This window comes from Nicotiana tabacum, chromosome 5 (genome assembly GCF_000715075.1).
Source record: "Nicotiana tabacum cultivar K326 chromosome 5, ASM71507v2, whole genome shotgun sequence".
NCBI lineage: Eukaryota > Viridiplantae > Streptophyta > Magnoliopsida > Solanales > Solanaceae > Nicotiana > Nicotiana tabacum.
Genome location: NC_134084.1, coordinates 161,844,630 through 161,988,808, shown reverse-complemented (window position 1 = coordinate 161,988,808; position 144,179 = coordinate 161,844,630). Strand labels below are relative to the sequence as shown.

Genomic DNA, 144,179 nt, shown 5'->3' with positions numbered 1-144,179 from the left:
GATCCTCCTGAATAATGGGACTTAGCTTTAAGATTTCGATTAGATAACAACGTTTAGCGTAAACTCTATTGGAGGGTAGTATAATTCAGCCATAAAAGCGTCACTCTTAAGATAAAATTTGACCTTTGATTTTCAGGACCCTCCTGGATAATGAGAAGTAGTTTAAAGACCCTCTTAGATAACAAGGTTTAGCAGAAGTCGCACCTTTAGAAGATATAACTTAGATTTAAAATTGTCATTTAGGTAAGAATTGTCAGGACCCCCTGGATAACGGGACCAAGCTTTCAAATTCTAAGTAATACTTGGTAATATGATTAGTTTTACACTTACATCTATGCCCACCCACCAAACTGGGCAGAAAAATTTCCTTTGTTTTGTCATTTTGTTGAAGTCAGGAGCCCGCCTGGAGAGCAGAGAATACATTTCAAGTTAGAAGTTAGGAGCCCGCTTGGAGAGTAGGGAATACATTTCAAGTTAGAAGTCAGGAGCCCGCCTGGAGAGCGAGGAATACATTTCAAGGTTAGAAGTCAGGAGCCCACCTGGAGAGCAGGGAATACATTTCAAGTTTAGCAGTCAGGAGCCCGCCTGGAGAGTAGGGAATACATTCAAGTTCAGTAGTCAGGAGCCCGCCTGGAGAGCAGGGAATGCATTCAAGTTCAGCAGTCAGGAGCCCGCCTGGGAATAAGGGAGTACAATTAAAGTTTTAGTTTTACACTTACATATGCGTCCAGATGCCCAAACTAGGGAAAAAAAATTTTCTTTGTCTTGTCTATTTTGTTGAAGTCAGGAGCCAGCCTGAAAAGCAGGGAATACATTCAAGTTTAGCAATCAGGAGCCCGCCTAGAGAGTAGGGAATACGTTTCAAGTTAGAAGTCAGGAACCCGCCTGGAGAGCAGGGAATACATTTCAAGTTAGAAGTCAGGAGCCCACCTGGAGAGCAGGGAAAATAGTTCAAGTTAGAAGTCAGGAGCCCGCTTGGAGAGCAGGGAATATATTTCAAGTTAGAAGTCAGGAGCCCGCCTGGAGAGTAGGGAATACGGTCAAGTTTAACAGTCAAGTGTCCACTCGGAGAAAGGAAAAACATCTGAAAAGTGTAGGTGGCAGCCAGGCATCCACCTGGAGAAGCGGAAAACATCTCAGATTATAACTCAAGGTGGCAACTAAGGGATTTCATCAAGTCAGCAAGGCAACAAGAACCACAAGAGCAAGTGTGAATATATAGATAGAATTTTGTAATGCATAGATCATAGTATAGTCTAGATTCTTTTTATTTTATCATGGTGTAATAAGGGGATGCAGTAAGCAGTAGCAGCAACAACAACAACAGTGAAATCACGGCTTCATGGTAGTCCCAGCTACCAGACATTCCTAAACTACACTGACCAAGGATATGTAGGCAACTTCGGAAGCAGGGTGTGGTCAAATCTTTCAAAAATGCTTCCCACGGAGTATTCACAATGGCAAAAATCACTCGTGTCCGCTCACTTTATCTTTGCACGAAAACTCTTCGTGTTTCCGGGCAAAGAGGGGCAACAGTGAGCACGCGATTTTTGCCCTATATGAATTACTCCCATAAATTCAAAATGAAATAATTTCTTTCAGTGTTTGCAATTTTGTGAATTTTTGTGGCATTTTATGTTAATTGTTTGCATTTGTCTGTGCATATTTATTTTATTTAATTAATGAAAAATACAAAATATGTTGCATTCGCATTTAGGATTTAATTCTACATTTTAGGATTAATTAACAAATTAATTGTTTTATAAAAATGGAAAAATCACAAAAATGTTTATTGTGCACTTTTTAATTTTAATTTCGAATTTTGGGTAGTTTTCTTTAAATTTAGTTTTTAATTGGTCGTGTTAGTCATTATTTAGAATTAGTTAGTATTCTTGATAGATTAATTTAAATTAATTTAAAATTAGGTTTTAATTTTAATTTTGGAAAAAGAAAAAGAATTTTAAAGAAAAATGAATTGAAAAAAAAGAGAGAAGGGAATTGAATTTGATGTTGGGCCATTTTCATTTTAATTCACTTAGCCCAAGTTGTCCCCCAAAACCCAGTCAGAACCCGGCCCAATACCCGTTCCCTAACCCGGTCCACCCACCCTAAAGCCAAACGACGTCGTACCGCTAGGCTTGATCTGAGCCGTTGATAGTTCTTAATCCAACGGACCGGAACTGAGTCCCCCACCTGTATATAATTGTCCTAAATGAGCCTACCCCCCTCATCGTCTCTCTCACCCCTCCGCTTCAGAGATTAGAGGTAACCCTAATCTGCCGCCCCATTTCCCCAACATCTCAGCCCGGCGACGCCACCAAAATAACACCCCAAAGCCCCCTCGCTCCCCTCTTGCCAAATCCTCACTTCGTTCCCCTCGAACAGGGCCAGAACCTCTCGAATCTTAAAATCTAGGGTGCGAGCCCTAGAGGCCAAAATCAACTTTACCCATGCAAGATCATCCATCCATGTTTCTCTGAGTATTCAAAGTCTGGTTCAACTCAGAATGGTGTTATTTGTGTGTTCTTGACAGAGAACAGGCTATTTACACCATTTTGTGGTTAAAACAGATCTATCCGGTGATTTCGAGTTTAAATCGGTAAGTTGAACCTAGGTTCCCTCTAGATTGATTTTGTGTTCGTATCTGTTCCATTGGCTTTTCAGTTTTTTTTGTCAAATCTGAAAGTTTTTGGTCTGTTTAGTTTTTATTAATACCATGCTTAAACTGCTCATTTCGTCTTTTGTTTTAGTCGCATAGTTTAATTTGATTAGGTCATTTTGAATCTTTTTCTATTTTGTTAATTAGTCAGTCACTTAGTTTTGGTTTTGGGTTTTGGAAATTGTTTGAGTGTTTTCTTTTGCCCGCTATGAAATATTGACTTGGTTTGGGTTGTCTTTGTTGCTTGGGCTTTGAGGCCAGTTTAGACCTCACCTCAAGGGGTTTGTTTGGGTTCTTGGGTCGGATTTGAGCCCATGTCTGTTTGAGCTAGTGGGTCAATATGACCCATTTGGTTCCCAAAGTAAAAACAGAGGGTCTAGGGGTTAGTATAGGAAATTTAAGTGGGGGAATCTCTTTTAACTTAATAGGGAAGCTTCCTAGAAGTTGGGATTGGGACTTATATGAAATACTGATTTTTAAACTAAGGTTTCCTAAGCAAAAATGAAAATGTAAAAAGGACTGAAGTGTAAAAATTGACTCCATAAGTCTTCCCTAGTAGCTTGCCTATAAAGGCATCCAAAACTTGTCTTTCAAGGCAGACCCAAAAAAAAGAAGGATGAAAGAACTGAAACTTTTTTTTAAAAAAAGGTTGATTTCTTTGCATTCCTTTATGGGAAATCGATTAAAATTCTGAATGATTTGAAATTCTGACCTTCTTCATTAGTTGGAATTTTTGTTTAAAAGCTTTAATTCTGCATTTGGGTTGAAGATGTTTTGATTGTGGGGTTTCAAAAGTGGGGCTTGAGCTAGTTTTGTGTGGAGTAATATCTGGTTTGCTGTTTCAGTTCGAATTCTTGGGTTTTGGCTGGCTCCAAATACTGTTTCGTTATTGTCTTGTTGTTTCTTGCCTACTAGTTTCTGCATCTCTCTTGACTCCCTTTTTCATTTCCAGGTATTTTTCAGCACTATGGATGTCATTTGAGTGTAATTTGAAGTGTGGATCTGGAAAAGTTGATGAAATTTGAGGCTATTTGCTCTTGAGCTTCCTTTCTCCCTCTTTCTATCATACGTACAACATGTGACATTTAGTTTTGTTTAGAAAGATTTTGATTATTATATCTATCAATGGATAGGATGTAGGTGAAATCTGGAATATGTTAGTTTCTTGAGTGTTGTTCTCTTACATTTCTCGTCGAACTATGTAGTTAACATTTGACTTCTTTGCCTTGTTTGCTCATCTCTATCTTTGCCTTTTGAATCTGGTTTGTATTGGTGGATGAATTATGGGCTTAGCTTCTTTGGTTTACATGAGCATCTTAGAGTTTTAAAAAAATCTTAAGTGGAGCCTTAACTTGACTCATGGAATTTTCAGATTTGGATTACTTCTTTGTATATGGTTTTTCCTATAGCGAGCCTGAATCACATAGTTTTTTAGTATGTTAGCATGAGATCGAACTCAGCAGGTGAATGGAGCCCATTCAAAACTTTGAAATTGCTTTCTTCTGCTGGAAACTCGAATGGATGGTTTAAAATAATGAAATAGTCTGCATGAATTGTTAAAAGTTGATTGCCCAAATTCTGAATTTTATTGCAATGCGGTTTTCTGTAGCGACTAGCACTTAAAGCATTGAATTGGGCTATAGCATCGACCCAATTGTGCCAAGTTTCCTTCGCAGGGTACCTTTCAGTTTCTGGGCTTTACGTTTGATCTTGTTGGGTTTCCTTGCATGTCGATATAATTGGTTGGACAATGGATCCGTAACCCACCCGGGCTCTTTTAATAAGCTTAATTTGATGCCACGAATTGTTAGTGTATGAATCATTGGTATTGAGTTTAAAACTATCACATTAGTGGTTATAAATGCTTCATGAAGTTTAATTTAGCTAGTTCCCTTTAAAATTGGAAAGTGAGAATGCAAGGCCCTCGCTTGTGTAATATCTTAATCCATTAGAAATCGAGGTGCGCCATTTAGCGAATTTTCATGGCCCTTGCAAAGTTGCAAACACATAGTTGCTTTAGGCCCGTACTTTGATAATTTACCTTCCTAAAACTCGTGTGCACATTTATGTGACCCAAATCCAAATCTCAATGATGTTAAGATATGTCAAAAACCACGAGGGCATTTATGTGACGTGGTTCGAGGTGTGTTTTAATAACGTTGCAATTTTCTTAAAAATTAATTGAACAAAAGCAGTTATAAAAGTTAAAAATGCACTTAGGTTTAAAAGTGTTTCTAAAATCAGATAATTAAGGCCAATAGTAACAGTTGAGCGACCGTGCTAGAACCACGGAACTCGGGAATGCCTAACACCTTCTCCCGGGTTAACAGAATTCCTTACCCAAATTTCTAGTTCGCAGACTGTAATACAGAGTCAATCTTTTCCTCGATTCGGGATTTAATCGGTAAATTGGGACACCATAAATCTCCCAAGTGGCAATTCTGAATCTCTTAACAATAAATCTCGTTTCGATTGTCCTTTAATTGGAAAAACTCTCTTATACACCCTTCTCGGGGGGTGTAAGTAAAAAGGAGGTGTGACATAGATCCCGATTAGTTAAGCTTAATCTGAGCCGTCGAGGTTATACAATCCAATGGCTCAGAAGTGAGGACCACTTGATATATATCTGTCCGAATTTCTCACCCCCCCTCATCGTCTCCTTCTCAAACTCAGAGACCCAAACCCTAGTAGCCGCCCCAAAATCCCACCACCATTCGGTGGCGGCGCAACCTCCAACCGTCCCTAAAATAACACCCTACACCCCCCCTTCATCCCCTCATTCCAAACCTTCACTCCATTTCCCTCAAAACTTGCTAGAAATTCTCGAATCTTAAATCTAAGGTTCGAGCCCTAGAAGCCAAAGCCAAATCTACACATGCAAGGTTATTTCTCCAGTTTTTATGGGTATTTAGGGCCAGTTTTATCACGAAATAATGTTATGCGATTGACATTATTTTGAGGTTTAAATCGGAAGTTCAGTCACAAGTTCAAGCTTGAGTCGGTGAGTTCTGCCTTTCCTTTTGCTTATTCTTGTGTTCTTTTAGTCTTCTTTCTTCTTCTCTTCTTCTCTTTTCCTTGGTACAATTCAATTAAAAATTGACTAAAATTTCTGGCCAAGCTAGAGTTCTGTCCGTTTGTTCCTTTTCAGTTTTCTTTTCCAAGTCTTGCTCTCTGATGTCGCTTGGTCTGTTTAATTTTCCTATTAATAGCATGACTAAATTCCTAAGTTCACCCTGTATTTTCAGCCTTCTAGATTAACCTAATTAGGTTTATTTGGTAGCTTCATTCAATTCCGCATTTTGTTTAGGTCTTAGTCTTGTGAAGTCGTTTAGTTGTTTTCTTACGTTTGTCATAATTTGCTCAGTATGGTTCAATTCATTTTGCTGTTTGGCTCTGAATCCATTTCAGAATTCACTCCATGGGACTTGAATTAAGTTTTGAGTCCAGGCCTGGCTTAGCCATTGGGTCATTGACCCTTGACCCATGACCCATACCCATAGGTTTCAATAGTAAAACAAGGTCATTTAGGGGTATTTGGTAGTCAAGGTAAAGAATCTCTGAATAACTACCTAGGGAAGATTCTAGGAAGTTGGGGTTGGGGTTAGTTGTGAATTTCTGGTTTTTAACTAGGGATATCTAAGCTATAATGAAAATTCCAAAAGGGGCAAAATGCAAAAACTGATTCTTAAGGGCAGCCCTAATAGCTTGCCTATAAAGGCACCATTACTTGACATTCAAGGGAGGGGGAGAAAAAAGGAAAAGTCCAGAAAAAAAGAAAAACGACTAAAGCTTTCACCGTTCCATTGAACTTGTTCTTTTCTTCTTCGATTTTTGAAGTTTTTCAATTTGCTGAAGCAATTTTTGATTCAGCTAGTGCTGAAATGGATTGAATTTTGGGTTTTTAAAAGTTTGGTTTGAAGTTTGTTAGGTTACTGTTTTGATTGAAAACTGGTTTTGGACTGCTATGCATCACCTTGGTTTGAAACTTGTTTCCCTGTTACATTGCTGCTGCGGACTGAAGTTCTGACCATTAATCATTTCTCTTCCTTCTATTTTGACTGCCATATCCAGGTAATCCTCCAAACTATGGACAACAAAGTTGGCTGTGAGCATGTATTTCGAGTGGAAGAATGATCAAATACAAGCTGTATTCGAACTCAGTTCCTCTGTTTCTTCTACTTCTTCAACATTCTGTATTAGATTTTGAATTATAAATATTATCCAGGCTATCTCTTTTGTTACTTACATATTATGAATATGTGTCTGAGAGTGAGGGTAAATGTTTAGTTTCAATGTTGAGTAGCACGTTTAGAAGTCGTATGTGTAAGCCTTGTGCATGAATGATCGAACATGTATATAGGATTAAATGAGGAACTCTTCGTTGGGATCAGCTTCATTTCAGAGTGTATGTGGTGTTTTATAGTTGTTCTTTTGAAGAGAAAAGATATGTCCATGCACTATGGTTAAAAAGCCTATTCTGTATTTTGCATATGCTTTTGATTGAGTGTTGAATGCCCAAGAACTATGTTGAGAATTTTAGTGTGATCTCTGGAATTCAAGTAAAGTCGGGTGCTAATTTGCTGGGTTGGTTACTGTTAGTATTAAGAAGAATTCAATTGAGCTTAAGCTTCTTGAGTAATAGTTAATGTAAAATCATGTGAAGAGAAAAGGAAAATAGACAAGGTTGCTTTAAGAATAAAGACATGCATTGATTTGCCCCTATTTGTTTATAAGCACGTTTAAGTTGGAACTGATGTTAAATTTCAGAATTTTCAGCTAGTTGATTTGTGTTTGAAGGGTTATAATTCAGAAATAAGTTTTATCTCGATCGCGTGTCTTTGGTTGATTTGCTTTTAATGGGTTTTATACAATCATTTGATTCTGAAAGTAGGGCTTGATGTTGGCCCAAGCCTGAAGGCATTTTAAATGAGTTTATGTAGTTGCGGCCTGCTGAAGCAATCTTTCTTTGCATTAATCGGACTTTGAATGCGGTGCCTACTAATTAATAAGTAGATTCGAACTTTTAGGGTTAGAAATAATCATAATTCCTTTAAGCCTTCCTTAGTTAATTAATTGGGCTCTTGAAAGTAGATTGGAGGCGTGCCATATTAGGTAAGACATAGTTTATGGCCCTCCAAAGTTTAGTTTAAATTCCCTTTAAAAAAACTGGAATCGAGGTGTGCCGGGCCAAACAAAATAACAGTTGTGCGACTCTCATTTAATTATTTCTTTTAAAATCCTTAGCATTCGAGGCGTGCCATTTAACAAATTTTCCATGGCCCTCGCAAAGTTAAAAACGCGCAGTTGCTTTAGGTGCGTTATTTTAATAAATTACCTTCCTAAACTCAGGTGTGCATTTCATGTGACCCAACTCCAATTCTCAACAACGTTAAATAAAATATATTGTGGACCGCGGGTGCATTTCATGTGGCGTGGTTCAAGGCGTGTTTTAAATATCGTTGAATTTTCTTAAAAATGATGAAAAGCGGTTAATAAGTTAAAATATAACATAGGCTAAAACATATCTTAAAATCAGATAATAGGCCAAATATATCAGTTAAGCGACCGTGCTAGAACCACGAAATTCAGGAATGCCTAACACCATCTCCTGGGTTAACAGAATTCCTTACCCGAATTTCTGGTTCGCAGACTGTAATACAGAGTCAATCTTTTCCTCGATTCGGGATTTGAATCGGTGACTTGGGACACCATAAATTATCCCAAGTGGCGACTCTGAATCTTTTAATAAATATAGTCTCATTTCGATTGTCCTTTAATTGGAAAAACTCCTTTATCCTTCCCGAGTATGTAGGTAAAAAGGAGGTGTGACAGCTCTGGCGACTCTGCTGGGGATCGAACCCAAAATCTCTGGTTCAGGTTTCAGAATTCGAGCTTAGAGGAATTTTTATATTTGGCTTTATTTACTATCTGGTTTTATTCATATGTTTGGGCCTAATGTGCTACGTGTTGCTTTTACCGCTTTGATATTCTGTGAACTGTATATAAACTGCTACGAAACTCTTCCTCTCTCTGAGTATTCTAAATCATGGAGAAGTGTGCACTTTGTGTGACTTCTCTTCTATTACAGTCATATCCCAAATTTTAGAACGAGGTTAGAACAAGTTGCAAAGCCGGTGAAGCTTCTGTATTCCCGGTCGTTGCCCCTCCTAGGCTCTAGTTGTCCGCTCGGGTAAGCCAGGTCTAGAATAATAAACCCAGGTTTTAAATCTAGTATAACAAGACCTCATGCCGTATCCCTAGTAGGAATGTTTGCTTGCATCACGTGCATTTGACTTTGGAGACTCAACACAGGGGTTGGGTCTGTCTAGGACAGATGTACCAAAAATGAAAAGACCATCATAATGCATCATACTTGCTACTTGTGCATTCATTTGCTTCGGATTTGCATGTTGACCGGCTTATAGGGGAAAGGTTGAGAGAAGGAAAGTCAATGTGAGGGCTGAGAGAGATAATTGTCAATTTTTGAAAAATCAGTGTCCAAAAAAAAAATTCTGAAACGCTGCCGAAATTTTGAAAAATAAAGAGAGAAATTTTTGTTTTGTTTTGAAAAAAAAAAGAAGAAGATTTGGTTTGTCAAAATTGCCCGAACTATGCCAGTTTGATTCTCACCGGATGTGAGATACATAGGCAACCCCCATCGAGTCCAACTTCCTTTTGCAAAAATAGCCCAAAAGAACAAAAATGTTATGTTTATTGCAAATAAGTAAGGTGATGCTATTCTTGTCAAAAATAGCCGGAAGGCTTTTTTTTGCAAGAATAACCACCTTTGGTCATTTTTCAAGGTTTTTGCCGGTTAGCGAATACATCCTTAAAATCTTCGTTTTTGGAGTGCTGAAAGGCCGTATTGGCAAAGCCGGATATTTTTGTGAAAATTTTGAAAAATGGTCATTTTTCTTGAGTCAAAATGAGTCATAGTTTTCATTTAATTAAAATTACCTTAATAAATGTGCATGATGAGCACAATTTAAAATGAACCTTTCTTAGTCCGTGAAGAGATCCCGTTAGAGCTACATATGTGGTGGCTTGATTTGGGGGACAATAGCAGAAAAGTTGTGACAAAAGCGTTGGGTGGTCTTGTCGGGCTCTTGAAGGTTAAACCGAGAAAGGACATAATCGAGGCCTTGATACCATTTTGGGACGCAACACATAATGTATTCCACTTTGCTGATTTCGAGTTAACTGATACACTGGAAGAGATAGCAGGCTATGCCGGTTTCAAGGGGAATCTTAGAAATCAATACCCAGTAGCACCGAGAATAGTAACCCCTCACAAAATTTTTGGAATTGTTAAGCATCAGTCGGGACATCCGAGACGGAAATTTGGCCAAAGGATTTTGTACCTTCTACTTTTTGTACCGACATTACATGAATCCCTGTGGCTTCGAGACACCAGATACCGATCTTACTCCCGCGGGAAACCAAGTCAAGTGGGAAGCTCAGAGAGGATTAGCTTTTATAATGGTGTTCCTGAGTACTTTGATTTGCCCCAGAAAAGACGGGAACATAGAGTTGGGACTCGTGGAGATAGCCGACTGTATGATGAAAAAGGCAAATTGGACCAAAGTGTCGATGATTTTGGCAGAAATTTACCGAGCTCTGACCCTTTGTCAAGAAGGGGAAAGTTCTTCGAAGGGTGTAATATGTTGTTACAATTATGGATGGAGGAACATCTTTGCCACCGTCCTAGATACTTGAATTGTGGTTTGACTGGCCTCGAGTGCATTGAAAAACATGAAAAGCGGGTAGAGGGTTATGAGTTCCCGGAAGGTACGGAAGCATGGCATGCTCATTTGAGATATTTGACTACACATAAGATCGAATGGACATTTGGGTGGCTCTCGGTCAGTGAAGTAATTTATATGTCTGCTGAGGTATGTTTTCTGCTATTGATGGGTGTCACACCTCCTTTTTACACTACCCGAAGGTAGTACAAGGGAGTTTTTCCAATTTAAGTAACATTATTCGAAATGAGATTATTTATTATTCAGAGTCGCCACTTGGAATAGTTTATTTGGTTTTCCAGGTCACCGGTTTATTTTAAAATCCCAAATCGTGGAAACTCGACTTTCTTTTTGAAGTCTGCGAACCAGAAATTCTAAGTAAGAAATTCTGTTAACCCGAGGGAAGGTGTTAGGCACCCCCGTATTCCGTGGTTCTAGCACGGTCGCTTAAACTATAACAATTGGCTTATTATCTTATTTTAATACATGTTTTAGCTTATGATACATTTTAACTTATTAAACCTCTCTTAATTATTTTAAAAAAAGATTTTAAATTATTTTATCTGATTACAATAGGCTTTGGATCACGCCACATAAAATGCACCCGCAATCTGGAACACATCTTATTCAACGTTGTGAGATTTAGAGTTGGGTCACATGAAATGCACACCCGAGTTTAGGAAGGTAATATTATTAAACTACGCGCCTAAAGCAACTACGTGTTCTAACCTTGCGAGGTCCATGGGAAATTCACTAAATGGCACACTTCGATTTCTAAAAGATCAAAATTAATTAAGTGAGGACCATGAGTTATGGAGATTAATTATTTGTGGAAGAAAGCATGCATTAACTATTATTAATAAATCACTAATTACAAATTAGCATCCTATCATTTGTGATTAACGATAATATTTATGAAATGGAGGAAATTAACTATTGGAATAAGTAAACCAACACATACCAATACTTCCAACTCCAATAGAGAGATTATATCAATAACAAAGACATTTTAACAACAAACTAGGCAATTAACAAGGATAAAAGTAGATGGAAATCCATCTACTACACAAGGAGGATGAACACCTTTATGAATAAAGATTATGCGGCATTGAAATAAAGTATATATATAAATTACTGTACTTTACAAACAAAGCCTGATAACTGAAACTCAAAATTTATCACAGAGTCCAAATCTTCCAAATTTTAGATCAAGTCCAAATACTATAATTCAAAACCAACCAATGGCCCAATCTTGACCCAGATTCATGATACTAATATAACATGAAAAATAAAGCAAGACTAAAACATCGAACAAGAAGGAGAATTAAGACAGAATCAAAATAAGATAATCACTAAAATATGCTAAAGGAAGATACATGATATAAGCTCAGAACTAGAAAATATAATCATGAGAATTAGGAATATCGTTTATTCAAAACATGTAGACTTCCAAAAGTGCATTAATCAGAAACAAGGTAGGAATTGCAGACCTCAAAACTCGAATTTCAAAGGCTCTTTGATTGAATGGACGGAACAACAAACTGAAAACCAGGACCCCGACCGCAAGACCAGAAACCGAACAAAAACCTCAACTAAGGCTTACGAACCCCACTCATAAAGAATCACGAACAATCGAGCTAGCGAAGAGCAGAGAAGTAGAATACGACCTTTTGTGGTTTAAAAACGGCAACTTCGGCCATCAGAAAACGAGAAACAGAACTAATAGAGAGAAAGGAAGAAAGCCTTTTTCCACTCTTGATCTGTTGCTATTTTTGATAAGGAGGCGTTCTCCTTTTCCCTTTTTTTGATTGCTTATTGCAGCTTTATTTTGGAATTGGGGATCGTTCCTTATTGGGATTTTTTGGGTGAATCCCTGCTTCTTTTTTGAATTTTTTTTTTTGGGGGGGGGGGGGGGGCTGCTGACTTCTAGCTTAGAGATTCTTCTTGGTTGTAAAGCTTTTATTGGGTTTTTTTGCTGAGTCTCCAAAATGGAGAAGAACGGCCGATCCAAGTTTTTGTATAGGCTTTTAGGTGTAGGTTTCTTTTAGGTGCTAGATACTATTATATAGGGGTAGGAGTTAGGTTAGAGGTATGGGCCTAGGGATTATGGGCTTGGGAATTATGGGTTAGGTCCAAAATTTAGGCCTAAAAATGGGTTGCTCGAGCCCAAATTTTATTCTTTCTTCGCGAACGGGACTAAAATACGACCTCACTTATTAATTAGTCCTACTTAAATAAAATAACTGTTAAAATAAGACTGAACATTAAAATAAACTATTTTTAGAAATTTTCAAGATAAAAATAAAAATTAAACGTGCACAAAATGCAAACAATTAATAAAATCTTACAAAAATGGAAAATAATTGAAAAAGAATCTATTTTCTTTGATTTTAGAGGAGCAATTCATATAGGGCAAAAAATAAATTCTAATTAATTAAACTAAACTATATTAAAACATGAAACTATTACATATTTTTTGTATTTTTCAAGATTATATAAAGATAAAAATAAGGTACTATTTTTGTATATATATTTTTTACTTTATGAAAGGTACATAAAATAAAATATTTTTTGTAATTTTCATTTTCTTGTAATAAAGTAAAGTAAAAGAGTAAAAATGAGTTGAAATAGCTATATCGGACCTAAATTAAATATTTACGTGCTAAAATATGAAAATCTTGGTGAGGGTCAAAATTCACATGTCTACAGCTGCCCCTCTTTGACTGGAAAGACAAAGTATTTTTAGACAAAGAACGACTAGACAGATTTTTTAACCCAACCCTTATTTGGAGAGACTAAAACTAAGAGAAAAAGGGAATGTGACCGAGCCCTGGTATCTGAAATGCCTACATATCCTTGTCTATAAAGGAATCAGGCCACATGTAATTCAGAAGTGAGTGAGATGATGGAGTATGCCGAGGTGTAGAGCCGATTGAGGTACCGTCGAGGTTCCAGTCTGCGGTCCTGCTATTACATCAAAATCAAAAATAAAAAAGACTAGCTAAGCCTACCGGCTAAGAGTTACAAGATTCCTATCTATAAGTCTTCTGAAGCTTGATCTTGAGTTTTGAATGGTTCTTCATACAGACTTTGGATTTGAACCTTGACGCTTGCTAGTTGCGGGTGCTAATTCGTTCTTCTTCAGCTTTTCAGACCAAAACGGGACATACAGAGCTTGTGACCTCATCCCTGTCTTGAGTAGCTCACATCTTTCATTAACTTATGCATTTGGATTCACTTCTTGTGTTTATTTTTGTTTTTTTTCCTTTTTATTCTGGATTGTGACTAACTTCTGTTGATCACCTCGGACTATTGACTCGCATTCTTACCGCGAGCTTCTTTTGTTGCTGACTTGAATTGTATTCTGAATTGAATTCTCTTATTTTCCAGGTGGGCGCCTGATTACTGAACTTGAATCGTCTTCTATTGTTACTTGGCACTATTTCCCTTGCACCTTGAACCATTTTTCCTTGAAACTTGAACTGTCTTCCTTCGAAATTGCTTTCCCTTGAAACTAGGGTTGTCTTCCCTTGTTATCTAGGTGGGCGCCTGATTACAACAAAACAGACAAAACAAAAGAAATTTTTTCTGCCCCAGTTTGCATTAGGAAGATTTGTGAGTTATTAGCAAAATTGTAAACCACTTGTACTATTGATGCAAAGATGAGAGTAAACTAAAGAATAGACTATGAAAACTATAAACTAAGCTTGACTAAAGTAAAGAGTGACCCTATTCTCCAGGCGGGACCCCTGATTTCAAGAAAACTAAAAATTGACCCTTTTTTATTAAAAAAAATCCAGACTTCCTTCTTTTTCCCTTTTTTTTATTTTTTCATTTTTTTTCAAATTCAGACTTCCTTTTTTTTTAAATTATTATCCTAGGAGAAAATTCATCAGACTAGGTTTTCTATCTTAGGAGAAGGATTCATCAGACTAAGATTTTGATCCTAGGAGAAAGTTCATCAGACTAGGTCCCTTTTCTTCTTCTTCTTCTTTTTTTGGTATCTTAGGAGAAAGATTCATCCGACTAAGACGTTTATCCTAGGAGAAAGTTCATCAGACTAGGTTTTCATATCTTAGGAGAAAGATTCATCAGACTAAGATTTTGTATCCTAGGAGAAAATTCATCAGACTAGGTTTTCTATCTTAGGAGAAAAAATCATCAGACTAATATCCTAGGAGAAAGTTCATCAGACTAGGTCTTCTATCTTAGGAGAAAGATTCATCAGACTAAGATTTATATTGGGAGGAAAATCCATCAGACCAGGACTTTTTATCCTAGGAGGAAAAATGTGAAGATCAATGGAAAGATTTTATGCACAACAGTGAGATAAATAAAGGCAAAGATTTGAGAAACTTCCCTTTGTCGACTCTTCTCGTATTTTCTTTTTCTTCTCTTTTTTTGTTTTTTTTCTTTTTTTCATTTTTTTCTCTTTGTGAATCACTTTCCTTGCACCGCTTTGTTTCTGTTTCGTACAAAGAAATATTTGTCAGTTTTGACAATGGTGGTCGGTTTGTGGCCTTGAGTCTTGGGCAACTTGGCTTCTGCTCAATCAACTTGAGTCGGTCTCAAAAGACTTTTGTTCTACACCAACTCTGATTGTTTCACACTCATTACCATTTGTATTTGCAGCTCAAACAGCCTTTCCCAACCGGAGATCTTTGCTTAGGTGACCTTTTCCGATATCTTGAATGACTTCTTACTTTTTGAGCAATTTTTCTGTAAGAGAGAATCACTAGTTATCTTTGCTCGCGCCAAGTAAGCTGACAAGAGTCTTGGAGGGGGGAGCTTTTGCACTAATCCTCAAGGCATGTTAACTGTAACAACTGAGTATGCTGGCTAAATTTACTTTGTGCAACTGAAAAATTGGTAGCAGATTTTGAAATCTTTTCTTGCTTATTTTGACAAGGACCGACTCAGAGGGTAGGACAAAATGCTATAAAGAAACATTATTAACAAGAAATGCCCCCTGTCAGAAGGACAGAAGAAAGAGTTTTCTTTCTTTTTTTTCCACTAACTAGCCTTAATGGTCATGACATGCATTTTGGACTTAGTGGACGATCTATCAAACTAATTCACTCTTCCCTTTTCTATTCTTATGACCTTTGAAGTCGAGCTTGTTCATGCCAATTCTTCACACCAGCTTTATGACTCACTTTCGACTAGTGGTGCCCCGAGGAGTTTTCACCAACAAGTCTCTCTCATTTATTCATCTCTGCTTACCGTCGCCTTACAGTGCCCGTGAGGGTTTTCACCAGTAAGACTCTCTCATTTCTTCTCTATTTTTCTTTTTCTTTTGCTTTCTTGCGCGAGGATCCTGACAGTGTTATATGTCGCGTGACCGCCGTTGCTCATTACATGCTTCTCTTGGCATTCTTGAAGGCGTATCGGGAGGTCTTTATTTGGAAGGTTTTTGGATAGGGTTGGACAAAAAGGTCGGCATGAAGGCTCAAAATAAACTCAGAATGAGGGGTTGTAGACTTACAACTCTTGGAATCGACTATCTCAAAAACATCTCTGCCCCAGTTTCAGATGCTGGGGATTTTTAGATTTTTCTATTTTTTTCTTTTCTCTTTTTTTTTTGGCTGGACCAAACCGTGAGGCTGCCTACGTATCCTTATTTTCAAGGAATCAGGTCTAACGTAGTTCAAACATCTTACCTAACTAATTTTTTATTTTTCTTTCTGTTGTTTTTTCTTTTCTTTCTTTTCTTTTTTTTTCTTTCTTTTTTTCTTTTTATTTTCAAAACAAGTTGCCCAGCTTCTATTTTTTATAAGGGCATGGACCTTTGACAAATCTTTTCTTCTTATTTTTTTTTCACTTGAACTTTCTAAGAATTGCCCTAGTTTGTACTCTTGGGACATGGATTTTTTTTCCTTTTCTGTTTTTTTTTTTTGAATCTAAACTTGATTCCAAAAGAGGGTTGTCAAAGAAAATAACACAGACTCAAAAGGGGTAGCAAAGGATATAAAGTGTTTGGGTAGCAGAAAAAGGGGCTCCCAACCTCGAGAATGCCAAACATGGTATCTTTTTGCGATCCCAGCATTGACAAACATGCCTGTCTTCTTGGTGTGTCGTGGTCACAAGACACTTCCATCCCTTACTTTCCTACAAACTTCAATTGACTAAACATCCTCAAGCCCGACCTCCACAATGATTTGAAGGTGAATTCTACTCGACCTCAATTCCAAAGTATCTCAACTCTTTATTCATCCTCAAAAGTATTTTTTTTTTCAATTATCCGATTCCATATTAAATCATTTTCTAAGATCTGGCCAAAATTTCCGCATGCATGGCATGTCATTAGAACTAGCGAGAAAAGAACTAGGAACAATATGACACAAAAGGACAAACTGTATTTTATTGAGTAAAGGATGAAAGGATTTGACAACAAGACAAACAACCCAAGATCTGAGTTACAACCTTAAAATAACCCAAATAATGAAAATAGAAACAGAACAAATGGACAAGACTCACACGGACAGAATGGAGGAATAGAAGGGTTTGACTCAATAAAACAAATAAAATCTAGATCACAACCCTGAAATAACCCAGATGATAGAAAAAACATCAAAACAAACTACCAAGATTCCTTCTTAGTGAAGAGGGAATGACTTTTCAATTACTGAGCTTGACATTTAGCCACATATTTGCTCATCAGAATTAGCAGAGCCTTCTCCAATTTCAACATCATTAACTTCAGTTAGCAAGCTAGCGATAGGATTCTCAAACTCCATGTCACCAGGCATCATCCCCACAAAGTGTGCATCATGATGTGCAGGTAAAGGATTCTGCGCAATATTCTGGGTGTCACTGTCTTAGATCATAATCAGATTTTCCTGGATCATCCTTTCTATTTCTCTTTTCAAATCTCGACATCTTTCAACACTGTTCCCCTGGGCATTGGAATGGTATTCATACCTTTTAGAAGGGTCAAAACTTCTTGCACGTGGGTCCACATGATTTGGAGGAATAGGTGCAATCATGTCATAATGCTTTAACTTCTCAAATAAGCTTGCATATGACTCTTCTATTGGTGCAAAATTATCTTTCAACCTTTGTTCCCCTTTATACCTCTGGCTTGGATGTGGGTTATAGCGCACCTGAAAATTTTGTGGAGGCTGTTGGAGATTTTGTGATGCTCGTACTCGCTTTCTAGGGTGTTTTGGTGGCTGGACAACATACTAAGGTGGAACAACAGAGTGTTGTGGGTTCTGAGGTGGATAGTAATGCTCAGGGGAGTCATGGGAAACCTGATAAGGCTGCACATACCTTCGAGGTATTTTACTGGGACCTCTTCTCGAACCTGTTGTCATCATGATTTCTTCATCCTTCTCATTCGTGCCACTGAAATTATCAGATTCAACCTGGACAGCCTGGATTGCCGCTTTAAGAACTGCTTGACTTATAATTTTTCCTGTCTTAAGACCATTATCTACCATTTCTCCCATTTTGATTGCTTCCGAGAAGGATTTGCCCACTGCGGACATCATGTTTTGAAAATAATCTGGCTCTTGAGCGTGAAGGAAGACAGTGATTAGCTCGTGGCCGTCTATGGGTGGCTTAACTCTAGTTGCTTTCTCTCTCCATTTAATGGCATATTCTCTGAAACTTTCAGTTGGTTTCTTCTTCAAGTTTGAAAGGGAATTGTGGTCTGGGGAAATGTCGATGTTGTATTGGAACTGTTTGACAAAGGCCTGTGTCATGTCATCCCAGACATACCAGCGAGATGTGTCTTGATCCATAAACCATTCGGAGGCTACTCCCATAAGGCTTTCTACAAAATAAGCCATCAACAATTCCTCATTTCTTCTCGCACCTCTTAGTTGATTGCAATACCTTTTCAGGTGGGCTATGGGATCTCCATGTCCATCATACTTTTCAAATTTGGGAATCTTGAAACCAGGCAGCAAGTGGACATCGGGGAACATACATAGATCTTTGAAGGCAACACTCTTTTGACCTGCCAACCCTTGCATATTTTTCAATCGTTGTTCTAAGCTTTTCACTCTTTGGGTCATTTTTTCCTGTACCATCTTTCGGGTAAGCTTCTCAATGTTTGCAGGAAGATCAAATGAGTACAAGTGGTACTCAGAGGAGTGGTACTGCTCTTGCTGTGTAGCAAATTGTGACTCATGACGAGGTTGTCCTTGACCACTGGCCCATGCTTGACACATTTCGGTCATTTGCTGTTTCGGTATTCTATTTTTCTCAAACACAGTAGACTTGTGTTGAACCCTCTGACCCTGAGTCTCTTGAGCACTTGTAACAGTTTCGATGTCAGTTATCATTTTTCCTTGGATCTTGTGTTTCCAGCTTACCACAAACCGACCACCTCAACTTTCTTCACAATTCAAAACAAGACATGTTAGAATGGACTGAGTCAATCCTTATTATTATCAACAATTTTTTATTTTTTTTATTTTTTCATTTCTTTTTAATGGTGATTGAACCTGATGTGGGTTGCCTACGTATCATGTGGAAACATGAATCAGATCTTGCGTAGTTCGGGAAGATCAGGAATAAAGTAGATAAACCAACTTTTTTTTTTGGATTTTGAACTTTTCGAAAAGAAAGACATATAAAGAAGAAAGAACATATTTTTTGGATTTTGATTTTTGTTCAGCATTTTTGCAAAGAAAGACTTCTAAAGAAGAAAGATTTTTTTTCCTTTTTTTTTGAATTCAACTTTTACTTTTTTTTGGAATTTCAATAGAAAAACTTCCAAAGAAGAAAGAAAATATTTTTGGAATTTTATTTTGAATTTATGAAATAAATGCTTCTAAAAAAATGTTTTTGAATTTTCTTTTCAATTTTGAAAGAAGAATGAAAATATTTTTGGATTTTTGGAAGAAATTAAAAGAAAATATTTTTGTATATTTTTTTAAAAACAATTAGGGTCTAAAAGAAAGGCTTTCTAAAGAAGCAAGTAACAGAAAATATTTTTGAATTTTTTGAAAATTGGGGTCTAAAAAAAAGACTTTTCTAGAGAGGAAGTAAAGGAAAATATATTTGGATTTTTTGAAAATTATGGGCCGGAACCGATGAGGTTTGCCTACGTATCTCACATCCGGTGAGAGTCAGACCCGCATAGTTCGTCCAGTTTTGATGGAACAAAAGAAAATATGACTTATTTTGAAATGACTTTTTTTTCTTCAAAATTTCAACAGAATTTAGGGTAATTCAAACACCTACCTCTCGCTCTCTTTTCTTTTTTCTTCTTTCTCCTCTTTTTTTGATTTTCTTTTTTTCTTTTTTTTTTCCATTTTCTTTCCCTATTCTGGAAGCCAATCAACATGCAAGCCAAAACAGACAGATACGCAAGTAGCACGTAAGATGCATCAAGATGGTCTTTTGATTTTTGGGTACACCTGTCCTAGACGGACCCAACCCCTGTGTTGAATCCCCAAAGTCAAAATGCACATGATGCAAACAAGCGTTCCTACTAGGGATCCGGCATGAGGCTCTATTATACTAGGTTTAAAAACCTGGGTTTATTTGTTCTAGACCTGGCTTACCCAAGCGGACAGCTCGAGCCGAGGGGGGCAGCGTACCGGGAATACAGAAGCTTCACCGACTTTGTAACTTGTCCGAACCTCGTTCTAAAATTGGAATAAGACTCTAACAGAAAAGAAGTCACATGAAGTGCACACTTCCCAGATGATTTAGAAGGCTCAGAGAGAGGAGGGCTTCGTAGCAATTTATATATAGTCCAAACAATATTAAAGCGGTAAAAGCAACATTTAGCACATTAGTCTCAACATGTAAAAAAATCAGATAAAACAAACCAACTATAACAGTTATTCTAAGCTCGAATTCTTAAAACCTAAACCGAAGTTCTGGGTTTGGATTCCCAGCAAAGTCGCCAGAGCTATCACACCTCCTTTTTACACTACCCGAAGGTAGTACAAGGGAGTTTTTCCAATTTAAGTGACATTATTCAAAATGAGATTATTTATTTAATTCAGAGTCGCCAATTGGAATAGTTTATTTGGTGTCCCAAGTCACCGGTTTATTTTAAAATCCCAAATCGAGGAAATTCGACTTTCCTTTTGAAGTCTGCAAACCAGGAATTCTGAGAAAGGAATTCTGTTAACCCGAGGGAAGGTGTTAGGCACCCCCGGATTCCGTGGTTCTAGAATGGTCGCTTAAACTATTACAATTGGCTTATTATCTGATTTTAATATTTGTTTTAGCCTATGATACATTTTAACTTATTAAACCGCTCTTAATTATTTTAAAAAAAATATTTTAAATTATTTTATCTGATTACAATAGGCTTTGGATCACGCTACATGAAATGCACCCGCAATCCGAAACACATCTTATTCAACGTTGTGAGATTTAGAGTTGGGTCATATGAAATGCACACCCGAGTTTAGGAAGGTATTATTATTAAACTACGTGCCTAAAGCAACTACGCGTTCTAACCTTGCGAGGGCCATGGGAAATTCACTAAATGGCACACTTTGATTTCTAAAGGATCAAAGTTAATTAAGTGAGGGCCTTGAGTTATGGAGATTAATTATTTGTGGAAGAAAGCATGGCTTAGCTGTTATTAATAAATCACTAATTACAAATTAGCATCCTATCATTTGTGATTAACGATAATATTTATTAAATGGAGGAAATTAACTATTGGAATAAGTAAACCAACACATACCAATACTTTCAACTCCAGTAGAGAGATTATATCAATAACAAAGACATTTTACCAAAAAATTAGGCAATTAACAAGGGTCAAAGTAGATGGAAATTCATATACTAGACAAGAAGGATGAACACCTTTCTGAATAAAGATTATGCGGCATTGAAATAAAGTATATATATAAATTATTGTACTTTACAAACAAAGCCTGATAACTGAAACTCAAAATTTATCACAGAGTCCAAATCTTTCCAATTTTAGATCAAGTCCAACTACTATAATTCAAAACCAACCAATGGCCCAATCTTAACCTAGATTCATGATACTAATACAACATGAAAAATAAAGCAACACTAAAACATCAAACAAGAAGGAGAATTAAGACAGAATCAAAATAAGACAATCACTAAAATATGCTAAAGGAAGATACATGATATAAGCTCAAAACTAGAAAATATTATCATGAGAATTAGGAATATCGTTTATTCAAAACATGTAGACTTCTAAAAGTGCATTAATCAGAAATAAGGTAGGAATTGCAGACCTCAAAACTAGAATTTCAAAGGCTCTTTGATTGAATGGACGGAACAACAAGCTAAAAACCAGGACCCCGACCGCAAGACCAGAAACCGAACGGAAACCTCAATTAAGGCTTACGAACCCCACTCACAAAGAATCGTGAACAATCGAGCTAGCGAAGAGCAGAGAAGTAGAATACGACCTTTTGTGGTTTAAAAACGACAACTACGGCCATCAGAAAATGAGAAACAGAACTAATGGAGAGAAAGGAAGAAAGCATTTTTCCACTCTCGATCTGTTGCTATTTTTGATAAGGAGGCGTTCTCCTTTTCTTTTTTGGTTTTTTTTTTTGCCGAGTCTCCAAAATGGAGAAGAACGGCCAATCCAAGTTTTTGTATAGGTTTTTAGGTGTAGGTTTCTTTTAGGTGTTAGATACTATTATATAGGGGTAGGAGTTAGGTTAGGGGTATGGGCTTAGGGATTATGGGCTTGGGAATCATGGGTTAGGTCCAAAATTTAGGCCTAAAAATGGGGTGCTCGAGCCCAAGTTTTATTCTTTCTTCGCGAACGGGACTAAAATACGACCTCACTTATTAATTAGTCCTACATAAATAAAACAACTGTTAAAATAAGACTGACCATTAAAATAAACTATTTTTGGTATTTTTCAAGATAAAAATAAAAATTAAACGTGCACAAAATGCAAACAGTTAATAAAATCCTACAAAAATGGCAAATAATTGAAAAAATCTATTTTCTTTGATTTTAGAGGAGCAATTCATATAGGGCAAAAAATAAATTTTAATTAATTAAACTAAACTATATTAAAACATGAAACTATTACATATTTTTTGTATTTTTCAAGATTATATAAAGATAAAAATAAGGTACTATTTTTGTATATATTTTTTTTACTTTATGAAAGGTACATAAAATAAAATATTTTTTGTAATTTTTATTTTTTTGTAATAAAATAAAGTAAAAGAGTAAAAATGAGTTGAAATTGTTATATCGGGCCTAAATTAAATATTTACGTGCTAAAATATGAAAAATCTTGGGGAGGGTCAAAATTCACATGTCTACAATGGGCATTCGGAGTATCCAGCCTTATGCTCCGCGCCGAGTTCTACGTCAGTTGGGCCGATACCAGACCATCCCACACGATGAGGATTTGAGTCGGCAGGTTATTGAGTTGGAACTAAAAGCCGCTTTTCCAGAAGAAAAAGTGTGTCAGATTTGGCATCAGTGCAGACTCTTAGAGCCTAGAACTCAAGTACGATATCTATCCAGAGGCAAGGTGGACCCTAGTTACACTGCTTGGTATGGTAAAAGATCTCGAGTTCATCATGAGCCCGAAAGGCCCGCAAAGAAATCCCATGTCCAACAATTAACTGATGGAGCACAGGTGCAATGGGACTGGTTGACCGAAGAAAATGAGTACCGAGCCACCATAAGTAGGCTGGAAAAGCAAGTCATGGACCTTCAGTTTGAGAATGGGTTGCAAGCCACCGCAGATGAAGATGAAGCCCTCAAAGCTCAAATTCGGAAGATGAAATAGCTGCTAGAAACCCGGAAAGAAGCCGAGCGGATGAAAGGCTTATAAGCAGTCTGAAAAAGAAATCTCTTGAGTATCAAGATGACCTAGAAAAGTCTGAGGCCAGTCTAGCAAAAGTCTGGGCTCAATTGGCAGAAAATGCAAAAGGTCGGACACAGTTTGTATAAAAAATGAAGAGAAAGTATGAAAGGACAATCACTAGCCTGAAAAGAAAAGTAACTACTCTTGAGAATGAGGCAGCCAAGTAGGCTAAAGATTTCAAAGCTGATAGGGAACACTGTTATGATTTGATGGCTCAGATGGAGGAAGAAATGCAACAGTTGCAAAATCAACATCTCCATGATATTCAGGTATTAGAATCCCGGAATCAACAAGTCGGGCGTCTGCTTAGGAAAAGGGTAGAATCCGAGAGCGGGTCAGAGCCATTGTCGACTACATTGTTGTGGAATGCCAAGCATGTGAGGATATGACTCGCACCACTTTCTTCGCGGAAGTGATGACGTTTGTCCGACAGATAATGAGTTATTTGGAGAGGCTTCAAAGGGATCTTGTATATAGGCCCGTGGCGAGACTGAATGATGTCCCGCGTGCCTCAGGAGCGTTTGAGGAATTAATGTATTCATGATTTTCATTAGAGTCTGTTAATCTGTTTGCGAGTCTGTATTTTCTTTTATTGGAGTCTGTTAGTTGGTTTTCGAGTCAGTTGATTTCACCTTGCTGTCAGAGTTTGTTGGACTTGTTTTAGTCAGAGTTAATTTCCCTTTTGAGTCTGTTAATTTTATAATTTGGTAAAAAGAGTGGTTGTAATCAAAACTATTTTATTTTATGTAAAAATTTGAAAATCCCAAAATATTTTGTTATTTATTTTATGCACTTATCTCCCAGAACTACGCTTGGTCTGATTCATGCGGGGTCATGATATGTAGGCAGTCTCCATAGGATTTGACCATAACCAAAAGAAAGAAAAAGAGTGATAAAAAAAAGGGAAGAATAAGAGAGTAAATGAAAAGAAAAGAGAGAGAAAATAAGAAACAATGAGAAGGAAACAATGGCAAAGCAAGAAAGAGTCATGGGAGAATAAAAACAAAGAGAGACCAAGCAAGGAAAGGCAAGAATGAAAAAGAAAAAAAAGAGATAGAAAAGAGAAGTTGCAAATGGAAATAAGAAAAAGCCGGGATGACGCAAGCAACCAATCAAATGCATAATAGAAACGGTCAATTGCTTAGGTGAATTCACTCCTCAAATGTGTGGTTGCTAATCACTAAAAAGTTTGTTATTGATGAAATCCAGTTCAGGCAGGTGGTTAGTTTGATTAGCATTCTGGCAACTCACTCCTACAACACTCGGTCCAAAAACAAGCTGAACATGGCCAACCAGGAACTTGAGGCAAGTATTGTCGATCCGTTAAAAGTGGTGGAAGAATCGAAGGTTAATATGAAAGACGAGTTGTATAAGCTGAAGCAGCAGATGGCTGAAATGTACCAAGCATGGGCAAAAGGGCACCCACCGCTAGTTTACACCCTGCTTCTATCCCGCCATTGGCTCAGACCCAGGAATCTCCCACTGTGAATTCATCTCCGGCCTTTTCCCTCTACCAACAATGCTACGACACCACTTCCCATGCATCACAAGCTCCACCACCCAAACAAGTCCCATACCCTCTTTCACCAGTCACGCATGTTTTTGTTTTACCCCCACCTGCTGCATTACACCGATCCTCCAGTGAGCCTCTGTTCCAGACTCACGACAACCAGTATTACCTCTCGGAGCCCACTTTCAAGGTTCCCGAACCCTATTCCTACACTCCTTATTTTGACCTCCCTGCAGAAATCGAAAAACCATCTAAAAATCCCGAACAGGAGGAGATGTTCAGGAAAGTTAAAAGCCTAGAACAGTCATTCAGAGACATTCGGGGGCTGGGAGGTCAAGTAAGTGTGGATTACAAAGATCTATGTTTATTTCCAGATATGCAATTGTCGGTAGGGTTTAAGATGCCCAAGTTTGATTTGTATGATGGGCACGGTGATCCAATGGCGCATTTGAGAGGTTTTTGTAGCAAAATGAGGGGAGCTAGCGGAAAAGATGAGTTGTTAATGGCATATTTCAGTCAGAGTCTGAGTGGATGAGCGCTGGAATGGTATACTCAGTAGGATCACGGAAGATGGTACACATGGGATGATCTAGCCCAGGTGTTTGCTTGTCACTTCCAGTACAATCTCGAAATTATTCTCGATCGTCTGTCTTTGACGAAATTGGAGAAAAAGCAAAATGAAAGTTTCAGGGAGTATGGTTTTAGGTGGAGAGAGCAGGCGGCAAGGGTTGACCTTCCAATGAAAGAAAGTGAAATGGTGGATTATTTTCTGCAGGCCTTAGAACCTACTTATTACGGTCATTTGGTATCAGTTATAGGCAAGTCCTTCAATGAAGTGGTAAAGATGGGCAGTATGGTAGAATAAGGGCTCAAGACAAACAAAATCATGAGTTATTCGGCTATTAAGGCAACCACCCAGGCCATTCAAAGCGGAACTGGGGGAGTAATTGGAAAGAAGAAGAAAGAGGATGTAGCAACGATTGATTCAGGAGCTTGGTTCGAACCCAGGGGTTCACCTCACCACTATCATCAGCCTCGTTCCTACCACCAAACCTATCCCTACACCCCGTATAATCCACCCCAACACTACTACCCATCACCAGACCCCTATTTTTCTGTCCACTGTGCCCAAACATACAACCAACCTCCGGCCCACGCACAATGGCATGCACCAGCCCCATAAAATGCCTATTCACCCCCAAGAGCCTACCGAAACCCTCCTGGATTAGGTTTCCGGCCCAACCAAGCATTTAAGAATGAGAGGTTGAAAAAGAAGAAAACCTTTACTCCATTGGGAGAATCCTATACCAGTTTGTTCCACAGGTTGCGACAATTGGGTATGCTAAGTCCGATCGAGCCAAAACTGCCAAATCCTCCCCCGAGGAACCTTGATCACTCTGTGAGTTGCGAATATTGTTCTGGTGCTCTGGGGCACGACACATAGAAGAGCTAGCAATTGAAAACAGTTATTCAAGAGCTCATTGGTACTAATCGGATTGAGGACCAAGCTCCGGAGGCACCCAATATCAACCAGAATCCGTTGTCGGCCCATCCTGAGACAAATATGATCGAGATAGTTCATAGGGGAGGGGAGCCGAAGAAGCCTTCACAGACCGTCATGATGATTCGGTCCAGTGAAGTCAGACCGATTGAAAAGCCAACAAGTGAGAAATTAGTGATCCGGTTGAGCGGGGCAAATAGTGAACCACTGCAGTAGCCAAGAAGGGGACCCCAAGTGATATGTCAATAAAACAAGAAAGAGCAAAAGTGGTTGTGCCAAGAGTGACGAACAAGCCTTTTGTAATTGTGGAGGATGCCCGTACATCCTCCACAATTTATATCTTTACAATAAAGAAATTCTTTTTGTACTATAAATTCTCAAAACGGAAAAAGGATAACTTTTCTTATGATAAAATACTATCTACTCTTATAATAAATAAAACCTCATTTATAAACTCCCACATGCCATGTATTTAATTTAAAACTTATCACAACCATATAAAATCGTATCTATTAACTTTTACCGAAAATGGTTTACTTCAAATAAAATGCATCTCAAGCCAATATATAGTAGTTCCGAAATTTTTCAAACTTACAAGGTCTTACATCCTTATCTTCATGTATAACCTTAACCCCTTCCAACTCATAGGTTATTACTTCGACGAATCCTAACGTTAAAGTAGGGGATGTAATACCCCCCCCCCCCTCTCCAATGGAAAAAGCACAACCAAGGTGCTAATATTACCATTGAGAAGAGAAGAAAACTAATCAAGATGTGCAAGTTACATATTAATTTTACATGGTATCTCTTACAAATTTCATAAATCCGTCAAGGTTCGGAGAAATTTTCGTTGGTGGTGGCGAAAAAGAAGCTTGTTCCTCACCGCTTCCGGGCGAAGCTGCATCCTCCGCAAGTTTAGCTAGCATTTCTTCGTAAGCTTCGTCTACCTCTAGTTGTGATTCAGCAAGTCCAAAATTTCTTCGTTCCGAACGGATCCAATCTCTAAAAAGTACTGATTTTTCCAAGCTCTCCCTCATAGACGCTCTATACTCACCAAGTTGTAGTCTTGCTTGACTGAAAGCACTCTCCGATGCCACTGTTGAAGCTTGAATGGTTAAAATGTCTCGGGTCATCCTTGAAAGGACCGAAAAGTGTTTTTCTTTATCCTTCCACCATTCCAAAAGATTATATGAGCCATCGGGATTCACTTCCTCAAGTCCATGTAACAAATAAACTTCAATCTCATTTAGTTGTGAACAATCACTAGTGGTACAACCTTGAGAACCCCTGAACTAGGTCTAGGCAGTGCAGTTTTTTTAGATGATTGAGAACTAGTAGAAGAAAAAGGAGTTGGAATATATGGTCTAGCATTATCTAGTGCAATTTTGTAAGCACTATAAATAGTTAGAGTATTTATTTTAATTGAGGCTTGTGTGTCCGAAAGTATAGACAACTCCTTAGGTGCAAGTGCTAAACCATTATAAATAGATCGATACCAATATTGAGGACCACCTAATTTCATAGTATGATTTAACAAGGCAGCAATACCATAAATAGGGGTAATATGGAAAAATATTTTTTAAATTTCTTTCTCATAGAATCAATAGCTACTTCATAAATTTCCCCACCCTCTGAAAAATAATCAAACAAATTTGCAAGATCTGTAAGATAAGCTAAACAGTTTGAAATAATAGGATAATATTGCCCAGAAAAATTATTTGTAGCAACATGAAATCTTTCTAAAAAATCTACAAGCATTTTAACGTTAGTCCAATCCGCATTTGTAAGGTGCTCATCATCATCACTTACATGAGCATTAAATGTTGAGTTTATGGGGTCTCTATATTCATATGCAACAACTGAACTTTCATACATGTAATTCCATCTAGTTGGACAAGGTTTGGGAACCTTTCTTTCTCTTATGCCAAATTCATCGCATCTTTTAAAATATTTTCTAAATCTACTTCTACGGTTTGAATAAAAAAACCAATTAAGAGCCATTTTAACCTTTTTAATTTCAACATTTAAAATTTTCATACCATCACCCACAATTAAATGGTAAATATGATAAATACATCTAACATGAAAAATATTACTAAATGCAGGATTTAGTGTAGTTGTAAGCAAGTCTATAGCATTAGTGTTACTAGTAGCATTATCTATTGAAATTGACATTATTTTATCACTAATGTAAAAATATCTACAAATATCCATAACCGTTCTAGAAATAAACTTCCCTGTGTGACGTGAATTAATTATTCTATAAGCAATAATGCGCTTTTGCTTTATCCACTCCTCATCAATCCAATGACTTGTAACAGTAAGATAATCGCAGTCATTACAACTTCTACCGATATTAGTAGTAATAGCAACACAAAAAGTAATATGAGTAAATAAATAGCTCAAATATTATTCATATTCATGTTTATATTTATAAATATCGCTCTTTACGATTGTGCGAGGCCATCCTTATAAGTAGGATTAAAAACACTTCTAATATAATGCACAAAGTGGGGTTAGATGGAAAACTATAGAGTAAGCACATAACAGTAACCATTTTCGCCAATTTTTCCCTATCTTTTCTTGGGTCATAATATAAAATACCACCGGTAACAGTGTTAATTCCCGGTTGAAATTGATTTGACCCGGTACTAGGGTCAGGCTGACTAGTTGGACTTGCCCCCCGGCCCCCCCGGCCGTAGCTTTCATTTGAAAAATATCAGCTTTATCTTGAGGGTGTATCATTATGTGTCTCCTCAAACTTCCCATCCCCCCCGATCAACATAGTTAAAGGCTAACTCTTTGCCACAAGTTTTATACTTAGATTTATTTTTTCTCTTATTTGAATAAAAAATGATCAAACAAGAGATGTTTCGGACTGTTTAGAAGGTTATCTTCAAAAAGTAGGGATAATAACAGGGGGTCAACCGGGGCATCATTTGGATTAGTTGGGTTAACTTGAGCAACAAGACTAGTGGGTATATCATTATCCGGTTGCATTTTATCTAAATCAATTCCCTGCTCATCTTCGTCATCTATAGTTAATTATGCACATATTGACTCTCCATAAATTGTAATAAAGTATTATCACTGTTAGTTTTTATGAGTCCACCAAATAATGGGGTTAAGCTGAGAATGCTAATAAAACTGTAAGTAAATAAGACAAAGGATTTTTACGTGGAAAAATCTCATACAAGGGGATCAAAAAACCACGACCTACACTTGTAGGTTTTTAACTTCAGTAACTTGCAGTCTCACTATTACAAGCCACTTTGTAATAACCCTATTACAAATACTTCAACTAACTTATGATGCTCTCACTACAAGCCACTTTGTGACTCTTCGAGTTACAAAGACTTTAAACTTATGACTAATCCTAGTCGCGACATAAACTCGGAAGTTTATGGATTTTTGGTTTTACTAAGACAAAGCTTCTAAGAGAGCAAGATATGAGATACAATGAAGAACAAATAACAAGATTACAACTCAACGACGGATATGCATAAACTCATTATGAAACTAATCCTTAGTGGAGTTGTCTTCTTGTTCTTGACACACGAGTGGCTTCAATGCCGGATGAACACTATTATCCTTGAGAGAATATCACTGAATGCACAAGTTAAGAGTTGTGCCTTGCACCAGGTTATTATACTACAAAAGACATCACAATTAACAGCGATGTCAATTCTTGGTACACGCTTCTTCCCAATGAGAAGTAATTGTTGCATTGTCTATTGCACTGTCACTTTTGTGTAGTTGCGTTCCAGCTATATAGTTGACTTGTACTTCTATCAGAGAACCCTAAGGGACCAGGTCCCTGTTGTGTTCCTTTTTTGTAACAGTTGCGAGACAATCACTTTCTGCAGTTGCATTCCAGTTGTACAATTGACTTGTACTTCTATCAGAGAACCCTAAGGGACTATGTCCCTGTTGTTTTCTTCTTTGTAATAGTTGTGGATAGTCACTGACTTGTACTTCTGTCGGAGAATCCTAAGGGACCAGGTCACCAGGTCCCTGTTGTATTCCTCCTTGAGGTTGTTCATTCATTTGCTAGAGATCAGACTGGACTTTATTTATTTTAAATGTATACCATGTGGATCAGGTTCTCTATCTGGTCCTTCACAATAAGTTTGTTAGATCATCAAAACATAAGAAGCATAAGGCAAAGATATTGAAAACCCATCAATTTCCTTCTTTTTGATGATGACAAACTTAGGCATTGATAGTATTTGTTTAGAGAAGAAATAACCAGATAAGATACTAGAAACTACACAAGTTCCCCCTGACCTTTTTCTTTTGATTCCACCTTAATCAGTTAATCAAATCCCTTTATATTTGTAGCAAAGTTCCCCCTGATTCCTTGACCCCTTGACCTTACCTTAAGTTCCCCTTGATTCCCTGACCCCCTGACCTTACCTTTTCCCCTTTTTGGCATCATTAAAAAGATACACAAGCAGGCAATCAACATAAAGAAGTCCAACACAACCCACTCATGCCGCATATGGGCACACAATATAACAGAAAAGAGAAGCCAGAGGAAAACAGCATTGTACATGCAAAAAAAAGAGTTGTTTCTTTAATATTAATTATGGACTGAGCAAAACAGGTGTAGTAGTGGTGAAATCCAGCATGCCAAAGAACAACAAAAAGAAAAAAACAACCATAAAATATTTAGAGCAAGGAAAAAAAGTTGTCCACTGAGAGGATCCTAGGGGGCACTAGAAGAGGGAGGCTTGGAAGATGAGGCAGCAACGGTTTTGAGAACCAGGTCCAGTCGGGTATTTGCAAATAGTTGTTCTTCAAAAAAATTTGCGCGAATCTTATCACTTTCCTTTGTCAGGCAGGCAACCTCTTCATTTATGGAATCGGGTCCTTTAACTGTTTGACTGAGCTGAGTTTCCAGTATGGCATTTTGAGCCCTCAACCTTCTGATCTCTTTAGAAGCTGCGTTTTGAGCATTGATCATCTGAGAAATGGTCGAGATGCTTCCACCAACTCTTTCTATGCACTCACATTCTTCTAGAGTGGTTTTAGAGAAGGTTTGCTTGTGTGTGCCTACTCTGGGATTACCCAAAGGGACCTTGTAAAATCTAAACACTTGAGTGAGAATAAAACCATATGGTAGCCCATGATTCCCACCTTTAAAGTTTTCCACCTTTTGCATATGATCTATCATGATTGCTGGCAGATTGATTGGGACAAACTCATCAAGTGCCTCCATTAAGACCATATCCGATTTTTTAGCAATGGACCGTCTTTCAGAACGAGGTAAGAGCACCTTATTGACCAGTTCAAAAAGAAGCTGATACTCAAGAAGTAATACCTTCTTATGCACCTATTCCCCCTGCTGAATAGCTTACTCTTTCATGATAGCTCTCCTAAAGTTGACACTACAGACACCTTTGACTGAGGACATTCCTTCACATGGAATTCTAAGAACCTTTTCCAATGTTGAAGCGTCGAGTACAATCTCTACTCCATTTACTAGCGCACAAATGTGATCCCCCTCAATGATGAAGAGACATGCATAGAAAGTTTGTACTGCATCTTCATACACCAGAGGCATGCTCCTTTGAAACAAGTGCTCCTTTGCTGAAATTCCACTATCTCCAGAATTTGTCTCATACCAGCCTTTTTTGAAATTGCTGGGTCAAATGTACGACCCCACAAGGCTTTCTGAGTTCTTAATCTCTGCTGCCAAAGACCACTATCACTGGGCATGGTCCTCGGAGCACCAGGTTCTCTAACAATTTCCCGTTTTCATTTGCTAGATCCTTCAAAGACCTTCCTTTCCAGCTTACTAGCCCCACAGTATCATCTTCAGACATGGCTTGCTCAACTGGACTCTTCTTAGACTTGCTGCAGCCCTTCATGGATGCACCATTTTGTTTCTCAATAGTTTTATCGGAAGCTTTATCCACAGACTTTTGAGCTTTTATAGATTGTTTCACTAAGGAACCAGGTTCCTTTGGAGCATTTTTGTCAATCCCACTTACTGGAACACTCTTATCAGTAACAAATTCCCCTTGATTCATCAACGTCTTTTTCCTTGTCTTGACACTCCTCCTACTTTTCTGCAATGTAGACTCAAAACCCTCTTTCTGCCGTGACCTAATAGTGGGTGACTTGGAGGAGGATTCTAAGAGCTTAGGATGATCAGGAGGTGCAGAAATGGGTTTGCCTAGAAGAGAATCAGGTTTTTCAGTAGGTTTTTTTGGGAACGTCTCATGAGCCAAAGACTTGAGGAGTACTATGGTTCTTACATCGCCTAGGAATAGAGTTTCTTCCCCCTGATACTTAGATGAGAGATATGCTCCTTCATTCATCAGACTCTCAACAGCTATATCCATGATGTTTTGCGCTACTTCCTTTTCTGGTGACTCTATGAGAGTCACTAAGTCCAAAATGGAGGAGTTCAGGTACTGATCAGGATCATCCTCAGAGACCTCTGACACTTGAGATGTTAAACCCCATAAGTGTTCTTTGATGAGATCAAAGGAGTGACAAGACATAGAGTACTCAATACATAGGAGAAAAATAGGGTTTGTCAGAAAAGGAAAGATTATAGGAAAAAAGGAGGAAACAAGTGTGGATACAGTGGTATTGGAAGGAGTGAAATAGTGTATCTCGGGGGATGATTTTAAGAATGATAGGGAAGTGGGAGTGGTTGCTAATGGTGGGAGAAGAAAGCGATCGTTCGATTGCCATTATAAGAGAATTTGGAAGACAAGTAGAGTGAGAGAGAGAGAGAGAGAGAGATGAAGAGAGGATCATAGCTATACAGAAGAGATGAAGGTTCATGACTTACTATGAGGGAGAAAGAAGGTTTTATTGGAAAAAGGACTAATTATGAGAAGAGAAAGACGTGTTCTGAATAGTTTTGAAAAAGGTGGTAGGTTTATGGGAAAACATTATCGTGTAGAGGGGATGAAGGGATTTGAAAGACAAGACATGACATGCAAACTTTGAAAAGTCGGATGATGTGGCAGTTGAGTTGATTTTGTTAAACAATTTTGAGAAGGCATGCAGAATAAGCACATTACTACTAACATGTGGTATAGGAACCTGATGCCCGAACAATTTTTTGAGAAAGATTTTAGCACCTCTTCTTTCTCAGTTCATAACTGTACCTTTAGCTTCTATGATCGTCATGCGTGTTTACCTCCAACAGTATTGATATGAGTTAGGCTTAGCTAGAAAACGCTTTAGCTAATTTGACCTTAAGGTATTTTTCATAGCCAACTGATGGGGAATCACGTTCTCCATTAGATCTTAATACCCCAGCTTCACCTTGTTTCTTCCAAAATGTTCCCTACTCAAAGCTTTGGTGAAGGTATTTGGAATTTGGTCTTCTATGCTGCAAGATTTTCCATAGATCAACCCTTTCTCCATATTGACTCTCAGAAGATAATGCTACCCCTCAATGTGCTTGGTCCTCTTTTTTTGACCTGGATAGAGAAGATATACCATCAGAAGATACCGCAAGATCTTCCAGTTGCTGCTCAATTCATAGGGTTTGAGCATAGCAGGATGCTCCCGCTACACATTCTTCCTCAGGTGTTTACGAGGCCATTGAGTGTTGCTTCCTTGTGCCCCAAGGGATGAGAGATGAACATGGCAAGTGAACTATTCCAGAAGTGTTTTTCCTGTCCACAAGAAAACCTGCACAGTAAACATCATCATACCCAACAGGATTAAAACTGTCACCTAAGGGGTAATACAGGACCAGGTCTTGAGTTCCCTTAAGGTATCTCAAACTTTTTTTGGCAGCCTTCAAGTAGGATTCCTAAGGACTTGACTTTGGATTCTATTCTGGAGTGGAGATACCGAAGGGACTAAGAATTTTTTTTGTTGATTTTTTAATACTTATCTAACTCTAGAATAAAAGGGAGTGATTAAGTTGTCACATAGATGGGAGCTTGGGACTGAGGTTTGAATGGTAGGGGAACTTGGGAGATTAATTTGATTTCCCCACACTCTTTGTTATGTTGCTTATGGAGTGTCATGAGCTACATCTCCATTTTTTTTTCAGCTTCAGTGGTAGTAAGTGAAGTATCAGGTTCCTTGTAAGAAGTGGAAGATGATGTTGCATTGTCTTTCACCTGTCTCCTTCATCTTACTCATCATATATGCCTCCCTATTTGAAACTTAAGATATTTCCCAGGGACCAGAGATGGTTCATTATATTGATCATCACTGTTTCTTCCTTGGTTAGAGGAAGGTGTCTTGTTGAATACCGCATGAGCACTTCCTTCCACTTAGTATGCCCTTTGTTGTAGACTTTGTGGCCTTTGCTTTATGTAAAGTATCCCAGAAGGATTCCTTCATCGCCTTTTGCATTGAACTTCCCAAACTGGTCTCTCCCGTTGTCGAGAACATGGCATTTTCAGTCAAGAAGGTTCTCAGATGAGTTGTCTTTGGTTTTCTTCCATTTGGAAGCTCATAGTGGGTTTTGATTTAAGAGGGACCTGATCATACACCTGTTCACCAAGTAGAAAGCAGTATTTACTACTTTTGCCCAGAAATTCTTGGCGATTCCATTGTCGATGAGCATTGTCCATGCCATGTCTTCTAGAGTTTTGTTCTTTCTTTCAGCAATACCATTTTGCTCTGGAGTCCTTGGTGCTGAGAAGTTGTGTGTGATTCCATTTTTGTTACAAGCTCATCAAATTTGGTGTTGTCACATTCTGTCCCGTGGTCAGATGTGATGCATACTACCTTTAATTTTATCTTCACTTGGATCTTCTTGAAAAAGGCCCTAAACACCTCGAAAGTCTCATCCTTTTTTCTAAGAACCAGTGTCCAGGTGAATCTTGAATTTGACAGACCACAAACCAGGTCCTTCTCAAGCATCTCATATCACCAGCTTGTAAAGATTCAAAGTTAGCAGTGTAGATGTTCTTGTTTCTTTTGGCCACGAAGACCACTTTGCCAGTCATTAGATTGGTAACTGTGCACTCTTTTGACAAGAACTCTACCTTGTTCCCTTTATCGTAGATTTGAGAGACACTCAAGATACTGTACTTCAAGTCCTCCACATAGTACACGTTCTCAATTGAGTGACAGAGAGATTTTTCAAATTTTCCAACACTGAGAATGTACCCTTTCCTTTTTCAATGGACACAATCCTTTCATGCAGGGCTTTCAGTGAGAAGAAATCTATGGTGCTTTTAGTCACGTACTTTGAGCATCCACTGTCCTTGGTTCATTGCAATCCGCTTCCTCTCACTGTTCCCTGAACATGCAAATTATGGGTTAGATTTAGGAACCCAAACTAGTTTGGGTCCCTTGTTATGATAAAAGGGGTGGATAAGGGCTTTTCTAGTCCATTCAGTAAACATTTTGTTTTTCTGAACAGATTGAACCCTGGCCTGGAAATTTTCTTTGAAGTGCTCATTGTTCCCACAGTGGGTACATAACCAGTTATCAGGAACAGTGACATACTTGTTGTGAGGGTTGTAAGGAGTTTTTTTCCTTTGAAACCCGATTCCCTGCTTGTTTCCACTGTTATTCAAATACATGGAAGTCAAAGCATCTGAGGACCAGGTCCACTTCAGAGATTTCTTAAGATCAATTTTGAATTTCTACAATTCAGCTTGAAGTTGCCGATTTTTCTCAAGTTCACCACATAGACTAGTTTTTACATTATTTAATTCATGATCAAGCTTGATGTGTGTCTCACTATCTACTTGTTTCCCTTTCCCACGACTCACAGTCCTATGTTCTCTATTGAGTCCCTCAATGGTTTCCTCTAGGTCAGTGATTATCACTAAAAAATCATCCCTTCTTGCTTAGTAGCAGCAATTTTTTCTTCAAGAGTGTGTTTCTCATTGCTAAGACCTACTATTGTTTCCTTCAAGTCAACAACTACTACCATTAGGTCATCTCTCTCATTTTCTATACTAGTTATTTTTTCATTTAGAGCTTTCTTTTCTTCTTCAAGGTTAGCTATGGTCTCATTTAGGTCCACTACATAGACCACCAGATCATCTCTAGATTGCTCACTTCTCCTAATTCTATGGTCAGGGTCTCCTTATCATTGTCAAGGCTATAATAAGCATCAATTAGAACATTTGCTAATGACCTTAACTTCTTATAAGAGTAGGATTTTAGATTTCTCTGAACATCCCTGAAATTTACCTCATCGTCTTCATCTTCTTCATCATCATTAGACTGAGCTATTAGCGTGAATAGTGAATCATACTTCGTTGCTTTAGTTTCCACTGCCATCATGGAACTATTTTCTGAATCTGGTTCCCTTTCTGATTCATTGGAGGAGCCTCCCCAAGCAGCAAAAGCCTATTTTACAATATTGTCAGCTGCACTTTTTTGACTGAATCGTTTATCCGGAACCAGGTTCCTTTTTTCTGCTTTGTCAGGGTTTTGTTTGTATTGCTCCTATTTTGCAAGTGGACAGTCTTTGATGAAATGCCCTGGCTTTCCACACCTGTGACAGAGATCATTGCTCCTTGCTTTACTTGAACTGCCCCTTTTTGGTATACCACCATTCCTTCAAACCATCTTTTGAAATCTTTTAGTAAAATAGGCCATATCACTATCTTCTTCACTTGAGTCACTGCTTTCAGCCTTGAGTACCAGGTTCTTTTCCTTCTTTGGTTCTCTTCTTTCACTGTCTTTCTTTCTTTTCATCTTGTATGTCTTCAGATTTCCAATCAGCTCATCCATGGTTAGAGTTTGTAGATCTTTAGCTTCAATGATGGCATTTACCTTACTTTCCCAAGAACCAGGTAGAACACTGAGGATTTTTCTTACAAGCTTGTTTCTGGGAATAACATCTCCAAGTGAATGAAGCTCATTTATGATGGATGTGAATCTGGTATGCATATCCTGTATAAACTAATCATCCTTCATCTTGAAGAGATCATACTCTATGGTGAGCATGTCAATCTTGGATTGTTTAACCTGAGTAGTTCTTTCGTGTGCGGTTGCTACGCTTCCCATATTTCTTTGGCAGTATCACAAGATGAGACTCTGTTGTACTCATCGGGTCATATACCATATACGAAGAATTTCTTAGCGCGTTAGTTCTTTTCTAGAGCTTTTCTGTCAATATCACTGTACTCCTTTCTATCTTTTGTAGACATGTGATTTTTGACCCTCCCTAAGATTTTTCATATTTTAGCGCGTAAATATTTAATTTAGGCATAATATAGATATTTTAACTAATTTTGACCCTTTTACTTTAATTTATTACAAGAAAACAAAAATTACAAAAATAGGTTCATTAATGTTTTGTAGTCATTTTTAATCTTAAAAAAATACAAAAATAGTATCGTATTTTTATTTTAATATGATATTTGAAAATACCAAAAATAGATTTGTTTTAATGGTTAGTTTTATTTTAATAATTATTTGAATAGTAGGAATAATTAACAAATGGGCCCGTACTTTTAATCTCGTTCGCAGCGAAAGAATAGAGCTTGGGCTCGAGCAACCCATCTTTAGGCCTAATTTTGGACCTAGCCCACAATTGCCAAGCCCATAATTCTTAGGCCCATACCCCTTAACCTAAAACCCTACCAAAAACCTAGACTATATAAATAAAAGAAAAGCAAAAAAGCAAAAAGGGGCTGGAACGAAAAAGCTGTGCATAATAACGAAGAAGGAGGACGGACAAAAAAAATACACAAGAAAGATGCGCAAAAATAGACCCCCCCTTGCGCGTCATCTTCTCCGACGACCCCGGCGCAGCAAAGAGACCCCCCTTCCTATCGTCTTCAACCCGACGTCCACACCCCTCATCGTCGAACCTCTCACACCGCTAGCCTTACCTGTCGGCTGCAACTCCATCCCAAACGATAACTTCGTCAGCCATAGCTTCTTCCTCTTCTAACCTTGAACGCCACTAAGCGGATCCCCACTATTACACTCGCCCAGAAGTCAGTCGATCTGCACGGTCACACACTGCCTGACCGTCGTCCACCATGAGGCTGCCATTTTCGGCGAGCCTCATCTTCACACACACACATGCACCACGACGCACACAGCTATACACACATAAAAAAAAAAGATGCGCAACAACGTTACAACAAAAATGCAGCTCATCATCTCCATTTTTCTGCCATCCAAAACAGCCCTGAGATCTACATAAGCCGATAGTTTCCAGTTAGTAGTCGGTTGTTTCTTTGGGTCGTGCTTCCGCTCGAGGTCGCCGGGGTCAGGTCCGTCGAGGTGTTCGTTGATACGCTGTCCGAGATCTCGTTTGTTTTGATTTTCCGACGAGCTGTTCCCGGACCGATGTCTCTTATTAGCGGATCTGTTCGCTGTTAGTTTCGTCAGCATGCTTTTCTTGGTACACTTTGAAAGTTAATAAAATGGGTACGTTTATATTATCCTCTTCTTTTTAACCCTGTTTGTTTACTGGATTGGAGTTTTGCTAAGTGGAAAGGTGCAGATATTTTGATTTTCAATAGTGGTCACTAGTGGATGAAATTGGTCTAAGTTTATTAAAGATGATAAATTTCTAATTTTGTTCCAGGGTCAAATGCATGTGAATTTTATCACTAATGGATGAAATTTGAAGGTTTTGATTGTGAAAGTATTTTTGTTGAAATGTATAGTTTGATATCTGGACTTGAATAATTTGTTTGGTTTCATTTTTGTTGAAACGTCGAGTCCCTGCTCATTGTTAATTGAAAAGCATGACATCCTTTTAGTTTCATTGTCATTCACTATTGCCTTCATTTTTTTTTCTTTTTGTTTCATTGTTGTTTTGTTTTCCCCTTTATAATTAGCCTTTCATATAGTTAAATATGATTTAAATCATTAAAATATGTCGTTGAATCTTATGAATGAGTTGTTACGAGCAGTGATTTTTTACTTAATTGCTATACTAGCCTACTAATGAAGAACTCAATAATTTGGCCTATACTTTAGGCACGTTATTTTAATAATTTACCTTCTTAAACTCGGGTGCGCATTTATGTGACCCAAATTCAAATCTCAACAATGTTAAAATATGTCAAAGACCGCGGGTGCATTTATGTGACGTGGTTCAAGACGTGTTTTAATAGCGTTGCAATCTTCCTGAAAATAATTAAATAAAAGCGGTTATAAAGTTAAAATCGAACCATAGGCTAAAACATGTATTAAAATCAGACAATAAGCCAATTATAGTAGTTGAGCGACCGTGCTAGAACCACGGAATCCGGGAATGCCTAACACCTTCTCCCGGGTTAACAAAATTCCTTACCCGGATTTTTGTGTTCGCAGACTGTTAAACAGAGTCATATTCTCCTCGATTCGGGATTCAACCGGTGACTTGGGACACCACAAATCTCCCAAGTGGCGACTCTGAATTTCCTAGTATAAATCCCGTTTCAATTGTCCTTTAATTGGAAAAACTCTTTATACTATACCTTTTTCCGGGGTGTAAGTGAAAAAGGAGGTGTGACAGCTCTGGCGACTCTGCTGGGGAGATCGAACCCAGAATCTCTGGTTCAAAGTTCAAGAATTCGAGCTTTAGATGAATTGTTGTATTTGGCTTTATTTATTATCTGATTTTATTCACATGTTTGGGCCTAATGTGCTAAATGTTGCTTTTATCGCTTTGATATTATCTGAACTGTATATATAAACTGCTACGAAATCCCTCTCTTCTCTCTCCTGAGGAGTGCACGCTGGTCATGACTTCTTTCTGTTAGTGTCATATCCCAAATAGAATGAGGCTTGGACAAGTTGCAAAGCCGGATGATCCTTTGGTTACCGGTACGCAGCCCCCTCCTCGGCTTGAGTTGTCCGCTCGGGTAAGCCAGGTCTAGAACAAATAAACCCATGTTTTAAACCTAGTATAACAAAGCATCATGTCGGATCCCTAGTAGGAACGCTTATCTGCATCATGTACATTTGACTTTGGAGACTCAACATAGGGGTTGGGTCTGTCTAGGACAGGTGTACCCGAAATGAAAAGCTCATCCTGATGCATCCTATGTGCTATACGTTGCATTTCTTCAAGGGTAAAAGGGCATTTGGCGGACCAATGATAGCTGAGGGCAAATGAAAAAGGGGAAAAAGAAAAAAAAAAGAAAAAGAAGAGATGGTGAAGTGTGAAAATAAAGCAAGCAGGGCCTAGTTATGTTTTTGTTATATTTTATTAAGAAAAAGAGAAAAAAATGAAAAGTCAAAAAGATTTTGCACTTTTTCGTCGTTTTTCGAAAATCAAAAATCAAAAAAAAAAGAAGGGAAAAAGAAAAAAAAATGTGTTGCATGTTTCATCATTTTCAAGGAAAAGACAAAAAAAAATATATTTTCTCTAAATTAGTTGTTTTTTTATTCTTGCTCGTATCCAATTTGTCCGAACTACGCATACCTGATTCTCGTCTTTCGGGGCGTGATACGTAGGCAACCCACATAGGTTCCGGTCTTCTTAGTAAATCTTAGGTTCTTGGCTTTGCGGGGTCTTAACCAAATTTTGCATTTCTAGCCATCTTTTGGCCAAATAATCCATTTTGCAAAAATAGCCTAAATCATGTCATGCATGTTTCCAACAGGAAAGGGTTTTGTCTCACATAGCGTTCTAGGACTTTAACCTATTTGGTTTTAATTTTCTCATACAGGTGTAGATTTATTTACCGGAGTTTGAACATGACAGATACCCTAGGATCACTACATTCGGGAGTTGCCTGAGGAGTTTTTTATGTTTTAGAATCTTTTGTTCATGTTTTACTTTCTAGTCCTGTACAGTAGTATTCAGTCATTTAGTTAATTTTTGAGTTTGTAATAGTCTAGTTAAATTTGCCAAGTGTTTTGTTATTGTATTTGGAAATGTGTTACAAGTCAAAATTCAAAAAAAAAAAGAAAAACAAAAAAAAAGATGTTGTATTTTATATTTCCGTTATAAATTTTATTTAGATTACTAATTCTAGAAATGAAAAAAAATTGAGGTTATTTTTCCTTGAGGCAATTAATATCTAGGACTTAAAATGAATTGTTTTTATGTTTCCTTTAGTATATTAGGACCAATTTTTTTTTTTTAAAAAAAAGAGAGTTTTCTTTTAGTACTTCTTTAAAAGTTTTCTTTAAGGTGTTAATTCCAAAATCCAAAAAAATGATTTTCATTTGAGGTGTTTCTTTGGGAAATTAGTGAAAAATGAAAAAAAAAATATTTTCATTAGAACTTTAGAATATTGTGCATAGAAAAAAATACTTTATCTTTTGCTTATCATTAGAATTTCTTTTTTTAGGTAATCAAAAATGAAATCCAAAAGCATTTTGTTTTATTTTTTCCATTGCTCGTTTCGAAATATCGCGTCAGGATATCAAATGAAAAATTCAAAATATGTTTCTGTGGTTTATTGTTTAGATTTCCTTCTTAAAAAAACGAATCAAAAATATTTTTTTTTCTTCTAGGGTTTTCTTTAATAATTTCCCACGAAGTATTTGTCTTGAAAAAATATATATGAACGTTAAGCTTGAGTTTAGAATAAGTTATAGAACATGAAGTCTAGAAAATTCAAAAAAAAAAAGTTTTGCTTCTTTTATTTCCCTTTTCTCGTCAGAGTAGTCATTAAAGTAAAAAGAAAAAGAATGTTAGTTTGTTTTCTTTATTCCCGATATTCTAGAACTACGCAAATATCTGATTCATACGGGGTCATGATACGTAGGCAACCTACATAGGGTTCGATCGAATCATTTTTTTATTTATTAAAAGAAAAAAAAAAGAAAAGAAGAAAAAAGGGTGAAGTCATGGGATGAGGAAATGAGGAAAAAAAGAGCGATAATCAGAAAGAAAAAGGGAAAGAAAATAAGCAAGCTAAGAAGTGCGAGGAAAGAAAAGAAAAGAGAAGGTTCAAATGGATAGATTGGGATGATGCCAAGTGACCTTATGACCCTCGAAGTCATTCTAGAACCATTAATTGTTGTTAGGTGCATTGCACACAATGTGATATTTTTGTTGTTAAATGACCTAACGCTAACGGGATGACCCCATTTTGTTCCTTTTGATATCTTCATAGCAGAAAGGTGGTTGGTTTGTGGTTCTCGAAGTAGTAACTCCTCTCCGCGATATAAAGTCAAAAGGCAATGGCAGACAACAACAAAACTAATTTGGTTGATACAGGTGCTCAAAAGCAATTAGTTGAACAGGACAACGGGTTGGTTGAAGAGGTGAGAAAGTTAAGACAACACATGGCGGACATGTATCAGGCCTGGATGACCGGGAAGGCACCACCCCCTCCACCACCTAGTTTCCTAAATACTACCCTTACCCAAACACTGGTCACAGTGCCAGATGATCCCCTATACTCTCCAGATTCACCCGCTTACCATGGCTTTCCCAACCACCCTAGTAGCTTCGTCACTCATCTTCCAATTACCTTTCCCAAAAATTGCCCTCCTGTCTTTTCCACCATCCCCAACAATGAACACCCACTCAAAGCTCACGATGCCCAATATTACCCCTCAGAGGTTGCCCACAAAGTTCCTAACTCATACAAACAGAGCCCTCGGGATAAGTTGCATGTTGAAAATGAAAGGTTCACAGGAAGAGAAAGGAAAGATGGGATACCCAGGAGGCTGAAAGGCATAGAACAATCCTTGAAAGACTAACAAGGAAGGAAAGACCAAGGTAGCATGACTTACAAAGAACTATCTGTGTCCCCTGACGCTCGCATGCCCGCAGGGTTCAAAGTGCCAAATTTAACTTGTATGATGGGTGTGGGGATCCGGTAGCCCATTTGAGGGATTATTGCAATGAAATGAGAAGTGTTGGCGAGAAAGATGATTTGTTGATGGCATACTTCAGTGAGAGCCTGACTGGGGCAGCTTTGGAATGGCACAATCGTCAAAATGTTGATAAGTGGCCTACATTGGGTGACATGGCTCAAGATTTTGTTCGATACTTTCAATACAGATCAGGTGTTACCCCAGACCGCTCCTCCCTATCTAAAATAGAAAAGAAGCCGGAGGAAAGCTTTAGGGAGTTTGGGCTCAGATGGAGGGAGCAAGCTACTCGAGTCAATACCCCGATTGGTGAGGAAGAAATTGTTGAGCTTTTCCTAAAGCACAGGGGCCCACCTACTTTAGTCATTTGATCTCGGCCTTGGGAAGGCCTTTCAAAGATGTGTTAAAAATGGGGGAGCTAGTAGAAGAGGGAATCAAGTCAGGCAAAATCATGAGTTGTTCGAAAGACATTCAAAACATCCCAGTAAGCTTGGGTGGAAGAAAGAGAAATAGAAAATATGATCTGATGGGCTTTCCCGATCAACTCTTCCAGCCTCGACATCATCCCCATGGATATCCTGATGCACCAGTTGATCCTTCCTAATGCCACTTCTCTCCACGAAACTCCCAAAATCGTACATCACTCTCTCAGTACCCAGCTCCACAAAATGCCTATCCACTCCCACGAGCCTATCGAAAACCCCCTGGAGCAAGTTTCCGGCCCAATCAAGCATTTAAGAATGAAAGGTTGCTGAAAAAAGAAAAGGCTTTCACCCCATTGGGAGTGTCATACGCCAGTTTGTTCCAAAAGTTGAAGCAATTGGACATGTTGAAGCCGATCCAGATAAAAATGTCAAACCCTCTTCCAAAGAAGTTTGATTTTTCTCAAAGGTGCGCATATTGCTCAGATGCCCCGGGGCATGACATAGAGAAGTGTTGGAATCTGAAGAAAGCAATTCAGAAGCTTATTGATGCAGGTGACATTGTCGTGCAAAATCCCGATGCAGCAGACACTAGCCAAAGTCCATCGCCTAAGACGCATATGGTGAGTATGATTTGTTTTGAAAAGGAATATGAAAATTCTTCTGAGATCCTCGAAGGCCCACGCGTTGCAAAGATTTCAGTGCTATCAGAGGTTGATCTTAAGAATGAGCCAGCAAAGGGAACCCAAAAGCAATTTGTTAAGAACCATGTGATGGAAGTTTGTGAAGGTCCTAGTAATATTGATGCAGAATTCAGTGGCTAAGATGCCGAGCTTGGCAATTGGAAAGACGCTCCTGTCTTGGTTAGCCAGGGAGGAGTTTTGGTGGTTCATTTTGTTGTCATTTCTGTTGTCCGGGTTATTTCAGGGTTGTAATCCAGATATTGTCTTGTGACTCAAACCCTTCTATCCTCTTATTTTGCCTTGTTTGTTTAGTCTAGTAGCCTGTTTAGTGTTGTCTAGGTTTGTTCTAGGTTTGTAGTCCCAGTTTAGTTTGTTTGTTTTGCTGTCCAAACCCTATCACCATCTGTCTAATGCAATTTTCTGTTTTCTGTGAATTCTAGTCATTTTCATTTAGTTCTCTTTTCATTTATAGTTCTTTTCCTGTTGACTCTAGTAATATGACATGTATGCGTAATTCTCGGCTTGGTCTTAAAAATTCAGTTTAGTCATGAAGAAATGAATGAAACAATTTTGAAGATGATAGGGACATTTGAGGGAAACAAGTAAAGGCATGTTGAGATCACTTCAAGCCCAAATTGTGTGAAACTGGGGCAGATAGAACATAAAGAACCCCTATTGAAATGCATCATGCCGCATCAATTTGAAGATAAAAGCAAGTTTACCCCAAATTTGTAGGGGGTCATTCGTGGTAATAAGAGTGAGAGTGTTGTCTAATGGTGCTTTATATGTAACAAATGTAGAATGCGAATGTGTGGATATGGTCATCAAGACTGGCGCAATCAAAAGATGTTACGAATATTTTCCTTGGTTTGTTTAATTGTGTTGTTTGTACTTGGTATGTTTTGAATATTGGAATGACGAAGGCATTTTGTTCTGCTATCTAAACACCTTATCCTTCGTTACCCCTTTGAGCCTTGTTTATTTTCTTTCATAACCCTCTTTCGGAATCAGTACTAAAGATCAGAAACACAAGCGTGAACGATAAGTAAAGGAAAATGAGAAAAGAAAAGAACGAAAAGGGAGAGAAGAAAAATGAAAAAAGAGAGAGAGAAAAAAAAAAGGAAAAGGGAGAAGAGAAAGAAAAGAATGAAAAGGAAAAAAAAAGAAAAAAACAACAAAAAGAGAAAAAGAAAGCAAAAAATAGAAAGAAAAGAAAGAGAAAAGAGAAAATCACAACAACAAAGTAATTCCTATGTCATGAACTACGTTCGACCTGATTCCTTTTAAGGATACGTAGGCAGCCTCACAGTTCGGTCTCATCAAAATAAAAATCCAAAAGTCCCCAAGCAAGAAACTGGGGCAGAAGTGGTGATTGTTGTAAGAAATCTGATTCCGAAAGTTGTAATTTTGAACCCATGAGAATTGTTTTTGAACCTTTGACATCCTTTTTTTTAACCCTATCCAAAAGCCCACGTTACGGTCCAAAGAAAGATCTTCCGATCAGTCTTCGAGAGATGCCAAGTTAAGCAAGAAGAGGTAATTCATATCAGGGGCAATACTCTGGCCCAAGCAAGAAAATAATGAAAATGAGAGAGTCTTAATGGTGAAAACACTCACGGGCACCGTAGGATGACAGGAGCTGAGAAAAATCCAAAAATGAGAGAGTCTTATTGGTGAAAACCCTCGCGGGCACCGTAAAGCGACGATAAGTTGAGAGAAAGATAGAATGAGAGAGGCTTGATGGTGAAAACCCTTCGGGCACTACAAGTCGAATAAGGATTGTGAATCAGATTGCATAATCGGAGCATTGAAGTCCAGTTCACGGTTCAAGGGGTATAATAAGAGTTGAACATCAGACCTGCTTGACAGAATAGGCCACATGTGCATGTCATAGTCATTAGAGTTGGTATCTACATCTGATAGGTTTCTACTTTGTAGTTCTCTTGTTAGGAATCATCTCTTTCCTTTGTCCTTCACTCTGTTCCTTTTTTCTTGCTTACTTCTTCTTCCTGAGTCGGTTTGGTCAGAACAAGTGAGAAATGACTTCAAAATTTGCCACCAGTTTTTCAATTGCACAAAACGGGATCTGGCCAGTTCATCAAAGTGTCATAAGTCAGGAAAGAACAACAAGCGCATTGAGCTGGTAATAATCAACATGCTTTGGGATCCTTATGAAATACAAAGGTTTGGTACACATCAATTCAGGAACAATGTAACGGATGGAGGGTGTTGGGTGAATGGATCAAAGGTATTTTCGGTGAAACACGACGGTTTAGTACATATCAATTCATAAACAATGCAACAAGATGGAGGGGTTTAGTGAACGGATCAAAGGTATTTTCTGTGGTAAGATCGACAAAAGGTGTTTAATCAGTGACAAGCGAGGTCCTCCGACCAAAAATCAAAGTTATCATGGCAAGTGAAGGAGAAACAGACCTCAATTCCAGGGCTAGTGGTTTAAGTCAAGAAAAAACAACATGCGCGATGAGTGGGTGGCAATTGTCATGCTTTGAGATTCATGAGAAACACAAAGGTTTAGTACATGTCAATGCAAGAGCACAATACAATAGATGAAGGGTATTTTGTTGGAACGGATCAGGAGTATTTTCCGTGATAAGGGTGATAGAGAAAGGGGTTAATCAATAGACAAGCAAGGTCTTCGAGTGAAAATCAAAGTTACCATACAAAGTGAAGGAGCAACTGTCCACAAAGTCAAGGCCACAAACCAACCACCATATTTTTAAACTGACAAGATTTTTCTTTGATTTGAAACAGGGGCAGAATATTTCGTTTGTTTCGGAGAAACCCTCTGTAAAGAAAGGCAATCACCAAACAGGTTTGATTTTTGATTCTCAGGACCCTCCTGGAAAATGGGACCTAGTTTAAAGTTCAGAAATAGCATAATCTAGCATAAATGTATCCCAAAGGAATATAAGTTAGTTTAGAAGTTTGCATGCTTGAGATAAGAATCAATTAAGAGTTTTCAGGACCCTCCTAAGTAATGGGACCTAGCTTTAAGATTTCGATTAGATAACAACATTTAGCGTAAAGTCTGTTTTAGGGTAGTATAATTTAGCCATAAAAGTTGTCACTCTTAAGATAAAATTGAACTTTTGATTTGCAGGACCCTCTTAGATAATGGGGAGTAGTTTAAAGATCCTCTTAGATAGCAAGATTTAGCAGAAGTCACACCTGTAAAAGATATAACTTAGATTTTAAATCGCAATTTAGTTAAGAGTTGTCAGGACCCCCCTGAATAATGAGACCTAGCTTTCAAATCCTTAGTAATACTTGGTAATATGATTTAGTTTTACAATCACATCTGTCCCCAGCCACCAAACTGGGGCAGAAAATTTTCTTTATTTTTGTCTGTTTTATTAAAGTCAAGAGCTTGCCTGGAGAGCAGGGAATACATTTCAAGTTGAAGTCAGGAGCCCGCCTAGAGAGCAGGGAATACTTTCAAGCGCAGCAGTCAGGAGTCCGCCTGGAGAACAAGGGAGTACAATTTACGTTTTATCTTTCAAACTCTTTGTTTTGTCTATGTTGAAGTCAGGAGCCCGCTTGGAGAGAAGGGAATACATTTCAAGTTGAACTCAGGAGCCCGCCTGGAGAGCAGGGAATACTTTTAAGTGTAGCAGTCAGGAGCCCGCCTGGAGAACAAGGGAGTACAATTTAAGTTTTAGCTTTCAAATTCTTTGTTTTGTCTATCTTGAATTCAGGAGCCCGCCTGGAGAGCGAGGAATACATTTCAAGTTAGAAGTCATGAGCCCGCCTGGAGAGCAGGGAATACATTTCAAGTCCAGCAATCAGGTGCCCACCTGGAGAGCAGGGAATACATTTCACGTCAGCAGTCAGGAGCCCGCCTGAAGAGTAGGGAAAACATTTCACGTCAGCAGTCAGGGAGCCCCGCCTGGAGAATAGGGTCAGTTTTTACTTTAGTCAAGCTTAGTTTATAGTTTTCCTAGTCTATTCTTTAGTTTAATTTCATCACTGCATCAATAGTACAAGTGGTTTACAATTTTGCTAACAACCCACAAATCTTCCTAGTGCAAACTGGGGCAGAAAATTTCTTTGTTTTGTTTATTTTGTTGTAATCAGGCGCCCACCTGGAGAACAAGGGGAAACAACTCAAGTTTCTAGGGAAAGCAGTGTCAAAGGAAGACAACTCCAGTTTCAAGGGAAAGCAGTTTCGAAGGAAGACAGTTCAAGTTTTAGGGGAAAATAGTTCAAGGTGCAAGGGAAAATAGTGTCAAGTAACAAGAGAAGACGGTTCGAGTTCAACAGTCAGGCGTCCACCTGAAGAAAAGGAAAAGCATCTCAGATTGCAATTCAAGTCAGCAACCAAAGAATATCGCGGCGAGAATGCGAGTCAACAGTCCGGGGTTATCAACAAAAGTTAGTCACAATAAAGAAAAAGAGGGAAAGCCAAGAAGTGAATCCAAATGCAGAAGTTGATGAAAGATGTGAACTGCTTAAAACATGGTGGAAATCACAAGCACTACATGTCCGGTCTTGGTCCGAAAATCTGAAGAAGAATGAGCTAGCACCTGCAACTGGCAAGCGCCAAGGTTCAAATCTAAGTCTGCATGAAGAACCATTCAAGACTCAAGATCAAGCTTCAGAAGACTTATAGAAAGGAATCTTGTAACTCGTAGTTGATAGGCTTAGCTAGTCTTTTTCATGTATTGATTTTGATGTAATAGCAGGACTGCGGACCGGAACCTCGACGGAACGGCACCTCAACCGGCTCTCCACCTCGGTATACTCTATCACCTCACTCATCTCTGAACTACACGTGGCCTGATTCCTTTATAGCCAAGGATATGTAGGCAGCCCAGATACCAGGGCTCGGTCACATTCCCTTTCTCTCTTAGCTTTAGTCTCTCCAAATAAGGGTCGGCTCAAAAACCTGTCTAGTCAGTCTTTGTCTGAAAACTCTGTACGTTTCCAGTCAAAGAGGGGCAGCTGTAGACATGTGATTTTTTACCCTCCCCAAGATTTTTCATATTTGAGCGCGTAAATATTTAATTTAGGCATAATATAGATATTTTAACTAATTTTGACTCTTTTATTTTATTTTATTACAAGAAAACAAAAATTACAAAAAATAGGTTCATTAATGTTTTGCAGTCATTTTTAATCTTAAAAAAAATACAAAAATAGTATCGTATTTTTATTTTAATATGATATTTGAAAATATCAAAAATAGATTTGTTTTAATGGTTAGTTTTATTTTAATAATTATTTGAATAGTAGGAATAATTAACAAATGGGCTCATATTTTTAATCTCGTTCGCAGCGAAAGAATAGAGCTTGGGATCGAACAACCCATCTTTAGGCCTAATTTTGGACCTAGCCCACAATTGTCAAGCCCATAATTCTTAGGTTCATACCTCTTAACATAAAACCCTACCAAAAACCTAGACTATATAAATAAAAGAAAAGCAAAAAAGCAAAAAGGGGCTGGAACGAAAAAGCAGCAAAAGCTGCGCATAATAACGAAGAAGGAGGACAGACAAAAAAAATACACAAGAAAGCTGCGCAAAAATAGACCCCCCCCCCCTTGCGCGTCATCTTCTCCGACGACCCCAGCGCAGCAAAGAGACCCCCCTGCCCATCATCTTCAACCTGACGTCTACACCCCTCATCGTCGAACCTCTCACACCGCTAGCCTTACCCGACGGCTGCAACTCCATCCCAAACGATAACTCCGTCAGCCATAGCTTCTTCCTCTTCTAACCTTGAACGCCACTGAGCGGATCCCCACTATTACACTCGCCCAGAAGTCAGTCGATCTGCAGGGTCACCCACTGCCTGACCGTCGTCCACCACGAGGCTGCCATTTTCGGCGAGCCTCATCTTCACACACACACATGCACCACGACGCACACAGCTATACACACACAAAAAAAAGATGCGCAGCAACGTTACAACAAAAATGCAGCTCATCATCTCCATTTTTCTGCCATCCAAAACAGCCCTGAGATCTACATAAGCCGATAGTTTCCAGTTAGTAGTCTGTTGTTTCTTTGGGTCGTGCTTCCGCTCGAGGTCGCCGGGGTCAGGTCCGTCGAGGTGTTCGTTGATACGCTGTCTGAGATGCCGTTTGTTTTGATTTTCCGGCGAGTTGTTCCCTGCTGAGTTTTGAAGTTCCGATGTCTCTTATTAGTAGATCTGTTCGTTGTTAGTTTCGTCAGCATGCTTTTCTTGGTACACTTTGAAAGTTAATAAAATTTGTACGTTTATATTATCCTCTTCTTTTTAACCCTGTTTGTTTACTGGATTGGAGTTTTGCTAAGTGGAAAGGTGCAGATATTTTTATTTTCAATAGTGGTCACTAGTGGATGAAATTGGTCTAAGTTTATTAAAGATGATAAATGTCTACTTTCGTTCCAGGGTCAAATGCATATGAATTTTATCACTAATGGATGAAATTTGAAGGTTTTGATTGTAAAAGTATTTTTGTTGAAATGTATAGTTTGATCTATGGACTTGAATAATTTGTTTGGTTTCATTTTTGTTGAAACGTCGAGTCCCTGCTCATTGTTAATTGAAAAGCATGACATCCTTTTAGTTTCATTGTCATTCACTGTTGCCTTCATTTTTTTTGTTTCATTGTTGTTTTGTTTTCCCCTTTATAATTAGCCTTTCATATAGTTAAATATGATTTAAATCATTAAAATATGTCGTTGAATCTTACGAATGAGTTGTTACGAGCAGTGATTTTTTACTTAATTGATATACTAGCCTACTAATGAGAACTCAATAATTTGGCCTATACTTTAGGCGCGTTGTTTTAATAATATTACCTTCCTAAACTCGGGTGCGTATTTATGTGACCCAAATCCAAATCTCAACAATGTTAAAATTTGTCAAAGACCGCGGGTGCACTTATGTGACGTGTTTTAATAGCGTTGCAATCTTCCTGAAAATAATTAAATAAAAGTAGTTATAAAGTTAATCAAACCATAGGCTAAAACATGTATTAAAATCAGACAATAAGCCAATTATAATAGTTGAGCGACCGTGCTAGAACCACGGAACCCGGGAATGCCTAACACCTTATCCCGGGTTAACAGAATTCCTTACCCGAATTTCGATGTTCGCAAACTGTTAAACAGAGTCATATTCTCCTCGATTCGGGATTCAACCGGTGACTTGGGACACCACAAATCTCCCTAGTGGCGACTCTGAATTTCCTAGTATAAATCCCGTTTCGATTGTCCTTTAATTGGAAAAATTCTTTATACTATACCCTTCTCCAGGGTGTAGGTGAAAAAGGAGGTGTGACATCTTTTAGCACCATTGGTGTCACGACCCAAATTTCACTAAGGGTCGTAATGGCGTTGGACACTGCTGTCAGGCAAGCCAACCAAAATACTTAATTAAATTCTCATTTTATTAATTTTGAAAACTATGATTTTCCTTCAATTTTACCAGTAAAAGATAATCGTTTCAAATCAAATATGAATGTTAAGAAGTTAATACAAGATACCCCATAATCATCCCAGAACCCGGTATCACAAGTGCATGAGCATTTACTAGGGAATGAAATAAAATACAGTAACTATCCGGAATACAAAGTAGACAGAAATGAAAAGCACAGTAAAATACTCTGAAGGGGACTCTATTGGCTATGGGTCGTGTCGATAAATGCAGCTCACCTAAGTCTCTGTATCAACCATGCCGCTATGCCACTAGCCATATATGAACTTGTACAACAAAAATGCATAACAAGTGTAGTATGAGTACGAAAACAACGTGTACCCAATGAGTATCCTGTCTAATCTCGAAGAAGTAGAGACGAGAGGTCGACTTCGACACTTACTAATGGTCCAATGATAATATAGTAAAAGTGTGAGAAATTCATGGATTTCATAAAGCCAAAATTTAACTCATAAAGCCGAAAAGCAGGTAAACAACTTCTCAAATAATAAAGGATTCCAAAGATTTACTTTTCATTATCTTTATCAATTTATCTCTGGCCAGGAAGGGAAATTATCAACATTTAAAATTCTCAAGCAAGCAATACAAGCATGCGCATATCATGCTGAGGTCATACGGCGCGAACCATAAATGCATCTATTACCCCGCTCGCGAATCATACATGCGACGCGGTCAACATAAATAAATAAAAACCTTGTTGGCGAATCATACATGCGACACAGGTACACATAGAAATACATGCTTAAACAACAAATTAAGAATTTATCGGGAACGTCTATCCAAATAAAAGCCAATTCTCTTTTAGCGATTTAAGAAAATGAAGTTTAATCCCTTTTAGAAATTCATTTACCAATTCTATAAGATTTAAGCAATTCAACTACCAACAAGATTACAGATATTCCAGATATAGCATGCTTTTGGGTCCTAGTTTACCCGGACTTACACATAATAGTAGCTACGCATGGACTCTCATCATCTCGTGCGTATGTAGCCCCCAAAAATAGGAGCACATAACCAATTATTTCACCTATGGGGACAATTCACTCTTACAAGATTAGAAAGGAGACTCACCTCGCTCCGAAGATCCATAATCGGCATTCCACGCTCTTCCAAAGACTCGAATCGATGCACAATGCTCCCAAACTAGCCAATAATTATGCAAATCCATTAATACATATTCACTTACTCATTACAATCCAATTTATAATAATTTCTAACCCCGATCGAAAAGTTGACAAAATTGCCCTCGGGCCCACGTGCCCGGATTCTAAAGTTCCTCGAAGATAAAGTTTACCCATGAACTCACAAACTCAAATATATGATTTTCTCTTAATTTCATACCCAAAATCGTGGTCAAAATACAACAATATCAAATTTCTAGGTATTCCTCAAAACCCCAAATTTCTACAAATTTCCTTGTCTAAATCCATATATAAACCTTGTATTTACTCAAAACTAGTAGAAATCACTTACCTCATGCTTGGTGATGAAAATGGCACTCCAAAGTTGCTCCAAAATCGGCTCCCATGGAAAATGAAGTGAAAATGAGCCAAAACTCCGATTTTAAAAGAACACTGCCCAGGCGACCCTTCATCGCGAATGCGGAACATCCCTCGCATTCGCGAAGCTCAGAAATTTCACGCCTAGAAAATCCTTCTCCACGTTCGCGGCCCGCTGATCACGTTCGCGAAAGCCAGCTGCCCCGACCCATCACGTTCGTGTTACCCTCAACGCGTTCGAGTAGGCCAAATGGCCTTGGGCCCAGCTCTCCCTTACCTTCTTCGCGTTCGCGTAACCTTGGTCGCGTTCGCGAAGGCTAAACTCAGCAGCCCCATCTACTCCTCTTCGCGAACGCGGCACTCCCTTCGCATTCGCGAAGAAGGAAACTAGACACCAGCAACCAGCAGTTCAAAAACAGCCCGAAATGCTCCGAAACCACCCCGAAACACACCCGAGGCCCTTGGGACCCCGTCTAATCACACCAACCAATCCTATAACACAATGCGGACCTGCTCGAGGCCTCAAATCACATCAAACAACATCGAAATCCTGAATCACCCTCCAATTCAAGCATAATGATCTTTAGAATTTCAAACTTCTACATTCGATGTCGAAACCTATCAAATCACGTCTGATTGACCTCAAATCTTGCACACAAGTTATATTCGACATTACGGACCTCCTCCAACTTCTGAAATCGAAATCCGACCCCGATATCAAAAAGTCCCCTTCCGTTCAAACTCCTCAAAACCTTCAAATTTCTATCTTTAGCCAATTGACTCCAAAATGACCCACGGACCTCCGAATTCACTTCCGATTGAGCTCCCAATACCGGAATCACCATACGGAGTTATTCCCAGACTCGGAATCCCAAACGGACATCGATAACACTGAAATGCATTTCAACCCAAACTTATGAAATTCCTTCAAAAATGCTAACTTCCACAATAGGTGCCAAAACGTTCCCTCATCTTCCAAAATCCGATCTGGACATACACCCAAGTCCGAAATCATCATACGAACCTACTGGAACCTTCGAATCCCGAATCCGAGGTCGTTTATTCAAAAATTCAATCTTAGTCAATTCTTCCAACTTAAAGCTTACGAAATTAGAATTTTCTTTCCAAATCAACTCCGAACTTCCCAAAATTCAGTTCCGACCATGCGTACAAGTCATAATACCTGAAGTGAAGCTGCACATGGCATCAAACTGCTGAACGACGCGCTAGAGCTCAAAACGACCAGTTGGGTCATTACATTCTCTCCTACTTAAACATATGCTCGTCCTCGAACGTGCTGAGAACTGCGCTGGAGTTGTCCGAAATCACTGTTTACCACCTCGAGCACCTACCCGTGCTACCACAACTCCGTCGAGCACATTAGCTCAAGCAAATCTGAAGATATCCTCTTTCATTCAAGCAAATAAGCTTAGAGCCCAATTCCAATATCCGGAATTCTCTGCCAGACCTGTTTCCAAAATATGAACACCGCATCAATCACGACACGAGGTACCAGAACATGACTGCATGCCTTTGTTGAATTCTCAACATGCACCACATCATTCACGGGACCATAATAACATTCTTTGATCATAATAACCGACTTTCCCTAAATCTAATGCTCACAATGCACCTCATGATAGATATAAGTCTTGTTCCAACTCTCGCAATACTTCCACGCCGGAAGAGATGTGTAGAAATTCATAACCAACTGTCGAGGTAACAAATCATCGAGTCTATACTTCTGACAAGAACCATTACCTCATTCTGAATCAATAACGATCTTTACTCTTTAATTTACTTCATATAATCCAACTGCACTGATCCTAGATCCAATAATTTTGTCTCACCCAGTACGAACTGCTCAGGCAATAAGCCACCCAAACATGACAAAAAGTCTCATATGGTGCCACAATGTGCCAATGGGCTACCAACTCGAACGCGACACAAAAGAAAAACGAACTTTGAAAAGGAAATCCAATTACCATGCTCGTGAATCATACATGCGACGCGATCAACATAATTGAACAGACACCCCGCTCGCGAATCATACATGAGAAACGGGCAGCTAATATGAGCTTTCCTCAGAAAAATAGGAAACAAAACACATAAAAACAGATACGGGAACTATACTCAACGTCACACTGTTGCAGCGCGCAACCCGATCCAAACAACATACCCATGGCGGCGTGCCACCCGATTCACACATAAAATTCACATAAGGAGATACACACCGAGCAAGATTGCTCATTACACCAAAATACCGAATGTCAGTCACCAGCATGTCAAGTGCATAATACCATCCCTAGGGAGACATATAGCGTTATAAGCTATAAACTCAAGCACAACTGAGGTGCGATATACGATCTGAATCTCAAGAGCCATTCTGCTTATATAACATCATCTCTACGCAGAAACTCAACACATAAGAAATTCGCCAAGCCATATCACGACTCATACAGCATAATACATCATTACATAAAATAATTGATGACGAAATAACACCCCGACTACTCTTCCATAAGGAGCACATTGCTGAAATGAACACATCTGGCCTAATATAGAGCCCACATTCACATTTAGATCCATCCACAGACCTCAAGTTGATTCTGATCGCACTGAACTAAGCTAATAACCTTTCAAAGGTCCATAATAACTCCCTTTTTTCATAACACACAAGAACAACCATCATAACTGGAGTAATCCTCCACAGTCCACAACCCAATAGACCGAGAGCCCTCCAGGCATCAATTCTCAATTTAACGTCATCACCACAATCTTCATACTTAGTTTAACTCTTCAATCAATCAAGTGACTACATGCCACACTTATACAACCTTCCAGGGGGGCACGCTCCCACAACCTTCCGTAATAGATAACAGTTCTGTACATCCAAACCACCAGCCGCACTAACGCTGAAAAGCGATCAAGAATCCTTAACCAGGATGCAAAGCCTTTTTCACAAAACACCGATCTCAGGTGACGCTGAAAACAATACCAACTTACCTTAAACATCGAAACTCTTTTCCTACTCATCCGAGCTCGTGAAATCCTTGTCAACACTGAACTGCAACCTTGATCCTCACTTCAAATTCCATACCACTCACTGCATCCAACATGCCAATATATGATAGATCACGTTTTTCATCATAACTGCGGAACCACTAATAGATTAACACTTCATCATATAAAAACTTTTCACTTAACTCACTTCAGGAGAACCATAGCAACACACAGGTAAATTCTCATAACCGTGAAATATACAAATCTCTAAGTAGCAGTCTAAGCCACCATAGCCCTTCCGGGATCCCCCTACACATAACAGGCCATAACAGTAGAATACTTCTGAATAACATCAATTATTGTGGCTGACCGGCTTCACACGTACCGTCACAAATCACTTGCATAACTTGGTCCTACTGCATGAACTGATCACTACCACTAATATGCCAATTCAACTATGGCTAATCAATCTATCTTCTTCCAATTTATCTTTGATTGCCTTATAAATAATACTAACTCCATTCAACACATAACACACCCCATCCACACTCATCCCAAGTGACCTTGAATCACGAGACCGCGCTATCTCCAATCCCACGAACCGTTTCATACCTCCCTTATGCGCACATTCGCATCCTCAACCAGTATGCCCATTCTAATAATCCCTCTACGAATCCGAAGTCTTTTCTCATTTTCCTCCCAAATGCTACACTGCGAGTCAAAACATCATAGAACATTCTGGGCCTCTTCTCATAAGTTGCTACAAAAGCTTGATTCTTAACCGTACTTGTAGGCTCAAAATCATTAGGCACCACACTTTAACTTTTGAATTCACTAGGACCGTTGTTGAGAGACACCCGCTCTGACTTGGCCCTGAATATAATCAACTCTACGAACCTTCTAGCACATGAATACCCTCATGGTGAAGCACCAGGTAGAATCACTTCCCTTGAAACCCGCATCCATACAAGGCATAAATCTTGAATCCTTCCCCGAGTCTGAACATGAGCCAATAAGGTAAACCATAGCACACCTCTAACAATTCCTTTGCTCAAATTACCACTTATGTTCTTTTCCCGCAACTGAAATAACCCATCAATATGCTAATAACCAGAAACCTCGCAAGTAGTTAGCCATGAAACCCAATCCTAAGCGGTGGGACTCCCCCACTTAGATTGAATCTACTATTAAACAACTTTGGAATTCACCAGGATTCTTTATCTCTTATTGGCATAACCTTGGACAATCAACCGCAAAAATTCTCGAAATCTTTCTGTAAAACCCCCTTTTCATACTCTGAATCATTAACACATTCGCACGACCGACCTCTTTGCTGTATAACCAATAGAATTCTTCGCAGAAGCTTCGCCAATCCATGCGACCGCCGAGTTGCTCACTGGAGATAACCCATATATGGAATTTACGTACCGACGTCTTCCAACGCTGCTGCATGGGGTGTAATCACTACGACATCAATAACCTATCCTGAGTTTGAGCTCACTCTCTAGCTGCACAAGTCCATTCACGTGGACATCAATTAAATGAGCGGCAAGATCCTTCCAATTCAAAGTTACATTGTATCCTTCTTCATTTCAAGTAGCTCTTTTCCGTTATATCAAATCTCTTGCCGCATAATAGCTCACACTTCAAATTAGATCTGTAGACCCCAATCATCAATCACTAAAATTCCCAATCGTTCCAAACTCTCCTTAAGGTGCGTAGTCATCCTAACACAAAGCCCATATGCAACTCCGCCGCTCTCCCACTTTGGCGTAACTCACCCCTCTAATCGACCACTCGACCTTTGCTTCTTATACCTGGACTTCTAGAAATTTTAATCACCGCCTGACACTTCCCACATGTCCTTCCTTATCCTTTGTTGCTCAGTTGTTGCCTTAATAAAATCTATCTTCGTAGTACTTGAACCCACAAATCGCTACTAACTTTAAACATTTCCGGAGATCATCTTTCTCGAGTCGTCGACATTAGAAACACCGATTCAATCCTGAACCACCGCACCCCGTAATATCCAACCGTCGTTTCTCCAATATTATTTCACAATATCCTACCCCAAGGGCGAATTGCAGAAGACCATAACACCGGCAAACTTAACACATACAATTGAGGATGACAACACTACATCACATATGAAAATTCCACCACGCTCAAAAATACCATGTCTCGTTACTCCATCACCCTAAATCTAGACATTTATATGCCAATTGTTTTTCCTCCGCCGGAAATGAGATATCTGATCTATGAATCGTGTACTGAGTAGGCTTCCTTTCAAGTCATTCACTGCCCCAGCACATAGGCAAGTATCCTGCTATCAAGTCATTACTGTGCGATAACCAATCGTGAGCATCATAGCAACTTGTGCATAGCCTCTAAGCTCTTAGAAGCACAACTACCAAGCCAAAACGATAGAAAATCCTTCCGCAAGGCGATGACAATAGCCCAATCAACTATACCAGGAGAAACATCCCGCACCACATCCGTAGTACCATTACAATTTCTCAATTCTTGATTTATAACAAGTGATTCGCGTCGCGAATGTTAAGTAGAAAGGAAACAATGGCATAAGCCTCAAGAAATAAAATCACACGATGAGGAATCAAGAAGGGAGGTGCTCCTAACAGTCCTGTAGCCTCTCGAAGATAAGTATAGACGTCTCTGTACCGATCCACGAGACTCTACTAGACTTGCTCATGACTCGTGAGACCTAAGGGAACCTAGTGCTCTGATACCATGTTGTCACAACCCAAAATCCACTAAGGGTCATGATGGCACCAGACACTACTATCAGGCAATTCAATCAAAATACTTAATTAAATTCTCGTTTTATTAATTTTGAAAACTATGATTTTCCTTCAATTTTACCAGTAAAAGATAATTGTTTCAAATCAAATATAAATGTTAAGAAGTTAATACAAGATACCCCATAATCATCCTAGAACCTGGTGTCACAAGAGCATTTACTAGGGAATGAAATAAAATGCAGTAACTGTCCGAAATACAAAGTGGACAGAAATGAAAAGCACAGTAAAATACTCTGAAGGGGACTCTGCTGGCTACGGGTCATCTCGATAAATGCAGCTCACCTAAGTCTCTGTATCAACCGTGCCGCTACGCTACTAAGCCACTAGCCATATATGAACGTGTGAAACAAAAATGCACAACAAGTGTAGTATGAGTACGAAAACAATGCGTACCCAATGAGTATCCCATAAAATCTCGAAGAAGTAGAGACGAGAGGTCGACTTCGACACTTACTAATGGTCCAATGATAATATAGTAAAAGTGTGAGAAATTCATGGATTACATAAAGCCAAAGTTTAACTCATAAAGCCGAAAAGCAGGTAAACAACTTCTCAAATAATAAAGTATTTCCAAAGATTTACTTTTTATTATCTTTATCAATTTATCTCTGGCCAGGAAGGGAACATTTAAAATTCTCAGGCAAGCAATACAAGCATGCACATATCATGTCGAGGTTGTACGGCCCGATCCAACATAAATATAAAATGTGCACTGTCGAGGGTCGAACGGCGCGAACCATAGATGCATCTATTATCCCGCTCGTGAATCATACATTCGATGTGGTCAACATAAATAAACAAATACCCTGCTCGCGAATCATACATGCGACGCAGGTACACATAGAAATACATGCTCAAACATCAAATTAAGAATTTATCGGGGAACGTCTATCTAAATAAAAGCCAATTCTCTTTTAGCGATTTCAGAAAATGAAGTTTAATCCCTTTTAGAAATTCATTTACCAATTCAATAAGATTTAAGCAATTCAACTACTAACAAGATTACAGATATTCCAGGTATAGCATGCTTTTGGGTCCTAGACTACCTGGACTTACACATAATAGTAGCTACGCACGGACTCTCGTCAACTCGTGCGTACTTAGCCCCCACAAATAGGAGCACGTAACCAATTATTTCACTTATGGGGACAATTCCTTCGTACAAGGTTAGAAAGGAGACTCACCTCGCTCCGAAGATCCATAACCGGCATTCCACGCTCTTTCGAAGACTCGAATTGATGCACAATGCTCCAAAACTAGCCAATAATTATGCAAATCCATTAATACATATTCAATTACTCATTACAATCCAATTTATAATAATTCCTAACCCCGATCGAAAAGTTGACAAAATTGCCCTCGGACCCACGTGCCCGGATTCCGAAGTTTCTCGAAGATAAAGTTTACCCATGAACTCATGAACTCAAATATATGATTTTCTCTTAATTTTATACCCAAAATCGTGGTCAAAATTAAAGAATATCAAATTTCTAGGTCTTCCTCAAAACCCCAAATTCCTAAAAATTTCCTTGTCTAAATCCATATATAAACCTTGTATTTACTCAAAACTAGTAGAAATCACTTACCACATGCTTGGTGATGAAAATGACACTCCAAAGTTGCTCCAAAATCGGCTCCCATGGAAAATGAAGTGAAAATGAGCCAAAACTCCGATTTTAAAAGAACACTGCCCAGGCGACCCTTCGTCGCGAATGCGGAACATCCCTCGCATTCGCGAAGCTCAGAAAATTCATGCCCAGAAAATCCTTCTCCACGTTCGCGGCCCGCTGAACGCGTTCGCGAAAGCCAGCTGCCCCGACCCATCACGTTCGTGTTACTGTCTACGAGTTCGCGTAGGCTAAATGGCCTTGGGCCCAGCTCTCCCTTACCTTCTTTGCGTTCGCGTAACCTTGGACGCGTTCATGAAGGTTAAACTCAGCAGCCTCATATACTCTTCTTTGCGAACGCGTCACTCCCTTTATATTCGCGAAGAAGGAAACTAGACACCAGCAACCAGCAGTTCCAAAACAGCCCGAAATGCTCCGAAACCACCCCGAAACACACCCGAGGCCCTTGGGACCACCCCGTCTAATCACACCAACCAATCCTATAACATAACATGTACCTGCTCAAGGCCTCAAATCACATCAAACAACATCAAAATCCTAAATCACTCTCCAATTCAAGCATAATGATCTTTAGAATGTCAAACTTCTACATTCGATGTCGAAGCCTATCAAATCACGTCCGATTGACCTCAAATTTTGCACACAAGTCATATTCGACATTATGGACCTACTCCAACTTCAAGAATCGGAATCCGACCCCGATATCAAAAAGCCCACTTCCGGTCAAACTCCTCAAAAACCTTCAAATTTCTATCTTTAGCCAAATGACTCCAAAATGACCCACGGACCTCCGAATTCACTTTCGATCGCATTCCCAGTACCAAAATCACCATACGGAGCTAATCCCAGAGTCGGAATCTCAAACGGACAACGATAACACTGAAATTCACTTTAACCCAAACTTATGAAATTCCTTCAAAAATGCTAACTTCCACAATAAGTGCAGAAACATTCTCGGGTCTTCCAAAACCCGGTCCGGGCATACGCCTAAATCCAAAATCATCATACGAACCTGTTGAAACCTTCGAATCTCGAATCCGAGGTCGTTTACTCAAAAATTGAGTCTTAGTCAATTCTTCCAACTTAAAGCACCCGAAATTAGAATTCTCTTTCCAAATCAACTCCAAACTTCCCAAAATCCAGTTCTGACCATGCGTACAAGTCATAATACCTAAAGTGAAGTTGCCCATGGCCTCAAACTATTGAACGACGTGCTAGAGCTCAAAACGACAGGTCGGGTCGTTACAATTGGTCCAGTTTCTTCAAGCTTCTTCATAGGAACATGTGGACCATCATAAATGATGTCCCACAGTTCTGAATCTTCGGCCGTTATGAAATCATGCATGTGAGTCTTCCACCAGTCGTCGTATTGACCATTGAATCTAGGAGGTCTGTAGGTTGATTGTCCTTTCTCAAAGTTGGGTGGAGAAACCATTGAGAACCTTTCTAGGTGTTAGCCTTTTAGAAAAACCCCGCTCTGATATCAATTGTTAGTTTGTATGAGTCCACCAAACAGTAATGTAATGACCCAGCCTATTGTTCTGAGAGTTATAGGCCTATTTCCCCCATTTATGCTTATTTATATGTTGTTCAGCTATGTTGAGTAGTATCGAGTTGGTAGATTTGGGTTCGGAGTAGTTTTGGAGTGAAATGAACACTTAGTCTCTTAGTTAGAAAGCTAAGTTAGAAAAGTCAATCGAAAGTTGACTTATGAGTAAACGAATTCGGATTTGGATATTTATGATTCGATTTGCTTTGTTGGGTAATTTTAGACTTAGGAGTGTGTCCGAAATATAATTTGGAGGTCCGTGACAGAATTAAGTTTGAATTGGCGAAAGTTGGAAGTTTAAAAGTTCTTAGGCCTGAATTCAAGGTTGATTTGGTGTTTTGGTATTGTTTTGGGTGTTTCGGAGGTTCGACTAAGTTCGGGTAGTGATATATGACTTGTTGGAATTATTGGTTGAGGTCCCGAGAGCCTCAGGTGAGTTTCGGAGAGGTTTGGGTTGCATTGTGCTCGTTTTTCTTATGTTTCGACGTCGTTTCTTCAAACATAAAGAATATCATATTGAACGAATGAACTCCGATTTCTTTTTTGATTGAAGAATTAGGTATGTATCGTAATTAAGGACCCGTAGCAAAAAGAATCGTCGAATTTGGACATCGTATGAGGATTTTATGGTCATTTTACTATGAATTAGGTTGCCAGATTTTTTTTCAGATTAATTACGAAATTGTCACTGACGATGTATTTAAAAATCTGCACTATTTGCAAATATTAAAACCTACATATCTCATTCATTATAAGGTCAAATTGAGTGATTCAAAAGCCTAACTTAACTACTCACAAAGAAGCCATTGGAAGCATAAAATACGAGTTTCGGGATCGTTTGGTATGAGAAATGAGGTAGAATAGCTGACAGAAAAATATATAAAATAAAGGTTTGTTCATTCTGTCATATTTTGAGTTGGGGAGCTCGGATTTGGGCGATTTTGGAGGCGATTTTCACCATATGGATTGGGGTAAGTATTCCCTACTCGTTTTTGGTTAAATTTCATGAATCCATCATCATTTTTGGGATTTGATTGATGATTTCAAAGTAAAATTGAGGGAGTTAGGGCTTGAGTTTTGGAGAGTTTTAAGTGAGGATTTGAGGGACCAAACGGAGTCCGATTTTGATAAATTTTATATTGTTAGACTCGGCAGAGGACAAGGTTTATTATTCTTCCATTTTTGACTGGTTTCGAGACGTGGTCCCGAGAGCCGGGTTTTGCCGATTTCGAATTTTTGGCATATTTTGAAGTTTTTATTGTGGAATTCGATTCTTTAGCACATGTTGATGGTATTAATCTGATTATGATTATATTCGAAGCTTTTGGAGACCGAGTCCAGAGACGAGGGCATTCCGGGGTAGGATTTTACGCTGATAAGGTAAGTAAGAGTTTTAACTCTGGCTTTGAGGGTATAAATTTATAGAATTTAATGTCATGTGATTGTTTGGAGGTGATACCCATGCTAGGTGACGAGCATGTGGGTGTATACCCTGAGGGATTGAGACTTGGTCCGTCCTATGAGGCCTCATGGCCATCATCTGTGTTTACGTAATTACTTGTTGTTGAACTTGTTTGCCTTTATGTTAGAGATCATGCTTTATTCATGCTCACTTTATTTGTATTCAGTCATAGAAATTATTGTACATGTTTACCTCAGTCTTTATTATTTGCTAATATAATGTGATGCTTGTTATGGGTTGTGTCCCCTTATCTGTTGATGATGGTGAGGCTAGTGAGGTACATGATTGAGTGAGGCCGAGGGCCTGGTTGTGAGAATATTAATATCATAGCGCGTAAGTTGTCCGCATAGCACGTGAGTTGACCATGCGGGTCCAGGTATTGATATCATAGTGCGTGAGTTGTCCGCGTAGCACGTGAGTTGATCGTGCGGATCCAGGTATTGATATGATGGCACGTGAGTTGTCCGTGCTTAGCGCTTGGGCTTTGAGAGCCCCTCCGGAGTCTGTACATACCCCCAGTGAGCGCAGAGTGTTGAGTGTTAAGTGCTGAGTTATGGAGTGACACTGTTGTGAGGTTCCATTTACTTTTGTTGTTGCTGCATTTATCTGTAAAATTTCTTTGTGGTATTTACTGAGTTATGGAATTTACCTGTTTATTTTTAAATTGTGAAAATAAATAATTAGATGTTTTACTTAGCTCGTCACTACTGCTCAGTTCCTTAGTTATTTCTATTACTACTGAGTCGGTTGTACTCATACTACACCCTGCAGTGTGCATAGAGTGCGGCGATTGTTTGAGTTCAGGCCGGCTATCTTTGGAGACTGCAAGGTAGCTGCTAGCGTCCGTAGGACCTTGTTACTCCTTTTGTTATTTCTTCTTTGGATTGTATTGATAGTTAGACAGTTATATACATTAGTTCATAGTTTTAGACGCTCATGACTTAGTGACACCCCAATGTTTGGGACTCGTTTTCGTATTTTATATTATTTATATTTAGAGTTGGTTTAGATTATCAGGAATTAAATTATTGCAAATATTTTATTAAATTCTTATAATCAAATTAGTAGTAATATTTTGGGAATAGGCTTGCCTTGTAACACGATAGGCATCATCACGATCATAGTTAGATTTTATGTCGTGACAAGTAGAGTACCTGGTCCTCTATGAGGTTAAGCTGAGAATGCTAATAAAACTGTAAGTAAAGAAGATAAGGGATTTTTACGTGGAAAAATCCTACACAAGCGGATCAAAAAACCACGACCTACACTTGTAGGCTTTTAACTTTACTAACTTGCAATCTCACTATTACAAGCCACTTTGTAATAACCCTATTACAAAGACTTCAACTAACTTGTAATGCTCTCATCACAAGCCACTTTGTGACTCTTCTAGTTACAAAGACTTTAAACTTATGCCTAATCCTAGTCACAACATAAACTCGGAAGTTTACGGATTTTTGGTTTTCCTAAGACAAAGCTTCTAAGAAAGCAAGATAGGAGATACAATAAAGAACAAATAATAAGATTACAACTCAACTACGGATATACATAAACTCATTATGAAATTGATCCTTAGTGGAGTTATCTTCTTGTTATTGACACACTAGTGACTTCAATGCCGGATGAACACTATTATGCTTGAGAGAATATCACTGAATGTACAAGTGAAGAGTTGTGCCTTGCACCAGGTTTTTATCCTACAAAAGACATCATAATTGATAGTGATGTCAATTCTTGGTACACGCTTCTTCCCAATGAGAAGTGACTGTTGCACTGTTTGCTGCACTGTCACTTTTGTGCAGTTGTGTTCCAACTGTATAGTTGACTTGTACTTCTGTCAGAGAACCTTAAGGGACCAGGTCCCTGTTGTGTTCCTTTTTTGTAACATTTGCGAGACAATCACTTTCTGCAATTGCGTTCCAGCTGTACAGTTGACTTGTACTTCTGCCAGAGAACCCTAAGGGACCAGGTCCCTGTTGTATTCTTCTTTGTAATAGTTGCGGACAGTCACTGACTTGTACTTCTGCCGGAGAACCCTAAGGGACCAGGTCACCAGGTCCTTGTTGTGTTCCTCTTTGTGGTTGTTCATTCATTTGCTGGAGATCAAACTGGACTTTATTCATTTGAAATGTATACCATGTGGGTCAGGTTCTTTATCTGGTTCTTCACAATAAGTTTGTTAGATCATCAAAACATAAGAGGCATAAGGCAAAGATATTGAAAACCCATCAATCACTATAAAAAATAGGAGCAGATGGAGGGCAGTATGGGGTTTGGGTAGGGGAGCCAGGGAATTAGAGGAGGAATAGATTGGCCACTAGATTCACCACTCTTGGATTTTCCCTTATTTTTACTAAACATTTTTTTAACAAAAAATCCACCTTATTTATAATTATACAAAGTAATTAAATAAAAGAAACAAAACTATAGTATTAAAACTAAAGAGTGGAACGAGTTTACCGAATTGACGAACAACTTGTTGAAATTAATTATCGTTGAAGACTTGAATACTTCAATTCACTAACTTCACAATTTTTCACACAAGTTGCAACAACAAAGTAACCAATTTTAGAAGAAAATTAGAGAGATATTGATGATTTGGTGAAGAAAGAATGAGGGGGTATTTATAGTTGAAAATAGGGAAAAGGTGTAATTATAAAAAGTTTGGGGTTAAAACAAAGTTGGGAGGGTTAAATGGCTATTTTATAAATAGCCAACGACTATTTTGGCAGCCATAACAGCTGCATTTTAAAGGTGCAATGGTCAGATTTTGACTTGAGATTTTTTTTAAAATTAGTCGTTGGGCCCGTTTAGGACCGGTTGAACCTAGGGATAGGCATCGATCAGTTCGGTTCGGTTGTGAATATTATCGGTTTTGCATATCAGTTATCGGTTTACAAATATGATAAACTGATAACCAAACCGATAAGATATTGGTTATCGGTTATCGGTTAATCGGTTATTGACTATTATCGGTTCGGTTATCGGTTTACCCGATAAGATAACTCAATCTAGAGTTAAACAAAAAAAGAAGACAATTCACTGGAATTAAGCAAAAAAAGAGAAGAATTCACATATAGTATGCTACCCATTTTTGCGTTCTGACCACAACTAATAGTTGAAACATGCTTCATTTTGACAAATTCAAGACTTGTGCAATCTCAAAACTTGATATTTCAACTCCACAAGCATTTCATCTCTAATTAGCTGGAAATAGAAGTTAATAGGAACATAAATAACAATTTTTTGGTTTCCTGCCAAACCATAATCAAAGATCAATGTCTTTTCTCAAAGTCTAATTGTAGCAAGAGCAACAAGAGTACTAGTAATTCAACAGTTGTCCAAATACAACGGAAATAGTACTAATTCTTATTGGGTTATCGGTTTACCCGTTAAGAAATTTGGCAAACCGAGGCCCGAACCGATAACCTAATAGTAAAAACATATTATACTGTTACCGAATCATTAACCCAATAACCCGATATCGATACACAATAAGCTTTTTTCTGTTTGGGCTATCGGTTATACCCGATATATGCCCAGCCTTAGTTGAACCGACCCACTTAGGAGCCGATCCCGGGCCCAAATAGTCCCGGTCCTAACGGGCATATTATTTGAACTGACCCACTTGGGCCTCAAACCCCTTGGTCCCGAGCTTAAACGGGTAGGCCCATTTAGGTCCAATATCCATATGGACTCGCGGGCCCGGGCCTAACCGGCCAATTTGCCACCCTTAGGCACGACAAATGGCCCTAGTATATCACAATCACGACATTTTACTATAAGGGCCTAAAAATTTCGATTGATAAAAAGCACTATTGAATATATATATATATATGGATTTTGCTAACCTACTACGTAATTATGCATCTTTTGATTCTCTAAATTACCCTTACTATTTTCTATCATCTGGACTCTTTTGTCCTTTCACCAAAAGTTCTCCCAATTCCCTCTTCTTCTGTACTATTCCCCTTTGATACAAACTCTTCAGATCCCTTGCAGCTTCCATTGTCGACGCCGAACAACGAAGATTAGGACTCCACTTTGAAATTTGCTAAACATAAATTTTAAATCCATATATTAATTATTATATTTAAGTGCACATTCTTTCGGTTATTTTCTTACAGTCACTGATAATTTGGATTCAAGATTTTTGAGATTTGAATTTGGATCTATAAAACTTTGGGTATTCAAGAAGAAGATCAATGTTCTTTATAAAAAAAATCTAAGATAGTGTTTAGATTCGTTTATTTCCATTTGAAATCTATTTTTTCTTTCTCGGTTTACCTCGTAATTTAAGTGAAAGTTGCAATCCTTAGCGTTTGGGTATTTGTTAGAAATGAAAATAGAGATGGGTTTGGGAAATATGTAGTGGAATGATGAGGATAAACAAAAGCTTGAGATTGCTTAATGTCTGTTTCTGTTTCATAAAGTGTTCTTTAATGGCAATGGAATGAGAGTGCAGGTTGAGAGGGACTTTGACTTTTGGAATAGTTATGCATCGAGTGAGAGTTTTAGAATTTTGGTGAAAAGACAAAAGAGTCCTTACATTTAATGAGATGATAGAAAATAGTAAGGGTAATTTAGAGAATCAAAAGATGCATACAATGCTAACCTACTACAATTATGTAGTAGGTTAGCAAAACCCATCTTAAAATACATTATAAAGTGTGAATAAATTTTATATATTTATTAAAGAAATTGATAAATCATTTATTATATAAAGGGTTACACCATTAGAGGAGAAACTTTTTTTAATAAGTCATTCTCAGCTATAGAATTATCAATGAAGAGTTAAAATTTTGAAAAGAAAATGTATAGGTAACTAATAAAAAAGTCCAAAACGGAAATGGAGAATGGGGAAAAAATTTTAAAAAAGGGAAAAATCATCATAAATATAAGTCGCATATTTTCAGGCGTTGTATATTCAAAGTAATATGAGTACTAAATTGAAACATTTAAAGACTTCAGAGACCAAAGTGAATGTCTTCCAGATCTTGAACAAAAGTAGTATCAGATGTGATATGGAAATGTGCCATGGCTGCTTCAGGGAACGAGAGAAGGCCATCACAGTTGGCTGCTTCAGGGAATGGGAGAAGATCGTTCCAGTTGGTGCATAACGTAAATATATGAAAGAGGTTAGTCCCTTCATTGCCAAACCATTGTGTAGGAAATGTTGGCAATTCATGTAAAGGTGAGAATGATGACTCTGATTTGCTCACTTTTCTAAAGTTCTTCTTTCGTCTTGTTTAATTGTTCCTTTTATTTTATTTGGCATGCTGAAGTGTGTTTGTTGATGATGTCCATCTCATTGAAGAAGTATTAGGCATGTGCCTAATAAGAGTTTTCTTTGGTTTGGTAGCCAACCTTGTTGACTTGGTTTGGTTGGTAGCCAACCTTGAAATGGTAGTAAACTCGTCAAGACCGTGGTCAAGTAACTATAACATTGGGAAAATCCTGCTTACCAACATGTCGTGAAATAGTAACATGATTTCAGTTCCTTCGTAAATTTTGGCATTTATTACTCCAGATTTTTCTCTCCTTGGCGTGCTTCCGATGAAATTCTGTGTACATGCATAGGTGAGAGACTAAAGCAATAAATGAACAAGCGACTTGTGCCAACATTACTTTCCCTTTGAAATAAATCAATCAGTTTTTTATTGTTGCGGAAGCCAAATGTATATAGTGTGAATAAGTCACAACTACTATACCAAAATTATGACAGCCACCAAATAATAAATAAGACAATAAAGCAACAATAAAGGGAACACCAGAATTTACGAGGTTCGGCTAATTTTGCCTACTCCTCGGACACAACCAATATTTTATTTCACTCCAAAAATACAAGTGAAATAATACTAAAGAGAGAAGATACAAATGCCTTAAACAGATGAGAAGGCAAATGAGAGGTGTGTTTCAATCCTAAACATTAGGCCTTCTTTTATAGGGGAAAAATCCCCCCAAACTTAACTCCCAACCAATGTGGGACTTTGGCATTTTGCCAAACTTCAACAAATCTCCACCTTGGCAAAATTCCACATTTTCAATTCTCTCTCAATAACAAATTTTGGTTGTGTCTTCATCTTCAATCTTCAGTGTTCAACAATGTTGATCAAATCCAAACAATGTTGAAACTTGACCGCAGTCACCACCTTTGTCAGCATATCAGCAGGATTCTCTGTAGTATGAATTTTCTTCACCGTGACTCCACCTTCTTCTATGATTTCTCGTACGAAAATATACCGAACATCAATGTGCTTCGTCCTTGCATGATAAACTTGGTTCTTCGCTAATTGAATAGCACTTTGACTATCACAAAAAATTGTGATACCTTTTTGTTCAACACCAAGCTCCTTTAGCAATCCTTGAAGCCAAATTGCCTCTTTCACAGCATCTGTAATAGCCATGTATTCTGCCTCTGTTGTAGACAAAGCAACTGTTGACTGCAAAGTAGACTTCCAACTAACTGGTGCCTTTGCAAAAGTAAACACATAACCAGTAGTTGATCTTCGTTTGTCCATATCACCCGCAAAATCTGAGTCACAATATCCAACTACAGACTGATTGTCTTCCTGCTCAAAAACTAACCCGACATCTACAGTATTATGAATATACCGTAGAATCCACTTCACAGCTTGCCAATGCTCCTTCCCTAGATTGTGCATATATCTGCTAATAACTCCAACAGCTTGTGAAATGTCAGGCCTTGTGCAAACCATTGCATACATCAAGCTACCAACAACATTTGCGTATGGTACCTTTGACATATACTCTTCGTTCAGCTTCATCCATTGGCGACATAGTAGTACTTAGCTTAAAATGGGAAGCAAGTGGAGTACTAACTGGCTTAGTCTTGTCATCTATGCCAAAACGTTGAAGTACTCTCTTCAAATATTCCTTTTGAGATAAACAGAGTTTCTTTGAACGTCTATCTCTAATTATCTCCATGCCAAGAATTTTCTTTGCCTCACCCAAATCCTTCATCTCGAACTCCTTCTTCAGTTGAATCTTCAACTTATCAATTTCTTCCAAATTCTTGGAAGCTATCAACATATCATCAACATATAGGAGAAGATATACAAAGGAACCATCTTTAAGCTTGTGCAAATACACACAATGATCGTATTTGCTTCTCTTGTACCCTTGCCGCAACATAAACTCGTCAAATCGCTTGTACCATTGTCTAGAAGATTGTTTCAATCCGTACAACGATTTTTCAAGTTTGCACACCATATTTTCTTTTCCAGCAACTTTGAATCCTTCTGGCTGAGTCATGTAGATTTCCTCCTCCAAGTTTCCATGTAAAAACGCAGTTTTTACATCCATCTGAACTAGTTCCAAATCCAATTGTGCTACCAAAGCCAACATAATTCTAATGGAGGAATGTTTTACAACTGGAGAAAACACTTCATTGTAATCAATTCCCTCCTTTTGAGCATATCCTTTGGCCACCAATCTTGCTTTGTAGCGAACATCTAATTGGTTAGGAAATCCTTCTTTTTTTGCAAATACCCATTTGCACCCAATTGCTTTCTTTCCCTTCGGGAGATTGGCCAATCTCCATGTATGATTCTGATGAAGGGACTGTATTTCATCATTCATGGCAATCCTTCACTTATCTTCTTCTGAACTTTGGACAGCGTCTTTATAAGTAGTAGGAACATCATCAGCTACAATTGAGGTTGCACAAGCAACCGTCTCTATGAGACGAACAGGTTTCGTTATTGTTCTTTTTGGCCTGCTGGTTGCTATTGATTCAAGTTGTTGTTGAGATTCCTGAGTTGGAATCTCCTCTACTGGCTCTCCTTCCAGAGGGTAATCTTCATTTGTTTCCTCCTCTGCTTCTTGTGTAGGAAAAATAAATTTTCCCTCAAACTCCACCTGCTTAGAAGCACCTTCATTTTGTTTGGTATCTTCTGTTACCTTATTTACCATAGAAAATTCATCAAACGTAACATCTCTGCTGAATATTACTTTCTTTGTCATAGGACACCATAAGCGATATCCTTTGACTCCAGAAGTAATTCCCATAAAAATAGCCTTCTTTGCCCTTGGATCCAATTTTGACTCTGTCACATGATAATATGCAGTTGAGCCAAACACGTGCAAAGAGTTATAATCTACTGCAGGTTTTCCGTACCATTTTTCAAATGGTGTTTTGCCATCAATAGCAGCAGATGGTAGACGATTAATGAGGTGGCATGCATATGTAATTGCCTCAGCCCAAAATTCTTTGCCCAAGCCAGCATTGGACAACATACATCGTACCTTCTCCAGCAAGGTCCGGTTCATACGTTCTGCCACTCCATTCTGTTGTGGTGTATGTCTAACAGTGAAGTGTCGGACGATGCCATCATTTTCACAGACCTTATTGAAATGATCATTTTTGTATTCACCTCCATTGTCTGTGCGAATACACTTGATTCTCCTGCCTGTCTGATTCTCCACCATCGTCTTCCATTTGAGAAAAATTCTCAACACTTCATCTTTGCTCTTCATTGTATACACCCATACTCTTCGGGAAAAATCATCAACAAAGGTTACAAAATAGTGCTTCCCACCCAATGAAGGTGTTTTGGAAGGACCCCAAACATCAGAGTGTACATAATCCAAAATGCCTTTAGTATTATGGATCGCTGTACCAAATTTAACCCTTGTCTGTTTCCCTTTAACACAATGCTCACAAAACTCCAAGTTGCAAGCCTTTACTCCTTTTAACAATCCTTGATCTGATAGAGTTTTCAAGGATTTTCCTCCAGCATGTCCCAAGCGCATGTGCCATAGCTTGGTTGCTTCTGCCTCTTTGTCGTCACTGGATGTTACTGTCGTTGTCCCAATAATTGTACTGCCACGATAGCGGTACATATTATTATTCTTCCGATTAGCCTTCATTACCACTAGTGCACCGGAGCATACTCTCATCACTCCATTTTCTGCAATGATTTTGAACCCTTTTGATTCTAGGGCTCCCACAGAGATGAGATTCTTCTTCAAATCCGGTACATATCGAACATCTATCAATGTTCTGATCATTCCATCATGGTTGCTTAATCGTATTGAACCAATGCCATATGAGGTAAGAGGGCTGTTATCCGCTGTGTGGATGACTCCATATTCTCCTTCTTGAAATTCCACGAACCAGTCCCTGTTGGGACACATATGATAGCTACAAGCCGAGTCCATCAACCATATGTCTGATGATGTTGATGACTCTGTTGTAACTAATGAGAAGTCTGAATCATCACAATCAGCTACATTTGAATCCATAATAGCCTTTCCATTGTTATGTTTGGCCTTATTCTTCAACTTCGGACAGTCTTTCTTCCAGTGCCCTTTTTCTCGACAAAAGGCACATTCATCTTTGCTGGGTCTGGATCTTGACTTGGATCTTCCCTTCTTTGTCCTCGTTTGATTTTGAGGACGACCCCTCACAAACAGTGCTTCTCCTTCTCCGCCCTTCTGTTTTTCTCGCTTTCTTTGTTCATAGCTGTACAAAGCTGAACAAACTTCTCTGAGAGAAATTTCGTCATTTCCATGGAGTAGAGTAGTTTCAAGGTGCTCGTACTCATCAGGAAGTGACGCCAACAACATTAAGGCCAAGTCACCATCATCATAAGTTGTATCCATATTTTGCAAATCTGTGACCAACTTATTGAAACTGGTGATATGTTCATTCATCGTGGTACCAGGAACATAGGTGAAGTGAAACAGTCTCTTCTTCATGTACAATTTATTTTGACTGTTTTTCTTCAAAAATTTATCCTCCAGTGCTTTCCATAATTTACTTGCAGAAGTTTCCTTTGTGTATGGATATTTCTGCTCTCTAGCAAGGTAGGATCGAATGGTACCGCAAGCAACACGGTTGATAATTCTCCAATCTTCTTCTCCAATAACATCTGGTTTCTTTTCTTCAATGGCCAGATCTAGCCCTTGTTGAAAAAGGACATCTAGAACCTCGCCTTGCCACATCCCAAAATGTCCGGACCCGTCAAAAATTTCTACTGCAAATTTCGCATTTGACACAATTCTTGTCATAAGCGAAGATGCCAATGATGACGTATTGTTGACACTTGATGTAGATTCTTCTTGTTTATTGTCCCCCATATTTGACACAAATATTATTTAATAGCTGACGACACAAATCAAGATTATTTCCTTTCTGATGTAGAAGATCAGACTAAGCTGCAACTACAGAGCATACTCAGACAGAACCTTGACTCAGTTACCAAGATAAATCTTTTCTGATGTGGAAGATCAGACTATGCTGCAACCACAGAGCATACTTAGACAGTACCTTGGCTCTGATACCAATTGTTGCGGAAGCCAAATGTATATAGTGTGAATAAGTCACAACTACTATACCAAAATTATGACAGCCACCAAATAATAAATAAGACAATAAAGCAACAATAAAGGGAACACCAGAATTTACGAGGTTCGGCTAATTTTGTCTACTCCTCGGACACAACCAATATTTTATTTCACTCCAAAAATACAAGTGAAATAATACTAAAGAGAGAAGATACAAATGCCTTAAACAGATGAGAAGGCAAATGAGAGGTGTGTTTCAATCCTAAACATTAGGCATTCTTTTATAGGGGAAAAATCCCTCCCAAACTTAACTCCCAACCAATGTGGGACTTTGGCATTTTGCCAAACTTCAACATTTATATCATGTGGGGTGCGAATACCAGTAAGAGTAAAATAAGGATTAATGTTAAATAGTTTCTAAATATAAAAATATGTCAATCATTACGGGATGGACTATAAGGGAGAGAGTGTCACAATATAACAATTGAGTACTTGATTTGTCTCACTTGTCTACCGAATCTATTGTGTCTATTTGGTATCTATACGTGTTATTCTTTCCTCGCTATCCTGTTAATGGGGCAGATTTACTTCTCTTTGCTTGGTAGCTAATAAAATAAACGGCAAGAACTGAGAGGCCAAGATTACAAGTGTTTATTTTGGATCCTCAGACTTGCTCCAGACTTAGCCGTTGTTCCTATCCATTCTCAAGACAGAGCTGCAAAAGATAGGAAGAGACAAATATATCCATGTTAAGACTTCAGAGTAGATACTCTACAATATGTCCATGATAACAAATCCAGGAGTAGTCTTGCCAAGCCCCAAGCCAGAGCATGCACAGAGTAAAAACAAGTTAGGACTTGTGGTTGGATTGGTTTCTGGTGGTTATGTTTTGGTTTTTGTATGTGTTTTGATGTTGTTTGCATTTTGGAGAAAGAGGAAGTTGAGAGAAGATGAAGACAATGACATCTTTGATGGATCTATGACTCATGAATTTGAAAGAAGCACAGGACCAAAGAAGTTCCGTTACAGTGAGTTGGCTAGATGTACGAATAACTTTGCGCAGGAAAAAAAGCTCGGGGAGGGTGGATTTGGGGGTGTTTTTAAAGGACATCTCAGGGAATTGAATTCCCATATTGCTGTTAAGAGGATTTCAAGGGAATCAAAGCAAGGAATAAAAGAGTATGTCTCAGAAATGAGGATCATCAGCCGGCCAAGACATAGACATCTGGTGCAACTCATTGGCTGGTGCCATGAGAAAAGAGAACTTCTACTTGTCTATGAGTTTATGCCTAATGGAAGCTTAGATTCCCATCTTTTCAAGGGAAAAAGCCATTTTACATGGCCAATAAGATACAAGATTGCTCAAGGCTTGGCCTCTGCGCTGCTGTATCTACACGAAGAATGGGAACAATGTTGTGGTGCATAGGGACATAAAGTCAAGCAATATTATGTTGGATTCCAATTTCACTGCCAAACTTGAGGATTTTGGTTTAGCTAGACTAGTTGACCATGAAAAGGGATCCCAAACAACAGTTTTGGCAGGTACAAGGGGCTACATGGCCCCCGAATGTTACATCTCTGGCAAAGCTAGCAAGGAAACAGATGTATATAGCTTTGGTGTTGTCGCGTTAGAAATAGTTTGTGGAAGGAAAGCTATTGATCCTAAAGCTGGAGAAGATCAAGAATACCTTGTTGAATGGGTTTGGAGCCTTTACCGGATGGGAAATCTTTATGAAGCAGCTGATCCTAAACTCTCATCAGAGTTCAATGGAATGGAGATGAAGCACTTGTTAATTGTTGGCTTATGGTGTGTTCATCCAGATAGCAAATGCAGGCCTTCTATTAGGCAAGCAATTCATGTCCTTAATTTTGAAGCTCCATTGCCCACCCTCCCTCCAAACATGCCCGTGCCAACATGTTGCAGTCCATCGCAATTTCTGCCAACTGCTTCATTGTCATCATCATATGATACCAATCGTCCTGAGATCATTGACGCCCAAATCCAGTATTCAAACAGAGACAACACTGATTCTTCGAATAACACAACAGCTTCTGCAGCATCTTCATTTTCAGCATCAATCTTGTACCCACGTTGATATTGCCTTGCTAAGATATTTTAATCACTGGCATACGGCTTACTTTTGATTGATTATGGGAAAACAAGTACTGCTAGAATAAAAGTGCACCAGTTTAAGTTTCAGGTTGCTCGGTGATTCTTTTAGCGCGTAAAAAGTTTCTTCCTGTCTAACTGATAATGCATGTTGATCTTAGCTTGCATTAAGAATTTCTATCTGACATACTTGTTTTGATGAGCCTAAGATATGCTTGCCTTCATATACAGTTAATTTTCATCTTGCACTCTTTCTTACTTGGCCACAATAGCTATTAGCTTCACTAGCAGGTAAGAAGTTTTTCTCATAGGAAAATCAAGCTCTCCTCTTGTAACCGATCATCATTAATCAGCTTGCTTAATGTTTTCATCCATTCTTTTGAATATTTGCATCCAAAGCAATACTTGTGAACACATAATATTTCAAAAAATTTAGCCAAGGAGATTCTAGGGTTAAAAATTCTAATGCACTAAATTTGATTTAATAATGAGTAGCTTTAAATATTTACAATTATAGATACAGATCATAATGGATGGTTTTCACAAACCAAAATTTGAGAATCATAGAAAAAAAAAATCACATGGGTCAAAAGGTAATGTTGATAACATCCAATTTCCTTAAATAAACAAATAAAAAAAAAAACATACTAGTTGGCTGACCGAAGCTCCCACATTTTAGATTGCTGAATAAAGTCATTCTTCTGCAGCTTTAACACAATTTGATATTCGTGAATTTGTTATTTACACTGCTTGTCCAAGTTGTCGAAGATGCCGAGCATGCTTCTTTCCCATCTTATGGTCCTCCATCACCTTTTCGGACAAGGTCCCTACCTTGCATGTCTCACACCAAAACTTGAACTCTCTATTCTCATGCTCCTTACTGTTTTGCTTTTCATGACTTGTATTATATGAATTCTTTCTCAAGTCACCTGCATTGTCATCCATCAACAAGGATGGTGCATCATCGTCGTTTGGCCTTAACGAGCATTCTTCTGATTTCTGCCCTAGTCTCAGATCATTGCAAGATACCACAAACTGGATGAATTCAGATTTCTTTTGGGAAAGATCAATGTTGTAGGTTTTCTCATTCTTCTCTGCTCTTAACGCAGCCTCCTTCTTTTTGTGTTTCTTTCCTTGGAGATGCTCATTCAGGCCACCTTCGCTTGTAGTACTTACCTGACAATGTGCACAACTCCACTGCTTAACATTTTCCTTTAGAGAACTGCTTACTGAAGGCTTGTTAGCAACCTCTGTTGTTGGTGTTACAACTTCCCATTTTGGTCCAGGGAAAATTGTGTCAGGCTTAGCCTGCACCAATGCCAAAAGAAACAATTCTCATAAACTTAAGCACCTCATAAATGGTTACAGATCTGAAAGCCTATTGACAATTTCATAAACATTAAATGAATGTCGTAAAGCAACACCAGCTCGTACTGAAGTGGTCATATTTGTAGTCATGTAGTGCATGATAATTTAAAGAAATGGACCTTGAGCCTAACTCAAAAAAGCTACCTCATGAAGGGAGGATTATCAAGACCATATAAGATGACCACAACCCATCCCCTCAACCAATGTGGGACTTGACACTCCCCCACATGCCTAGGACGGGAAACAAGAGCGTGGATAACATAATATGGGCGCCCAACATTGAGAAACATAACAACAATGATCGGACGGGTCTAGCTCTGATACCATGTTACCAAACAAGGTATTAGAGGAATGTTGTATGTATCATTTCAAGAGGTTCAAGATACAAATACAATTACAGTGTATCTAAATAAGGAATGAATCAAAGAAGAACATCCTACAAATCTGCTAGCTATATATGGCTATGTACGTTCATAACAAGTCTAATTTATTCTTGTAAGAAATATCTTCGCAAACAGGACCACCCTCTTCACACTCTGCCTGTTTAGGGGCACTAAGAATGTTATATAAGATTTTTGAGGAATGAAAGCATGTGAACAGGTGAAATAATTTTCAGTACAGAAGAATTAAGGGAAAATAAGGGTTTAGTAGTTAACTAAGGAAAATACATAATTTTTGATACTTTATTTAATACAAGACAACTAATAGCTGCAGAACGTAACCAATATTCACATACATACAATAGTTTATGGGTTGGAAGGCACACTACGTCTGCGCAGAGAAGCAATCATAAATTTGCTGGAAATAAGCAAATCTCATCAACTAGTGCATGGTATCACTATATTATGCAAAACATTCAATCAGTACTCAACTGCTAATATAATTTTCAGATTTACTATGAAATGTAAACGCAAAAAAAGCAGCAGCATAAGAAGTTAATGAATGTTTATATGGATTATTATGGAGTAAGGAACAACAGCTGAGACACCTGGCTGGGGGTGAGCATTCCTGCTTTATCACAAATGTCTGTAGCCTTGATCCCTTCCCCGTGATGATTCAAACTATGATCCTTGGACTGCAAATTGGAGATCATCATATTTACACGGAGAATGAGTATTGGAAAGAATCAATTTGATAATGAACTGGCTACTCTTTGATAAAGTAACATCTGACATACCTTGTTTGCAATAAGTTCCTCTAGTGCACTACATTCAATCTCCTCTGCCACAGCCGTAGAACTCATTGTTTTTTGGAGTTTGACCAAGTGCTCCCTCCCTTTAAGATCTGCAGCCGTACAAATTTCGCCAGGGCACCACATGTTACAAGTACCACACCACAGCTTAGAATTATGAACAGAAACATCAGCATATTCTTCAGTTTCTTCGGCTTTTTTTGCTGATAAGTACCTGATAGGTGGACTTTTTCTTTCAATTCTTCATTAGTACTGTGCTCTGATCGTACTGCAGCGGCATGCTTAACTTCCTCCTGCTTAAGCTGATTTGCCTGCTTTGTTGGAACTGCTGTTTCCTTGACCTGTGTTCCTGTCATTTTCTTCTCAATCCAAATTAGATTTCCCCTCACACTTTTAACCTGCAGTCACACAAGGGACATTCTAATCACTGGCAATACCATTTACTTTTGATTGATTATAGAAAAACAACTACTGTCAGAATAAATGTGGTACTGATGTTTACAAAAAAATTATGAGCTTCAACTCTCCCCCCTTTCTAGTGGCTTCAAATGTTAACAGAAAACACAGAGACTCGAGAGCATACTAAGATAAATGAATGTAATGCAAACTTTAAAACAGATTGATTTTACTAAGTACACTAGTTTTAGTTTCAGGATGCTCAGTGATTGTTTTAGCATATACAAAGTTTCTTCTAGATTTAAGTGATAATGCGCTTGATCTCAACGTGCATTATCAATTTCCATCTTGCACATTTAGCTTGTTTGATGAGCCTAATGTTTCCTCCATATACAGTTAGTTTTCACCTTGCCCTCTTCCATACTTGGCCACCAAGAGTATTGAGCAGCTAATTAGAGAAATCTCATGGGAAATCAAGCTCTCCTATTGTAATTGATCATCACTAAACAGCTTGCTTAATGTTTTAATCTATCGTTTTCCAGATAATTGAGCGCAGAATAATATGTGTGAACTGATAATATCCAAAAAAGTAACCAACGAAATTCTAGGATTAAAAACTACAACCTGTTTGGGCTCAGCTGCTTCATGTTTTGCCATGTGTTCCATCGTTTTGATATCTTTCCAAAAGGAACCAGCCCCTTCACACACTATCTGTTTTTTTGGATAACGTAAAGAAAATTTCATCAGAAATCATGCCAAGAAGGTAGTAACTAGTAAGAATTATAAAACAAGGAAAATTTCAATTCTCCACTACGTTCCATGCTATCCAAAAATACCAAATTTGTGTCATGCCCTCTACCATATAAACCTTACACCAACAGTATAATTTTAATAAACATCTATTCCTCACAACCGTCTAGTTTGTGCCACTATGATTGTTATTTACGAGATTTTAAGGAATGACAGCATGTGAATTGTGAACAGACAAAATGATTTTCACTACTAAATCTGTTGTCAACAAAGGAAAATTCACTCTTTGATGCAATTTTTGAGAACACGGATAGCTGCATAATGTAACACGCAACCTATTCCTCATGTTCATTCAATAGTTTATGACTTCGAAGGGACACTGCATCTATGCAATCGAAGCAGAATTCATGAGCTTGATGGAAATAAGCTTAAAAAATTAGTGCATGATATCATAAACATGCACACCATTAAATCCGTACTCAACTGCTAATGCAGCTTTATAACTCAATATGGAGTGAAAACGCCAATAAAGCAGCATGACAAGAAGTTAAAAATTGTTTCATACAGTACTGGGAGCTTGGAACAATATGTAAGCACCTGGCTGGGTATAGGCATTCCTGCTTCATCACTAGCATCAGTAGCCTTTATCTCTTCAACATAATGATTCAAACTATAATCCTTGGACTGCAAATAGGATATCATGATAAGTACACTAACAATGCTTGTTAAAACAATTCAGTAGTCAAGTCAAAGTTGCTATATAATTCAGTGGACTATGTTTACTTTTGCTTCTGTAACGGTGGTAATCTAACTTTTGGTGACTGAAATGGATTAACAGTCCTAATTCTCATATAACTAGCTGATGTACATCAAAACAAGTGTGCGTCCAATTTTTGTATTGAACTGGCTACTCCGTGCTGAAGTACCATTTGACATACCTTGTTTGCAATAAGTTTCACCAGAGCATCAGATCCATTTTCCTCAAGATACCTCTCTGCCATAGCCAGAAACAATTTATAATCGAGAGATGGATCCTCCATTGGCTTGTTAAGCCAGTCAGTGACAATTTGAAGGTTGACAGACAAGCACGAATATAGAAGGCGTTGGTAAACATAACAAGAACCATAAAACTGAGTGATAACAGCGTCCAGTTTCACCAGCAAACATGGATGAATAAGATTTTGATAAAAACAACACGCGCCATTAAACTGAGGTATTACCAACCAACATAAGGTAATTAATTTTATATATGGCCACAGAGGAACCCTGCCAAAGTAAGTGGAAAGACATTAGTATATGCAACATGAGTTGTTACTCGTGTTCAACCCATGTATATAGCACGAATTTTTCGAAATGCTTCAAGAAACTCTCCAGCTCTTGAAACCCTCAACTCACCAAGGGAATTTAAGAAACAGAAACAAGAAGACATATCACTACCAAAATAAAAAAGAGAAACCGAAATAAGTGTATTATAAAATTTGAGGTTCACCTGAAAGTAATAGATTCCGTTCACAATTTGGTTCAATGAGTCAATATGAGGGTATGGTTACCTAAACAAAACGTAATTACCAGAGTGGGGTACAAGCACGAGAATTTGCATGTGAAACATATACTTATCTTTTTGTTTTTAGCATCAAGTAGATAAATGCCTATGAAGTGAGACCACTAATTGAGAATATCATAAATTAATTAACCATTAATGGCATAGACTTTGCTCTTATTTTTCTTCAAAGACACAGGAAATATTTGCCAATAATCTAACAATGAAGTGTCAATATTGGCAAGAGTACCTATTTCCATACAATTTAAAGAGGGTGAGAAAAGGAACACTTGTACAATAAACGCTACAAAGTACACCACATTACCATTCAATAAGTTTCTCAAATATGTGCTCGAACAGAGAAATAAAGGAAAAGATGGTCCAATATGTAACTAGCTTCCTCATGTGATACTCAGAGCCAGTCTCAATCGCTCGGATTGAAGCACATCTGCAATTCCGCAAAAAAATTGGTGAATATTACCAGCAACAGAAGAGATAAATAATACACCAAGTAACTAAATTTGGACAATCGAAGCATTCAATACTTGAAATTTTGAAATGGCTTCGGGTGCATTTGGCATGGAGAAAAACATGGCAAATGTTTCCATAAAAATGTATTGTAAGGAAAATGCTTCCTGTAAAAAATTCTTTCTCCGAAAAATCATTTACTAGATTATTTAATTGGTTGGGTGTAGAAGTGGGTGACATGCTGAGGGGATTTAGCATGCAAGTTACGGGTCTGAACCCAATAGCTTTGGCTCAGACCCTTATATGTAACAAATTCTAATAAATAAGTACAAATAATTAATTTTGAAACCAGTATACCAAATGGGCTGTTGGTAGAATTTCAAACTCGAACCCACAAAGTTCGAATCCTATATTCGTCTCTGGTGACACATGGTAATGGTGTAAGTCGGCAGTTGGGATATTTTTAAAGAAAAAAGGCTTCCATCCATATATGGAATTGTAAGATCACATACTATATGTCAACACCCTAGGGTGTGCATAGCCCGGTGGTCAATGGGGTGGGAGGGGAACTATGAAATTTTAGGTTCAAATCTCAAAAAGGAAACAAAGAACACTAAAGTGATTTCATTCTATCTGCCTAAGCCTTGGTGGGCATAGACCATAATTACTCGATACTCGTGCTGGATACCTAGTTGATTAGTCGAGATGCACCAAGCTAGCTCGAAAACCACAGTGTCGAGTGTTGGGTTAATCTGAACCCAGTATTGTAGCCGCGGAGCATAAATTTATGTGTAAAAAATCATTAAAATTGCAACAAAGGGTAGGTCTGAACCCATAACTTTAAAAATACAATGGGTTCAATGCTAAAAACCTTAAAAGTTGAACCCACGTAATCCAAATCCTCGATCCGCCTCTGAAAAACCACCATCGTCATAAGGGGAAAAAAGGATAGCATACTGTGCCATTAAATGGCATTACAAAGAATAAAGTAAAGTGAGTAAGGAATAATGGAAAGTTCCCCATACTTACAGAGGATATCCCAGAGCAAGTAGAGGCCTGCAAATTTGGTACAGCATGAAAACAAGAGTATAAATATACAATCACATACATGCAAAATAAGTACTTGAATAGTTAGAATCATCTAACTATGTATAATAGGGAAAAACAATAATCAGCACTAATCTGCAAGCTGCAAAGCTAAAATCTTCGTTTTTGCCGCCTTCTTTACTACTTTCACAAGATTTTTTATACCCAAGTTTCCATTTTTACCAAATAGCACTATAATGGAGAAAGTAAACGAACTTACCAAGCTAAGAAATCGATTATTAGAAGTGCAAATCCGAGAAAACCCATTCTGGAAAATTTTCTTCTCAGCTGGAGTTGTCTGAAGTCGTTGAGTTTCTATGATCAGTGTGAAGAGGAAAAGCAGTAAACAGTTTTCGAAATAGGTCTTTTCTTATGCAGTAATAACAGAAATACCCTAATAATGGTAACTTTGGAAAATTAATAAAATTGACCTTTCTTTTATCCCGTTAAATCAGATATGTGCCCTAACACTAATTTTTTTTACACCAAAAATAGAATAATCATATATTGTATTCAGTTAAATTATAGTACTAAGTAAAACTTAGTGTATATAACTTAAAATATTTTAACAAAAAATATTCTATATTCTACTTTTTTATGATAAGCGGTAGGTGCTTGGGGTCAACATTAATGCTTCACCTGTAAGCTTAAAAGGATTTTTACGAAATTTCAGTGTTTACTTGCTTTTATGGTATTGTACTTCATAGCTTTAGCCTTTATCACCTTTACCGAAAGAGTAGCCTTTCTCACCTTTACCATTTCTTTATAGTTTTGAAATGGTAACTCATTAATCAAATATTAATAAAAGAAGAAAAAGAGGGACTAAAATTCAAAAAAAAAAAAAAGGAACTTGCTTAGAACAAGAACTTCGATCAATTGTTAACGTGATACCTAAACATTTTAAGTACTAAGTATTCTTTTTATCAACCAACTTTATATAGCAATAAAACTAATTACATGAGTCTACTAATTAATTGTTATGATAAATATCACATTATGGTGGATGTCTACTTTTCTTCCATGATTTTCATTTCAAATGCTTAATGACATATTCAATGACATATTTTGTATGTTCAATGACATATTCCATAACATATTTTCTTCACTTTCTATGCATATATAAAGGCCTTGTAATAGATAGGAAAATACACACAATTAAAGAAGAAAATCGCTTCCTTTTCTCTATCTTTATTTTTGTTCATGTTTTACTAAATTGCTTTTATTTCTTGTTCATGTTTTACTAAATTGTTTTTATTTTATAACACGTTATCAGCACGAAGTCTCTAACCTCAAGGTTGAACTCCACTTCTTACGAGGTATATCTCTATGATTTACTGTCAAAATTATCAAGCCTAATAATTCTTTTGTTAGTTTTTTTCCAGATATACATATGAGTATATTCCACCAAATGAATACTGGTTCCTTTATTTATTTATTTTTTCTTGTGATGTTTCATCATAATATAAACTTGAACATCATTTTTTTTATTCATGAATATAGTACTGACAAAGATCGATGAACAAAAGTGTAAATCTTTTGGAAAATAGAAATAATCCTTCTAACACAATGGAAAACAGAAATAATCATGAATCTCATGACGTTATAGTAAATATTCCTAGTAATAATCTCATAGCTAAGAGGAGCTAATAAAATTTCATTATCCAGTACATTGGGAACAATAGACGTATAGACGAATATACCATTATCATTCATTTTGGATTGGTATACCTAAATATCATACAGAATCAGAAGAGTTTAGTGTAATCGTTTCTTTACGCTATTATCCTAATAATTTCTAATTATTTATCTTCTTTGATAGTCTTCACTATATCGAACTTGTCAAAGCTTGAGTTTGTGGCACTTGATATTTCTGGAAAGAACTATCTATCATGGGTTCTCGATGCTGAGATTCACTTAGCTGCTAAAGGCCTTGGTAACACCATTACTCATGGTAATGAGGCATCAAACCAGGGCAAAGCGAAGGCCATGATTTTCCTTCGCCATTATTTGGATGAAGGTTTGAAGGTTGAATATTTAACAGTGAAAGATCCACTTGAATTGTAGACTGGCCTAAAGGAAAGGTATGATCACCTTAAGGCTACGGTATTGCCAAGGGCTCGATATGAGTGGATGCACTTACGGTTGCAAAAATTTAAGACCGTAAGTGAGTATAACTCTGTTGTATCTCGAATAACTTCCCAATTAAAATTATGTGGGGAAGTTATGAATGATGAGGATTTACTGGAAAAGACTCTTACGACTTTTCATGCCTCAAATATGGTATTACAGCAGCAATACCGTGAAAGGGGTTTTAAAAAGTATTCTGAATTGATATCATGCCTTCTGGTGACTGAGCAGCATAATACCTTTTTGCTGAAAAATCATAAAGCCCGTCCCACAGGGTCATCTCCGCTTCCTGAAGCGAATATGACAGTTAGACGTGATAAGTCTGGAAAAAGACAGAATAATAATCATGGCCATATGAATGTACGTGGGCATGGCAATGGTAAGAGACGATATAATAGTCGTCATCGTGATGGTCATGGCAAACGAGAAAATAATATGAGTTCTCAAAACAATCCTTCACGAGGCAAAAGCGGTAACTGCCACCGATGTGGCATGAAAGGTCATTGGAAAATTGAATGTCGTGCACCTGAGCAATTTGTCAGGCTTTATCAAAACTCCTTTAAAAGAAATGCAAATAATGTTGGAGCATCTTCTGTTAATGCTCCAGTGGAGTCACATTTGACCTTTAAAAATAATTTTGAGGCAGGCTTTCAAACAAAAATGATGACAATACCGAGGCAAATCTTGCTTTGAATGATGATGATTTTCAAGGTCTCGATGATATTACTCGTTTGGAAGTTGAAGACTTCTTTGGAGATCAAAACTAATGTTTGATCATTTTATTGGGAAATGCAATTATGTTGTTATTTTTATTTTCGGTGTTTTTGTCTCGTCTGAAGTTGTTTTTATTTTCAAGTAGTACTTAAGTTGGCTTATGTTGTCGTTAGTGATGTTAGTTGTTTCCGTATTTCTCATGATGTATTTTTTTTTATGAAGAAATTAAAATTCCCCAGTCTTCAACTGGATCCAAGATGAGTAATGAAGATTTATGTCTTTTGGATAGTGCTACAACTCACACAATATTAAGAGAAAAGAAATTTTTTTCTTATTTGTTTATGAAAAGGGCCTATGTTAATACAATATCCGGTAGTACAAAGTTGATTGAAGGCTCTGGAAGAGCGGCCTTATTATTACCCGGAGGAACGATATTAACTATTGATAATGCATTGTATTGTAGTAAGTCTCAAAGAAACTTGTTGAGTTTCAAAGTTATTCGCCAAAATGGCTACCATGTTGAGACATCAAATGAAGGAAAGGTTGAATACCTTTATGTTACTACAATAAAAGCGGATAAAAGATATGTGCACGAAAAATTCCCCGCATTTTCTTCTAGATTGTACCACACAAACATTGGTGTGGTTGAATCACATGTCATAGTAAATAAAAAGTTTACTACTTCTAATGATTTTATCATTTGGCATGACCGGTTGGGCCATCCCGGTTCTAACATGATGCGCAGAATAATAGAGAATTCAAATGGGCACACATTGAAGAACAAGAAGATTCTTCAATTTAAGGAATTCTCATGTGCTGCTTGTTCTCAAGGAAAATTGGTTATTAAACCAACATCAGCTAAAGTTGGGATTGAATCCCCTGCATTTCTGGAACGTATACAAGGTGATATATGTGGGCCTATACACCCTCTATGTGGACCATTCAAGTATTTTATGGTCTTGATAGACGCATCTACAAGATGGTCACATGTGTGCTTATTGTCAACTCGTAATACGACATTTGCGAGACTATTGACCCAAATAATAAGGTTAAGAGCACAATTTCCAAATTATGCAATTAAGACAATTCGTCTTGATAATGCTGGTGAATTTACATCTCAGGCCTTTATTGACTATTGTATGGCCACTGGAATAAAAGTTGAGCATTCGGTTGCTCATGTTCATACTCAAAATGGTCTAGCAGAATCATTGATTAAGCGCCTCCAACTAATAGCTAGACCATTGCTAATGAGGACAAAACTTCCTCTTTCAGTGTGGGGACATGCTGTTTTGCATACAGTAGCACTTGTGCGCATAAGGCCAACCAGTTATCATAAAGTCTTCCCATTACAATTGGCTTTTGGTCAGGAGCCAAATATTTCCCATCTAAGAATTTTTGGATATGCAGTATACATTCCAATTGCTCCACCAAAACGCACAAAGATGGGTCCCCAAAGAAGGTTGGGAGTATATGTTGGTTATGAATCTCCTTCTATTATTAAATATTTGGAGCCTATGACAGGAGATTTATTTACAGCCAGATTTGTTGATTGTCATTTTGATGAATCAGTTTTTCCAACATTAGGGGGAGAAAATAAACAACTAGAAAAAGAGATAGATTGGAACGTATTATCTCTATCTCATTTAGATCCTCGCACAAATCAACGTGAACGAGAAGTTCAAAAGATCATTTATATGCAAAACATTGCAAATCAATTGCCAGATGCATTTACTAACCTTCCACGGGTTACTAAATCGCATATTCCAGCTGTAAATGCTCCAATTCGAGTTGATGTTCCAACTGGACAGTATGATGATGCACATGAGTCTAGGCCACGCCTTAAACGTGGTAGACCAATTGGTTCCAAGGATAAGAATCTTCGAAAAAGGAAAGGAGCAAATGATCAAGTTGATCATAACATAGCAATTGATAAAACCTCACAGGAGGTTCTAATGCCTGAAAATGATAAAAATGAAGAGATATCAATAAGTTATGTCTCTACGGGAAAAAGGTGGAACCGAAATAACGTTGTTGTTAACAACAATTTTGCATATAATGTTGCAGTTGAAATAATGCAACAAGATGAGGATCTTGAGCCAAAATCTGTCGATGAATGTAGACAGAGAAATGATTGGCCAAAATGGAAAAACGCAATTCAAACGGAATTGGCTTTACTCGAAAAACGTGAAGTTTTCGGACCAATAGTCCGAACGCATGAAGGTGTCAAGCCAGTGGGTTGCAAATGGGTTTTTGTGCGAAAACGAAATGAGAAAGGTGAAGTCGTAAGATATAAAGCACGACTTGTGGCACAAGGATTTTCGCAAAGGCCTGACATTGATTATATGGAGACATATTCTCCTGTGGTAGATGCAATTACCTTCAGGTATCTAATAAATCTGGCAGTCCATGAAAAACTTGATATGCGGTTGATGGATGTTGTCACAACCTACTTATATGGCTCACTGGACAATAAAATTTTTATGAAAATCCCTGAAGGATTTAAAGTTCCTGAAGCACATAAAAGTTCAAGAGAAACTTGTTCAATAAAGCTTCAGAAATCCTTATACTGATTGGAGCAATCAGGGAGGATGTGGTACAATCGCCTTAGCGAGTATTTGCTAAATGAAGGGTACAAAAATGACCCTATTTGCCCTTGTGTCTTTATTAAGAGGTCTGGATCTGAATTTGTCATCATAGTTGTGTATGTTGATGACTTGAATATCATTGTCGCTTCGAAAAAGCTTCCAAAGGCTGTAGAGTGTTTGAAGAAAGAATTTGAAATGAAAGATCTTGGTAAGACAAAATTTTGTCTTCGCCTCCAAATTGTGCATGTACCAAATGGAATTTTTGTCCATCAATCAACATACACCGAAAAGGTTTTAAAGCGATTTTACATGGATAATGCACATCCATTGAGTACCGCAATGGTTGTGAGATCGCTTGACATAAATAAAGATCCATTTCGACCTCAAGAAAATGATGAAGAGCTCGTTGGTGATGAAACTCCATATCTTAGTGCATTTGGGGCACTGATGTATCTTGCCAACAATACTCGATCAGATATTGCTTTTGCAGTGAGTTTATTAGCAAGATTCAGCTCCTCTCCAACAAGAAGACATTGGAATGGTGTTAAGCATATATTTAGATATTTTCGGGGAACCATAGATATGAGATTGTTTTATTCTAATGAATTCAAGTCAGAAATGATTGGCTATGCCGATGCAGGTTATTTGTGTGATCCACATAAAGCCCGATCTCAAAGAGGCTATTTGTTTACATATGGAGGTACTGCTATATCATGGCGTTCAATGAAACAAACAATAGTTGCCACATCTTCAAATCATGCTGAGATAATAGCCATTCATGAGGCTAGTCGAGAATGTGTTTGGTTGAGATCAATGACTCAGCATATTCAGGAAATGTGTGGTTTTCTTATGAAAACAGATAATCCAACTACACTATATGAAGACAATGCTGCATGCATTGCTCAACTGAAAGGAGGATACATCAAAGGAGACAGAACAAAGCACATTTCACCAAAGTTCTTTTTTACGCATGATCTTCAACAAAATGGTGAAATTAATGTTCAACAGATTCGTTCATGTGAAAATTTGGCTGATCTGTTCACTAAGGCATTACCAACCTCAATATTTGAGAAGTTGAGACATAAGATTGGAATGCGTCGTCTTCAGGAAATAAAGTGATGTTTTCATGAGGGGGAGTAAGATACGCGTTGTATTCTTTTTCCCTTAGCCTAGGTTTTGTCCCACTGAGTTTTACTGGTAAGGTTTTTAACGAGACAACAAATAAAGCGTATTACAGATATGTGTACTCTTTTTCCTTCACTAAGATTTTTTCCTTACAGGGTTTTTTCTTAGTAAGGTTTTAACGAGACACATTATCTATGGACATCCAAGAGGGAGTGTTATGATAAATATCACATTATGGTGGATGTCTACTCTTCTTCCATGATTTTCATCTCAAATGCTTAATGACATATTTTGTATGTTCAATGACATATTCCATGACATATTTTCTTCACTTTTTATGCCTATATAAAGGCCTTGTAATAGATAGGAAAATACACACAATTAAAGAAGAAAATCTCTTCCTTTTCTCTATCTTTATTTTTGTTCATGTTTTATTAAATTGCTTTTATTTCTTGTTCATGTTTTACTAAATTGCTTTTATTTTATAACATTAATCTCTATGTACCTAATTCATTGTCTATACTTTTCAGGATTAGTGGTGCAGGTGGAGGTGACCAAACAGAGGCGCGACAAATGGCCTTAGGATATCACAGTCACGATATTCACTATAAAGGCCTAAAAATTTCGATGGATAAAGCATTATTGCATATATATATATATATACATCAAAAAACATTAATAAATATTTATATTCATTAAAGAAATTGATATATCATTTGTTATATAAGGGGTTACACCATTAGAGGAGAAACTCTTTTTAATAAGTCATTCTTAGTTATAGAATTATAAATGAAGTTTGAGAAGAAAAATTATAGGTTCAGAAAAGTCCAAAAACAGAAATGGAGAACGGGGAAAATTTTAAAAGGTGGGGGGTTGGGGGGGGGGGGGGAATCATAATAAAAATAAGTCGCATATATTTTATGCGATGTATGCGAAGACTTCAAATATGAAACATTTAAACACTTCAAGGACCAAAATGAATGTCTTCCAGATCTTCATATTGATTTGTTCCTCAGTTATTTCAAGAATCATAAAAGAGAAAGCCAAAACCAAGATCTCCAACACTCGTACTCACAGACTGTACATTGGTTCACCATTATTTTCCCCAAATGGGTTCTCTTTTTCTACTACAAAAAGCTTTAGGACAACTCAGTTGTCTTTTACGAGGCTGTTGCTCATAACTATCGGTTGGAAGATGTTCTTAGAAAGCTTGCAGATGTCAGTAAAAAGTTCTTCCCAAGTACTGATGAAGAGGTGTCGTCGTTACTGCCTGATTCGGCCTTATATTATATCACTCACAAAGTTGCTGATTGTGCCACATTGTGCAGTCTATGATGTCAGAAATAATCAAAATCGAATATGATGAACAAAATGTCAATAAAAAGTTTGCCTTCGATGATTTTACTATAGCATCGCTCAAGGCTAAGAATGGCAGTAATTTTGTACAAGTGCCTACTTTTGTTGAAGTGATATCAGCTGTGATCTGGAAATGTGCCATGGCTGCTTCAGGGAATGGGAGAAGATCGTTCCAGTTGGTGCATAGCGTAAATATAGGAAAGAGGTTAGTCCCTTCATTGCCAAACCATTGTGTAGGAAATGTTGGCAATTCATGTAAAGGTGAGAATGATGACTCTGATTTGCTCACTTTTCTAAAGTTCTTCTTTCGTCTTGTTTAATTGTTCCTTTTATTTTATTTGGCATGCTGAAGTGTGTTTGTTGATGATGTCCATCTCATTGAAGAAGTATTAGGCATGTGCCTAATAAGAGTTTTCTTTGGTTTGGTAGCCAACCTTGTTGACTTGGTTTGGTTGGTAGCCAACCTTGTTGAATTTCTTTGGTTTGGTAGCCAACTTTGTTGAATTGTGAAAAATGTGTGTAAATTGTCAAATATTGTAGGCTTTAGAGGGTGAAGCTTTGGCTATAAAAGGAGAGCTTCAACTCTCATTTCTTCACACCAACAAAGAGAGAAAGAAAGAGTGAGGTTTCACAGACAAGGTATAAGAAAATAGTCTGTGAGGAAAATAGAGAGTGAGCGATATTGTAGTGAGGTGGGAATATCAAAAGAGGGTTATTTCTTTTGAGTGTTGTAGTGGTCTTTGGAGTATTTATCTCCGACCTACAAAGTGTAAAATTCCTTACTATAGTGATATCAGTTGCTCCTCTCGGGGTCGTGGTTTTTTTTCCCTTATTCAGAAGGGTTTTCCACGTAAAAATCTTGGTGTCATTGTTACTCTTTTATTCTTGTTAATTACCGTATCTCGGTGCTACATTATTATTCCGCTTTATTACCGTGAATATTATTTTGGCAAGGGGTTTATTCCCAACAACTGGTATCAGAGCACAGGTTCTGCTCGTTCACTGAAATACTATTCACTGTCGGTAGTACTATACTTGGTGAAAAATAAAAATGTCCGGAGTAAAGTACGAGGTAGCAAAATTCAACGGAGATAACGGTTTCTCAACATGGCAAAGAAGGATGAGAGATCTGCTCATCCAACAAGGATTACACAAGGTTCTAGATGTTGATTCCAAAAAGCCTGATACCATGAAAGCTGAGGATTGGGCTGACTTGGATGAAAGAGCTGCTAGTGCAATTAGGTTGCACTTATCAGATGATGTGGTAAATAACATCATTGATGAAGACACTGCACGAGGAATTTGGACAAGGTTGGAAAGCCTATACATGTCCAAAACGCTGACAAATAAATTATACCTGAAGAAGCAGTTATACGCCCTACACATGAGTGAAGGTACGAATTTTTTGTCACATTTAAATGTGTTTAACGGACTAATCACACAGCTTGCCAACCTCGGAGTGAAAATCGAGGAAGAAGATAAAGCCATCTTGCTATTGAACTCGTTGCCATCTTCGTACGATAATTTGGCAACAACTATCCTGCATGGTAAGACTACTATTGAGTTGAAAGATGTCACATCGGCTCTTCTACTCAATGAGAAGATGAGAAAGAAGCCTGAAAATCAAGGACAGGCTCTCATCACAGAAGGTAGAGGCAGGAGTTATCAAAGGAGTTCGAACAACTATGGTAGATCCGGAGCTCGTGGGAAGTCAAAGAACCGATCCAAATCAAGAGTCAGAAATTGCTACAACTGTAATCAACCAGGTCACTTCAAAAGAGATTGCCCAAATCCAAGGAAGGGCAAAGGTGAAACCAGTGGCCAGAAGAATGACGACAACACAGCCGCCATGGTGCAAAATAATGATAATGTTGTCCTCTTTATAAATGAGGAAGAGGAATGCATGCACCTGTCAGGTTCAGAGTCGGAATGGGTGGTTGACACAGCGGCATCTCACCATGCCACACCGGTAAGAGATCTTTTTTGCAGATATGTAGCAGGTGATTTCGGCACAGTGAAAATGGGTAACACAAGTTACTCAAAGATTGCGGGGATTGGTGACATTTGTATCAAGACAAATGTCGGATGCACATTGGTTCTAAAGGATGTGCGGCATGTACCTGATTTGCGGATGAACTTGATCTCGGGAATTGCTTTAGACCGAGATGGATACGAGAGTTATTTTGCAAATCAAAAGTGGAGACTCACTAAGGGATCATTGGTGATTGCAAAGGGAGTTGCTCGTGGCACGTTGTACAGGACAAATGCAGAAATATGCCAAGGTGAATTGAACGCGGCACAAGATGAGATTTCTGTAGATTTATGGCACAAAAGAATGGGTCATATGAGCGAGAAGGGATTGCAGATTCTTGCCAAGAAATCACTCATTTCTTATGCCAAAGGTACAACTGTAAAACCTTGTGACTACTGTTTATTTGGTAAGCAGCATAGAGTCTCATTTCAGACATCGTCTGAAAGAAAATTGAATATACTTGATTTAGTATATTCTGATGTTTGCGGCCCAATGGAAATTGAATCAATGGGCGGTAACAAATATTTTGTTACTTTTATTGATGATGCTTCACGAAAATTATGGGTTTATATTTTGAAAACCAAAGATCAGGTGTTTCAAGTTTTCCAGAAGTTTCATGCTCTAGTAGAAAGGGAGACGGGTCGAAAGCTAAAGCGTCTCCGAAGTGACAATGGAGGTGAGTACACTTCAAGGGAATTTGAAGAGTATTGTTCAAGTCATGGGATCAGACATGAAAAGACAGTTCCTAGAACCCCACAGCACAATGGCGTAGCCGAGAGGATGAACCGCACCATTGTGGAGAAGGTGAGAAGCATGCTCAGAATGGCTAAACTGCCAAAGTCATTCTGGGGTGAAGCAGTTCAGACAGCCTGTTACCTGATCAATAGGAGTCCATCAGTTCCGTTGGCGTTTGAAATCCCAGAGAGAGTCTGGACCAACAAGGAGGTGTCCTACTCGCATCTGAAGGTGTTCGGTTGCAGAGCTTTTGCACATGTACCAAAAGAGCAGAGAACAAAGCTGGATGATAAATCTATTCCCTGCATATTTATCGGATATGGAGATGAAGAGTTCGGGTACAGACTGTGGGATCCTGTAAAGAAGAAGGTCATCAGAAGTAGAGATGTAGTCTTCCGAGAAAGTGAAGTTAGAACTGCTGCTGATATGTCAGAAAAGGCGAAGAATGGTATAATTCCTAACTTTGTTACTATTCCTTCTACTTCTAACAATCCCACAAGTGCAGAAAGTACGACCGGCGAGGTTGCCGAGCAGGGGGAGCAACCTGGTGAGGTTATTGAGCAGGGGGAGCAACTTGATGAAGGTGTCGAGGAAGTGGAGCACCCCACTCAGAGAGAAGAACAACCTCAACCTCTGAGGAGATCAGAGAGGCCAAGGGTAGAGTCACGCAGGTACCCTTCCACAGAGTATGTCCTCATCAGTGATGAGGGGGAGCCAGAAAGTCTTAAGGAGGTGTTGTCCCATCCAGAAAAGAACCAGTGGATGAAAGCTATGCAAGAAGAGATGGAATCTCTCCAGAAAAATGGCACATACAAGCTGGTTGAACTTCCAAAGGGTAAAAGACCACTCAAATGCAAATGGGTCTTTAAACTCAAGAAAGATGGAGATGGCAAGCTGGTCAGATACAAAGCTCGATTGGTGGTTAAAGGCTTCGAACAGAAGAAAGGTATTGATTTTGACGAAATTTTCTCCCCCGTTGTTAAAATGATTTCTATTCGAACAATTTTGAGCTTAGCAGCTAGCCTAGATCTTGAAGTGGAGCAGTTGGATGTGAAAACTGCATTTCTTCATGGAGATTTGGAAGAGGAGATTTATATGGAGCAACCAGAAGGATTTGAAGTAGCTGGAAAGAAACACATGGTGTGCAAATTGAATAAGAGTCTTTATGGATTGAAGCAAGCACCAAGGCAGTGGTACATGAAGTTTGATTCATTCATGAAAAGTCAAACATACCTAAAGACCTATTCTGATCCATGTGTATACTTCAAAAGATTTTCTGAGAATAACTTTATTATATTGTTGTTGTATGTGGATGACATGTTAATTGTAGGAAAAGATAAGGGGTTGATAGCAAAGTTGAAAGGAGATCTGTCCAAGTCATTTGATATGAAGGACTTGGGCCCAGCACAACAAATTCTAGGGATGAAGATAGTTCGAGAGAGAACAAGTAGAAAGTTGTGGCTATCTCAGGAGAAGTACATTGAACGTGTACTAGAACGCTTCAACATGAAGAATGCTAAGCCAGTCAGTACACCTCTTGCTGGTCATCTAAAGTTGAGTAAAAAGATGTGTCCTACAACAGTGGAAGAGAAAGGGAACATGGCTAAAGTTCCTTATTCTTCAGCAGTCGGAAGCTTGATGTATGCAATGGTATGTACTAGACCTGATATTGCTCACGCAGTTGGTGTTGTCAGCAGGTTTCTTGAAAATCCTGGAAAGGAACATTGGGAAGCAGTCAAGTGGATACTCAGGTACCTGAGAGGTACCACGGGAGATTGTTTGTGCTTTGGAGGATCTGATCCAATCTTGAAGGGCTATACAGATGCTGATATGGCAGGTGACATTGACAACAGAAAATCCAGTACTGGATATTTGTTTACATTTTCAGGGGAGCTATATCATGGCAGTCTAAGTTGCAAAAGTGCGTTGCACTTTCAACAACTGAAGCAGAGTACATTGCTGCTACAGAAACTGGCAAGGAGATGATATGGCTCAAGCGATTCCTTCAAGAGCTTGGATTGCATCAGAAGGAGTATGTCGTCTATTGTGACAGTCAAAGTGCAATAGACCTTAGCAAGAACTCTATGTACCATGCAAGGACCAAACACATTGATGTGAGATATCATTGGATTCGAGAAATGGTAGATGATGAATCTCTAAAAGTCTTGAAGATTTCTACAAGTGAGAATCCCGCAGATATGCTGACCAAGGTGGTACCAAGGAACAAGTTCGAGCTATGCAAAGAACTTGTCGGCATGCATTCAAACTAGAAGACAGTGCTACCTCCTCTGGATGAATGAGACTGGAGGGGAGATTGATGATGTCCATCTCATTGAAGAAGTATTAGGCATGTGCCTAATAAGAGTTTTCTTTGGTTTGGTAGCCAACCTTGTTGACTTGGTTTGGTTGGTAGCCAACTTTGTTGAATTTCTTTGGTTTGGTAGCCAACTTTGTTGAATTGTGAAAAATGTGTGTAAATTGTCAAATATTGTAGGCTTTAGAGGGTGAAGCTTTGGCTATAAAAGGAGAGCTTCAACTCTCATTTCTTCACACCAACAAAGAGAGAAAGAAAGAGTGAGGTTTCACAGACAAGGTATAAGAAAATAGTCTGTGAGGAAAATAGAGAGTGAGCGATATTGTAGTGAGGTGGGAATATCAAAAGAGGGTTATTTCTTTTGAGTGTTGTAGTGGTCTTTGGAGTATTTATCTCCGACCTACAAAGTGTAAAATTCCTTACTATAGTGATATCAGTTGCTCCTCTCGGGGTCGTGGTTTTTTTTCCCTTATTCAGAAGGGTTTTCCACGTAAAAATCTTGGTGTCATTGTTACTCTTTTATTCTTGTTAATTACCGTATCTCGGTGCTACATTATTATTCCGCTTTATTACCGTGAATATTATTTTGGCAAGGGGTTTATTCCCAACAACTGGTATCAGAGCACAGGTTCTGCTCGTTCACTGAAATACCAAAAGAAGTAGAGACCACCACCTTTTAGAAATCTCTGTCCTCAGTTTTCTTGCTTGAAGTGGTAGCAAACTCGTCAAGACTGTGGCCAGGTTACTGTAACATTGGGAAAAGCCTGCTTACCAACATGGTGTGAAATGGTAACATGATTTCAGTTCCTTTATAACTTTTTGGTATTTATTACTCCTGATTTTTCTCTCCTTGGCGTGCTTCTGATGAAATTCGGTGTACGTGCATAGGTGAGAGACTAAAGCAATAAATGAACAAGTGACTTGTGCCAAAATTACTTTCGCTTTGAAATAAATCAATCAGTTTTTTATATCATGTGGGGTGCGAACAAGCGATACCAGTAAGAGTAAAATAAGGATCAATGTTAAATAGTTTCCAAATATAAAAGTATGTCAATCTTTACGGGATGGACTAAAAGGGAGAGAGTGTCACAATATATCAATAGAGTACTTGATTTGTCTCACTTGTCTACCGAATCAATTGTGTCTATTTGGTATCTATACGTGTTATTCTTTCCTCGCTATCCTGTTAATGGGGCAGATTTTCTTCTCTTTGCTTGGTAGCTAATAAAATAAACGGCAGGAACTGAGAGGCCAAGATTACAAGTGTTTATTTTGGATCCTCAGACTTGCTCCAGACTTGGATGTTGTTCCTATCCATTCTCAAGACATAGCTGCAAAAGATAGGAAGAGACAGATATATCCATGTTAAGACTTCGGAGTAGATACTCTACAATGTGTACTAGCCAATTGATTAAGCAGGTTTTTATTTGATTGGTTTTCAAATATAGTTAGTTTTAGAGGATTCCAGTGTTTGTATATATCTATGTCATCAAATTTCATCTCCTGTCCAGACTGCAATTAAAATACTGATCATGTCTATCAACATTTTGATAAATAACATAATATAATAGTTTAATTAGTACAACATTTTGATAATATAGAAGTTGTGAAGGATAGCAATATGTTGGCACAAGCATGTTTGGAGGGAGCACGGGCAATGGAGCTTCAAAATTAAGGACATGAATTGCTTGCCTAAAAGAAGGCCTGCAATTGCTTTCCGGATGAGCACACCATAAGCCAAAATTAGCAAGTGCTCCATCTCCTGCTCATTGAACTCTGATGATAGTTTAGGGTCAACTGCTTCATGAAAATTTCCCATCCCATAAAGTCTCCAAACCCAATTAACAATGTCTCAATAGGTTTTCTTCCACTAGCTTTTTCTAATGCTACAACACCAAAACTATAGACATATGCTTCCTTGCTAGCTTTGCCAGTGATGTGACATTCGGGGGCCATGTAGCCCATAGTACCAGCCAAAACTGTTGTTTGGGATCCCTTTTCATGGTCAACCAGTCTAGCTAACCCAAAATCCCCAAGTTTGGCATTGAAGTTGGAATCCAACACAACATTACTTGACTTTATGCCCCTATGCAGCACATATTATTTTCATCCTTCGTGTGGATATAGCAATCCAGATGCCAAGCCTTGAGCAATCTTGTATAGTGGTCATGTCAAATGGCGTTTTCCTTTGAAAAGAAAGGAATCTAAGCTCCCATTAGGCATAAATTCATAGACAAGTAGAAGTTCTCTTTTCTCATGGCACCAGCCAATGAGTTGCACCAGATGTCTGTCTTTACCGGCTGATGATCCTCACTTCTGATGCATATTCTTTTATTCCTTGCTTTGACTCCCTTGAAACCCTCTTAACAGCAATATAGGAATTCAATTCCCTGAGCTGTCCTTTATAAACATCCCCTAATCCACCCTCCCCGAACTTTTTTCCTGCACAAAGTTATTCGTACATCTAGCCAACTCAATATAACGGAAATTTTTTGGTCCTGTGCTTCTTTCAAATTCAACAGTCATTTAACCATTAAAGATATCATTACCTTCACCTTCTATCACCTTTTTCTTTCTCCAAAATACAAATCACATCAAGATACATACTGCAACTAAAAGACAACCGCCAGAAACTAATCCAACCACAAGTCTTAACTTGTTTTTTCTTTGTGCATGCTTTGGCTTGGGGTTTGGTAGGTCTACCCATGGATCTGTAGCTGTCATTATCTTCTAAAGAAGCAGAAAAATTCCAAGAACAGATACTTCTTACTGCAAAGAAGTCTCTTGTTGCACCTGTGAAGCCAAAAGTGACCCATTCTGGCAAATATTCCCTCAGATCAAGATTGTAAGATAGGCTCTGCATGACAGTGACAGTAGAATTATCTTTGAAACCAGTGAAGACAACAGTAAGATTTTCTGATGTTGAATTATAGTTAATCCAGACATCAGTTTTCTTACCAGCTGGAATGCTACTAAACCAGGTTACATTAACAACAGATTGCATAGACTTGATATTAATACCTACGTGATCATCCATAGGGTCGTACTCGACATTCTGAAAGGTGTCAAACTCCATGCAACAAAATGATTATTCGATGTATTCAGTTGCTGACTTATCGTAGAAAGGCCAAGGTTGTCACCTGCACTGTCATAAAGAATTCTTGAACCTGCAGGTGCAAGGAAGAAGGCAAGACCATCACTATAACTTGTTCTTCCCTATGAATTGATGCTACAGGAGAAGTGATTAGTGAAATCTGTGACATTTCCAGAGGCCTTGTCCCAAAAATGCAGTGGTTTCGAATATGTGGCTCGACCTATGCTAGAATTTATATCACGATTGAGCAAGTACGTGGTAAGTTGAATTGCACCATTTTCCGGATAAGCATCATGTGCCATCATAACTTAAAGGTAAGTTCTACAGAGCCGTGGTTAGACCGACTATGTTGTATGGGGTGGAGTGTTGGCCAATCAAGAACTCCCTTGTCCAAAAGATGAAGGTGGCTGAAATGAGGATGTTGAGATGGATGTGCGGGCATACCAGGTTGGATAGAATTAGAAATGAAGTTATTCGGGACAAGATGGACATGACCTCTGTGGAGAACAAGATGCGGGAGGCGAGACTTAGATGGTTCGGGCATATGAAGAAGAGAGGCACATATGCTCCGGTGAGGAGGTATGAGAGGTTGGCCCTAGAGGGCCTAAGGAGAGGTAGAGGTAGGCCGAAGAAGTAGTGGGGAGAGGTGATTAGGCAAGATATGGTGTTGCTCTAGCTTACTGAGGACATGAACATGGATAGGAAGGTGTGGAGGTTAAAAATAAAAGGTGAATGGTTAGGAAAGGTAGCCGAGCGTTGTCCTTGTTTGTAACAGTAGCTTTAGTTACATGATTTAGTGTTATTTATGTATTTTTGTGTCTCTTGACTTCTGTGATTACTTGTTGTTGCTTTCGTATCAGCTTTCTGATTGCAGTACCTAGTGTATTTAGTTTTGTATTTTTGTTTCGATTTTCTAATTGGTGTGCTTGTTGTTTCCTTTCCTTTTATTTTTCCTAAGCCGAGGGTCTTCCAGAAACAGTCTCTGCCTTCTTAAAGATAGGAGTAAGGTCTGCGTACACACTACCCTCCCCAGACCCCACTTGTATGATTACACTGGGTTTGTTGTAATATTTTGATCAATATTGGAAGTAAAGTGATTAAAACTGAAGGACTGTGAAGTGGCAAAAGGGATTACCATAAGGGGAAAGATAAGGAATTTGAGAGCAAATAGATATGCAAAAGCACCCATAGTTGGACATAATATTTATTACAGTTTTTTAGACAACTGAAGATAATCATCTATCTATATGCCTATGGTAGATCCTTCTCATTTTCTCATCTTTTCAAGTGCAAAACTAATGATTTCGTCAAGTTTTGCATCCATAAATTTATTGAGATGTATTCATTTCAAACAGATCATATCAAAGCTAGTAAATTTTTAAACACAGGGTAGTTGAAAAGGTCCTAACACTGACTTTCTTTCCCTCTTACAGGAAGCAAGAAGCATTATTTATTCCCTTTCTTTTCACAGGTGAATTATAATTGACTTACCCCACTACCCCCACACCTTTCCTAATTTACTCCAAAGGAAATGAGAAATTTTGAACTTCAGTGGGAGGAATACAGTAAGATTACATGTTTTAGCAGAACCTACATTTAGTGATAATTGCTAGTACAGTTTGTATGTTGAACTTATACTGTTGTGGCAGTCGGAATCTCACATTCCGTTCCCTTTTATTTGAGAAGGTTCTGTTTTGTTCCCTTTTAAGAAGCTTATAAAGATAAAAATTAAGACATTCCCTCCAATCTAATTCCACTCTGAACTATGCAATGCAGCAATTAGATGTTGTCTCTGTCTAAAAAATACAACAAGAAAATGGAAGCTAAACAAATCGTTAAGGTGGAGAATACCACCACTCTTGAAATGCTAGAAATGTTCAGAATTTGCAGTTCTTAAATTTTGTTTCGGTACAACAAATTAATGTAAATTAAAGTACTACTATTCACTGTCCTGAAAAGAAAAAAATAGACTATCAAAGACCAGGTTGAAAAATATGTAGACCTAAGAAATGTTTAACCTATTCTAGTCTTTAGATAGAAGAGATGGAAATTGTTCACTTGACTTGTTTCAGTCCCGACAACAGTCAAAAAGCAAAAGTAGTTGACCATTGACATATTAAAGACTTCTATTTTGTATGCTTTTTACATTGTTTTAACTCATGGCCGGCTAAATGATAAGACCATTAATTAAAGCATTTGGTTTAGACTAAAAAAGTACTGCTTGCTGTTATTGCTTCTTTCTCATATTCTATTGTGCCGAGTGTCTTATCTTAAATAACCTATCTACCTTCACAAGGTAGGAGTAAGGTCTGCGTACATCTTACCCGCTCCAAGTAGAGTCTCACTACGTTTGTTGTTGTTGTTGGTTTAGACTAATAATGTTATAGGTCCCAAAACTTACAGTTTTTATATTTATATTATTAAAAAATTTCAAGTTTCAAGTGCATGGATAAAGAAAGACAAGCTCTACTTCATCTGAAAGACATACTTGTAGACGATTATGGCAGACTCTCTTCATCACGTCAAGTTAAAAGTATCTTAATCTTTCTTATGCTAATTTCTCTGGTCTGATTACTCATCAGATTCGGAACCTTTCACAGTTGCAATTTCTCTAGCTTGATTGGATCTATCTTCCTTCATTGAGATGCCTTGACCTGACTTATAATGTTGATCTCAAAAAAAGCAACCAATTTGTTCTCTTGCTTCTCCATTTTCCTCAGCCAATTCTTTGGCATCCCTTTTCTAGCCTTGATATGTCCTTCATTATCTGTCGCCTTCTTCAGTATATACTTGGGTGTTTAATTCAGTAGCAGACTTACTCATGTAGAGCTTCAGCATAATTACAATCTGCAAAGTGACATACCCGATGCTTTTGGAGACGTGACATCATTTTGGTATATCTTGTTTTAGGTTGGAAATAAGATAAGTGGTCTGTTTCCTGATATTTCATGATTTTTAGCTCCGACTGAATTGACACTGAAAGTAATTAACTGAGTGGCTTCAGTGTAGAATGTTGCAGTCAGCATTCTAGCCCCGTTTATTTAGGCCTTTCAATGAACCAGATTTCTGGGCCATATATTCTCTGATTTTGCAAATTTTCCACATCTGAGAGATATATCTCGGTCGAAATCAGTTCAATTGCCTGAGAGCATTAGGAGCCTTTCCCAGCTAGAGATTTTGTCTCTTCATTCAAGTCATCTTTCCCATTTTGCTGAACTTTGTCACTGTGTCTTTCAATTCTCTCCTGCTGTTAAAGGATTCCACTTTTTTCAAATACTTAATGTTATTACTCATTAAATCTATTCTATCGGCGAGCGAGGAAATAAATGATAGAGTACACAAGTAGAGAAATCAAATATCTTGGCCTGTCCAGACTGCAATTAAGCTACAGTCCATGTCTATCAACATTTTGGTGAATAATATACTTAGTACAAGCTCAGTTCAAAATTCTTCTAAAGTGGATCAGTTTAAAATGAAGGAAAAATTAATGAAAGATTCTTTCCTCCCTCCAATTCAACTTCTAATCAAAGTTAGAATACATCCATTGATCGCAAGTGAGACATTTCTTTAAGAACATAGTATTTTCACTTTTTAATGGAAACTTTGAACAAGAATTGTTGATTCATTCAATTTTACATTCATAAAAAGAGAAACAATAAAGAGTAAGAAGAGCAAAAGTTGGAGACAGCTAGTGAAAGATTGAATGCAAGGTTTTATAGACAAATATCCTTATAAGACAATATCAACGTGAGAATAGAAGTGATGCTGAAGGTGAAGATGTTGCGGAAGCTGCTGTGTTATTTGAAGAATCAGTGTAGTCTCTGTTCACTGAATACTGTATTTCAGTAATCCGAGATCCGTTGGTGTCATATGGTGATGAAAATGAAGCACTTGATAAATGTTGTGATGGACTGCAATATGTTGGAACAGGCATGTTTGGAGGGAGGGTGGGCAATGGAGCTTCAAAATTAAGAACATGAATTGCTTGCCTAATAGAAGGCCTACAATTGCTATCTGGATGAGCACACCATAAACCAACAATTAACAAGTGCTTCATCTCCATTTCATTGAACTCTAATGAGAGTTTAGGATCAGCTGCTTCGTTAAGATTTCCCATCCTATAAAGGCTCCAAACCCACTCAACAATGTTTACTTGACGTTCTGATTCAGCTTTACGGTCAATAGGTCTTCTTCCACAAGCTATTTCTAAGGCGACGATACCAAAGCTATAGACATCTGTTTCCTTGCTAGCTTTCCCAGTGGTGGCACATTCGGGGGCCATGTAGCCCATTGTACCTGCCAAAACTGTTGTTTGGGATCCCTTTTCATGGTCAACTAGTCTAGCTAAACCAAAATCCCCAAGTTTGGCATTGAAATTAGAATCCAACATAATATTGCTTGACTTTATGTCCCTGTGCACCACACATTGCTCCCATTCTTCGTGTAGATATAGCAAGGCCGAGGCCAAGCCTTGAGCAATCTTGTATCTTATTGGCCATGTCAAATGGCTTTTTCCCTTGAAAAGATGGAAATCAAGACTTCCATTAGGCATAAACTCATAAACAAGTAGAAGTTCTCTTTTCTCCTGGCACCAGCCAATGAGTTGCACCAAATGTCTATGTCTTAACCGGCTAATGATCCTCACTTCTGATGCGAACTCTTTTATTCCTTGCCTTGACCCCCTTGAAACCCTTTTAACAGCAACATAGGAATTGGGTTCCTTGAGATATCCTTTATAAACACCCCCGAATCCACCTTCCCCAAGCTTCTCTTCCTGCGCAAAGTTATTTGTACATCTAGCCAACTCACCGTAGAGGAACTTCTTCGGTCCTGTACTTCTTTCAAATTCATCAGCCATGGAACTATCAAAGCTATCATCATCATCTGCATCTTCATCTTCTCTCAACTTCCTCTTTCTCCAAAATACAAACAACACCAAAACAGATACTGCAACCAAAACACAACCACCAGAAACCAATCCAATCACAAGTCCTAACTTACTTTTGCTTGGAGTCTCCTCTGGCTTTGGGATTGGTAAGGCTACCCCTGGATCTGTTATATTGTCATTAATTTCTAAAGAAGAAGTAAAATTCCAAGAGGAGATGCTTTGTAATGCAAAGAGGCCTCCTGTTGCACCTGTGAAGCCAAAAGTGACCCGTTCTGGCAAATATTCCCTCAGATCAAGATTGTGAGAAAGGCTTTGCTGGACAGTGACAGTGGAATTAGCTCTGAAACCAGTGAAGACAACACTAAGATTTTTCGAGGTTGAGTTATAGCTAATCCAGGCATCAGTTCTATTACCATTTGGAATGCTACTAAGCCAGGTCGAATTAACAACAGATTGCATAGAGTTGATATCGATACCTACATGATCACCCTGTGGATCATACCAGTTCTTAAAGGTGTCAAACTCCACAGCAACAAAATGATTATTCGATGTATTAAGTTGCTGAGTATCAATTGTAAGGCCAAGGCTGCCACCTATGGTTGTGTTTTCAGGAATTCTTGAACCTGCAGGCGCGAGGAAGAAGGCAAGACCATCACCATAAGCTGTTCTGCCCTGTGAATTGATGCTAAAGGAGAAGTGAGTCGTGAAATCTGTAAGATTTCCAGAGGCCTTGTCCCAAAGATGCAGTGTCTTGAAATATGTGGCTCGACCTATGCTGACGCCTGAACCACGATCAAGCTGGTTTTTGGTGAGTTGAATTACTCCATTTGCTGAAAAAGCATCTTCCTCATATGTTACATTCTGACCATTGGGATTAAAACTGTCAAAATTGAAGGATAATGAAGTGACAAAAGGGATTATGATAAGAAGAAAAACAAGGTAGTATTTGAGAGCAGATAAAGAGGCAAAAACAACCATAGTTGGATGATATGTTTATCAGATTAATGTTAGACAACTGAAAATGATCATATCTATATGCCTACTGCAAATTGCTGACATTTTCTTATCTTTTCTAAGCGCAGAGAAATGACTTGGTCAAGTCTTACGAACATATAATTAAAATATTTTCATGCCCAACAGCTCATATGAAAGCTGGGAGTATTAAATTTTTGTACACGGGATAGTTGAAATGTCCTTATATTTGACTCCACTTGCTTCTTAGAGAAAGTTCTTAAATTTAAATTACTAAAAAAAATGGTTTGTAACTAATCTAGACAAAAGAGATTGAAATTGTCCGCGCTGAAGACAGTCAAAAAGTGTAATTAGTTGACCGTTGGCATAAAGACTTCCATTTTGTACAAATACATTGGTCTTAAGCTCCCGTTTGACCATAGATTTTGGCTACCTTTTTTAAAAAAAATTGAAAACATTATTTGTTTATGGAGTATGATCAGTTTTTGAATTTTTTTTGGCTGAATAGCCTCGTAGACTTTTATACTTGTTTTGGTTTGTCATTTCGGTCCCTATACTCTATAGAATTTCATCCAGACACTTATAGTTATCAAAATGTACCATTTATACGTGTCAACTTGATAGCCAAGGTGGACAAAATATCAATTGCTTTGAGTCTTAAACATCATTTTTTTCTTCAAAATTTGAAAGACAAGTGTCGCTTGCAATGCTTCTTTTATAATTTTACCCAAACGAGTCTCTTGTGTCTAAATCATAAATTGCTTATTGAGTTTTAGTAATCCTCAAGCTAAACACACAGTTTCTTGAAAGAGAAACAATTGGTGGAGGCTGGAGGGTAGCGGCGATGGGGGTTGGGTGGAAGAGAAAGAAATGAAAAAGATGAAGAGGGAGGAGGAAAGAGAAAATGGAGTGAATTTCAGGGTTTTTTTTTTTTAAAAAAAATAATAGTTTCTGTCGAAAAAATAAATTTTTTTGTAATAATAAATTACGTGCCATATTTTGTCTGATGTGGATATCAATCTCTGCGTGATTGAGCAACACGCATGGTCAAAATAATGTGTTTGGGACCGGGATGACAATCCGGAATCAGTATAATGGTCCCCTATATTTAGCCAATTTTTTTTTCGAGTTTTGAAAAATTGATTTAAGATATTTTTTAGGTGAATTTTTTCTTCCACTCACAAAACTTAAACTTTTTTTTCAAATAAAATGCATGTTCAAATACAACTTCAACTTTCAAAAATTATTTTTTAACACAACTTCAAAAATTATTTTTTCAAGTTTCAACCAAATCTTTTTCCAAACAGTAGCTTATTGTTAGATCCTTTTCTGAAAGCTCACATTGTAAAAGAGGAATACCCTCATTTAATTATGCTATTAGATTTAGTTTAATATATTTCTGGATAGTTATCAGTATATGATCTTGTAAGAATCAACTCTTCAATTGTAAATGAGTGAAACTTCTTTTGGGGTACTACTACTGAAAAGAAACGCCTATATTTAGTCAACTGGCATCAAGTTACACTACCAAAAAGACAAGGCGGCCTGGGTATTCAAAAAATTATAGGCAAAAATATGGCACTCCTTGCAGGCCTAGCTTGGTGTTTTCACCAAAATCCACATACCCTCTGGGCTCATATCTTGCGAGCCAAATATCATCACTCACCAGCACCTCATAGCAAAAACCGGCGCTTCCTTCATATGGAAATCCCTAATTAAAGGCTACACCCTCTCCACACGAGCTTTCAGATGGCAGATAGGTAATGGATCACTAATCAATGTATGGAATGACATCTGTCTACCAAATCACTATTCTCTTCGTAGCCTTATCCAAGGTCCACTAACTTCTTCAGAATCATCCCTAACGGTAAATACACTGCTTCCCCAACGCCAATGGAATACCTCCTCAATCTCATTTCAATTGCCCTCAACCATTCTACACAACAACAACAACAACAACAACAACTCAGGAAAATCCCACAAGTGGGGTTTGGGGAGGGTAGTATGTACGCAGACCTTACCCCTGCCCCAAAGGGGTAGAGAGGCTGTTTCCGAAAGACCCTCGGCTCAAGATAATAAGAAAAACAAGAAAAACAAAAGGGAAAGAATATTAGTTTCACCATAGAGATCATAGGAAAAATAGGAACCTAAAATGCATAAGAAAAATACAAGGCAGAAATGATGGCTAGTAAATAGATCTAGCACCGAAAAGAGGAAATATTAAGACACGACAATGCCCCTAGTAATTTTTGATTAAAACCTTACCAGACTAGGCTCACAATGGAACAAAGTAACGCAAGACTCAACTAGCTCCTAGCCTACAACTGCAATACTCGACCTCCACAAATTTCTATCAAGTGTCATGTCCTCGGAAATCTGAAGTCTCGCCATATCCTGCCTGAACACTTCTCCCCAATACTTCTTAGGCCGTCCTCTACCTCTTCTCGTGCCCTCCACAACCAGCCGCCCACACCTCCTCACTAGAGCATCTGGGCTTCTCCTCATTACATGCCCGAACCATCTGAGCCGCGCTTCTCGCATCTTGTCATCAATGGGAGACACGTGCACCTTCTCCCGAATATCATTTCTAATCTTGTCCATCCTGATGTGCCCGCACATCCACCTCAACATTCTCATTTCAGTTACTTTCATCTTTTGGATATGTGAGATCTTAACAGGCCAACACTCTGCCCTATATATCATGGTCGGTCTAACCACCGCTTTATAGAACTTACCTTTGAGAATACACCTAATCCATAATACATACTTTCCCCAATCCAATCACTGCAACGATACCCTATCCTGGGTTTTTTCTCCCACAAAGGCTTCTCTACTACATCGGCATATAACCTCTATCTCCTCAACGCCTTCCCTGACCAACCGGCCACACCGGACTTACACCGAATTTGGAAGTTAAACATTTTCCCAAAACTCAAAACTTTCCTTTGGCTTCTTCTACTACAACGTCTCCCCACAGCATCCTATCTAGCCAACATTAACATTATTCCAACACCAAACTGCTTTTCCTGTCCACTCCCAGAAATAATGTCACACATATTCTTCCATTGCCCAAATGTGCACCACATTTGGTCATTCTTCAATATCCCCACACCGACTATTCATTTCCCAGCCCGGTTAAAACTTCATTGCGCCACCCCACGGGAATCTTTTACCTATCAAGGTATTAATGTTTCTGCATCGCTCCTGGTTCCTTTTATCCTTTCGCATATTTGAAAAATCAGAAATGAGAACCTTTTTAACAACCTACACCACCCATTGCACCCCCCAACTATCTTATTCCACGTTATCAAATTTTACTTCCTATTTCCCATCCCACCAACAACTCCTCCTACCCCATGTCCAACACATCAAATGGCACCCCCTGGCCACTCCCTTCTTCAAACTTAACACTGACGGTTCCTTCAATCCTTGAACGCGACGCGCTTCTGCTAGAGGAATCATCAGTAACCATCGTGGACAATGGATGAGAGGATTCACTATGCACTACAAGAAAGTTAGGATATGGCGACATTTATTTAGTGACATTTAAGACAAATGTCAGGGAAAAAATTACTTAATGACATTTATGAAATAATGTCATAAAAACAACGACATTTAATACAAAAATATCGTAAAAACAATGATATTTGATACAAAAATGTCGTAATAATAATGACATTTGATATAGAAATTTCGTAAAAACAAAGACATTTGATGCAAAATATCAAAAAATTATGACTATTATTTAAATATCATATTATTAGTAGATAACTACCAATATTACATATAATGTTGGAAAATTTATTATTTTTTTTAATTGCTAAATCTTTCTTTATAGAAGAAAATAAGTCATTCTATATATTTAATTAGTGATAGTAAATGTCGACGAAAAAGTGATTTAAAGTATTGTCATTTAACGATGATGACAGAATAGTGTAAAAAACAATAATGACAGACTTTTGATTATAAATCACAATAAAGAAGAATTTAGTGACATTTAGAACTAAAAAGAAAATTTTACTGCATGTAACTTAAGCTTGATAGACAGATATTAAGGATATTTTAAGACTATTACTGAAAAATAAATCAGGAACTCTTAACTAAGACCTCACTTTAACTCTTTTCTCTCAAAACCCTAACCGCCTCTTACCTTTCCTCAACCCTTTCTCATGATGATTCTTGGATTCCAAGGGAAAGTCCAGATTTCCATCTGCAAAGTCAAGAAAATATGGAATTGGGAAAGGACATCAACAAGGTATTATGAATTTTAGGGTTATTGTCAACTTCTAAGCTGTCCTTTTTTTTCTCAAGAGAGGAGTATTATATTATTTATCTTTTCATTCGTCTATGTTTTAACCAGTTACAAGTTCAACAAGTTTTGATTTATAGATCAGTGACATAGGTTGTGAAACCTGGGTGACGATCTGTTTCAATGAAGGCCTCTTCTAGCCGATCAATTGCCCCTTTTGATGTTACGTTTTCCGGTAAATATGATGCGAAGTTCGATTATTATGGAAGATGTGGTTTCATAAATATTCACTAATTATTCGCCGACACTAATTTAAATGTCGGAAAATTTCCGACAGTTATTTTATATGTAAAATAAATGTCATTTAACGATTTTGTGACATTTATGCGATCAACAGCGACATTTGTCGTCATAACCTTGTTTTCTTGTAGTGATGCCAATTATCTGCTCTACTGTTTTAGAAGCTGAACTACGCGCCCCTACTCTTAGGTCTCCAGATTGCTAAAGACTTAATCTTTCTTCCCTTATAGATTGAAACAGACTCCCATGTACTCATCTCCATGATCCATAATGGGAATGATGCTTACTCACATCTTATGTTTGATTGCAGGCTACTACTACGCCAATTGCAAACAATCACAATTGATCATATCTACCGGGAGGCAAATGGTGTAGCAGACGCACTGGCTAAACATAGCATGACCTTAACTCCTTCTGAAGGCCAATTGTAGTGGAGTCCAATACATTTATGTCTCCCCACCCTTTGTTTTAATTGCTTCCAATAAGGACCATTCAAACACTACTGTAGCACGAATGGTTTCACTTTGTAATAATATTATTATTTAAATTTTAATATATTCGTATCTTTATTAGCGAAAAAAAGGAGTGAAACTGTTCGCCCCTCATCTAAGCTTTAAGGGATTGTTTGGTTATCAGCATGTGATAGAAAAGAATACATAAAAGCGATTATCTCTATTTTTATATGGGGTAGATAATCTCACTTTTTGTCAAATGCGAGATAAAATAATTTCATATTTTATTTCGAAATAGTTATCCCATACGTAAGCAAACAACCCCTAAGTTAGGATTTATGTCCTCTAATAAATAAGTTTTCTTAATGTTTGTTTTTTTAAAAAAAGTTATTCCGAACGCTTTCCACAAGCACTATAAATCCTGCTATATTCGTTAGGCAAGAGGGAAAAAAACACCTTTTTTTTTATATTTGGATCCTCGTCATCTCCATAATTTTCTGCACCGAAAATGGTCTTTTCAGAAAGCACTATTAAAGTGTACGGCCCTAATGGTGCCAAATACTTGCAGATTTTGATTGCACCGGAGACCAAATCGGGATCAGATACTAAGCTAGAGTTTGCACATAAATTTGATTGAAATTTAAAAAATGTTATAAATAGAATTTTATTTATGAGAAATGTCTATATTTAGAGATATTCTAGGGTTCATTACTTGGTGGCTAAGTCACCCTCTCCCTATAAATAAAGGGTTCTATTCTATTGTAATTTATCCCAAAATTCAATAAGAATTACTCTCTTTTTCTTTGCAATATTGTTGTTCTTATTTAATTTTTTTATTTAACGTTATCAGCATGAGACTCTAACCTATTGAGTAGAAGCTTTGGGATTGAGCATAATGATTGTCAATTATTCCATAAACTTCCTTCATGATTAAATTCTGGATTTAACGTAAGTATTTTATTTTATTTTATTTCTCTCTTTTAAATTCTTGAATTCTATAATTTAATTTTAAATACTAGCAAAGACAATAAACTTTGATTATAACTCGAATAGAGTTTGTAAGAAATTATAACCACTCGAAGTGGTAAAATTTCTCTATCTTGCCATGATCAAATTCATGTATGATTGTGGGCAAAGAAGTAAAAACTCGTCCCATTGAATTTGCTTCATTCTCATTCCCTTAAAAGAATGTGATAGCAATATATGATACGTCTGAAAGAAGACAAAATTATTACCATAAAGGTATCAATGGATGTGGACGTGACAATAGACGAAATTATAATCGTCTCATTGTGGTAATGAGAATGATAAGGATTCTCAAAATAATCGTTCACTCTGTGAAAGTAATATTTGTCATCGATTTGACATGAGATTTTGTAAAGCACATATAGATGATTATGATCCATTCATGATGTGAATGTGACAACATTTGATTTATGATACATATTCATTATTGGAAGAATATGAACATGCTAGTGGTAGTGAATATACCACACTCACCTCTAGAGGGAGGTTTGGGATGAAATAAGAAAATAATATCATTATTATGGCATGAATGATCGCTACCCACATACCTGTTGTAGGCCAAAATATTTTTGCAATGTGATTATTAAAGTACAACAGTATTGCAAGAAACAGATCTTACATATAATTTTGACCATAACCATAATGGTATAACTTTCTCTTTAAAAGATATATTCACCATATGGATGTTGCTGAATATGTGGTACTACAAAATTAATTGAGAACTCTGCAAGAGCCAATTATACTATTTTAGAGAAACACAATTGATTACGAATAAGGTATTGTGTTGTAGTAAGTCTCAAAGAAACTTATTCAGTTTCCAAAGTATTCACGAAAGTGGTTGATTATATTGAGACTATAAATAATGGAAAGATTTAATAATTCTATTACTACAAGTTGTAGCGGGGTAATATGTATGTGAAAAATTACCCGCTTTATTCTCCAGTTTGTACTACACAAACAAAAGAATGCCACAATAAAATAGAAGTTTATTGATATAAAAACCCATATCAGAATAAACTTAGAGTTTATTGTTTGCATACGTCATGGTGTAAACTTGAACTTTATTAATATTGATATTTATTCAGTTGGCATAATTGGTTTAGCCATGTTAATTTAAGTATGATGTGGAAAAAATAAAAGAGAATTCACATGGGTAAATATTAAAGAACTATAAAGTTCTTTAAGGATTCTCTTATGTTGATTGTTCTCATTAATTAGTAGACCAACTAAAATTGTGATTGAGTCCCATGAATGCTGGAAATATCAAGTAAAAATAGCACGGTATAGCCAGTTTTCGGACTGGTCATTCAAAAATAGCCAACGTTTACCAAGTCAATAAAAAATAGCCACTATTTTGCTGCAACAGAGACCGGTCCAGCATAATATACTGGAGTTCGGTGCACCTGTGTATGAACTCCAACATATTATGCTGGACCGGTATACTTTGCTGACTCCAGTATAATATACTGGAGACTGGAGCACCGGTGCTCCAAACTCTAGTATATTATACTGGACAATTATACTTTGCTAGAACTCCAGTATATTATGCTGGAGTTCTAGTGTACTTATGTTGGAACTCCACATCATATTATGCTAAAGTTCCAGCATACTTATCCTGGAACTCCCGTATAATATGCTGGAGTTCAAGTATACTTATGCTGGAGCATAATATACTGGCATATTTTCCGGATTTTGAACAGTGTTTTCGCTCAGATTTATCTTTACATGAAAAGTGGCTAAATTTCGATTACTTTTGAAACTGGGCTATTTTTGAACGACCAGTTGTAAATCTGGCTATTTTTGAATTTCTCCTAAATATCAAAGGTGAATATGGGCCCATTCACCTGCCATGTATACCACATAAGATGCATCTATGAGATGGTTACATGTGCGATTATTATTAACCCGCAACCTAGCCGGTGTTTGCGAGGTAACTTGCTCAATAATTTAATTTCGAGCATAATTTCCATATTTCCTATTCAAGACATTTTATCTTGATAAGTTGGTTTACATCACAGTTAGTTTAGCAAAATAATTATTGAGTGCCTCCACTTAATAGTTAAACTATTGCTTATGAGAACAAAGTTATCTATATCAGTTTGATATACGTTATATACGAAAGTATCTTATATTCTCCCCTCACAAGTGGTTCAGGGTCAGGAATCAAATAATTTCATATTATTATTATTGATGTGCGGTGTATATTTTTATTAACACCATAATGCACAAAGATGGGTTCCCAAAGTTGAGAAAACAAGTTAGTTTTCTAACATGAGGGGGAGACAAGATACAACAATTGAAAAAAAAGTTACACGAAATGAATTATCATGTGTACATCTAGATCCTCGAATAAGATAATATGAACTTGAAGTTCATAAAAAGATAATTTATTTGTAACATATTGCAAATCATGCCATACGCATTTGTTGACCCAAAGAAAGTAACTATATTCTCGTTGGAAATGCTCATATTAAGTCCTAGAAGGACAAAGTCTATGATACGCTTAAAGCGTATAGACAAATCGGTTTCAAATAAACTTCTTCATAAAGAAGATGAGCAAATGATCAAAATGATCATAATAAAGGAGGCAAATGATCTTGAAGATCAGATGACATAACACTTCATAAAATCTCAGGAGAGATTCAGGTACCTGAAAATATGAATGAAGAGATCTCTATGTTATGTCTTTATGAAAAATAAGCAGGTTGAAACCGATATAAAATGTTCGCCGACGACATTTATGATAGCACTAAATATATATGAGGATCCTAAGTCTGAATAAACAATTCGAATAGAATTGGTTTCATATGAAATACATGTAGTTTTGGACATATCGCTCAAAAACTTGAAAGTATAAAGTCAAAGTGTGTACAATCACCTTTATCTATCTTATATGTCTAGGCATAACACAAAAACTTGATATGCATCTAAAGTCTATTTACATGTCTTATTTGACTATACTTATATGATAATCCCTGAAGGATTTAAATTGCTTAAAGCATATACAATTCTTGATCTTGAAGTACCACATCCTCAATGCAATTTATGCACAAATGTATCTTGCTATAACTATAAGCATGATAATGTGATAACGAGAATACCTCTATGGAGATATTGAAGAGCCATTCCACAATATTTATGAAGACATTATATTTGTATCATGAATGATGATTTCAAGGTGCAAAATATTCTTTCAAGTTAATATGGCTGATTTATTTATCAAATCTCTACCAACGATCTCTTGAAGATGGTGCACAAGATTGGAATATGAAGGCTCAAGGATGTGAATTGATGCTCTCATCATTGAGAGTTAATGCGCGTTGCATTCTTTTTTCCTTACAAGGTTTTGTCCCAGTGGGTTTTCCTTACAAGGTTTTTAACGAGACAACCAAAGGCGTATTGTTAGATATGTGTACTCTTTTCCTTTACTAGAATTTTTTTTCCACTGGATTTTATTTTAGTTAGGGTTTTAACTAGGCACATTATCTGTTGAATAGACATTCAAGGGGGAGTGTTATAAATAGAATTTTATTTATGGTGAATGTCTATTTTTGGAGAGATTCTAGGGTTCATTACTTGGTGGCTAAGTCACCCTCTCCCTATAAATAAAGGGTTCTATTCCATTGTAATTCATCCCAAATCAATAAGAATTCTCCCTCTCTCTACCTTTCTCTGTAATATTCTTCTTCTTCATTTATTGTTTCATAATAAAAAAAGAGTTTTTGAAGTTGTGTTGAAAAATAAATTTTGAAAGTTGAAGTTGTGTGTTTGGACATGTATTTTATTTGAAGAAAAGTTGAAGTTTTGTGAGTGAAAAATTTTCACCCAAAAACTGCCCTAAAACAGTTTGAATTTTTTTTCCAAAGACATGATCATATTCCATAAACAAATGATGTTTTCAATTCTTTTTTGAAAAAATGAAGCTAAAATTTATGGCGAAACAGGAGCTAATACAGATCTTAATAAGTTTAAGTTTTATACACTATTCATGTAAGAAATTTTTGCATCATTAAATTATCTTTACTTGTTGTAGTGGGTAATATGTCTTAGTATCAAGTTTATGAATATCACATTTTATGAAGGCTTACAAGTTACATGTAGATATCATTTGAGTAACCTAATAGAGTTAAAAAATTATTTACAATGACGGTGTATACAATTTAAAACTAAAAAGAAATTAGATGCTGAAATAAATGATGAAAACGTGCCCGCTTCTTCATTGGTTATATGCATTTCAACCTTTCAAGAAACCTCTCTTGAAGAGAATGAAATAAAGTGACAGATCCACAACGTAACTATCGTGGGATATTGATCAAATCAACTTCTAATTAGAAACATAGTCAACTTGACAATTAATGATCAAAGAATGAGTATATAGATAAATACAGGAATTTTCATTTAAGATGTTAAACAAGAGTACTTAAAATTACCATTCTATTGTTGAAAAGTAGCTGCTGATATCCTTTCTCTTTTTTGTCCATCCTTTTCTCGCCTTTTTTTAAGTGTCACGGCATTTCTAGAGGCTAAGATGGTTCGGGCATAAGGAGAAGCACAAATATCCTAATTAGGAGATGTGAGAGATTGGCCTTATTGAGTATAAGGAAAGGTATAGAGTTAGGTTAAAGAAGTATTAGGGGATGTAATTAGACAGGACTCGACGCTGCTAGTGGTGAAGTCAGGATTTTTACTTAGGGGTATCAAAAGATAAAAAATTAAATACACTGAAAAGTCAAGGGGACTCAAAGTATAGTAAATATACATAAAATAAAATAAAATTATCTAGCAATACAATGTAGTTTTCCGTCAAAGGGGTTGATTGTCGCTCCGCCATTGGGCGCTGCTTCAACTTAACGAGAACATGACCCTTGATAGGAGGGTGTGTATGTCGAGAATTTGGTAGAAGGTTAGTAGGTACTCAAGGGTTTTTTTTTTCTTTCCCATACCGATAGTATTAGTGCTAGTCTGATATTTTTCTTGTTATCATTCGCTTCCATTTTTTTAGTATCTTGTTGTTATTATTGCTTGTTGTCATTGTTTTTTTTTTGAGCCAAAGATAGGAGTAAAGTCTACGTACATACTATCCTCCCAAACTCCTCTGGTGAGATTTCACTAAATTTCTTGTTGTTGTTACAACATTCCTCGAGGAGAGAGAGAGAAAGACAAGGCTTTTCTTTAAGTCTTGTATATAATTTTTTTATTTTTTTATTTTACTTTTGAAGGGAGATGGAATAGGGACAAAAGTACAACCAATTTGAGCATGCTAGACAACGAATAGAAAGAATTGAAAAGTGAGAAATGGGAAAAGATACCTAAGAGTGTCAATTTAAGGAAAGATTAAGGTACCTTTTACTCCAACAAGTAAAAGGTTAAGTCACAAAAAGACAGAAGAACCCTAAAGTAGCAAAAACCTAGGCCAAATCACCACCAATTACTTGACATTTGTCAGTCATCTATACGATTAGACAATGACCTAAAATTTCTAAATTACACTCCAATCAAAAATTGTTCTGAATCTCCTAGGTATCATTTAACGCCCACTTGCAACTACTTTAATTAGCATTTGGGAGATCTAGATTAATTAGTAATGTAATAAGGTATAGTAAATAATTAACGTTTAATACTCATATCTAATGAAGTATTGTCAAAACCTGATTATATTTAACACAAAGAACTCCTAGTCTCTCCTTACACCATATTTCTCCCTTAGTTTCTGACAAATTAGTAAGCTCCTTGTTGAGTCTTAATTAGATCTTTTATTTCTTTTTCTATCCTTTTTCCTTTGCCAATTCTTGTAGATGCTGATTTATTTTCATTTGTTGTATCTCTATATATGTCGCTAAGAAAGCTTCTAATTTAATTTCTATCAATGATTTTTCTTCTCATGCCTATCGAAATATGTCTCTCTACCTGAGTACATATTATTCTCCCCAGATCCTACTTGCGGGATTATATATAATGGGTTTAATTTGTTGTTGTTGTTGTTATACTAATTTTTGGATCTTTGAAATAAAGCTTTCTGATTTATTGTTTCAAATTAAAGCTTTGGGCTAATATATGTTAATTCTTTGATTTAACAGAGAAGAGGAGAAACCCTAGATATATTGATAACAAAGAGATCAATGGGGAGAGGAAAGATTGCGATTCGAAAGATCGACAACATAACAAGCAGGCAAGTCACTTTCTCAAAGAGAAGAAATGGACTGCTCAAAAAAGCTAAGGAACTTTCAATACTTTGTGATGCTGAAGTTGGACTTATTATTTTCTCCAGTACAGCCAAGCTCTATGATTTTGCAAGCACAAGGTTAGAAAGTTTATGACTTGAATTCCTTCTAATTTTCTAGGTCATTTTCTGAAAAAAGTCACTACTGTTTTTTTTCTCAAACTTGCTTTATTTTTTTCTTTGAGCCGAGGTTCTATCTGAAACGGTCCATCTATCTCACACAAGATAGCGGTAAGGTTTGCTTACGCACTAGCCTCCCTAGATCGCACTTGTAAGATTACACTGAGTATGTAGTTGTTGTTGTTGTATTATATTTTTGAAAAGAGTATTAATCCTTATCTTTTGCATAATATATACCAGTTATGTTTGTTAAAAACAGAAAAGGAAAATTAAACGAGAAGCAGTCTAGGGAAATGGTTAGGTTAATTCTTCAAAGACTCAAAGATTAACAGCAATTAATGAGAACCTTCCTCTATTTTTCTTTTTTTGTTTCATGTGTTTTTCTCTTCTCCTTTTTTTTTTTTAAAAAAAATTTTTCGTTTTAGGGTTCAAGTAAAACTGATAGATTTTCGAAGTTTTCCTAGCTTTCATCTGTTTGGTAATCATAACATCATTCATGAGATGATTTACGGTTTTAATTTGGATTAAAACATTTAGATCACCTAAAACAAGCCTAGGTGTAGTGTAGTGTGGCTAGATAATTAAGTCAAGAGTTATCTAGGAGATTTTGATTGAAAGCAATAAATGATTTATTTATCATTGGTAGATGTATTATAACAACAACAACAACAACAACTAACCCAGTTTGATCCCAACATATGGGGTCTGGGGAGGGTAGTCTGTACGCAGACCTTACCCCTACCTAATACAGGTAGAGAGGCTGTTTCCAATAGACCCTCGGCTCAAGAAGGGCAAGAAGAAGTAGAGGAAAGCAAGCAAGGAAAATAGTATCCAATAATAGCAACACGAAATACTATACCTGAGGCGAACAAAACCACATACCGTAATAAAAATTAAAGAATATGAAGGGAAATGCATGCTACTAAGCCTATCGGTGAACACTATAAACTACCTACTAAACTTCTACTTTAATTCTCGACCTCCACACCCTCCTATCAAGTATCATGTCCTCGGTGAGCTGAAGCAGCACCATGTCCTGCCTAATCATTGGTAGATGTATTATCTGGTTTAGAATTAAATCTTCAGGTGATCTGAAGCAAGCCTAGGGTGAATCACCCAAAAAGAAGAAAGGCCAAAAAGAAAAAGAAGGAAAAATTGGTTATTGAGTCGAGTCTGTGGGAAAAAATGGTTACTTAAGTCGAAACTTCTCTTAAAGATTCATTCAAAGCAAAAAACTAAGAGAGGAGATTTGCACAAATAGGATCATTTCAGGCAGCTGTTTAATTTTTATTTTCATTTAAGTAAGTTTTGCAAGAATATGTCGCAATGCTTATATAACATTCCATATTTTAGACAGACTCACACATCGGCAAAACACAAAAGGAGTGTTGGGTATATAAGTTAACAAGCCTTATACCTTCGTGACGCATTTTAAGACCGTGAGGGGCTAGGCCCAGAGCGGACAATATCACTAGCAGGCCGGGCTGTTACAAATGGTATCAGAGCCACTCTTATGTTAGTCTTGCTGGTGGTGGGTCAGAGTTCAACTGAGTTTAGGCAAATCTCGGTTAGGCGGGCAAACCTCAGTGCTGAGTCTAGGCGAATCCCATGTGGTGGGACAAACCTCAGCGAGGACACTTAAGTCCATAAGAGGGGGTGTATGTAACATCCAGACTTTAGACAGAGTCCCACATCGTCAAAACACAAGTGGAATGCTGGGTATATAAGTTAATAAGCCTTAGACCATAATAACGCATTTTAAACCCGTAAAGTTCTAGACCCAAAGCGGACAATATCACTAGCAGGTCGGACGGTTACAGCTTACTTATGAGGGAATTTTAAACAAGTTATGCCTTATATATATATTTGCCAAATTTTTAAAAATTTAAACACCGTCACTCAAAGTATCCAATTTGTGTAAAATGTTGAACCATTAGGCTATCATGACTGAGTTGTTTATATCTTTTTTAGAATTAAAAACTTCAGGTCAGCCAACACAAGCCTACAAATTAGAAAGAAGATAGTTAGAACAAATATGAGTCAAGCTAAGTCTAGGAGTGAAGGTGAAAAAAATATCAAAAGTAGTCTTAGAAGATTTGATTGATAGCAAACAAGTGGAAGAGAAACGTAGTAATCCTATGATCAGTTCGCATATGAAATTGTTAGTAAAGTTTATGTGTCTGCATGCATGACACATATATTCTGATCCATGCAAATTTTTAATATTATTACTCTCTTTTCTAGCCGGGATTATAAAAAAATGCACGTAAAACTTAACAGGGACGGATTCATAGGGTAAAATGCGGGGCACGTGAACCCATGGTCTCTTCACAAAATTAAATATTTTATGTATATATTTTCTAAAATTATTAACTGTTGGCACCCATGCGCCAAGAAAGTTGAATGGTGCACTTGGTTGAAAGTTGAGTTATTTACCAAGAGGAAGAGGGATCAATTCTCACTTGATATATTTTTTTTTCTCTTTTTTTAGTAGTGCACCCATGTACTAAAAATTCTAGATCCGCCTCCGAAACACAAGCCCCTTTAAAGAATATTGGGAGACAAATATTACGCTAATATAAGAGAGAATTTGGACTTTTGTATTATATATTAGGGTTAATTACACAAAAAGTCACTCAAAGTAAAAGTAGGTGTACGGTGCTAACTAATATAGATTGTAGATCTCTGTTAGTAACTGGTAGTAGTTTGGTAGAATTGATAGTAAGGTGTAGAGTTTGCTTTACTAAAGTTGGGGTTGTAAACTTTAGGGGTTTTTGAACATCATGTAAATATTTTTCCCCTGGTAATATAAATTTTACTTACCAAAAAAAAAATGGTGTATAACCCAAATAAATTGCCCTGACCCAAAACCGTACCCATGATCATATTATCGTGAAGTTTAATATAATTGCATTTCCAAATACATATGTGACAGTGCTGTAATTTTTCTATTATCAGCATGAGATCTGTAATAGAGAGATACAACAAAGTGAAGGAGGAAGATCATAAGCTCATGAACCCTATGTCAGAGGTTAAGGTATATGTATTTCTTTTCATATTAATTTTCCTTTAAGTTTAGGGAGAAATTCAAAAATAGCCAGATTTACAAGTGGTCGTTCAAAAATAGCCCAGTTTTAAAAGTAATCGAAATTTAGTCACTTTTTATTTAAAGATAAATCTGAACGAAAACACTGTTCAAAATCCGGAAAAAATACTCCAGCATAATATACTGGAGTTCCAGTATAATATACCGGTCCAGCATAATATACTGGAGTTTGGAGCACCGGTGCTCCAGTCTCCAGTATATTATACTGGAGCCAGCAAAGTATATCGGTCCAACATAATATGCCGGAAGTTCATACACAGGTGCACCGAACTCCAGTATATTATGTTGGACCGGTCTCTGTTGCAGCAAATTAGTGGCTATTTTTGATTGACCAGTCCGAAAACTAGCTAGATCGTGGTATTTTTACTTAAGTTTATTATTTGTTAAACGCCACAAAAGCGGCTATTTGTCCAAATCAACCATGGTTAGACTTGCAATGAGCAAAGCCATGGACCTCCTGAGTCCTAAACTTAAACCAATCTTTTAACGCAAAAGACGTATTAAATTCTAATCAACGAGTCAGTTTAATTAGGAGTATTGAGGTCGTAGCTTAAGAGGTAGTTGATTCTTCCCTTACTTCGTACCTTTGTGAGACTAGTCTGGTAGGATTTTTGTTTAAAACAATTAGTGACAATGTTGTGTCTTACTATTTCGCTTTTCAGTGCAGGACCTATTTACTAGCTATCACTTTTGCTTTGCATCTTTTCACGTTATTCCTATTTTTCCTATGATTTTTGTGGTGATACTAATATTGTCTCCTTTCGAAACATCCTCTCTACTCCTTGATGGAGGGGGAGGGGGGGAAAGGGAGATAAGGTCAGCGTACACATTACCATCCTCAGACCCCACTAATGAGATTTTATTGGGTTGTTATTGAATCAGTTTAATTAGGGAACACGAAAAGAATAAGAAATAATACAGGGAAGTATAGGTGGGGTACTTTACCAACCAATTTTAGCCTATATTCTTTTTTCTTACCTAATTTAACCTATTTTATATAATTATTTGAAACTTCTTTGCACCTATTAGCATTATGGTATTAAGATGTATGTAAGAAAATGATTTGAGAGTGATATTCATGTTAATCGCCACTGATTTAAACAATTGGCGGGTGAATTTAAAGTGAATATTTTTGTTGGTGTATGTGATTTTTGAAATTTTAGTTGACAAATTGATGATCGGGTTCATTGGAGGATGTCATTTTGAAGTTGTCGGGTAAAATTTGAAGGTATTTGGTGAAGATTAGAGTTACTTGGTAATTTTTTTCATGAGTTGAAGTTCGTAGGAGACAATCCAATTTTTTTTAAATGTTGTATATAAAATTGTTGCAAATAATGGGATATGTGGCTGTAAACTTAAAAGCATAGCTACGTAGGCACAATGTAGTGTGTTGGGCTTTAATTTTGTGCAAATCCCTCAAAGAATAATCAGGTTAATTCAGGAAAAAAATTGATTTAGTTAGTATTTCAAGGTATATTTTAGGAAGAGTTTAAGCTCAGTACACTGAATGGTAGAAGAATTTGTACTATATTAAGGGCCCAAAAAAGATAATTAGAAGTTGTCTATAATAAGTTAGATTGGTAGCCTAGAAAATAAAGCTACTATAATTCAGTACAACAGGTTAAATGTGTAAAATTTCTTTCCATTATTTGTACGTATATAAGCTAAATTCTTTTAGGAAGAGTTTAACTTCTATATACAAATCCTAAAAAAGCAATGATCACCTAAAGAATACTCCAACTACAAGTTTTCGTCCATAATAGATGAGATTAGAAACCTGAAAAATAAAACTATTCCTATCACAAATGCAAATACAGAAGTTGACTTTGCAAAGAATATCTAATATGCATTTCAAGTCGCAATCATTCAACTGAAACTACAACAACAACAACAACACAAGTGGAGTCTGAGGGTAGTGTATACACAGACGCTGGGCTCAAGAAAGGGAAAAGAAACAATGGAAACAAGTAATATCAACAAATAGGCAAGAAAGATAGTAACAACAATCATTCAACTGAAACTGGATGTCATAATAAGCAATAGATGCTGCTTTTGGAACATTTCTAAAACCAGCACTAAGACCATCAGGTTCCCTCCTCTGAGATGATGTCCAAGGGAGAGAACTATCGCATGAATTTAGAACGATCCTAGCTCCTCAACCAAGTATGTTAGTAACGTATATGGTTGGTCTGCCTTGTTTATGGCCTAATTAAGCGTTGTCATTGACATATGAAATGGCACCATCTGCTTTGCCTTAGTATCCACTTTTCTCTCATTCACCTTCTCTTCACTCCTCTCCTACATAAGCTGCTACTATGGTTTATGTTCCTACATCTCATCGTAGGATCAAATGCCAGATCATCATTCAACTATTGATCTATTGAACCCTCGGATAATTGTGAAGAATCACCTAGAGAAGTTGCCATTCTCTTTGAGCAGGATAAGGAACAGCTGCAAACAGAAGACACCAAACAGGATACCAAGTTGGTAAAGGCAAATTATAAACTTCTCTATCCTTAGGGTCTATTCTAGCTACTCTCCTATGCAGCCAACAGCTAACTGGCCATGTTTTCAGACTTTGTGGGAAACTTTAGGAGCAATAGGGCAGCCCGGTGTACTAAGCTCCCGTTATGCGTAGGGTCCGGGGAAGGGCCGGACCACAAGTGATCTATTGTACGCAGTCTTACCCTGTATTTCTGCAAGAGACTGTTTCCATAAATTTTATGAGCAAGAAAAACAGATATATTCTGGAGTGGTCTGGCCTGAAGTAATATTCTATTTGTCGCTTGTAATCTAATTGCTAAACAAGTTCTCATGAATGAAATGAAAACCGGCTAGAGTCTCCAAGCTATTTGAAATGGTAATGAAGACTGCCTCATCAAGATTTGGGAGGCAGGGTCAATCTGAAAATTGGGAGCTTCTTCCGCTGACTTCTCTCACTATTTGATCCATTCTAACATTCAAGTAGAAATAGGGAAACATTACCTTAAGAACTGCAATACCTAAGCTATTATGTGACAGGTAAAAGAGCTACCTTTCACGGGTTCTAAATAAATTCAATAATATTCTATATAATTTTCCACAGCCCACAATGACTATGTTGATCTCTTCCCAAAATATAGACCAATATTGGCCCTCATGTTCCAATATTGACTTACAGCAATCCTTGGACTCTATTGTAAACAGCCTTGATCTTTCCAGTTCCCACAACACTTCACTCTCCATACTTTTACTTGATCGTTCTAGGTGTTTTATTCTTGTTTCGTCTGCATACAGTTAGCTTGTTTCAACATCCTTCTTCCAAACCTCCATGGCAATTAGTAATAAAATAAGGACATCGGTGCACAAAGCATCCCGCATTCACGCAGGGTCCGAGGAAGGCTGCACCCCAAGGAGTGTGACGTAGACATCCTACCTAATACAAACATTAGTGGCTGCTTTTACGGCTCAAACCCATGATCTATAGGTCAAACGGAGACAACTTTACCGTTGCTCCAAGGCTTCCCCTTCACCGCTGCAATTAGTAAGTACAAAAATTCTTTTTAAGTCTCAGAACCAAGTGCTCACTGGTTCAGCAGCTTAACTTATCACTTATTTTTGCTTCTGGTCATCTTGTCTAAATGACAGTTAAAGATGCAGGGTTGGTGCAGCATAAATTGTCTCAATTAGTTCAGTGTTCTAGAACGAGATAAACCACAGAAGTACCATCCAAAAACAGATAAGTTTTGGAAAATAGTCGGAATCTTTAGCCAGGAAAAGAATGCTGAGGCAAACTTATAGAGCATGAGTTGGAGTCTCCAACTAAGGGCAGCCCGGTGCACTAAGCTCCTGCTATGCACAGGGTCCGGGGAATGGTCGAACCACAAGAGTCTATTATACGCAGCCTTACCTTGCATTTCTGCAAGAGGCCGTTTCATGATTAAAGACTATTAGTCTCCTGTCCCGAGTTAAAATTTTCTGATCATATTACTGAAAGAACCAAGTACAAGAGTCCCTTTTACAAGTCCAATTCACAACTTGTCTTGAGACAAAAAATTTGGCCTGCAACAGTTCTTGTGACTGAAATCTGGATGTTTATTGTCAGAATGAGATGGTATGAAACGACAGCAAGGCGCACCTTAATTTTCAGTTGTATTCCTGAAAACACACTGAATAGGGAACATGACCTTGTGGAAACTCCCTGCAAGATGATATGATTCGGTTCATAAGTAAATAGGGAATCTGCTTCTGCTGAGATGGATAAGCCAAAATAGTGAAATCTGGTTTCTTCCTGCATTAATGCCTATTTTATTTGCATTTGCAGACAACTGAAGTCAACTCTCAAAGAGCCACTCTGCTTACCAGGTTGAAGTTCCTGAGGAGACAAGACTCAGTACAATCCCATTAAAATATAGATCGTCTGTCTCGCAGAGAATTGCTTTGACATTGCAGATTCCAGTAGAAAAGGAAATCCACAAGCGGATGGAGGACGTCTTACCCCACCTGAATTAATAAAGGAACTGTCATCAAAGGTAAGTAATATACATATATCTAAATTTAGAAAAAGAGGGAACATCATGAAGCAATATCCATATGTCCCCCATATCACTAACATAGCCATTCACCAAACGATAGAAAAAAAAAACTAAGTTGGATTAAACATGCTCAAGAGCTTAAAGATTGACAGTTGATGATCTTGAGAAAATCTATTTTGACTTTGCATGGCACGGATGCCTTAAAACATTCCAACAACAACCAGCTTTTACATATCTAGCAGCTATTGTTCACACATAAGCATAGAGGTCAAATTCATGTGATATAGCCTTGATCTTCCGCGCTCAGGTGAGCATCTATCATGGTCTTTTATATGAACCTATCTATCAGCAGAACCAATGGAGGCGGTCAGGTCACATTTCTTTTCTTTCTACTGATCAGCCATGAGGATAGCATTTAAGGCATCTGATTTCTAAAGAAAAAGCAGCGAGCTAGTTCATGAAACGCCTCTTAAAATTACTTAATAGTATAACCTCTTAAATTCATGCAAACTGCAAAATACATCATATATGTCAACAAGAACCAAGGTTCAGCTTTCTAACACTTGCTCGGCCCCAGAGACCTGGCTTCTTTGTCCAAGGCTGGTAACGAGCATGGGAGTAGGGAAATTCTTCACAAACATCCCTGGCCACATGCTAACAAGCCCGGACATTCAATGTGGTTGGGAAAAGCTCAAGCTGAAATCTCAGCTGAAAAATATGAAAGTAGAAGCATATGAACAACAAGCGAAAGAAAATACTTAACATGCATATCAAGATCATAATAAATCATGTCGCAGAAACTTCTCTTTGTTCTTCCAAGAACTTAATCTTACTTAGCGGATCCATCAGAAACATTCACAACAGGAAAGATATACTATTTGCGTCCTAATGGCTTCAAGGAAAAATCACTTCTACCAACGAGCAGGGTATCTTGAGATGTCAGCTTCTAAGGCTTTGATTCATATTCTTATCAGCAAGATGGCTGCTATGTCTTTCATTCTACATAGTTTGTGAATCTACCATAAGTGCAAATTAAAGGGTGTCCTAATAGAAATTTGAGTTCTAGGAATTCAGGTTAGAAGAGATGCTTGGTTGAAACTTGAAACTCAAGATATCCCAAAAGTCAGAGTTTCTGAAGTACAAGGATGCAGATCCACATATGAGGTAAGAGGTCAATTTTTAAACCAGGTTCTGTATTCATTATAAAGGATTATTTCTTGCTCCCTGAAACCGTTGGCGCCTCATAACATATTTTTATGCTAAATTTAATTTCTAATGACTCCACAGACATCCAACATTTCAACAATTAGAGGCCATTTGGTACATGGATTGTAAACCCGATAAAGTTTATCTTCCCTAATTCTCCATTGATAGCATCACTAGTCCAGGATATGAAGATTTATCCAGGATTGCAGTCCTAAAGAAAAGTGGCAACAAGATATATTTCCGCATCCTTCCCTTCGTCCCAACCATCTTCATCTTCCCTCTCCTTCCCACTATACTACTCACGTTATGGTTCTCCCCCTACCCGTCCCACCCCAACATTGTCTCTACCATCCATCAAAAACCCAATTATATTATCTTATACTGATGATTGAGGGATTCAATAGTTGTCTCCTTATATGCTCTTGGACAGTCCTCACGTCATGAGCTAACTTTTGGGGTTAAGTTAAGCTCAAGGTCCATTTTCTTCCTATGGTATCAGGTCAGACCTATACCTATTATTGTGTTTCAAATGTTGGGCCCCTATGTAGTCCACATTCCAGTTGTTCAGGTCTGGTCATGCTGGGGTGGTTTAGTGTAATAGATTGGTTGAGAGATTAGGATGTTGTCTCCTTGTAGAGATCTTGGGCAATGCTCACCTCGTGTGCTAGCTTTAGGAATGAGTTAGGACCAAGGTGCATTTTCTTCACAAAAGCCAAACTTAACCATGGCCTCCCGCAGCGCCAATTCCTTCCCTCACTCTAACATTGTTAATCGCCCTCAGATTCTTGCAACAATTTTACCTATTCTGTATTTCTCTTGTCATTTTTGCTATTCTTACTTTTCTCTCCTTCTGAGCCGAGTGTCTCTAGGAAACAACCTCTCTACCTGCACAAGGTATGTCACGACCCATTTTCTGAACAAGCCATGACCGGCACCCGATCGCTAAATTCGATTGAGCGAACCATCCGCGCTTATCAAAACTATTATAACTTCAAACTTTATATGCAACAAGGCAATACTTTAATCAAATACTTTTAATTAATTTGAATATCTAAAATAAGTCAACTCCAAAACTTTATTCGTAGTAACTACTGAAATACTGGAAATTTATTATCAAAAACACCTAAATCTTAGCCCACCAACTGTGTCTATGAAGCCTCTATTGATAAACTGACGCACTGCTCAGATTTCCCGGCCAGTTCTCCAAGTAAACAAAAAAATAACTAAATAATGACGACTTAAAGGAGTACTCCACGAACAAAAGCGGAGCTCACCAATAGTCTGCTCGCCTGCAAAACCGGTTCCTACGTTGTACCGCAGACCAACGCAGGTTCCCAAAATAGAACGTTTGTACCATCCATTTTACTTAGCGAGTCTCAACGACAGGGGATGAAACTTTAATAAAATATACATTACAAGCAAAGATTCTAAATGCATAGAAAACATAAAGCTTCTACGAACAATTCTAAAAATATAATTGCATAATACTCCCTCCGTTTCATATTAAATGAGGTAGTTTTACTCGGCACGGAGTTTAAAAAAAAAAGAAGACTTTTGAAATTTGTGGTGTTAAAAGTTTAAGGGGTAAAACGTTTGTGAGGTCATGACATTTGTGTGGCTATAAAAGCTTCTCATTAAGGGTAAATGGGTAAAATGAAAGAGTTTAAAGTTGAATTATTTCTAAATTTAGAAATGTGTCATTTGTTTTGAAACAGACTAAAAAGGAAAATAACTCATTTAATATGAAATGGAGGGAGTAACAGTTTATGAATATTCTAAAAGAAATTCTTTTCTTTTTCTTTCTTATCTAAAAAAAATACTTCACTTTATGCTTTGGGAGTTCTAACTATCCTGACTTATTTCTGTCTTAGTCACCGTGTGATCGGCACATATTAGATCCCAACCTGATCGAATAGGACCAATCTACGAGGTGCCACTCACTTCATGGTTCTTAGCGCTCCTGTATCATACCTTAGCCTGGCTAGGTAAATTCTCAGCAACGAGACCCTCGCCTCATGTGCTCCCTACTTTGGCACAAGTAGTTTCAGGAAGTCAACGCCTCGGTCAGGACCCTCGGCCTGGACGATGACCCCTTATCAGAATAGAAGATAAATCTTTTCTTTCTAAAACTTCTTCTTGTGACTTTTCAAGTCTAAATCTTGTTTGAAAGTGATCTACCAATATTCATAATAATATTCTGGAGTGTATACATAGCATAAGCATGAAATAAAATCACTCAAAGTATTTTTAAAAGTTATATCTAACTCTTGAAATTTTAACATGTAAGATCGTGTAATAATGCATCAAAATATGAAAAATAGACGCTTATATTTCTCGAGTAAAATATTTATGCTTTAACTAGAATATACTTAGTCAACATGTACTCACTCATTCCAAATAAGCACATGTTGACTCTTTAAAGCATTTTATCAAACACTTTGTAGGCATGCTTTTGTGAGTAGAACCACTTTAATAAAGGGTTGTATCCACCCATCTCAAAACTCCTCAAGCCAATATGTAAGCTCCAGTCCAATTTATACCCGTTAAACAATCCATTCTACAACAACCAGTGCATTTTAATTAATTTCAAAGTTTCACAGAGTAAGAAGAGAATTAACTATTCAATTCTTATATTGTAGGATAATTGAGAATAAGAAATTTTATATACCTGCATTCAAGAACTGGTTATTTGTAAAGAAGCGTTCTGTTTGGTTTTTTTCGAACAAGGCTTTATAAGCCTTTTGCCCTTTTAAATGTAAAGTACGTTTCTTGGCCTTTTGCCTTTTGAAAGGAATATACGTCCTTTTTGTATTAGTCTTTAAGCCTTTGTCTACAACAACCACTTTATGGTTAATCTCCTTTTTTTTTTTTAACTTAACTAATAATTAATGATACCCACTTTTAATAATTAATAATATTAAAATTATTAATAAGACCCTAATTGTATATCCAATTATTTATAAATAGAGAAGTAACTCAAAAGTCAATTACAAGGGTTTAAATCCGTAATAGAAGTATAATTTTTATTCACTCAGGCAAGATAAAAAAATTTATTAAATTCTATATCTAGCGCGTCTTGAAACTTTTATAGATTTGAGGAGTGCTACAATTTTCTCTCCTTAAAAACATTCGTCCTCGAATGTTGCTAGGGCCTTATTCTTAAGCTAACAATCATTCCTTAAATCCTTGAACTTCTTAAGTTTTCTTAGCACTACTCACTTTCCCAAGGGACTCAAAATTTTGGCTAACTCCCTAAATTTTCAAAAATTTCGGCAGAGTCTCCCCTGTAAATTGGATTATCCAAAAAACATCTTTGTGACCAATACCACAACTACACCAACAACAACCAAATATACCATAACATTCCATTCATAGGCACCATACACAGCTCATAAATTAATTACTCACACTCCGCAAGGAGGTACCATGATAACCAACCAAAATCTAAAGCACAACACTTCAGCACAATAAATCATTTTAATGAATTAAATGTACTCTGGCAGGGTACTGAATTATTTAATAACTAAATATACTCTGACAGAAACTAAATTACTTCAATAACTAAGTATAATCTAGCTAGGACATAAAACGCTTGCTAACTTGTATTTAACAAATGAAATATAAATGCCAAACCAAACATAGGTTCACATACCTTGTTTCTCAAATAAATAAGGATACTTCTTCCTCATATCTTCCTCGACCTCCCACGTAGCCTCTTTTGAATCATGATTACTCCACAAAAATTTTACCGATGCTATATCTTTTGCTCTCAACTTTCTTACTTGCCTATCGATAATTTCTATAGGTGTCTCTTCATAAGTCAAACCTTCTTTAATTTCTATGGTATCGGCAGGTATTATATGCGACTCATCATGAATGTACTTTCTAAGCATAGACACATGAAAGACAGGATGAACAAAGGACAATTCAACGGGCAACACTAGTTCATAAGCCACGTTTCCCTTCTTTTTGTTAATCTCATGAGGCCCGATAAACCTAGGACTAAGTTTCCCTTTCTTAACGAACTTTATAACTCCTTTCATTGGTGAAACTTTCAAAAACACCTTATCACCAACCATGAACTCTAAGTCATGATGCCTCTTATCAGAATAGGACTTTTGACAATTCTGAGCCGCATTTAATCTTTCTTTGATTAACTGGATTTTCTCTAAGGCCTCACAAACAAACTCTGGACCAATCAATGGCACCTCTGCTGGTTCAAAACAACCCACTGGATACCTACATCTTCGCCTATACAATGCTTCATAAGGAGCCATATCAATGCTGGCTTGATAGCTGTTACTGTAAGCAAATTCTATAAGTGGCAAGTGATCATCCCAATTACCTCCAAAATCCATAACACATGCTCGCAACATATCTTTGAGAGTCTGAATGGTCATTTCTAGGGGTGTGCATTCGATTTATCGATTCGATTTTGATCCTTATCGATAATTACTTATCGATTATCAATTTGTACATATGCTTATCGTTATCGTTTCAATAAGGATTCGATTTTTTCGATTTCGATTTATCGATTTTTTGGGCTTATCGATTTGGTTATCGATCACACCAATAAGAAAATTTGCAGGCTACGAAAAGTATATCGCTATAAACACACCTAACTAATATGGACAAAAAGAAGCTAAAATCAGACGAACACCGTTTATAACATAAAAATTGTGTCAACAAGCACATGCAACGAAACTAAAGTAAGGGATCAAATATATGCTACCAACACTCCAACGATATAAAAAAATACATCATCATGGCTAATTCTGTTTTCCATTAATTTGAACTTCATTCCCTTGAGCTTTAAATATGATCATTCCTTAAATGTGGTAGAGGAAATAATAGGGTTAGGGACTTAGGGTAAAGGAAATGGTATTATAGAATAAGGGTAAAAAAATTATCTTTTTAGTATATCTTATCGGTTTATCGATAAACCGATAACCGAAAAGGACAAAATCAAAATCGAAATCGATAACTCGGTAAGGAAAATTTCAAAATCGATAAATTGATAAACCGATAACAAATAATTGATTCGATTTATCAATAAACCGATTCGAATGCACACCCCTAGTCCTTTCTACCTGACCATCGGTCCGTGGATGGAAAGCGGTGCTCAAATTGACCTTGGTACCTAATCTTTTCTAAAATGCCTGCCAAAAATGCGTCGTGAACTGAGGGCCTCTGTCAGATATGATTGAAACTGGAGTACCATGCAATCAGACTATTTCTTTGATGTACAACTGCACATACTGCTCTGCGGAATATGTTGTCTTTACTAGTAGGAAATGAACGGACTTTGTGAGTCGGTCTACGATAAACCAAATTGAATCATGCTTACGGTATGTGGAGGCAGACCTACTACGAAATCCATATTAATCATCTCCCATTTTCACTGTGGTATCTCTATATCCTGAGCTAGGCTACCAGGCCTCTAATGCTCGGCATTGACTTGTTGGCAATTCAAACATTTAGCCACATGATCTGCTACTTGCTTCTTCATGTTTTTCCACCAATACAACTCTTTCAAGTCCAGAAACATTTTGGTAGCACCTGGGTGGATAGAGTACCTCGAGCTGTGAGCTTCTTTTATTATGGCCTTCCTAAGACCATCTACATCAGGCACACATGACCAATCATTCAACTTTAAAACTCCATTATTTCCTAGAGTGAAAGCAGTGATTTCTTTGTTTCTGACTCCTTCTTTTAACTTCATTAAGTACGAATCTTCGTCTTGCTTTGCTTTAACATACGCAATAAGAGAGGATTGCACTAAGGCATAAGCAGTTATACCTCCTTCTTAGGTCTCATCCAATCTAACTCCATCATTTGCCAGTTTTTGAATTTCTCAACCCAAAGATCGCCTTTGTACTGCAAGATGGGCCGAGACACCTTGTTGACTTCCTACTAAGTGCATCTGTTACCACATTAGCTTTACCCGGGTAATAAATGATATTGATGTCATAATCCTTCAATAGCTCGAGCCACCTTCTCTATCTCAAATTTAATTCTTTTTGCTTGAAAGTGTACTGGAGGCTTTTATGATCTGCAAACACTTCAGAATACTCGCCATAAAGGTAGTGCCGCCATATCTTTAATGCAAACACCACTGCTGAAAGCACCAAGTCGTGTGTGAGGTAGTTCTTCTCATGATTCTTTAACTGCCTGGAAGCATAAGCAATAACTTTTCGATCTTGCATAAGAACACAACCAATACCAACTCTGAAGGCATCGCAATACACGGTGAACCCACCCGAACCTGTCGGCAAGGTTAACACAGGTGCAGTGGTCAACCTCTTCTTTAACTCTTGAAAACTCTGCTCTCAAGCGTTTGACCACTGGAACTTAATTGATTTCTAAGTCAACTTAGTTAATGGAGCTGTAAGTGAGGAAAATCCCTTTACAAACCTTCTATAGTAGCCAGTTAACCTCAAGAAACTCCTGATTTCGGTTGCCATTGTCGGCCTTGGCCAGTTCTTCACTGCTTCTATCTTCTGAGGGTCTACTTTTATGCCTTCGCTAAATATCACGTGGCCTAAAAATGCCACTGACTGCAACCAGAACTCACATTTTGAAAACCTGGCATAAAGCTCATTCTCCTTCAAGGTCTTCAAGGTCTTCAAGGCTATCTTGAGGTGTTCTGCATGCTCTTCCTTGCATTTCGAGTATACCAGAATATCGTCTATAAACATGATAATAAAGGTATCGAGGAATGGCTTGAAAATCCAGAATATCGTCTATAAACATGATAATAAAGGTATCGAGGAATGACTTCAAAACTTTGTTCATGAGGTCCATGAATGCAGCTGGAGTAGTTGTCAACCCGAAGGACATTACTAGAAATTCATAGTGCTCGTAGCGAGTTATAAAGGCTGTTTTAGATATATCCTCTTCTCCGATTCTCAACTGATGGTACCCCGACCTCAAGTCTATCTTTGAAAGGTACTTTGAACCTTGAAATTGATCAAATAAATCATCAATTCTTGACAGTGAGTACTTGTTCTTAATGGTAACTTTGTTCAACTGCCGATAGTCGACACACATTCTGAGAGACCCATATTTCTTCCTGACAAACAGGACGGGGGCACCCCACGGTGAAACACTCGGCCTGATGAAGGCCTTGTCAAGAAGGTCTTTCAACTATTCCCTCAACTCATTAAGTTCTACTGGATCCATCCTATAAGGAAGTATAGATATTGATTGAGTGCCTGACATGAAATTGATGCCAAAGTCTATAATTCTTTCAGGAGGAAATCCAAGAAGGTCATATTGGAAAAACTTCTAGAAATTCTCTAACAACTGGCACAGATTGAAGATCTGGTGGTTCTGATTCTGGATTAATGATGTGAGCCAAATAGGCGATACACCCCTTATTGATCATTCATTGTGCCTTAAAGTAAGAAATAAATACTTACCTACAAGCGATGCTGAACTACTATTCCACTCTAAGACTTCTTCATTTGAAAATTGGAACTTGACTATCTTGGCACAACAATTTAACATGGCACAGCAGGAAGACAACCAATCCATACCCATGATCACATCGAAATCCACCATTTCTAACTCTATGAGATCAGCCTCGGTGCTGCGACCTTGGACTGAAACTATACAACCTCTATAGACTCTTGTGGCTTTCATTGACTCGCCAACTAGAGTAGATACTAGGAAAGAATCAATAAGTTGTTCAGGTTCTAGCCCGAGGTTAATTGCAAAGTATGGAGTCACGTACGAAAACGTTGAACCTTGATCAATTATGGAATGAGCATTATGTGAGTAGCCTAGAGGAATACCTGTAATAACTCATGCAGATGCCTTTGCACTCTGACGATCAAGTGTAGCAAACAAACGGGGTTATCCTCCTCCCTGAGTAACTCGATCTACATCTCTGTCTGCTCTATGCAGCTGCAGTAGCTGAGGAACTAGAAGGACGAGTTGATCCCCCCACTGAAATTACATTGCAACTTGGGCAGTTTGCCTTTATATGACTACTGTCTCCACAATGATAGCACCGTGGAACCCGAGCTTGCAGTGACCTTAATGTTGCTGCTTACATGTACCACAAAGAACTTGTTGTTGTGAATGTTGCTCAACATGACTCTGGCTATATGGGAATGGTGTCTTAAAATTATAATTATGGCGAGACTGATTTTCATAACTCTGAGTACGTCTAAAGGAAGACCTACCACCTGACTGATGATCGTACTAAGCTGGTGCTAATGACCCCTTATTGAAGGAACCCCTTCCTCCTCCGCTGGATGTACCACTAAACCCGCCCGCTATTGGGGCTTTCTTGTTATGCTTTTTTTCTTCTCTCCTTTGTTGTATGTCTTTTCTAAGTGCTTGAAAAAACCCACAACAGAGGAGAAAGATGTCATTCCTACCACTGCAGCTGATGTCGTATCCTTAATGTGGTAAGCCAAATCGCCAACAAACCTGCGGATCCTTATTTTTTCTATCTTAACCATGTGAGGAGCATGCTTAGCCAAACTTATGAATTCCATGTAGTACTCTTGCACACTTTTATTCCTTTGCTTGAGTTGCTCAAACTCTGTAGCCTTAGCTTCCCTATCCTCTTATGGTATGACATTAGCCATGAAGGCCACTTAAAATTCTTCCCCAGTAGGTGGACCATCATCTTTATCCTTTTCCTTTTCCCACATCTCAAACCAAGCGCTAGCCACATCTCTAAACTGGTAAGCAGCCAGCTCCACAACTTCATCATCAAATATCTTCATATCTCGGAGGGCTTTCTTGACACCCTCTAGCCATAACATTGGATATTCATCAACTATATTACCACGAAACAATGGAGGACTCAACTTCAGAAATTCATTCACTCTTGAGGACTCATAACTGTTCTGTCTATTTTGTTGAGGTGGAATCTCATCTCTTCTCGCGTTCTAGTTGGCCATGAAGGCTTTAAACATCTCCATAGCATTGTTGACAACATTAAACATCTGACCCACCTCTGGAGATATAACTGTCTGAGCTGGAACTACTGTTGGGGAGGGGGGCACTAGATCCTGAGGTACTTGCTCATCATGATACACCCCTTCTTCATGTTCAACCTGGGGTTCTTGAACCCCCTTTGTGGATTTACCTTTCCGAGTTGAAGCCTTCTTAGTTCTACCTTGAATCACAATAGTAGCAATAGTTTCTTGTGTAGCATCCTGATTGTTAGTGTCAGAGTTACGAGTAAGAGCCATTTCTGCGAGTTTTGGAGAAATGAATATATTAGATAATTTCTTAGAGGTAGGCTCTACTGCACGATCTAAAGTATGAAAAAAAAAGACTTTTCCTAAATGCTGGTAGCCTCCTATTTATAAGTATGGCACACTTCATGCCCATAAATAAGACTCTACTGACACGACTTCATAGACCCCTAGGACTCCATAAACCTGATGCTCTGATACCAAGTTTGTCACGATCCATTTTCTAAACAAACCGTGACCGGCACCCGATCGCTAAATCCGACTGAACGATCCATCTGCGCTTATCAAAACTATTATAACTTCAAACTTTATATGCAACAAGGCAATACTTTAATCAAATACTTTTAATTAATTTGAATATCTTAAATAAACCAACTCCAAAACATTATTCGTAGTAACTACTAAAATACTACAAAGTTATTATCAAAAACACCTGAATTTTAACCCACTGACTATGTTTATGAAGCCTCTATTGATAAACTGACGCATTATTCAGGACATGAGATTTCTTGGCCAGTTCTCTAAGTAAACAAAAAAAATAACTATAATGACGACTCAAAGGAGTACTCCACAAACAAAACGAAGCTCACCAATAGCACTTGAAGTGAGGGAAGTCCTAACCGGTAATCTGCTAGCCTGCAAAACCGGTTCCTACGTTGTACTGCAGACCAACGCAGGTTCCCAAAAGAGAACATTAGTACTATCCATTGTACTCAGTGAGTCTCAACGACAGGGGACAAAATTTTAATAAAATTTGCATTACAAGCAAAGATTCTAAATACATGAAAAACATAAAGCTTCTGCGAACAATTCTAAAAATATAATTGCATAACAATAGTTTATGAATATTCTAAAAGAAATTCTTTTCTTTTTCTTTCTTATCTAAAAAAAATACTTCACTTTATGCTTTGAGAGTTCTAACTATCCTAACTTATTTCTATCTTAGTCACCGTATGATCGGTACGGGTTTGATCCCAACCTGATCGAATAGACCCAATCTACGAGGTGCCACTCGCTTCATGATTCTAAGCGCTCCTATATCATACCTTACTGGCTAGGCAAATTCTCAGCAATGAGACCCTTGGCTCGTGTACTCCCTACTTTGGCAGAAGTAGTTTCAGGAAGTCAACGTCTCGGTCAGGATCTTCGGCCTGAACGATGACCCTTCTCAAAATAGAGGATACTCCCAAAAATCTTTTCTTTCTAAAACTTCTTCTTGTGACTTTTCAAAAGAAAATTAGATCCTGCACCTTCAAAAGAAAATATGTAGAGGACCTGAGATTGATGGTTGAAACCACAATTTCCAACATGTGCATTTATTCGCTTTCTGTAATTTAACAAGGTTCAAAATGTTCTCAAGAAAGGCCATTGCTTTATAGTGAAGATATAACCAATGCACATATTTTTTCCTTGAATTAATTATGGTTTGCGATAATTCGCTATGGGTTATATTACGGGAAAGATGAATGGAATTTGTATCTGCTTGTTGATAGACCTTAAGACTGTCAAGAATCAAGTTCTGTTATAAATTTTGTCATTATATAACTAATATAGTAGTTGTCAAGTTAAACTAAACTTCCATTTCTTTGTTGCTAGTTTTGGCAAGGGGAAGTAGCAAACTTAAGGCAACAGCTGAATTACTTGCAAGAAAGCCACAGGTAAATCGATGAGATATGGTAGTTCATTTATAGCCATTGAGTACCTTAGTATTGCAGCCACTGTTGATACTTGCTTTTACAGCGAAAAACCTTTTCATATGAATGCAGACCGACTAGAGATTCTGAGAACTTCAAACCTACTTTTAAGTGGGGAAACAAAGTACAGGATATATTAGCATACGTGTTAAAGTAGGCAGTCCGATGCACTAAGCTCCCGTTATGTGCGGGGTCTGGGAAATGGTCGGACCACAAGGGTCTATTGTACGTAGTCTTACCCTGTATTTATGCAAGAGGCTATTTTATGCCTTCTTTAGTAACCCCTTTTAATCCTGTTTAGCGGTCAAGCTCAACATCCACCATAACTTAAAATCTTTCAAGGCGCTAAGAATATAGCAAATTGATCGATTGGCACCATCCTAATCGAACTATAATTGTGATCTTTGCCTCTCCGTACAATGTAATAATTAATGAGAATACATGTGACACTTTTTCCTCCATATCTACTACATCATTCAATTCAAAGGATGAACATGTATATACTCAAGACACATGCTGAAATATTGCTCTAATGCAACATGGCGTGTCACAGCAGAGAATGCATTTTCTCTTTCCTTCTCTTCTGGTTTGCTAAGATCGACTCAACTATTCATAAGAGTAGTCATGTTTTCTATCCTCAGACCGAGGTGATTAAGGATTTAATGAAATAATTTCACCTTTTTTTAATAAGATAACTTGTTTCACCTACCTGCACAAGAAGATGCTGAAAGATATTTACAGCAAAAAGCACTTCCCCTCCCCCCCCCCCAAAAAAAAAAAGAAAAGTCCACAAAAGTAGCTATAAGTTGAGCGAATGAAAAGGATACAAATGTTAATTATCCTTATCTGATAATGACCACAGGCAGCTTTTGGGAGAAAAACTCTCTGGAATCAGCATCAAAGGTCTTACAGATCTGGAAAACCAGCTTGACATGAGTTTGACAAGCATCCGAATGAAAAAGGTAAAGTCTAAACCATTCAAAGTTTGGTGGTTGCTGAATATTCGCTCTATCAAGTTCACAGTGATCCTAAATGTAATAATCCTTCTGTGGCAGGAACAAATTTTAACTGATGAAATCAAAGAACTGAACCGGAAGGTCTTACCAGAAAACTATCATAAGTCCCTACGTCTTGTGTTTTAAGTTTCGATATAGAGATGACTTTTAACATTCCTACTGCAGGGCAATATCATTCGTCAAGAAAATATAGAACTAACTGAGAGGGCGAATCTCGTTTATCAAGAGAATATAGGATTGCAGAAAAAGGTACAAACTTCAAGAACATTGCCTCTATCTATAATACAAAAATACTAAAGGAGAAACATTGGTTTCAGGTTTGTGGCACGAGAGGCAGAAATGAAGCAAATGAGACTCCTGGATATAATTTTATCAATCTCCAGCTAAGCCAGCCACAAGGACAGAGGAATGATACATCACTAAATGCAATGAAGCTCGGGTAAATTCTCTATTGCGAATCATTGATGAATTACTTATTAGAATCGCCAAACTAAAATGGGAAACTAATCTCACTGATATGATTTCAACATTGCAACAGACTACAACTGCATTACAAAGCAGATTGACAGATTTCTGTTCTATCTCAACAAGCTCAACAGCTACGTGATAGTTCTATGAATGACCTTCTTAAACAACATAGAAGGAAGAAGTTCATCAATGGAGAGGCAACAACGTCGGCTCTGCCAATATATTGAATATCTTTACAATCTTTATAAACATGCAAAAGTTTATATATATGTAATGTAATGTGAGATTGAAAATAAGAATGGGATCATGGAATTTATCTCGGTTTGCTTCAGTAGCACATAAGTGTTAAATGAAAATAGTTGTATGATTAATCCGGAAATCATTTTGTGAACCATACAGGGCAAAGCATCAAGCTCAGAAAACTTAGTAGTAGATACTTTTCACTAGCCCATGTTGAGAAACCAGCGCTCCTAGTGATTTCAAGTACAAAAACTTCAAGAACGGCTATAATACGCTACCTTACAAATCATTAAGCAGAGGTTTCTACAACTACCCATCCCAAAGATTGATCAAACTTATCTCTCTAACTAGGCTCATAGCTGAGTCTTACTAAAACAAGGACCAGCCTTGTCGTGGTGATTAGAGGACACCTCTGATCGTTCACCTCTAATGTGACATGTTCCCTCCCAGCTATATGATCAACGGGATCAGTCCACTAGAGTGTCTCGCTTCCTTACTAGTGCACTGTACACCTACTAGACTCATACTTATTACGAATGTATTCACCAGACATCTAACTTAGCAACCTTCTGCTTAGACCGGCAACGTTAAGGAAGGAGATCTATGGATAATGGGATATAGAAGTCAGGTGCGACGGTCAGCTCAGTAAGAGCGGAAGCGGTCAGGCAAGGCCAAGGAAGCATCGGATTTTAATCTCATTATGACTTGATCGTTTGGAAGAGCAATTAATTCGATCAGAATAGCGGAATGGAAGACCGTAAAGGAATTAAATACTCCTTTCTTTTCCACATAGAAAGCACTTTGTGAAAAAAGAAAACAAAGTGTGACATGACAATATGTGAGAGAAAAAAATGGTATATATTTTATGGTAACCAGATCCTACAGTAATCTGCATCAAAACTACATAAGGCTTTGACCCAGAGACGGACCTATATTATCAAGTGAGGGGTCATCGGTACTCGGAAAGTTCGGTAAAATTTTCATGAATACATGTTTATATTTTTAGAAAATATTGATGTATTAGTAGTCACACCCTATATACAAAATACATTTTGGTTGAAAGCAAAATACAACCCGACCTTCAAATCCTGGGTCCGCTTCTGCTTTGACCTTGATGTCAACTCATCACATCCTAAAGATTGTCCCAAGGGTTCAGTTGTCTGTCCATCCAAATGATACGCGAGTTCTCTTTTGTAAGGAACTAAATACTCCTTTCTCTTTTGCCTCCAAGATTCAACCTTTTCCACCCTCGTTTGACCAAAAAGTTTTAGGTTCTTTTTGTTAAACTAATTTAATAAGTAGATAAAGGGTGAATCCTAGTTAAATGTAATAAATCTTAGATCTGGAGTTCAATAATTTTGGTGGTACGGGACCGTGTTCAAGTCATCAAATGTCGAGTTAATGGCAATGATTATCAATAAATAAGAGAATTAAAACATGCAATAAATGTGACAAATGGCATAAAATTTAATAAGAAGGAATTTTTCACCCAAATATTGAAGGAGATGGATGATTCCTTCTTGTGATTATAGTGTGTGACAACAGACTATGGAAATGAACAAAGTGTTCTTGGATCTTGTGAATAAAAGAGGAATGTTTAGTAATGGAATCAAACAGAGGAGACAAGACAAGCTTTTTGGTATATTCTTGATAGTCAACCCTTTACAAGATGTTCTCTCATAAAAGTCCAGAAACCCCCTTTTTGTTCCCTCTCTCTTTCTATTTATAAGGGATATTCCTAGAAAACCCTAAAAACTATAATTGGCGGGAATATTCAATGGAATATTCCTATTCATAATCCTAAGATTATTCTAATCGTTGTTGTTGTTTGTTATCTACTCGGCCTTGGCACTGGTCCCTCTCTCTAGGCGATTCCTCGCCACTGGATCGTGTTTGGCTTTGTTCTCGGCCTCAGCTCGCCCGTTTGCATTCACTAAACTCGACCTAATTTTGACCTATACAGTTAGTCCCTCCGGTTATTGAGGTTGTCCTCGATGAGCGGATTTTTTCTGCATCTAATCACAGGAAATTCCGCCGTGGTGAACGAGATGAGTTGGTCGATGTCGAATTGATGACGGATTAGCTCAAAGGTTGTGGTTAGCGTGGCTGACATAGGATGATGTCATGGCCATGCGCGTCATCATTACGTATCTTCCCGATGCGATGCATCGTTTCCGGTGCCTCTGTTGCTTTGATCTTTGTGTCAATGACAGTTTTTTGTATTGATTTGGGCGCCACAATATCCTATAAATAGAGGAAGGGAGATTCACAAATGAAACTTTTCGCACTTCATATTCCGTTTGCATTTTGCTTGTTCTTCTGCTTCTTCTCTAACCCTTGTCTCCGATTTCCTTCTACTTTCCAGCTCTAGCTTCTGGTTTCTTTTCCAGTTAATACTTTTTTTCCGGCTCTACTGTATACACATTAGTAGAGAAATGACAAACTCCCATCACACTTCTGACATAGTCTTCGATGCCACCCCATTGTCGGTGGCAATGCCTTTCGGTAGCGGTGAACCCACAGTTGCGGAAGACGAAAGTTTTACCGTGGAGGAGGTTGTTCCTCGGAATCCATCGGCCAGAAATGACTTTCCAAAAGAGCCCGCCCCTGCTCCTGAGCAGGTACTATCTGTCATGGGGTCGAAACAAATATCTTCCCTATGGTCTAAATTTTGTATCCCTGCTCACGTCGATATTGTTCCAGCGGGGAATGCCGCGATACAAGTCCATCGGCCCGGGTATTGCGCTTTTTATGCCTACCCATTTTTGGTGGGTTAATCTCTTCCTCTTCCCTTACTAGCTGAGGAGTTCTGTCGCTTTTATGGCGTCTGCCCAGCATAGCTTTCCCCTTACTTATATAAAGTCTTTTTAATACTGGCGAAGTTCACATAGTTGGCCGGCTGTGAAGTCTCCATCCGTCATCTGTTGCATCTTTTCTCGCCTAGTTTCTACAGAGGCACACTGATTCATCTCCGCCACCGTGGGACTAAAGGATTGGTGATGGGGACAAAGCGAACTGCCGGTTCTAGTGCAGTTACTTCTTTGCCAGAATCGAGCACATAGTGGTGGACCCAGCCGGGTTCCCTAAGCAGTGGAACTTCGACCGTAAGGGTCTTTTACCGTCTGTCATATATTTTGTTTATCCCCCCTCTTTTTTGTTTTTGACTTGCTCATGTCTTTCTACTTTCAGCTGAAAGGCATCCACGTTCCCTGGTTCTTGACATTGAAGACTGGGTAACTCTCTTATTACCTCATACTATGGGAATTCGCGATTAGGCATCCTTTAACAAGCGGTTCAGTTCCAAGCCTTCAACTAGTAAGTTTGATTCTCACTTTCACGACCCTTTTGTCTTTGTTATAGCTTATCACCTTCTTGTCATTTTTTTAACATGATTTTCTTTGTACCGGATCGGCGATCTTCTAAGAAGGCGAAGGCTCCATGCTCGCATTCCGCCAAGCGGTCGCTTCGGTTGGAATGCAATTCATACTGGTTGAGCCAGTACGAGAGGGTCAAACTCAAGCTGCGTTGTTGAGCGATTCCGCCCCACAAGCAGTCGTTATGTCAGCTGAGACCTCTGATCACCGCGTCTTGCACCTAATTGATGAGTTATACCATGACGAGGAGGAGCAGTACCGAGGAAAAGGCGGAGGATAGAGACCAGAAGAGTTGGTGTTGCTGACGTCGAGCCAAAAAACCCATAGTTTTGGGTGCGAATGCAGCACCCTTACTGGGCATTGAAGCTGTTCCCACGCTTCGAGAAGTCCCCTTCGTCGCCTTGTTAAAAACCTCCCCGAGAAAACTCAGTTGGAACAAAACTCAAGTGAGGGAAAAAAGTATGACTTAAGGGGCGACCTTTTTTAGAAGTTGAAGTATTTGAGGTGGTCGACATTTCAATTGTTTTGTAGTAGTTTTCCTTTCATTGCTTCTAGTTGAAAAGCTCCTTTGCTTGTTGCTGCTGTGATTTTGTATGTCCCGTCCCAATTGGTTCACAGTTTGCCTTCTTTCAGGTCTTTGCTCGCTTGTGTTTTGGCCTTGAGAACATAGTCTCCGACTTTGAGTGGTCGTATTTTCACCTTTTTGTTGTAGTACATTTTTGCTTGTTGATTTTGGGCTACCATTCTTATGTAAGCCATGTCTCTTTGTTCTTCTGCCTCGCTGAGGTCTTTTTTCTGTTCTCGTTGTTGTTTTGTCCGCTTTTATTAGAGTATCTCAGGCTAGGCTCTCCAACCTAAACATGTATGATAGGTTTTAAATGTCCATGCCTTATGTTTTTATGATCTAATAAACTCATTGTTAAGAACCAGATAAGGAACTTGACCCATTTGGACTATAATGCAAGTTTAATGGCTTCCAGCTAAATGTGAACTGCTACAGCTTCAGGAGCTAGGAAACCAAACAAGGACCTGATACCCTTGTGGTTCCCTCATAGCAGTACAAAGTCAATGGGACACAGCTGGAAATGAAGTGACCGCCTGCACTGTTTCTGCCACACTGCACTGTTTCCAGTGCCCACTTATTCCTTGACCAACTAAAGTGCTCACATCATTTCAAGTGATGTGATCAAGGTGTACCAACAATGAGTTGATATTAAAATGTCACTTGAATGTTTCAGTTTCTCATTCAAGCCTTTTGCAAAAATAGAGAAATCAATTCTCACGAGCTTGAAGAACAAAGTTGAACGCTACTACGGACAAGTTCCTAAAGACAGTATTTTGTTGTCCTTAGTTGAGTTGTAACTTTGTTATTTTACTTATTGTATTTCCTATAGCTAGAAGTGTTGATTAGGAATCTTCTTGTAAAATCCGTAAACTCTTTGAGTTTATGTTGTGACTTGGTCTAGTCATAAGCAAAAGCCTTTGTAACTGTAGAGTGATAAAGTGGCTTGTGGTGAGAGAATCACAAGTTAGTGAAAGTCTTTGTAACTAGGGAGTCACAAAGTGGTTATGGTAAGAGTACCACAAGTTAGTTGAGTTGAATTCTTTGTAATGGAGTCATTACAAATTGGCTTGTAATAGGTTTTTACAAGTTAGTCAAGTTGAAAGCCTACAGGTGTAGGTTGTGGTTTTTGGTCCCCTTGTGTGAGATTTTTCCACGTAAAAATCCCTTATCTCATTTACTTACAGTTTATTAGCATTCTCAGTAGAATCTCGAGGAGGACCAGATACTCTACTGTTTGGTGGACTCATACAAACTAATAATTGATATCAGAGCGGGTTCCTCCTATCAGGCTAACACTTAGGAAGGATCCTTATGGCTGCTCCACCAAATTTTGAAGAAGGTCAATCTACATACCGACCACCCAGGTTCAATGGACAATACTATGGGTGGTGGAAAACAAGAATGCATGATTTTATAATGGCTGAGGATTCTGAGTTATGGGATATATATGTGATGGTCCTTATATTCCAACAAAGGTATTGGAAGAACTCCCATTTTCAATGACAAAAAGTAGTAAAGAATACACTAACGCAGACAGGAAAGCTGTGGAGAAGAATTTTTGTGCCAAGAAGATTCTGGTGTGCGGAATAGGACCTGAAGAATATAATAGAATTTTCACTTGCGACACTGCTAAGGAGATATGGGAAGCTTTGCAAACAGCTCATGAGGGAACTACCCAAGTAAAACAGTCTAAGATCGATATGCTCACCACCGAGTATGAACTCTTCAGGATGAAGGACGATGAATCTATTCAAGATATGTACATAAGATTCATTTCCATCATAAATGAGTTACACTCACTTGGCTAAACCCTAGAAACAAGCTAATGAGGAAAATCCTCAG

General features: G+C 37.8%; 3 protein-coding genes, 1 long non-coding RNA gene and 3 pseudogenes across 6 annotated transcripts; 2 read left to right on the top strand and 5 right to left on the bottom strand.

The window, feature by feature from the left end:
- Positions 1–11,725: 11,725 nt before the first annotated feature.
- Positions 11,726–21,965, bottom strand: LOC142181292 (uncharacterized). The gene is made up of 2 exons (XR_012709967.1): positions 21,594–21,965; positions 11,726–13,950 (listed from the first exon to the last, which is right to left on the bottom strand). It is a non-coding gene; the product is annotated as an uncharacterized LOC142181292 (long non-coding RNA).
- Positions 21,966–74,367: 52,402 nt separating this feature from the next.
- LOC107801025 (L-type lectin-domain containing receptor kinase IX.1-like) lies at positions 74,368–75,885 on the top strand (annotated as a pseudogene).
- Positions 75,886–76,275: 390 nt separating this feature from the next.
- LOC107801026 (uncharacterized) lies at positions 76,276–83,000 on the bottom strand. 3 transcript variants are annotated; one of them, XM_075254273.1, is made up of 11 exons: positions 82,848–83,000; positions 82,571–82,597; positions 82,413–82,454; positions 81,399–81,521; positions 80,472–80,799; positions 80,131–80,217; positions 79,408–79,494; positions 78,602–78,785; positions 78,373–78,479; positions 78,184–78,270; positions 76,276–77,135 (listed from the first exon to the last, which is right to left on the bottom strand). In XM_075254273.1, the coding sequence occupies exons 1-11, from the start codon at positions 82,892–82,894 to the stop codon at positions 76,569–76,571; spliced, it is 1,686 nt and encodes a 561-aa protein (XP_075110374.1). In that variant the 5' UTR covers positions 82,895–83,000; the 3' UTR covers positions 76,276–76,568. The 3 variants fall into 3 exon arrangements, with proteins under 3 accessions (XP_075110374.1, XP_016479775.1, XP_075110375.1); XM_016624289.2 differs by lacking the exon at positions 82,413–82,454 and having other exon boundaries at positions 82,848–82,999; XM_075254274.1 differs by lacking the exon at positions 82,413–82,454 and having other exon boundaries at positions 82,567–82,597; positions 82,848–82,959.
- Positions 83,001–97,111: 14,111 nt separating this feature from the next.
- LOC107803617 (L-type lectin-domain containing receptor kinase IX.1-like) lies at positions 97,112–98,141 on the bottom strand (annotated as a pseudogene).
- A 25-nt stretch (positions 98,142–98,166) lies between these two features.
- LOC142181291 (seed lectin-like) lies at positions 98,167–99,014 on the bottom strand (annotated as a pseudogene).
- Positions 99,015–102,185: 3,171 nt separating this feature from the next.
- Positions 102,186–104,810, bottom strand: LOC107803630 (L-type lectin-domain containing receptor kinase IX.1-like). Its single transcript, XM_016627398.2, has one exon. It carries the CDS (start codon positions 104,573–104,575, stop codon positions 102,452–102,454), a length of 2,124 nt encoding a protein of 707 aa, XP_016482884.2. The 5' UTR covers positions 104,576–104,810; the 3' UTR covers positions 102,186–102,451.
- An 11,890-nt stretch (positions 104,811–116,700) lies between these two features.
- LOC107803621 (MADS-box transcription factor 23-like) lies at positions 116,701–138,474 on the top strand. Its single transcript, XM_075252712.1, has 8 exons — positions 116,701–116,897; positions 119,895–119,973; positions 136,577–136,638; positions 137,537–137,636; positions 137,730–137,771; positions 137,856–137,939; positions 138,008–138,129; positions 138,229–138,474. Exons 1-8 carry the CDS (start codon positions 116,716–116,718, stop codon positions 138,254–138,256), a joined length of 699 nt encoding a protein of 232 aa, XP_075108813.1. The 5' UTR covers positions 116,701–116,715; the 3' UTR covers positions 138,257–138,474.
- Positions 138,475–144,179: the final 5,705 nt, after the last annotated feature.

Coding starts and splice junctions, on each gene's coding strand:
- LOC107803630 (XM_016627398.2), bottom strand. CDS start 104,575: ATGGTTGTTTTTGCCTCTTTATCTGCTCTCAAATACTACCTTGTTTTT.
- LOC107803621 (XM_075252712.1), top strand. CDS start 116,716: ATGGGGAGAGGAAAGATTGCGATTCGAAAGATCGACAACATAACAAGC. Junction 137,772..137,855: donor TCAAAGAACTGAACCGGAAG/GTCTTACCAGAA, acceptor TTCCTACTGCAG/GGCAATATCATTCGTCAAGA. Junction 138,130..138,228: donor CTAAATGCAATGAAGCTCGG/GTAAATTCTCTA, acceptor ACATTGCAACAG/ACTACAACTGCATTACAAAG.
- LOC107801026 (XM_075254273.1), bottom strand. CDS start 82,894: ATGGGTTTTCTCGGATTTGCACTTCTAATAATCGATTTCTTAGCTTG. Junction 80,800..81,398: donor TTTGAGAAACTTATTGAATG/GTAATGTGGTGT, acceptor TTACTTTGGCAG/GGTTCCTCTGTGGCCATATA. Junction 80,218..80,471: donor TGAAACTTATTGCAAACAAG/GTATGTCAAATG, acceptor TCCTATTTGCAG/TCCAAGGATTATAGTTTGAA.